The 111809-nt window shown below is 43.8% G+C and overlaps 3 protein-coding genes across 3 annotated transcripts; all 3 read right to left on the reverse strand.

The window, feature by feature from the left end:
- Positions 1-14045: 14045 nt before the first annotated feature.
- LOC135525053 (obscurin-like) lies at positions 14046-67055 on the reverse strand. Its single transcript, XM_064952818.1, has 66 exons — positions 66746-67055; positions 66160-66429; positions 65734-66000; positions 65264-65527; positions 62247-62513; positions 61862-62131; positions 60888-61157; positions 59660-59926; positions 59237-59509; positions 58809-59072; positions 58309-58575; positions 56138-56404; positions 55709-55978; positions 55279-55548; positions 54747-55022; positions 47387-47653; positions 44850-45116; positions 44393-44659; positions 44008-44277; positions 43482-43748; positions 42995-43261; positions 42397-42663; positions 41821-42090; positions 40417-40695; positions 40043-40300; positions 39142-39881; positions 37047-37800; positions 36831-36906; positions 36670-36755; positions 34338-34447; positions 33722-33925; positions 33465-33547; positions 33186-33359; positions 32866-33050; positions 32660-32751; positions 32269-32433; positions 31793-31951; positions 31211-31388; positions 30913-31026; positions 30103-30270; positions 28153-28255; positions 27632-27761; positions 27279-27455; positions 25423-25556; positions 25168-25307; positions 24942-25054; positions 23502-23670; positions 23057-23144; positions 22721-22921; positions 22373-22433; positions 22046-22123; positions 21644-21816; positions 21502-21528; positions 21250-21402; positions 21100-21145; positions 20913-20981; positions 18988-20752; positions 18734-18865; positions 18522-18644; positions 18151-18318; positions 17901-18006; positions 17439-17678; positions 16986-17203; positions 16735-16831; positions 15003-15152; positions 14046-14838 (listed from the first exon to the last, which is right to left on the reverse strand). The coding sequence occupies exons 1-66, from the start codon at positions 67053-67055 to the stop codon at positions 14658-14660; spliced, it is 15081 nt and encodes a 5026-aa protein (XP_064808890.1). The 3' UTR covers positions 14046-14657.
- A 42-nt stretch (positions 67056-67097) lies between these two features.
- LOC135525054 (obscurin-like) lies at positions 67098-72861 on the reverse strand. The gene is made up of 5 exons (XM_064952819.1): positions 72590-72861; positions 68325-68443; positions 67885-68169; positions 67314-67475; positions 67098-67222 (listed from the first exon to the last, which is right to left on the reverse strand). The coding sequence occupies exons 2-5, from the start codon at positions 68359-68361 to the stop codon at positions 67098-67100; spliced, it is 609 nt and encodes a 202-aa protein (XP_064808891.1). The 5' UTR covers positions 68362-68443; positions 72590-72861.
- Positions 72862-75252: 2391 nt separating this feature from the next.
- Positions 75253-78548, reverse strand: LOC135525338 (E3 ubiquitin-protein ligase TRIM39-like). The gene is given in 4 exon segments (XM_064953041.1): positions 75253-76827; positions 77095-77132; positions 77134-77401; positions 78485-78548. Coding segments are annotated over 3 exon segments (1617 nt in total). The 5' UTR covers positions 77400-77401; positions 78485-78548; the 3' UTR covers positions 75253-75514.
- Positions 78549-111809: the final 33261 nt, after the last annotated feature.

Raw genomic sequence — 111809 nt, forward strand, 5'->3', positions numbered from 1 at the left:
TTTAATAACGTTTCACCTATGAGGCCACTAGGTCATTTGACTGCAGGAAATGCAGTACATATAATGCATGTAGTTGCATGACATATTACAGAGATACTTTACATTACAGAATCCAGTCATTTGTGTTGACAAGATTCTTATGGCTTTTGGGAATCAAATCCACAACCCTGGCGTTGCAAGCACGACGATCTACTAACTGATCCCCACGGGACCCCCTATATACAGTTGAAGTCGGAGTCATTAAAACTCGTTTTTCAACCATTACACACATTTCTTGTTAATAACAAACTATAGTTTTGGCAAGTTGGTTAGAACATCTACTTTGTGTATGACACAAGTTATTTTCCCAATAATTGTTTACAAACATATTATTTCACATATAATTCACTGTATCACAATTCCAGTGGGTCAGAAGTTTACCTACACTAAGTTGACTGTGCCTTTAAACAGCTTGGAAAAATCGAGAAAATGATGTCATGGCTTTAGAAGCTTCTGACAGGCAATTGACATCATTTGAGTCAATTGGAGGTGCAGCTGTGGATGTATTTCAGGGCCTACGTTCAAACTCCGTGCCTCTTTGCTTGACATCATGTGAAATCAAAAGATCAAAAAATCAGCCAAGACCTCAGAAAAACAAATTGCAGACCTCCACAAGTCTGGTTCATCCTTGGGAGCAATTTCCAAATGACTGAAGGTACCACGTTCATCTGTACAAACAATAGTGTGCAAGTATAAACACCATGGAACCACGCAGCCATCATACGGCTCAGGAAGGAGACGCGTTCTGCAAAAAGTGCAAATCAATCACAGAACGACAGCAAAGGACCTTGTGAAGATGCTGGAGGAAACGGGTACAAAAGTATCTATATCCACAGTGAAACGAGTCCTATATCGACATAACCTGAAAAGCCGCTCAGCAAGGAAGAAGCCACTGCTCCAAAACCGCCATAAAAAAGCCAGACTACGTTTTGCAACTGCACATGGGGACAAAGATCGTACTTTTTAGAGACATGTCCTCTGGTCTGAAGAAACAAAAATAGAACTGTTTGGCCATAATGACCATCGTTATGTTTGGAGGGAAAAGGGGGAGGCTTGCAAGCCGAAGAACACCATCCCAACCTTGAAATACGGGGGAGGCAGAATCATGTTGTGGGGGTGCTTTGCTGCAGGAGGGACTGGTGCACTTCACGAAATAGATGGCATCATGAGGGTGGAAAATTATGTGGATATATTGAAGCAACATCTCAAGACATCAGTCAGGAAGTTAAAGCTTGGTTGGAAATGGGTCTTCCAAATGGACAATGGTTCCAAGCATACTTCCAAAGTTGTGTCAAAATGGCAACCTGTTAAGGCTCGGGACAATACTGCCCCCTTTGGATGAATTGCATGCGATGCGTAAACTGAAACAAAATCTGTCCAAAATTGCTAATATATGCATATAATAATAATTATTGAATAGCAAACACTCTAAAGCTTCTAAAACCGTTTGAATTATGTCTGTATGTATAGCAGAACTCACAGGGCAGCCAATCTCCCAAACTAGTTTTCTCATCAGGAAAGTTGGGCCAACTTTGACGTCATCGCCCCCACCCTTCCCAACCAGCTATGGATCTGGGAACAGTTTCTATGTCTTCCGCGAGATGTCTTCTATCAGTAGAGCGTTTAATTGTGCACATCCCGCGAGCTTTGACCCTTTGGCAGGCAAAATACTGGGTGTTGCGAGAAAATAGATGCGCGTTCTGGCGCGAATTGTACACAGTCATTCCTTCATTCCAGATTGTCTGAGAGGAGTTGCTTTTGTCCGGTCGAATCGCCAATTGTTTTGTAACATCCTAAAGCTTGATTCTGCACTTAGTTTGACCAGTTTAGTCATATAATATGTAATTTTGAAGTTTTGATGCGCAACCCCTCGGGACCAGAAGTAATTTTGGATGCATTTCAGCTGGAACTTGTCGCATTTGCTAATACAAAGACACACGACTTGAAACCAAACGCTGTTCTGGGTAAGTATGACTCCTTCCACTACATTCTGATCGAAGACCATCAAAGGTAAGGGAATATTTATGTTGTAATTTTGTGCTTCTGTTGACTCCAACATAGCGGAGAAATATTGCTTATGTCTGAGCGCCGTCTCAGATTATTGAATAGTAAACGATTTCTGTAACGTTAAAAAGAAATGTGACAAAGCGATTGCATTAAGAAGCAGTGTATCTTTCTAACTATATGTAGAACATGTATATTTAGTCAAAGTTTATGATGTGAATTGCTGTTATCTGGCGTTATCTGGCGGAGTTATCTATAATTTCTCCGGGCATTTTTTAGCATTTTCTGGCGTCAATGTAAACGGAGATTTATGGATATAAATTGCATATTATTGAAAAAAACATAAATGTACTGTGTAACATGTCCTATTACTGTCATCTGATGAAGATTTTCAAAAGGTTAGTGAATTATTTTTCTTTTAATCCTGCGTTTGTGATTGCATCTTTTGTTCGACAAAATGGCTACATATTGTCTGTGTCTTTGTGGTGGTTTGACATACATATGTGCAATGTTTTCACCGTAAAACATTTCAGAAATCTGACTCGCTGGGCAGATGAACAAGTTGTTTATCTTTCATTTGAGCTTTTGGACTTGTTAATGTGTGGAGGTTAAATATTTCTAAGAATATGTTTGCATTCTGTGCGCCACTTTTTGAGTTGAGGGGGTGGGGGGGGTGCCCTTGGGGAACATGTAGCGTAAACACGTTAAGGACAACAAAGTCAAGGTATTGGAGTGGCCATCACAAAGCCCTGACCTCAATCCCATATAAAATTTGTCGCCAGAACTGAAAAAGCGTGTGCGAGCAAGGAGGCCTACAAACCTGACTCAGTTACACCAGCTCTGTCAGGAGGAATGGGCCAAAATTCACCCAACTTATTGTGGGAAGCTTGTGGAAGGCTACCCTAGAAGCTTGACCCAAGTTAAACAATTTAAAGACCATGCTACCAAATACTAATTGAGTGTATGTAAACTTCTGACCCACTGGGAATGTGATGAAAGAAATACAAGCTGAAATAAATTATTCTCTCTTCTATTATTCTGACATTTAACATTCTTAAAATAGTGGTGATCCTAACTGACCTAAGACAGGGAATTTGTACTTGGAATAAGTGTCAGGAATTGTGAAAAACTGAGTTTAAACATATTTGGCTGAGGTGTATGTAAACTTTCCTCTTCAACTATATAAAACCTGTAACTTACAGCTTTTCTGTACCTACAGAACTCCATCACTACCTTGTTGCCCTCTTTTGTGCACAGCCTTCACACCACCTCTTCACCTACATAACCCAGCGTGCTCCATTCCGACTGACACTAAAGCTCCCATGCTTCTTAACTCAAGTGAACTGCACCAGTGGCTCTCCAAATGATCCCCCTATAAGATACAGCAATAAACATGATTTGTTGTGCCTTTTTTTTGTTTTCTCCGTAGGCCTGTTCTGTCTACCTATGCTTCTGGGGGCTACATTACTGCCCCTAGCAGACGTCCTATCGTCTGTTTCATCTGCAGGTGTAGCTATCTCCTCTTAATTTTGTGTTCTATCCATCAAGTCTAAATGCCATTCATAAAAACATTGTGAAGAGAGATTGATGGGGGTTACTTTCATCTTCACAGTATAGAGTGACCAAACTAAACAATACCAAGTGCATACTAGTTATGGTAAAAAGACATCTAATATTCTCAGGAATACAAATGCCAGTTTGCACTTTGTGGTAAAAAGCTTTTGAAAATAGCCCCCTGTGATTCCTCAGTTGACCCCCCAAAAAAAGTTGTCACATCCATAAAATGTCTGTTACTGTATGTACCCACCATTAGCATCACAACATTCTGTAGAGATTGATAGGCTTCATAGTAAAGCCTTTTGTTTGATATTTCATATACTCCAGTTCAGTAATATTAATTGAAAGTATGGATCATAGCTGCAAGCACAATCTGGTCCCGTTGTCAAGGCAGATATCCTCACTACTATTCTATTAATTTGATCAATACATCTACGTGATTTCCTACGACTTAAGCAATAACAGTTTTTGAGGAAGATAGCTGTTTGATGTATTCCATTTCCCCCCAAGAATATGGATAATGGAGAGAGTTGAGGCTTGATGTCTTCAGTTGAGCTCTAGTTGTATATATTTAGATTTTTTTAAATAACGCAGTAACTGCACTACCAGGACTATGAGCTTTGCTGGATTCAGTCTAATGTGATTGTCTATTAGTTAGATTTTTTTAAATATATAATTTTGCCATTAGAAAGCATTACTAGGACCTTCATAGAGAGTATTTCCACCTTTATTTACATCTATCGCAGTCCTCTTTTCCCAGTGAGACATCTAATTTACTTGGACATATTGTATTTGAATGTCCTGGGATTCCTTCTCAATCTGAACACACCTGTTATGTTGCAATGCTAATGTGCATGTGTTGATATGAGTAGCTGTAGGTTCATTATGAGCATTGTTGTCCCTGTTGAAGTGATTGTGACCAGGTTGTCCTGTGTTCCCTACATGGTTCCCCCCAATGTGTTAGATCCACTGTGACTGTGATGTTGTAGAGGAATAAAATAATCCCAATGGTAGGGGACAGTAATGTGTTAGTTTGATGTTCCCTGTACACCCTCTCTCCTACTAAACTGTTATATACTGTACTGTGTATATATACTGTTCCTCTTGCATCCAGACAATGTGTCTTTTTTGCCCGTTTCTAATCACCTTCCACATTTCGTACTTGGGGGTCATTCATTGTGTGATTTGCTTCTAGTGATGTCAATGTTCATTTCCCTAATTGCCTGTAATGATGTGAATAAACATGTCTATCTACCCATACTTATCCTTGCATTTTTTTCTTTATCACCCTTTTTTAGTGCCTGAATACTAATCATTATACATCTATTTTACCCTGAGTTTACCCTTCATTCATTTGAGAGAACTCCATCCTGCATGACTGATTACTAACTGTTTCTTCTTCTCTCCTGTCTGTTTCAAGATTACCACTTCACAAACAGGGAGGTTATGCAGGAGGATATTGACACGGGAGAATTCATTGAGACTAATGAGTTTTCTGGCAACCTGTATGGAACAAGGTAGAGTACATTTTCTGAACTTTTGGTTTGCACCAAAATGTCTTACAGTATTTAAAAAAAAACTTTTATTACACTAGGCAAGTTAGTTAAGAACACATTCTTATTTACAATGACAGCCTAGGAACAGTGGTTTAACTGCATTGTTCTAGGGCAGAATGACAGCTTTTTTTTTTTTTTTTTTACCTTGTCAGCTCAGGGATTTGATCTAGCAGCCTTTCAGTTACTGGACCAACGCACTAACCACTCGGCTACCTGCCGCCCCTATGTATGAATCGGTGATAATCAGTGGTGTAATTTTATAGTTTGTTCAGCGGAATCGTAGATGCAATTAAACATAGCTGTGTTTGTTTTCTCCACAGTAAGTGTGCTGTACAGGACGTGAGGGCCAAGGGCCTCATTTGTATTTTGGATGTGGATATTGCGGGAGTGAGACACATCAAGGAAACTGACCTGGACCCCATCTATGTTTCAATTCAGCCTCCCTCCATTGAGGTCCTGGTAAGAGTCCACAACCATACATTGCACAGCGTTCTTCTACTGCAAGGTTCCACAACAGGTGACAAATTAGGCTCGCAAGCAATATTATTTGGCCCCCAAAGTTTTAAGCAAACAAATAGAAGAAATCTGTTGTTGGACAAAGCAGACTGTAAAATCACCAGAAATTCAGCTAATGATTTTAATTTATAAAATCTGTTCCCAACTATACCCATGGATAAATTGAAAGACATATGTGATTGTGTCTCAATATAATTGAGGTATTAAATTATGTTATTGTGAAATACATAATACATTTGAGATTATTTGTGGCCAATTTGTAGTGTACAAATTATTAGGGGTTCACAGCATAGATTGGCCACTTTTTTGATAATTTGCCACACAGAAACTAGAGGCCATGAGTAACTTAATCAAAAAGAATGGCACCAATTGGCTTATAGGTATTGCTGTTGTAAGAAGTCTTCAATCCTGATATCCGCCTCCCCGTTTGACCTGAAACTGTATATGTGGGTGTCTTTCCTCATCTTGAACAAATTTGCCCTGAGGACCCATAAAGACCAGTCTCCACGTCAACAGTGAAGAGGCGACTCCGGGATGCTGGCCAGTGTGTCTGTTCTTTTGCCCATCTTAATATTTTCCTTTTATTGGCCAGTCTGAGATATGTATTTTACTTTGGAACTCTGCCTAGAAGGCCAGCATCCCGTGGTCGCCTCTTCACTGTTGATGTTGACTGGTTTTTTGCGGGTACTATTTAATGAAGCTGCCAGTTGAGGACTTGAGGCATCTGTTTCTCAAACTAGACACTCTAATGTACTTGTCCTCTTGCTCAGTTGTGCACCTGGGCCTCCCACTCCTCTTTCTATTCTGGTTAGAGCCAGTTTGTGCTGTTCTGAGAAGGGAGTAGTACACAACATTGTACGAGAGCTTCACTTTCTTGGCAATTTCTCGCATGGAATAGCCTTAATTTCTCAGAACAAGAATAGACTGATGAGTTTCAGAAGAAAGTACTTTGTTTCTGGCCATTTTGAGCCTGTAACACAAATGCTGATGCTCCAGATACTCAACTAGTCTAAAAAAAGGCCAGTCTTACTGCTTCTTTGATAAGCACAACAGTTTTCAGCTGTGGTAACATAATTGCTAAAGGGTTTTCTAATTATCATTTAGCCTTTTAAAATGATAAACTTGGATTAGCTAACACAACGTGCCATTGGAACACAGAAGTGATGGTTGCTGATAATGGGCCTCTGTTCACCTATGTAAATATTCCATAAAAAAATCAGCCGTTACCAGCTACAATAGTCATTTACAACATTAACAATGTCTACACTGTATTTCTGATCAATTTGCTGTTATTTTAATGGAAAAAACGTTATTTTCTTTAAAAAAAAGGACATTTCTAAGTGTCCCCAAACTTTTGAACAGTAGTGTATATTTATTATTATGTTCCGGATAAATAACCATTTGCTCAGACAAAAAGCAGCCTACGGCTGAATCTAGTTGCCTGCCATTCTTCTACTATGCAGTTGAACTTTTTGCATGCTTGCTAGACCTCAGATGGCCACATGAAAAGTTTGTTCTTGAAATGTTTAAACTGAAAATGCTTGGGGAACATTAATGTGTACAGGAAGAGCGCCTGAGGGGTAGAGCGACGGAGACGGAGGAAAAAATCCAGAGCCGCCTGGAGGCAGCACGGATTGACATGGAGGAGTGTAGGTTCACCATACTGTCCTATGTAAATATGGAGGAGTGTAGGTCCACCATACTGTCCTATGTAAACATGGAGGAGTGTAGGTTCACCATACTGTCCTATGTAAACATGGAGGAGTGTAGGTCCACCATACTGTCCTATGTAAACATGGAGGAGTGTAGGTTCACCATACTGTCCTATGTAAACATGGAGGAGTGTAGGTTCACCATACTGTCCTATGTAAACATGGAGGAGTGTAGGTTCACCATACTGTCCTATGTAAACATGGAGGAGTGTAGGTCCACCATACTGTCCTATGTAAACATGGAGGAGTGTAGGTTCACCATACTGTCCTATGTAAACATGGAGGAGTGTAGGTCCACCATACTGTCCTATGTAAATATGGAGGACTGTAGGTTCACCATACTGTCCTATAAACTGTCCTATGTAAACATGGAGGAGTGTAGGTCCACCATACTGTCCTATGTAAACATGGATGGATACTGAGTAAATATGTAGGTCCACCATACTGTCCTATGTAAACATGGAGGAGTGTAGGGTCCACCACTGTCCATAAACTGTCCCATACTGTCCTATGTAAACATGGAGGAGTGTAGGTCCACCATACTGTCCTATGTAAACATGGAGGAGTGTAGGTCCACCATACTGTCCTATGTAAACATGGAGGAGTGTAGGTCCACCATACTGTCCTATGTAAACATGAAGGAGTGTAGGTCCACCATACTGTCCTATGTAAACATGGAGGAGTGTAGGTCCACCATACTGTCCTATGTAAACATGGAGGAGTGTAGGTCCACCATACTGTCCTATGTAAACATGGAGGAGTGTAGGTCCACCATACTGTCCTATGTAAACATGGAGGAGTGTAGGTCCACCATACTGTCCTATGTAAACATGGAGGAGTGTAGGTCCACCATACTGTCCTATGTAAACATGGAGGAGTGTAGGTCCACCATACTGTCCTATGTTATGGAGGAGTGTAGGTCCACCATACTGTCCTATGTAAACATGGAGGAGTGTAGGTTCACCATACTGTCCTATGTAAACATGGAGGAGTATAGGTCAAATCACCATACTGTCCTATGTAAACATAAAACCCCAAACAGCAAGCAATGCAGGTGTAGAAGCACGGTGGCTAGGAAAAACTCCCTAGAAAAGCCAAAACCTAGGAAGAAACCTAGAGAGGAACCAGGCTATGTGGGGTGTCCTCTTCTATGATTATAACAGAACATGGCCAAGATGTTCAAATGTTCATAAATGACCAGCATGGTGAATAATAATAAGGCAGAACAGTTGAAACTGGAGCAGCAGCACGGCCAGGTGGACTGGGGACAGCAAGGAGTCATCATGTCAAGTAGTCCTGGGGCATGGAGGGCCGCGGTTCAGTTGAAACTGGAGCAGCAGCACGGCCAGGTGGACTGGGGACAGCAAGGAGTCATCATGTCAGGTAGTCCTGGGGCATGGTCCTAGGGCTCAGGTCCTATTAGAAACGCACACTTAGATTCACACAGGACACCGAATTGGACAGGAGAAGTACTCCAGATATAACAAACTGACCCCAGCCCCCGACACATAAACTACTGCAGCATAAATACTGAAGGCTGAGACAGGAGGGGTCAGGAGACACTGTGGCCCCACCCGAGGACACCCCCGGACAGGGCCAAACAGGAAGGATATAACCCCACCCACTATGCCAAAGCACAGCCCCCACACCACTGGAGGGATATCTTCAACCACCAACTTACCATCCTGAGACAAAGCTGAGTATAGCCCGCAAAGATCTCCGCCACGGCACAACCCAAGGGGGGTCCACCATACTGTCCTATGTAAACATGGAGGAGTGTAGGTTCACCATACTGTCCTATGTAAACATGAAGGAGTGTAGGTCCACCATACTGTCCTATGTAAACATGGAGGAGTGTAGGTCCACCATACTGTCCTATGTAAACATGGAGGAGTGTAGGTCCACTATACTGTCCTATGTAAACATGGAGGAGTGTAGGTCCACTATACTGTCCTATGTAAACATGGAGGAGTGTAGGTCCACCATACTGTCCTATGTAAACATGGAGGAGTGTAGGTCCACCATACTGTCCTATGTAAACATGGAGGAGTGTAGGTTCACCATACTGTCCTATGTAAACATGGAGGAGTGTAGGTCCACCATACTGTCCTATGTAAACATGGAGGAGTGAGGTCCACCATACTGTCCTATGTAAACATGGAGGAGTGTAGGTCCACCACTGTCCTACTGTCCTATGTCCTAAACATGGAGGAGTGTAGGTCCACCATACTGTCCTATGTAAACATGGAGGAGTGTAGGTTCACCATACTGTCCTATGTAAACATGGAGGAGTGTAGGTCCCATATGTCCTATGTAAATATGGAGGAGTGTAGGTCCACCATACTGTCCTATGTAAACTGTAGGTTCCACCATACTGTATGTAAACATGGATGGAGGTCCACCATACTGTCCTATGTAAACATGGAGGAGTGTAGGTCCACCATACTGTCCTATGTAAACATGGAGGAGTGTAGGTTCACCATACTGTCCTATGTAAACATGGAGGAGTGTAGGTCCACCATACTGTCCTATGTAAACATGGAGGAGTGTAGGTCCACCATACTGTCCTATGTAAACATGGAGGAGTGTAGGTCCACCATACTGTCCTATGTAAACATGGAGGAGTGTAGGTCCACCATACTGTCCTATGTAAACATGGAGGAGTGTAGGTCCACCATACTGTCCTATGTAAATATGGAGGAGTGTAGGTCCACCATACTGTCCTATGTAAACATGGAGGAGTATAGGTCCACCATACTGTCCTATGTAAACATGGAGGAGTATAGGTCCACCATACTGTCCTATGTAAATATGGAGGATGTGTAGGTCCTATGTAAACATGGAGGAGTGTAGGTTCACCATACTGTCCTATGTAAATATGGAGGAGTGGAGGTTCAAACATGGAGGAGTATAGGTCCACCATACTGTCCTATGTAAACATGGAGGAGTATAGGTCCACCATACTGTCCTATGTAAATATGGAGGAGTGTAGGTCCACCATGCTGTCCTATGTAAACATGGAGGAGTGTAGGTTCACCATACTGTCCTATGTAAACATGGAGGAGTGTTGGTCCACCATACTGTTCTATGTAAATATGGAGGAGTGTAGTTCCTCTTTACTGTCCTACGTAAACTGGTTTTAAAGCTACAAATGTTTGAGGGATGTGACTTGAACTAAGGACAGTCCATTGCATGCCTGTCGACAATGAGTTTTCATTTTTGTTTCTTCACTCTTCTGTTATAGGCAATGAGCCTGGATTGTTTGACATTGTCATTGTCAACGATGACTTGGATGAGTCCTATGAGAAGTTGCAAAGTGTTCTTAAGGAGGTGAGTCTTAAATGACAGTATAAAGAGTAGATACAGGAGGTGTGGATGACTAGATACATGCATTCCATGTTGGAGAAGTGTTTGTATATAGTATGTTCTATAACTATATATATTATCATGTCTTTCTCAATGGGACATGTCAGACATGTTCAAGGCAAAACCTGCAATTTTAATTTCATTTTAAGTGTTTATTGGTTATTACACAATTTGAAAAATGACTCTGTAATTAGATCCCCTCGCTGACAGTTAATTCTCATGTTTAATTACTCATGATCTACTTTATGTTATTACAAGTCCTTGTTCCAGTATGTAACTAATATACTTTGTAATTTCACCTTTGTATTACCATGTTAAGAGCTCCAACCCAAATGTTGAGCACTTTCTCCTCCCTCAACAGGAAATAATGAGAGTTCAGGAGGGCATCAAGTCGTAAGGAACTACAGTAAGAGCGTCCCAGTCTTCCTCTTGCCTGGTACCTTACAGGCGATACATAAACCAACATTTGACACCAGCTAATTTCGATTTAGCCACAAAAGGGAACGTTCTGAAGGTTGCCATATGACGACTGTGGGGATATCCACAGGAACGCGTACTACTGTATGCACCTAAGATTCAAGAAGATGGTCTAAAACTCTTAGGTTGTCTGTCAGTCTGTCATTTATGAGGAATTTTGAGTAAGACAAAGGGACATTTGAAAGGTACGTATAGAGTATAGTCAAAAGTTAATGTCTACTTCATACCTTACTGCCAACTGGGCTTGAGCCATGTAGACAAATAGAAACCACTGCCAAAGCCATTATAATCTAAACGTTTGATAATATACTTAACATGCCCCTGACTTGACATTTGTGATGAATGCCTTTGACTTGTGCGATGACCATCTCACATACAGTATGATGGACAAACAACCCGAGAAGTAGTGAAACAAACGTTGTGCATAAAACGGTGTCTTAGCTGTGAAATGTCATATTAGCGGACGAGCTTTGAGGTAAACACTGCTATGTCTTCATCTTAATCTAATTATATTCTTATTGGTCAAATAGTAAAAACACCATTCTGTAGTCTCATTTTTCTCTCTTGGTTTTAAGCAATGATAATGTAGTCTGAATGATGTTACACCAAATGTAAGGATGTGTATGGTGGGGTGTTATACTAATTGAACAGTATTTATGGATGAATATGTAACTGACTGGGTAAGGACCAAAGCACTCAACACACAGCTTTCATAGGTCAAAGGTCAGACCTGAGGTTGTCAGTTTAACTCGCAGGTCAATTACTGTAGCCACCCATCTGCAGAAAAGAAAATGTGTGTGTCTTGTAGTGTATGCTTTTGTATGCAACGGAGCTAGACAAATAAAAAGTACCATTCATAGTGTTTCATTTGTCTTTCAGTGCATACATCACCTGTCACAAGGTACAGGAATACATCACCTGTCACAAGGTACAGGAATACATCACCTGTCACAAGGTACAGGAATACATCACCTGTCACAAGGTACAGGAATACATCACCTGTCACAAGGTACAGGAATACATCACCTGTCACAAGGTACAGGAATACATCACCTGTCACAAGGTACAGGAATATATCACCTGTCACAAGGTACAGGAATACATCACCTGTCACAAGGTACAGGAATACATCACCTGTCACAAGGTACAGGAATACATCACCTGTCACAAGGTACAGGAATACATCACCTGTCACAAGGTACAGGAATACATCACCTGTCACAAGGTACAGGAATATATCACCTGTCACAAGGTACAGGAATACATCACCTGTCACAAGGTACAGGAATATATCACCTGTCACAAGGTACAGGAATACATCACCTGTCACAAGGTACAGGAATACATCACCTGTCACAAGGTACAGGAATACATCACCTGTCACAAGGTACAGGAATACATCACCTGTCACAAGGTACAGGAATACATCACCTGTCACAAGGTACAGGAATACATCACCTGTCACAAGGTACAGGAATACATCACCTGTCACAAGGTACAGGAAGACATCACCTGTCACAAGGTACAGGAAGACATCACCTGTCACAAGGTACAGGAATACATCACCTGTCACAAGGTACAGGAATACATCACCTGTCACAAGGTACAGGAATACATCACCTGTCACAAGGTACAGGAATACATCACCTGTCACAAGGTACAGGAATACATCACCTGTCACAAGGTACAGGAATACATCACCTGTCACAAGGTACAGGAATATATCACCTGTCACAAGGTACAGGAATACATCACCTGTCACAAGGTACAGGAATACATCACCTGTCACAAGGTACAGGAATACATCACCTGTCACAAGGTACAGGAATACATCACCTGTCACAAGGTACAGGAATACATCACCTGTCACAAGGTACAGGAATACATCACCTGTCACAAGGTACAGGAATACATCACCTGTCACAAGGTACAGGAATACATCACCTGTCACAAGGTACAGGAATACATCACCTGTCACAAGGTACAGGAATACATCACCTGTCACAAGGTACAGGAATACATCACCTGTCACAAGGTACAGGAATACATCACCTGTCACAAGGTACAGGAATACATCACCTGTCACAAGGTACAGGAATACATCACCTGTCACAAGGTACAGGAATACATCACCTGTCACAAGGTACAGGAATACATCACCTGTCACAAGGTACAGGAATACATCACCTGTCACAAGGTACAGGAATACATCACCTGTCACAAGGTACAGGAATACATCACCTGTCACAAGGTACAGGAATACATCACCTGTCACAAGGTACAGGAATACATCACCTGTCACAAGGTACAGGAATACATCACCTGTCACAAGGTACAGGAATACATCACCTGTCACAAGGTACAGGAATACATCACCTGTCACAAGGTACAGGAATACATCACCTGTCACAAGGTACAGGAATACATCACCTGTCACAAGGTACAGGAATACATCACCTGTCACAAGGTACAGGAATACATCACCTGTCACAAGGTACAGGAATACATCACCTGTCACAAGGTACAGGAATACATCACCTGTCACAAGGTACAGGAATACATCACCTGTCACAAGGTACAGGAATACATCACCTGTCACAAGGTACAGGAATATATCACCTGTCACAAGGTACAGGAATATATCACCTGTCACAAGGTACAGGAATACATCACCTGTCACAAGGTACAGGAATACATCACCTGTCACAAGGTACAGGAATACATCACCTGTCACAAGGTACAGGAATACATCACCTGTCACAAGGTACAGGAATACATCACCTGTCACAAGGTACAGGAATACTCAATGAAATCAAACGATCATCAAAAATGCTTGATTTACTCATGATCTTATTCTCCATTTATACAATATAACAAGACAATTGAAAACATGTCAAACATTGCAATCTTGTAAATAATTCACTCCTAAATATCTATACAGTGTATATTTAAATATCTGTCTATATGTATCTACCGATAGGGATTTCAACGTTCCTCTCTTTGTGAGACAAAGCTTTATGCTGGTAGGGGCCCTTGCTATGCTTTGGGCACATGAACCCTCTTATCTGTCGCTTTGGCTAATAAATCACAAAATCTACAAATCTAGCTCATGAAATATTAACTTTTGTCATGTCCAATTCCGCAAACTCAAAGGAACAATGTTTTCACGTTATCAAACTCGTGCAACTGTATTTGCATAAAGCATCTAACTAAACATTTCCCTGATATCATGATGCTGTAATTCAACCAAAGTCAAACTCATTCAGACAAACACTTAACTTTAGACAGCCATTAATACATACACATTTGACCAGTTTCCATTTTAGGTTAACATTTGTAAGACATCACATATTTGTGACCAGGATCTGGGCTATGAAGAGACATCCAAGTCCAGTTCATGTATTTCATAACAGTCTACTGGAAGAGCAGATCAATGGAAGAACGGGCCTTGCAGCTTGGTGCGGACCTGGTCTCGTTTCACCTGTCTCTCCTTGAGGAAGGCCTGCAGCTTGTCGGTGGAGAAACACAAGATGGAGTCTCTGTGTTTGGAGGTGGCCCACTCACCCCGTACCCACGGGATCTGGAGGCACTCAGCCGCTGAGGGTCTGGCCCTGAGGAAACACATCGGAAAGATTCCGAAATGGTTGGTTCTGGTTGTTGTAACGTTAACACTACCGATCAATTACCCCTCAATGAAACAACTTTGGGTGTACCTTGGCTATCTCAAATAATAAGTATAGAACCTGGTTGGCTAAGATGTGGCCAATAGACTCACCAGGCCTTGTTGCTCAGTGTGTTCTTCATGAAGGTGATTGCTGCCTCTGACAGGCCAGGGTAGCATCGGCCAAACTGGATCTTCCCCTTCCGGATGTTTCTGTCCCTCTCCCAGTTGAGGTCTGAGTGGAACGGGCTATCTGCACTCAACCTAGATGGTTAGAGGGAGGATACATCAGAGGACAAAAAGAGGAATACATGGCAGTATTACTCTACACTGAGTATACAAAACATTAGGAACACCTTCCTAATATTGACACAAACCAGTGCTCCTGGAACCTCCTTCACCATCTGAATGGCACACATACAGACATTTACATTTAAGTCATTTAGCAGACGCTCTTATACAGTACCTTGCAAAATTATTCATTCCCCTTCCTATTTTGTTGCATTACAACCTGTAATTTAAATTGATTTTTATTTGGATTTCACATAATAGATACACAAAATAGTACAAATTGGTAAAGTTAAATGTTTAAAAAACATTTTTTATAATTCTGTGTGCATATGTATTCACCCCCTTTACTATGAAACCCCTAAATAAGATCTGGTGAAAGATCTACCTTCAGAAGTCACATAATTAGTTAAATAAAGTCCACCTGTGTACAATCTAAGTGTCCCATGATCTCAGTATATATACACCTGTTCTGAAAAGGCCCCAGAGTCTGCAACACTAGTAAGCAAGAGGCACCACACCATGAAGACCAAGGAGCTCTACAAACTGGTCAGGGACAAAGTTGTGGAGAAGTACAGATCAGGGTTGGGTTATAAAAGAATATATGACATTTTGGAACATCCCCCAGAGCACCATTAAGTCCATTATAAAAAAAATGGAAAGAATATGGCACCACAACAAACCTGCCAAGTGGGCTGCCCACCAAAACTCACGGACCAGGCAAGGAGGGAATTAATCAGAGGCAACAAAGAGACCAAAGATAGCCCTGAAGGAGCTGCAAAGCTCCACAGCGGGGATTGGAGTATCTGTCCATAGGACCACTTTAAGCCGTACACTCCACATAGCTGGGCTTTACGGAAGAGTGGCCAGACAAAAGCCATTGCTTAAAGAAAATAAATGCTGTACACCAGCAGAACCCATCCAACTTGAAGGAGATGGAGCAGTTTTGCCTTGAAGAATGGGCAAAAAACCCAGTGGCTAGATGTGCCAAGCTTATAGAGACATATCCCAAGAGACTTGCAGCTGTAATTGCTGCAAAAGGTAGCTCTACAAAGTATTGACTTTGGGGAAGGGGGGGTGAATAGTTATGCACGCTCAAGTTTTGTATTTTTGTGTTATTTCTTGTTTGTTTCACTGAAAAATATTTAGCATTTTCAAAGCAGTAGGCATGTTGTGTCAATTAAATGATACAACCCCCCCCCCCCCAAAATGTATTTAAAATGTCAAGGGGGGTGAATACTTTCGCAAGCCACTGTACACAATACATGTCTCAATTATCTAAAGGCTTAAAAATCCTTATTTAATTAACCTTCTCTTCCCATGTATCTACGCTGATTGAAGTAGATTTAACAAGTGACATCAACAGATCATAGCTTTCAACTGGATTCACTTTGTCGGTCTATATCATGTAAAGCACAGGTGTTTTTAATGTTTTGTATACTCAGTGTTTTGTATATAGGATCAAACTGACGCATCCTGGGCAATCGGGGCTCTAAACATTCAGAGAAGTGTAATTACTGCTAAATAAATTAATCCTCATGTGTCTTTCTATACTTACATTATAAAAGCTAATACCCCAATAGCCCAGATGTCAGTCTCAGGTCCGACTCCTTGTCCGTCAAGGATTTCCGGAGCTTTAGGAAGGACAATGTAAACTGACAAAACATGATAGAGAGAACATTCTTCATAAGAGTTTTACATTACAACGTTTCCATCAGTACGTGCCAGTTAATATATAGTTTTGTTCAACACGTCATCCTTCCCAGTCATCCTTCCTGGTAATCGTCCCAAGTCATCCTCTTGCTGTACCTTTCTCTTGTCCCTGAATATGCTCTATGTTGAGTGTCTGTCCGGGCGTGAAGGACTGAGCGGAGCCCAGGTCTACAATCTTCAGCATGTTGCAGTCCGTCACCAGCATGTTGTCTGACTTGAGGTCCAAGTGGACAACGCGGCGGCCGTGCAGGTAGTCCACGGCACTCAGGATCTGAGCCAGCAACTCTGCTACATGGAGCTCAGAATACAGGTCTCTGTTTGGGGGAGGGAGGGAGGGACGGAGGGAGGTGAAGTATAGTCCCTTTTTGTTTATATAAAACCCATCTTCTGCATGTGGTTTTCACTAACCACCATTGATACTCTGTAAGATGCAAGTCCCCTTAGCCAGCTAACACTACAAACCAACACACACAACACCCCCAAACACTACTAAGTAATGTCGTAATGTAAAGCAGGCAGCGATCATATTCAATGGTGTGTCTGTCTGACCTCTCAGCCAGGTTGTAGAGCAGCTCTCTGCCGGCACACAGCTCTTGGATGAGCACCAGGTAGTAGGGGGTTATGTACGCTGTGTGCAGCTGCACCAGGTTGGGGTGGTTGAGCCTCTTCAGCAGCTGGTACTCTCTGAGCACCAGCTGTCTCTTCTCTGGCCTGCAGGGGGTGATCTTGGCAGCAAACAGCTGCTGGCTCTGGCTGTCCTGACACTGGGTCACCACGCTGAAACGGCCCCTGATACGGACAAAATGTTGCAAGTAGTGATGAGAGACGTTGCACACACATCTGTCTAGGCTACTTGCAGGCATGAAGTAAAGATGTGTAATAACTTTTAGAAAAATATGTGTATGCTGTTGTGCAAGGGTTACATTTTAATTTAGATATGCTAAATTAGTACACATTCACGTCGTCCATAAGAAACTGCAACTTTCCTAACCCGGTATAGATATTCAGTACCTGTTGATCTCCGAGAGGAAGCTGTAGGTCTTGTGGCTAGGTTGACCTCCTGACCTACTGCCCTTTGAACCTGGGGACTCTGTCTGGATGAGGGGAATGTGGGTCTCTGTAGTTCAAAGAAGAAGTATTATGTCTGGCCACACACTCAACAAGGGAGAGGGAGCACTAAAACAGAACATCAAAGACTTTCACCAATAAACATATACATTTACATAAGGAAATCAAAATTCTATATTTAGAATTGTCTTGCCTTCAGGATGGGTTGCCATAACAACAGGTGGAGAAGGGTCACTAAAAGGTCCTGTGCCTGTCTTGATGATGCAGCCAACCCTGAACACGTATCCTGCTCCTCTGGGTAAGTCCTTCACCACGTAGCAACTGTCTGTCACCTCCTCCGACAAGAGCTTCCACTCCACACCTGTGGCAGCACAGAGTAAGGACGTTTCAAATATTTAACGTGCAACATGTTGAGATCGTCATCACCAGTTGCCCACTCCAGTAGATAGCGTTGTTAACAAGATAAACTTGTTAAGTTTAGCGTAGCTTCACTTCACCTGGCCATATCCATTTTTATACAAAATTGAAATATTCTGTGTGATCTGTAAGCAGTGTTTTTTTTACCATCTGTGCTGTACTGAACACCGTAAACCACTGGGTCGCTGGACTGCATCGGTCTCCATACCAGCAAAAATCCACCTGCCTCCAACTGGTGCACATCAGGCCTGGTGGGGCGGATAGGCATTTCTGGAGAGAAAACAGCAAGACACATTTAGAATTGCAGAGAGATAGTATCCTGCTGAATAGATTGTAAATTGAGTCTATATATACTTGACCTTTGTTCTTTTTGAATGCAGGTATTTTAGGTATTTTGAAGGAGAAGAACTTGGATTTCTTTTTTGGGCTCCTCAAGCCAGGGCTTGCCTCTTGCTCAGGCGGAACAGGATATGAACCCTTTACAATCGGCCCTGCATCACACCAAGAAACATAAAGATTCAGATTCATCAGAACTAACTGGAAAAAGGTTTCCACCTCATGAGAGAGATCTCATTTTAAAAAGTGTACTAAACAAAATTGTACGGTAGCTCACCTCCCTTCGTTAAGTCCTCCTTGCTGGACGATTTAGTGAACAGCTTGGTGAGGCTAGAGGCTGATGCCCTCATCTTTTTCTTTAGTGACATGGTGGGGGTTTGGGGCTCCAATTCCCCTAGTGTGGGTCCCTGCTCCGCGCCCTCCAATTGGGAGTAGGAATGCCCTGCCCAGGACTGCCTGCGGAACAGATTCATTAACCCAACTTTGGGTGACATCCTAGGAGACTTCCCCGTGGGCGGTTTGGCCTCAAGGGCCGGTGTGGACGCATGCCTCTGGAGTCGTGCCTTTGTGTCTCTGGCCCTTGGGGGCCTCTCTGGGGCCTTGATGGACAGACTAGGACTGGGTTTCACTGGCAGGACCTTCCTCTCTACCGGACCCATATTTCTGTCTGTTGGGTTCTGGTTGGGGTGTGTTGTCCTTCTCGGTGGGATCTGAAGTTGGCCTCTCCGGTGCTGGGGCTCCTGCTCACCATCCTCAACCTCAGAAGCCTGGAGCAGGGAGCAGGGGGACGGGGAGATCAGGGGCTCCTCCTGGTCATCATACTCATCCCCTGCTCTCCCTCTATGTGTGGCAAAAGGGCGGCCGTGGGACATATCCTCACAGGAGCCCAGCCTGCTGGAGGCCTCAGAGCCATGCTCGAGGATGAAGGACTCAGCCAGGGAGCCCTGCGAGCCAGCCAGGTTCTCCACTTCCTCCTCCCCTGGTCTCCCCTGCTCTGGCATAGGGCTCTTTTCTTGACCAGCATGGGGAAATTTTGCACCCAGTTTCTGAAGCTTGGATATAAGCTGTGCAGGAGCCACTGCCACTGAACCTCTTCTACCTTTGATCTGGGGAGGGGCAACGACTAAGCTCTTATCCTCCTCTTCATCAGTGAAATCCTCCTTAAGACTCAAAGCACCTTCCTCTTCTCTGCGTTTGGCGGATCCTGGTGAGTGTCGGGAGTAGTCGTCCAACGACCTGCTCCTCCTGTGCGGGGGTGCATTGTGCGAGAGGCCGACCCCGCTGTCGAAGGAGCAAGACTTGAGCATGGACGACTGCAAAGACCCTCGCCTTTGCCCGTGATTGGTATCGCCCTCGTCCTCCATGTACTCAATGAGCGGCTCGTTAAGGCGGCTAGAGAGGCTGCTACGGTGCGGTTTGCGGCCCCTCTCCTGTTTTTTGGCCTGGAACTTGTCCCTGAGGGTCATGTGGCGGGCGGACATGGGCGAGAGCTGCGTGGAGCTGTCATAGAAGGTGCTGTGGATCAGGCTGCTCCTGGCGATGCGCCCTCCTTCACTCCCGGAAACAGAGCTGTCATCACCCTCTGAGAAGTACAAGGATGGGCTGCTGTCTCGGCTGACCCTCCTCTCCCTCTGGGGGGTTGGCTGCCTGGAGGTGTCCGAGGACCCTACGGACTGCCTGCTTATGCTCCTTTCTAGCACAATCCTCTGTCCTCCCATCTCCTCTTTCTCCATGATCCTCTCCTCCTCCTTTTCGTCCAATTTAAGCTTGGCGAAGGGCTCAGGGATCCTGGCTCTCTCCATGACGAGATCGAAGTCTTCCTCCTCCTCCTCATCTTCATCCTCCTCTGTGGTGGTGCAGTGGTGGAAGAAGTCCCAGGCGTCGGCCTCGTCGTACTCCGAGGAGGAGCCGCTGCTCATTGAGCTGCTGCTGGACTCGTGGGGGTCCCGCGGGGCTGTGACAGAGGTCTCCCGAGGAGGGGCATCGAGCAGCTCTGGGATGGACCTCAGGGTGAGGACAGAGCCCAGGCAGGTCAGAGAACGCTGGGTTGCGAGGGGAGATAACGCAGGTGAAAGAGAAGACAGCACAGTCATACAAAGCTGTCAAGAGACAGTTAAGAAAACACTGTATATACTGCATAAAGAGAGATGAGACAAGACTGCACTGGACAGAGTTGAAAGTCTGCAGGTCTCATTACTGTACCTGCCATTTCCTCCTTGAGATAAAGACTTTCAGAGCCCTTGTGTTGATGTCATCAGTTTCATCCTCGCTCTGTGTAACCAAAATGACAATGTGTTAGGCAAGAGTAATTGTTTTTCCTCCATTTATTTCATTCGTCTCCGTCAACCCTGGCTGAGACATACCAGTAAACAAATTGCATAACTCTTACCTGGAACCATTCATGTCCCAGACACTCAAATGCAGTTGGTCGCTTTCTGAAGAGAGAACAAATATTTTAGAGTTATATCCATATGATATATTTTTACGGCGAGGGTGGGGGGGGGTATTTATTAATTGCAACAATGGTTGTGTATCTTACTCTGGGTCTGGCTGCAGGACCATGCGGAGGAAGTCCTGGGCCTCTGTGCTCCTGTAGATGAGGTCAGGTGCGTCCCAGTTCAGTGTCCCCTCCCCCACCCTCAGCAGAGTGGCCCGGTCCGTCTCCCCCACAAACGGACAGCGGCACATCAGACTGCCAGGACACAGCATGATTTCACCGGTCAACGCTCACTCGCATTACACGTATGATGACAATCTAATATATAATATCAAACCTCAAATCAGTACTTACCATAAATACGCCACAACACCAATGGACCTAACAAAGATAAGACATTTCTGTAGTGATAAATCATCACATTGTACCTTCACATGACAGGAATGTTACGAACAGTAGCATAGATGTACTGAAACAGAGAGTACATTTAGCTTACCAGATGTCACTTGCTATAGTGACAGGGTCTTGATGTATGATCTCAGGTGCTACAAACTCTGGAGTGCCAAACTGGCTATACTGGTGTCTGGAAGTGTCCATCTCTTGACAGAAGCCAAAGTCACAGATCTTGATCTCCTCTCTGGGTGGAAACACCATCAGGATATTGTCCGGCTGTGTGAATTACAGACAGTGGGTGAGGGAACATAGTAGTAGAATTAATAAAGCCTGTTCTATTCATTCTATTTCTATGTGAGGGAATTGATCATGTCATGACTAAGCTGTCCATTCAAGTGAATGATCATTCTGAATTGTTTCAATGCACACAAAACAAGATGTATGTATTAAGAATCAAATTAAATATACTAACTGCTTTATGAATATGGATGTAGGAAGAGCTTACTTTGATGTCCAGATGAAGAATGTTCATGCTGTGGATGTGACCAACTCCCTCCAGGATTTGCTGAACGTACATCTGCACCTGGTACACCATACGGGCAGGTTGTAAGCGTTCGGACAAAACAGGTCCAACAATGTTGTGTTTTACATAATTTAGCAGACGCTCTTATCCAGAGCAATTAGGGTTAAGTGCCTTGCTCAAGGGCACATCGGCAGATTTTTCACCTAGTCAGCTCAGGGATTCAAACCTGTTACTTTTCGGTTACCAGCCAGCACTCTTAACCGCTAGGCTACCTGCCGCCCTTCACCGAATAGAGATGTAATGTTTTACCTCTATCTCACTGACCGATCCCTTCAACAGCAGATGATCAAGAAGACCATAAGAAGAGCAGCTATAGATGGTATTAAGAAGAATATACATTGATCAAATTGAGCACATATTTGGGTTTTTTGTGTCGTCATGTTCCATTTCCTACTCCAGGTTTGACGTTTTATTTATTCGCACCAAAGAAAAGATGTGAAAGACAAAATAGTAAAGATTTTTTTTTTTACTCGCAAACACGGTGTGCAGGTGAAGTTGTTCAAGCTCACAAGCTACAGTATGTTTTATTATTTACATTACACTCTTCATCAGAGGACTGCATGTGGAAGTGGCTAAAAGTGCCATGGTGAAGGATACGCTTCAGTGACCAGGACCAGGGTCCTGCGTGTAGAGAAGAAGTCTAGCAGACAGGACACCCTGGGGTGAGCCAACCGGGAGAGCAGGTCTCTCTCCTGGAAGGCCCTGGTCCTCGTACTGCTCCTCAGGGGCAGGAACTTGGCGGCAAAGCCCTCGCCAGTCCTCTTGTGTGTAACCCGCTTCACCACCCCATATGTGCCTCTACAGACACAGGGAGAAGACAAAGGACGGAAGACATTTTAGATAATTGGGACACAGCTAAAGACAGCGTAAGTCTCCACAGTTGCAGATTGACTGCAGACTTGGGAAATATACCCCAAAAAAGTCTGTATTTACCTCCCTATCTCCTCATGGACGTCATACACAGAGAGCAGCTTCCTCCTCTTCCCAAGCTCCACCTCCCTCTCCTGCGACTCCAGTGGACCTGCAGAAAAGAGGACCATGGCCATGCAGTCACAGGTAGTCCAGACAGAGAATATCATGTATGTGGTGTTAGGTTTCAGATAAGGATGCACACCTTCCAAGCATATTGTGGTAAAACTGCCGAAGGTTTGGTATCAGCTAGCTTGAATGAATGTAACAATAAGGACAGTGAACAGAAAGACATACCCCACTGGGCACAGACATAAATTCAACATCTATTCCACGTTGGTTCAACGTAATTTCATTGATTCAACCAGTGTGTACTCAGTGGGATGGCTCTAGCAAAAAGTTGTGCACTACTGTAGAAGGGAAAAGGGAATCATTTGAGAAACTGCGTAGGTGTGTCCTGAGGCCTCACCCTCCTCCACTGTGAGCTGAGCCTGACAGGATGTGTGTCCGGAGTCGTTATAGGCCCAGCAGGTGTAGATGCCACCATCCTCGCTCTCCGGGTACAGCACAGTCAGAGAGCAGCGGGCACCATTCTGGACCACCTCCACATTCTCATTGGCCAACAGCTCCTCTCCATCCTCCAATCATATAAGAGTGACACAGTAATAAGGTACAGCTTCTAAGACAACGCAGGGGGCCTCAGACTCCCGGCAGTAGAGGAGGATCCCAAATATTACAAAGGCAACAGAATCCATATATACTGACCAAAAATCTAAACGCAACATGTAAAGCAGGACTGTCCAACCCTGTTCCTGGAGAGCTACCATCCTGTAGGTTTTCACTCCAACCCTCATCTAGCGCACCTGATTCTAATAATTAGCTGCTTGAAAAGCTGAATCAGGTTGGTTACAACTGGGGTTGGAGTGAAAATCTACAGGAGGGTAGTTCTCCAGCAAGATGGTTCGACAGCCCTGATGTAAAGTGTTGGTCCTATGTTTCATGAGCTGAAACAAAAGATACCCAGACATTATCCATTCGCACAAAAAGCATATTTCTCTCAAATTGTGTACACAAATTTGTTTACAGTCCCGTTATTTGAACATTTCTCATTTGCCAAGATATGCCATACCTGTCAGGTGGATGGATTATCAAGAAGCTGATTAAACAGCATGATCATTACACAGATGCACCTTGTGCTGGGGACAACAAAGGCCACTCTAAAATGTAAAGTTCTGTCACACAATACAATGTCTGAAATTTTGAGGGAGCGTGCAATTGGCATGCTGACTGCACAAATGTTCACCAGAGCTGTTGTCACGGAATTGAATGTTCATGTCTCTACCATTAGCAGCCTCCAGCGTTGTTTTAGAGAAATTGGCGGTATGTCCAACCAGCCTCACAACCGCAACCGTAGACCACGTGTAACGACACCAGCCCAGGACCTCCACATCCATCAGATTGTCTGAGACCAGCCACCTGTCCAGCTCATGAAACTGAGAAGTATTTATGTCTGTAATAAAGACCTTTTGTCTGGAAAAACTAATTCTGATTGGCTGGGCATGGCTCTGCAGTGGGTGGGCCTGGCTACAAAAAGGGTGGGCCTATGCCCTCCCAAGCCCAACCATGGCTGTGCCCCTGCCAAGTCATGTGAAATCCATAGATTAGTGTCAAATGAATTTATTTCAATTGACTGATTACCTTATATCAGTAAAATCATTGAAATTGTTCCATGTTGGGTTTATATTTTTGTTCAGTATAGATTACTGCTCATTTGATAAGTGTCAGATATGCTGAAATGATATGGCGCATGTCATGTCATATTAAAGGTTAGTATGAAGGTATTTATAACAGTGAATCAGTTGATGGTGGTCTTAGATTGAGAAGGCACATCGGTTTGAAGCTTCCCTACCTTGTACCACTGAATCTCGGGGGTTGGCCTTCCTGTGATGATGATGGTGAAGGTAGCTGATTGGCCAGACTCCACACATAGGTCCTCTGCCGGCACCTGAGTGGAGGGAGGAGCTGAGGAAACAGGAAGTTAAGTAATTCCGTGAGATTATTCAAGTTTTAGGAACAGTGGCCACTTCAAAAACAAAAACAATGAACTGCAGTGTGAGTGTGCACAGTACAAGTACCTGTTGGCATTTCCTGTATGGTCTCAGGGAGATAAAGTTCCTCCTCAACCTCGGGTCTTTCCTCAAGATCATTGGGGAACTGGGGCACCTCCACGTGGCCTCTGGTGGTGGGGTCCCTTTCCTCTGGGCCACCCTCAGCTCTGTAGAGAAAATATTGTGATAAAATATAGAGACGGTACATATATTGGGATAGAGAGAGAGACGGTGCAGTTGTATGATAATGTACAGTGTCACAGTTCTGGCTGGTAGACTCACGGCTTAGCATATCCAGGCTGGAAGAGCATTTTGACGATAGATGTGGGGCTGAAATCTGTCTGTAGCCATTGCTTCACCATGGCAGTGGACCAGCCATCTGAGTCTGGAGGAAGCACAATTGCATCACTCACAGACTGATGTCCTTAGGTTCTCTTAGAGTCTTAGAATCCAAAATCATGACTTCATATTAGCTGGCCTTTAAGTTTAATATATTTTTTGAAGCCATGCCAACTTCTGACTGAGGCGAAGCATGTCGAGGCGTTAACAACTGTCTATTTAAAAATATAGAATGTGAAAAATATGATAAAAGCAAATATTAGGAACATACAGTACCCTTACCTCCAGACTCACATAAGCATAATAACCAGTGCACGTCTTACCTCCAGACTTGACGGACACCCAATAGTTTGTAAATCAGCCCATGAACAGGAAGACATGGACACATGGGGGGGAGGGGCATAAGGAGTGCCTAATGCCCAGCACATGACCATCTTGTATGGGTAGGAGTGGAGAGTTAGCTGGACATGCGTTGGAGAGGAGAGAAGAGGACCCATCCACATGCACTGGGTCCGTGATACTGGGAACATGATAAGACTTACATGATGAAGGCTCTGTAAGGTACTTCCTGCTCAGGGGAATACAGAGGAAGTGGGATGGAGAGCAGGGTTACACAGAATGGATGGAGTCACATGATCAATTGGTGTCCAAAAGTCTAAAGGAAAACTACTTAGAGGTGAAATCATAGCTCATGAAGGAAAGCAATTTATACATACTGCAATGCCAGTGATCTATCATATGTATTTAAATAAATGGACTAATAGAATGTACTTGGTGACTTAAATCTCTTAATGGTGTTTGATATGGATTAAATGTAAGTAGGTCCTGAGGGGGGGTTACCCAGGCTCAGATTAAGTCTAGTCATGTACTAAAAAGCAAGATCAATGGAGAATCTTCATTGAAAGTGTATTTCAGTCTTGGACCAGGCTTAATATGTGTCTAGTTAACATTTCTAGATGTAAATGAGCTATGGCCCCTTCTTTCTCCTGTTTGGAAAAGCTTTTTGGAAATCCACCAAGATCAGTCCAATGGGGGCAAATGACCCAGTCCGTTCCAATACTATTCATTTCTGAAAGATGGAAACATGATGAAAACACAAACCAAAACATCCAATACTAAAGTGTATCAATGTCTTTCATGAATATGTACAACTACGAATGATATGATATCTATGTTGATTGCTAATGTAGGTGACTGGAAGTGTTTATGGTTTCAAGGGTGTTTGGAAGGACATGGAAGAGAAAGTGTAACCTAGGTAATGAGACAATCCAAATTGAAATGAGGAATGGCAATGATGACTGACAGTGTGAAAACAGAGATAAAGTGAAGTGGTTTGAGGTAAATTGAAGTGAGGTGAAACTAAGGAATAACCATGGCATGTGCTTTCCTAATCCCTCGTCAGTTAACACTACATTTATATTGTCCACAGAATAAAACTGGGATAACACAATACTTATCCTTGTCTCTCATGAGAAATCAGTAAGAGGTGGACCTTGGGGATCTTTATCCTATATTATAAACTAGGGTGGTTCTAACTCTGAATGCTGATTGGCTGACAACCATGGTATATCAGACCGTATACCACGGGTATGACAAAACATTTATTTTTACTACTCGAATTACATTGGTAACCAGTTTAACCAATAAGGAACCTCTGGGGTTTGTACTATAAATGGCCAATATACCACGGCTATGTACAGTCCTTAGCAGTGGTATATTGGCCATATATCACACCTCCTTGGGCCTTATTGCTTAAATATATTACTGTCATCCTATTAACCATGTCTTATAGTGTAGACAGCCTTCTTCTCAAAACCTGCTTCCTTACTCCCAGGTGGACATTTACCTTGATTGGGTGGAACTCTCCTACCGTTGGTCAAGAGGACCTGTGGTTGGTCAGGCTCACTGTCAATCACTTGTGTGAAGGCGGCGCACAGCTCTGCTTTACTCTTGGCACTACCCAACTGGTTCAACAGCTGAAACATAACAAGATTTCACATTTTAAATTCACTTCTTTATAAGAGTGTTCAAAAGCTCCTAGGGTGCATTGCTATGAAGAAAATCAACAGTATATTGCACCTTAATGTTATACCTACATGTTAGGAAGAAGCATTACATATGTACATAAAGGGGTTTCATACAATATGCATACCTCACACTCATACCATCCCAGGTCTGTCTCTCCAGGGTTCATTATGGTGAGAGTGAGGATCCCACTGCGGGCGTCACTCTCTATGTGGTACTTCCTCTGGTCTGTCAGCTCTCTGGCATCCTTAAACCACCTGCCCCCAGAACATGCCAGGGCACACAACCAAATAACAACATGTGGGTGGATCTCAATGGGAATCTTAATAAGTATGGTTCAAATGGGAGCCCATGTTCTCTTGACATAGTATGGGAATACTGAGTACAGATGTAGGATCTTAATTTGAGCCAGTTTGCTAAACAGGAAAATAATCCTGCAGCAACAGGAAATGTGAATTATTTCAAGTATTATAATTAATGGACATTTTTGTGAGGGGAAATAGAGTCGGACATTTCAAAGTGGAAATTACAAACTTCAGAAGCCTTTTTAAACCTCAAATACATTTAAAGTTGTAAAATTGTCCTGCAACACGGTGATCAAATTAAGATCTTGCATCTGTAAACCCAGTGCAGTTTACTGTACCATACCTGACTCGGGGTAGAGGTGTGCTGTGCGTGGAGCAGGTAAACTGGACTTCCTCTCCCTCCATCAGACATGCACTCTGCAGCCTAGTAATGAACCTGGGGGGTGCTGTTGGACAAGAGGTAATGAGTTAATTCACTCTATGCATTACGAATTATCTTTGCACAATAGGACATGGAGTATACCGTAACATGTTGGATAGCAAAATCATATGTATACGATTTGTGTATTTCAGTGTATTTAAGATCTAATCTTCATCAGCATGTAATTTGTGTGTGTCACTCGTTATGTCAACTCCTGTTCTGTGTGTGCCCAAACCAAGTCTCCTCGGAATGCTCCAGCAGGGAAGCTCCAACCACTTCCCGTGACTCAGTGGCCCTGGTCTCATCTATCCAATGACTTTGTAACCGATCTCCCCTCTGATGGTTTCACCACCATTCTGGTGGTAGTGGATAGATATTCTAAGTCACGTCGGTTAATTCCCCTTCTTGGTCTCCCCACAGTTCTCCAGGTCGCTGAGGCACTCTTCCAGCAGGTCTTCCGATATCATAGCCTTCCGGAGAACATCGTCTCCGACCGTGGCCCCCAATTCATATCACGAGTATGGAGGGCCTTCATGGAGAAGCTCGGGGTCACGGTCAGCTTCTCTTCCAGGTACCGTCCTCAGTCCAACGAGCAGGTGGAGAGGATGATCCAGGAGCTGGGGAGGTTCCTGAGGAGTCACTGTCTGGACCGGCAGGGTGAGTGGGCACGATTTCTTCCATGGGCAGAGTATGCCCAGAATTTGCTGCGTCACTCCTCCACTGAGTTGACTTCCTTCCAGTGTGTTCTGGGTTTTCAACTGGCCCTGGCTCTGTGGACTCTGGGCCAGACCAAGGATCCTGCGGTTGATGAGTGGTTCCGGCGCGCTGAAGTGTAGAGCGAAGCTCACGTGAGACTCAAGCGCACCGTCCATCGTAAAAAAACAACAACAGGCAGACCACCACCGCAGTGAGACCTCTGTGTTCCACCCTGGGGATCGCGTCTGGCTCTCTACCAGTAACCTCCCACTCCGCCTGCCCTGCTAGAAACTGAGGCCCCGGTTTGTGGGGCCATTCAAGGTTCTCTGGAGGGTCAACGAGGTGACATATAGGTTACAACTGCCTAGTCACTACCGTATCTCACCCTCGTTTCATGTTTCCCTTCTCAGGCCGGAGGTTCCTGGTCCCCTAGCTGATGCTGTCCCCTACGACCCCCCCCCCACGATGCCGGGAGTCCAGCAGAGTTCTGACGGCATACGCCTGACTGCCCTCGATATCCGGGGGAAGGGGGGTCGTAGGGGACAGCATCAGCTAGGGGACCAGGAACCTCCGGCCTGAGAAGGGAAACATGAAACGAGGGTGAGATACGGTAGTGACTAGGCAGTTGTAACCTATATGTCACCTCGTTGACCCTCCAGAGAACCTTGAATGGCCCCACAAACCGGATCCAGTATTTGGTGGAATGGGAGGGGTATGGCCCTGAGGAGCGGTGTTAGGTTCTGGTGGAGGACATTCTGGATCCCAAAGTCATAAATGACTTCCAACTTCGCCGCCCGGATCGAGCTCGCTCCTCGTCCCCGGGGTCGTCGTCCTGTGGCAGGAGCCGCACGTCAGAAGGGGTGGTACTGTCCCGTCTGCTCCTCCCCTCCAGTCCACGACGTCGCTGGAATACTAACCATCGATCCTGGGAATCATCATTGTGATTCACACCTGTTAATTATTATGATTCACACCTGTTAATCATTATGATTCACACCTGGACTCATTACCTTCATCATTTCCTCCCCTTTATGGCACTCTCCCAGGTTCACTCACCAGTTGGTATTGTTCCTGTGTATCTGCATTCTGCTTTATATTAGTGTCGTGTTCTTAGTTTTGTTGTTTTATTAAAACATTACACCTGTTTCCGACTTACCGCCCCATCATTACACTCACCGTCCACCACCATCTTGGCCAGTGTGCTAGCATGACCCACGGGGCTGGAGGCATAGCACACGTACTGTCCAGAGTCCTTGGGAGTGACCCCGTCCAGGATGAGACAGCAGGTTCCTGTCCGGTCTGCAGTGATGATGTGGTGAGGGCCGTCCTCTAGGACCAGGCCATCTGGGGAAGTCATGTCAGAGACCGTACTGCTGTTTAAAAACGTCTTATGTCAAAGAATAAAAATGTTTTTTAAAAGGCTTACTATGCTGCTCACTCTTTTACCTTTGAACCAGCTGACCACTGGTTTGGGTGTTCCTGTGACTCTTACCTTTGAACCAGCTGACCACTGGTTTGGGTGTTCCTGTAACTCTTACCTTTGAACCAGCTGACCACTGGTTTGGGTGTTCCCTTTGAACCAGCTGACCACTGGTTTGGGTGTTCCTGTGACTCTTACCTTTGAACCAGCTGACCACTGGTTTGGGTGTTCCTGTGACTCTTACCTTTGAACCAGCTGACCACTGGTTTGGGTGTTCCTGTGACTCTTACCTTTGAACCATCTGACCACTGGTTTGGGTGTTCCTGTGACTCTTACCTTTGAACCATCTGACCACTGGTTTGGGTGTTCCTGTGACTCTTACCTTTGAACCATCTGACCACTGGTTTGGGTGTTCCTGTGACTCTTACCTTTGAACCAGCTGACCACTGGTTTGGGTGTTCCTGTGACTCTTACCTTTGAACCAGCTGACCACTGGTTTGGGTGTTCCTGTGACTCTTACCTTTGAACCAGCTGACCACTGGTTTGGGTGTTCCTGTGACTCTTACCTTTGAACCAGCTGACCACTGGTTTTGGTGTTCCTGTGACTTTGCATGCCAATTTGATTGTCTGCCCGATCTTTGTTGTGCAGTCAGCCAGGAGAACTTTGAACTCTGGTGGACCTAAAGAAACAACCACAAGACTACTGTAATAATGGGAAGAGACCAGGCAACAGAGCTACTGCTCGCCAGAGCTAACATTGGATACATTTAATGCTGGACAGAGCTAACAGGGGACCGAACCGGTGATATTCCTAGGCAGACTCAACAATGGACATTACCAAAAGACCTAGTCAGAGGAACTCACTAGAAGTAGTCAGGCTGGAGCGTTGCTGCAGCTCTCTCAGGTCTTTGAGCCAGGACAGCTTGAGCAAGGTGGAATGACCCTGCAGTGTGTACCTCCTCACTGAGCCGCGGTGCTCATGCCACAGCTCCCAGGACTTCTCATCTCCCCCCACCATCTCCTTCACCTTCACATCATTCAGCTGTGGAGAGGGAGATGCTCATATTACCACGACGGTACTCTATATGCAATGTAGATGGTTCGGTAAACCACTCTGAAGCTAAAACAAATAATAATCAGAATTTCTATAACTAAATATAAATACTTTTATAAAACAATGTAATCAGGTCTAAAATTTAACTGAATTTCATATTAAAATCAAAACTCAAATAAAACTATAACCTTGCCACACTCATAAGATGAGTAGGCTTGCCTGAAGCCTGAACATTTATCTCCCCAAGCTAATGCATTGGTTTAAGCTCAGAGGGATAGTCTTGTTGCTCTCAGGACACCTAGGTTCGAACCCCAGTCAGTAACACAATATGTTTGCTGTGAGGATTTGGACTATACATTTACATTGGCAAAGGAGGAGGGCCAGGTTTTTACCTTCATCTTGTTCTTGAAGGCGTAGGTGTCAGAGTTCATGCCGGGGTCTCTCTTGAGCTTACAAAGGAGGACACAGTCCTTAAAGAGAAACACCTGCCTCTGGTGCCCCCGGGAGGACGTCTTGATCTCAGGAGACTCCTCCCACACAGTGAAGGGACCCTGTGAGGAGGAAAGACGTGGTATCAAAGCTTCAGATGGAACTGCATTATCCATGAAGAGATGACTTCATTCACGTCTCAAACACACAATCAAGATGGTGCACTGCAAGTTTTATCCAGTCAGTTAATTGACATTTCAGCTTTCAATGATGCCGTATCCCCATCAACATTTAAAGCAACAACCGTCATGGGTTGTTACGGCACATCTGACCTCAGCTAGTCTGGACACTTTGATGTATTCATCTATCCCTTCTCTCTGGAGTGAACAACATCAGCAGGTAGAGGTCAACCACTCTTTGTGGGTTATGGGTGAGTTACCTGGCGGACGGGTTCTCCCAGTGCAGTGAGTGGGGCAGGGTAGTTCTCAATCAGAGACACCTGGTGCAGGTTGTCAGAACGCCAGGGCAGACAGGACACCATGGAGAATGCATCCTCCAGCAGACAGCAGCTTTTCCCACACTTTGCCTTGTTCTTGATCAGCTCCTGTCAACACACACACACACACACACACACACACACACACACACACACACACACACACACACACACACACACACACACACACACACACACACACACACACACACACACACACACACACACACACACACACACACACACACACACACACACACAGGGAGAAATCCTTTGATTAATGCTTTGGAAAGGTCTCAAAATGGACACTTAGAATCGTATAATGAGCACTGACCTTGAGCAAGGCCTGGTAGGTCTGAATCCTCTCCGCTGGTCTCTGTAAGAAGGTGATGACATCCAGCGCTGCAGTTTCGGAGTGCTCAGGCTCTGTTCTTGTGTTCTGCTGGAACACAAAGGTACGTGAATGTCAGCGTGGAAAACTGGGAGCATGTGAGAGCAAATTGTTTTGCTTCAGGGTGTGCGGGTCAATTATTTGTGCACTATGGTAAATGATCTGATTGCATGCCTTGAAGTACTGCTGGATGGTCTTGTCAGTGACACAGGCCTCTGCCTGTGTTTGGCCCATCATGTACTGCAGATACTTCTGAAAGTCCTCTGCGTGTTTGACCAGGTGCATGGCCACGTCATCATCAGTAGAACACTCGCTCAGCCTGGGCAGAATAGACCTGAGTAGGGGATAGGAAAATAAGGACAGTATTTACCTTGTTTTTCATTACATGAGTTAAAAAATGTATATTAAACATTTTATTTGATTAACCAGCTCTCATTCTCGACAAAGAGAACATTTGTGACGTTATCACCTCTCGTGTAAAGCCATGATGTCCTTGATATTGCGGAAGATAGTTTCTTTCTGGTTGATGATGTTGATGGGGACATGAGGGCTAGTGTCTAAGTGGTGCAGGTAGTGGGATGTAAAGTCCTTCATCTCCTTCACAAACTCTTCCTCCCCATCAATCAGCCCCTGGATCAATTGGCTAAAGACGGAAGAAATATCACATGGAATGCTGACAGTATTCTTTAAGAGACTATACTAATCAAATATGCTGAACTCTGTGATCAAACAATATTAATTCACTCACCTTAATGTTCTTCTGTACTCTTCCTCTGTAGAACCTGATCCATCCATCTCTTGTTGTGGTGTCCTCACTTGTGGGAATGTTTCCTTTACAAAATGCAAAACAGTTTGATTAAATGATGGAGTCAAAAATGATCATTACCTCTGACGAATCCTGTTTAGGTGAAGAAACATAAAAAGTAGTTGATTGAATGGTCAAAATATGTCCATTTTGTCCATTTTATGCCCATCCTTTACCAGAACATACTGATGACGTCATACCTTTCTCTTCTTCTCCAGGTATGCAGGGGAGACCCATCCTTGGCGTGAGGGGCTGTTTTTGGAGGGTTTGGTACGGACCAGCCACTTCTCAGGGTGGACAGAGTCCAAGACCTCCACATACTGTCCCTCCTTCAACACAAAGCTCTCCTTGTAGCCACCTTGTTGAGAGTTGCAGTTAGCTCTGGCCACATAGACATCAAAAGTCTGTGGAAAAAATTGGTAAAAAGTTTAGTTCCAAAATGCTATAGCAACAAATGTTTCGCATTTGTATCTTTTGATCATAAATGACTGCTTATGGTATAATCCAGCAGTTTACCACCCTGCATCCCACTGCTGGCTTGCCTCTGAAGCTAAGCAGGGTTAGTCCTGGATGGAAGACCTGATGCTGCTGGAAGTGGTGTTGGAGGGTCAGTAAGAGGCACTCTTTCTTCTGGTCTATAAAAAAATATCTCAATGGCCCACATTGCCCTGTGTAGGGTGCCGTCTTTCAGATGGGACGTTGACGTCTTGACTCTTTGTGGTCACTAAAGATCCCATGGCACTTATTGGAGTAGTAGGGGTGTTAAAATGGGGGGGCTGCTATGAGGAAGTTTTTCCAAAGTAGACCATACTGTACCTCTCTTCTGTCCTCGTCACCATCTGACTCTGAGCCAGAACCTGTTAGAGCAGCAGGCGTGTGGGCACAGTGGTGTTTCGGGGACAGAGTCCTCAGCTTGGCATCAGTAGCTGGTGGGACATTCAGAGGAAGTGAGAGAAGTGAACAGAAGCGTGGAAATGTCATTGAGTAATGTGTACTGTATGAAGCAAGGTAATGTTGTGCCCTTAGGTTATGAACAAGACAGCTTTCATACCAGACTATTGTCACTCTTATTATTTAAATTCAACTTCGTGATCATAGATTGGACTGGTTCAATGAGGACACCTTATGGGTTATTCTATTTCTGAATTTTACTTATACTGGGGTATTGCCTTAACCATAACCATGACTGTTGGTGTATTATTTATACAATTATTATGAATCTTTATCTGTCATTTGAGTTTAACAAAGGTGGTATAATTATGACAATCAAGATATGTAGAATGGTTTAGCCCAGCTCTCCTGAATCTGTGTTGCATCATCCATTTCAATGTTTGTTACCTTCTCCAATGTGAGAAGAAGACATGTGTTTTTCTGCTCTGACATTTATAACATTACAATTGTGTAAATATAACTATATTTATACTAACAAGTAGCAGAATGTGTTCCCTGTAAACTTTATTAATGCACGGAGTCTGAATTCTGTTTGTTTAGAATGTTATCTTTGTACAAATCTGTCGTTCTGCCCCTGAACAGGCAGTTAACCCACTGTTCCTAGGCCGTCATTGAAAATAAGAATTTGTTCTTAACTGACTTGCCTAGTTAAATAAAGGTAAAATAAAAAAATAAAAAATAAAACACAATCTTAATGGAATGTTCGCCTTAATGAGCGTCATACTTAACGTGATATTGCTTAACGTGATATTGCTTTACTATCCAACAGGTGCAGATAACATTTTATTTATTTATTTTACTATTTATTTATAAAATGATTAATTTTTATAATTCACTGCAGGTATGTTACCCTTTTCTATTTTAGAATTACAAGGGGTTGTATTCTTTTTAGTTCTATATTACAATGTATTATACAGTGCCTTGCAAAAGTATTCACCCACCTTGGTGTTTTTACTATTTTGTTTCATTACAAATTGATTTTTATTTGGATTTCATGTAATGGACATACACAAAATAGTCCAAATCGATGAAGTGAAATGAGAAAAATAACTTGTTTCATAAAATTCCAAAAAATAAAAAACAGAAAAGAGGTGCGTGCGTATGTATTCACCCCCTTTGCTATGAAGCCCCGAAATAAGATCTGGTGCAACCAATTACCTTCAGAAGTCACATAATTAGTTAAATAAAGTCCACCTGTGTGCAATCTAAGTGTCACATGATCTGTCACATGATCTCAGTATATATACACCTGTTCTAAAAGGCCCCAGAGTCTGCAACACCGCTAAGCAAGGTGCACCAACAATCAAACGACACCATGAAGACTCTCTAAAGAGGTCAGGGACAAAGATGTGGAGAGGTACAGATCAGGGTTGGGGTATAAAAACTATCCGAAACTTTGAACATCCCACGGAGCACCATTAAATCCATTATTAAACAATATGGCACCACAACAAACCTACCAAGAGAGGGCCGCCCACCAAAACTCAGAGACCAGGCAAGGAAGGCATTAATCAGAGAGGCAACAAAGAAACCCTGAAGGGGCTGCAAAGCTCCACAGTGGAGATTGGAGTATCTGTCCATATGACCCCTTTAAGCCGGACACTCCACAGAGCTGGCCAGAAAAAAAGCCATTGCTTAAAGAAAAAAATAAGCAAAGACATTTGGTATTTGCCAAAAATGCATGTGGGAGACTCCCCAAACATATGGAAGAAGGTACTCCGGTCAGATGAGACAAAAATTGAGCTTTTTGGCCATCAAGGAAAACCCTATGTCTGGCGCAAACCCAACACATCTCATCCCCCTGAGAACAACATCAATTTTATTTCCAGGTTGTAAGGCAACAAATTAGGAAAAATGGGAGCGAATACTTTCGAAAGCCACAGTAAAATGAATTGCATGTGCATTGCATGTGCTTGTGCACAAACACTTGTACAGGTATATGCATCCCTGTGTCTTCTCCTATTGGAAAAGGTACAGATGCTGTTGAGAGGTACCTGTTATTTTCTACATCTACAATAATGTCTTTACTCAACACAACACAGACTGAAACCCATTACATGTGTATGATATCAAATTATTATAACATTTACAACAATCAATATTAAAGTAAATGGATTCAGTACAATGTGAAATACCATAACCACGAAAGGCAACAACTCAATATTTAGGTCTAACAACGCAACAAAACATGGCTGACCTTTGACCTTCAAATGCCTCTTTGGTGGTTGAGGGGTGACTTTCTGTTCTTTATCCTTATGGGGTAACTGGTCCTCTTCCTGTTGCCTGTGGGAATATTTTTACTTATTAACATATAATTAAAAGTCTTTGGATGTTATATGAAGATTGTGAAGGTCTTACCTGCAGGGATCTTTGGGGATGATGTCAACAGGCTCTATGAAATCTGGAGCTGTGTCGTAGTCTGAGGGACTAGACACTGGAGAGACAGAGAAAACAAAATATGATTTTCAACCAAACCAAACCAAACAACTCACCCCTTGCAAAGGCAGACACAATTACTGCATATGACCCAGTTCACATACTAAGGACATCTGTCATGTTTCTAACGTGACTTACTAGAGCTGGCGGAGATGAGTGAGGCTCTCCTCCTCTCCTGCAGGGTATTGCGGGGATCCTCCTCGGTAAGGTTGTAGGCCTGCCACAGGGAGATCTCCTCACTCTCCACAGAATCCATAGTCTCCTTCCCAGAGGTGGAGGTCTGGGCTTGCTGGAGAGGGCCAACAGAGGCCAGGACTGGGTGCACAGAAGGGGTGGAGGGCTGTGCTCGGGCTGCAGGCCTCTGGGTGGAGGGCTGTGCTGGGGCTGCAGGCCTCTGGGTGGAGGGTGGAAGGTTTTGAGGTTGACCCACAGTAATGTTGCCATTATATGAGGTCACACCAAACTTGTTGACCACCTCACATGTATAGACCCCAGTGTCTATGGCTGACATGTTGATGATCACCAGTGTGCAGACGCCATCCTCAGAGGTGTTCATGCGGTGGCGTTGGTCTCCTATGATCTGCTGGCCATTCTTCAGCCAGCGTACTACGTTGGACTTCCCTTCCACCACGCACGCTAGTTGGATGGTACCGTTGGTCTCAACGTTCTGGTTCTTGAACACCTGCTTGAAGATTGGCCGCATGTCTTTGCGGGTCTTGTATCCCTTGAAAGCTGCCTGGATCTTGATGGCGGCATCCAGCATCTCAGGTTCGTCCTCTACACTGATTTCCATGTCAGGTTCAGTCTTGTCTACTTGCTTAGTCATCGGGAGCCCCTTGGGAACCCCAGCTACAGCAACTACAGGCTTGTTGGTCTTCTGGTTGACTCTTACCTGGGTGGGGGCCTCAGTGGAGGACTCATCCTCTGAGATATGGACTTGGTTACCATCCACCGCAATCTTGTGTTTTTCCATCTCCTGTACTGTAGACCTTGCTGGCTGTTTGTCTCTCTTGTCTACCTCTGTCTCCTTCACCATAAACTTCACTGGCTGTTTGTCCTGATGGTCTATTTCTATATCAATCTCCTTTTTAGATCTAACAGACCTAACTATCTGCTCTACCCCAGCGTCCGACACTATAGATGCTTGTCTCGCTGGTGGAACTGGCTGTTTCCTCACCTCGTCTACCCCAGAATTAGAGACTGAAACAATCGATGCTCGTCTCGCTGGTGGAACTGGCTGTTTCCTCACTTTGTCTACCCCAGCATCCAAAACTGAAACAACAGAAGCATGTTTCACTGGTGGAACTGGCTGTTTCACCATTTGATCTACCCCAGCATCCGAAACTGAAACAACAGATGCTCGTCTCGCTGGTGGAACTGGCTGTTTCCTCACCTCGTCTACCCCAGCTTCCGACACTGAAACAACAGAAGCTTGTCTCGCTCGTGGAACTGTTTTTTTGCCAACATGCTCTACCCCAGCATCCGACAATGAAACAACAGAAGCTTGTTTCACTGGTGAAACTGGCTGTTTCCTCACTTCGTCTACCCCAGCATCCGACACTGAAACAACAGAAGCTTGTCTCGCTCGTGGAACTGTTTTTTTGCCAACATGCTCTACCCCAGCATCCGACAATGAAACAACAGAAGCTTGTTTCACTGGTGAAACTGGCTGTTTCCTCACTTCGTCTACCCCAGCATCCGACACTGAAACAACAGAAGCTTGTTTCACTGGTGAAACTGGCTGTTTCCTCACTTCGTCTACCCCAGCATCCGACACTGAAACAACAGAAGCTTGTTTCACTGGTGAAACTGGCTGTTTCCTCACTTCGTCTACCCCAGCATCTGAAACTGAAACAAGAGAAGCTCGTCTCGCAGGTGGAATGGGCTTTTTGCCTACATGCTCTACCCCAGCATCAGACACTATAGATGCTCGTCTCGCTGGTGGAACTGGCAGTTTCCTCACCTCGTCTACCCCAGCATCCAAAACTGAAAAAGGAGCTTGTGTCGCATGTGGAACTGGCTTTTTGCCTACATGCTCTACCCCAGCATCAGACACTATAGATGCTCGTCTCGCTGGTGGAACTGGCGGTTTCCTCACCTCGTCTACCCCAGCATCTGAAACTGAAAAAGGAGCTTGTGTCGCATGTGGAACTGGCTTTTTGCCTACATGCTCTACCCCAGCATCAGACACTATAGATGCTCGTCTCGCTGGTGGAACTGGCAGTTTCCTCACCTCGTCTACCCCAATCTCTTTCAATATCTTTTTCTCCTTTGGGTCTATTTCAGTCTTTTTCTCCTCTGTGTCTGTCACTATAGCTCTGACTGGCTGTTTCACTGGCTTTTTCTCCCTCTGGTCCATCTGTGAATCCTTCCCTTTAGACCTCAGTGGTGGTACTAGCTGTTTCTGGGTCTTTTCTGCTATGGTATCCTTCACCATACCTACTGGCTGTTTAACTTTCTGTTTCTCCTGCTGGTCTACCTTAGTCTCCTTACCCATAGACCTTAATGACTGTTTCTTATGTGGGTTTACAACGGTCTCTTTTTCCTCAAGCTCCAGATCTTCCTCTGACTCCACAATGGATGACCGGGTCATGCCCCGTTTCCTTGGCTCTGGAGGGCCAGTTTGGGCCTCTTCTGGTGGAGTAGTGGAAGAGGCAGCCTTTGTGGGAGGAATTGTCTTGGGAGGATCTGTCTTGTCTGAGGGAGGCTTTACTGTCACAGAGGCGGTGGTCTCCACACCACCTGCCTGGCACGTGTAGCTGCCACTGTCTTCCTTCTTCAGCTCCAGGATGTGTAGCTGAAACACACAGCCGTCCTGCCTCATCTTGTACTTCCTGTTTGGCCTGAGAGGTAGCCGGCCCTTCCTCCACTGGACTGGGACCGCAGGCTTAGACAACTCACAGGATAGGAAGGCAGTGCCCCCTTCCTCAGCCTCCACAGTCTGCAGCTCATCCTCAAAGTATGGAGTCAGCTCTGGAGAGACGGAAGATAATCAGGGAATTGGAAATCTACGTTCCATTTGACCAATGTTAGGATGAGTAATGCAAAGAGAAAATTCTGAATATTGTAACCCCCGGAGATAAAACTGAGTTCCTGGTTAGGTTACTTCGCTCTTTATGATTAAACATCCTTACCATTGACAGTCAGATTGGCGCTGCTCTGCATGTCCCCAGTGTCACAGGAGTATATCCCAGAGTCTCCTGGTTCCGTGTCATGGATGAGCAGCAGGTTGAGCTTGCCCTCCTTTCGAGTCTCATACTTATCTCCGTTCAGGAGGGGCATCCTGTTCCTCCTCCATGTGACAGGGCTAAAGAGGTCAGAGGTCGTACAGGATAAAGTGGCCATCTCCCCTTCCATGATGACGATGTCCCCAGGCTTCTTCTCAATGAGTACTGACAAAGACAGCAAACAGAGTAAACTACATATACACCTTCTAACTGCATACACATGAATGATTAAAGTGTATAATTCACATTGTACTGTAACAAAATCAAAAGAGGTGGCAAACCTTTGGGTTTGGGGAGCACCAACAATTGGGCGGAGGTCTTTTCCTCCCCGACCACAAAGGCCACGGTCCCGGTCTCCTCTGGCGTGGTCATGGTCAGGACCAGGCGGTGCTGGTGGCCCAAGCAGCTCATCTGGTTCATTTCATTCTTCTGCAGGAGGCTGGAGCCCAGCCACCACTCGCACTCGCTTACCTCCTTGTGTGACAGCTCGCACACAAACACTGCGTCCTGCCCGGCCATGATCTTCATGTCCTTCAGTCCTGATAAGATCACCACACGCTCTGTAGAGAAAGGGTTAGGATCAGTGTTACGCATACAAGTATCCTGTGTGTATTTGGTTTCTTTCCTTCTGCCCTAGTCACAGCTGTCACTCATCTGTCGCCATTCAGAAGACACACCTTCTCCTTTTCCATTACCCAATAACATCCCCTTTCCCTTGGTTTAAAAACCCAGTCAGTTGTTTTCCCAAACTCTCTCTCTCCCTCTCTCTTTGTATGCAGTGTTCTCTCTTTTGTTTTTGCACGTACATGTCACATTTGTCCATTATTATGTGCGTATGTATTGTTATAGTGTATGACTGTTTGTTTGTTGGTGGGAAAAGGGGGTACAAAGACAAGTAGCCCATGGGCATACACTACCGGTAGGAGACCATTGTCTAAGAACCCTAGTTAGGACTGGGTGGACCACCCACTGTATTTTATTGGTTAGTTAGATAGCGGTTATTGTAGCAAGCAAGACTAGTTTAGGGGTTTTGGGATATTTATTATTTCTTTCCTTGGGTCCAGCTCAGCCCCCCCCCCCCCCCTCAGTGTTTGAAGGTAAATTTAAGTTGTCTGTGGTTATTAGTTCTCACTGTTCCTTTTCACTGTTATGATTTGCATGAGATATGTTACGGGTCTCGTTTCCATCCACCCCTCGACTGCAGGGCCAAAGGGGTTCGTAACAATCAGGATAACTATTTATAGGATGACGTAGCAAGCCATACAGAGGGGATTACCCATTCAAAAGAATGCAAAGAAATGAGCAAGGTATAACCCATCCTCTACCCACAATAATCACATATCAAAAGGGGCCAAACATACTCATTGGGTTCCTTCAATTTTGTGAGTTTAATTAGGATATACTCTACATTTATTTCAGTACACTCTTAGATTTTGCTATCTATAACAGAAAAGGGTTCTTCGGCTGTCCCCATAGGAGAACCCTTTGAAGTACCCTTTTTTATTCCATGTAGAACCCTGTTTTGTTCCATGTAGAACCTTTTACCACATAGGGTTCTATGTGGAACCCAAAAGGGTTCCACCTGAAACCAAAAACGTGGAGCCAAAAAGGGTTCTCCTATGGGGACAGCCGAAAAAAAAACTTTTGGAACTTTTTTCTAAGAGTGTAGGATGGGGTTGGCCTACCTTTCACAACTAGCATGGCTGTGGTCTTCTTTCCCCTGGTGATGCAGCTGTACTCCCCGGCGTCCTCCAGACTCAACTTCCGGATCTCCAGGGTGTGAACAGGGCCTTTCTTCTTCAACGTGAACCTCTCCCCGTCTGTGACCAGGCAGGAGTCCTTCCTCCAGGTGACGGGGACCGTAACGCTGGAGACCTCACAGGAGAGGACCACTGACGTCCCCTCCAACGCCACCTTGCTCTCTAGCTCCTTCTCAAAGAAGACTGATGCAGCAGCTGTATGGACCAGAGATGGACATCATCTGAAAATGTCTTGTGCTTCGGGGCCATTGCCCTATACTACCTACAGAGTACAATACTGTATGGGTCACAATTTGTTATGAAAACACATTGTTCTCGAATAGATATGTTGTTTTATTCCTAAAGAGACCAGTTGTATTGATCTCTTGCTTTATTGTGTATTCTATTCCACTTTGGTACAGTTGCTGGGGAGGCCCATACTTCAACTCTTCAATTCCCGGTGAAGGAGCCTTTCATATCCAACAGAAATGACAGCCAGACAACATGTAAGATGTACTGTACCTCTCACGTTGACTTCAGCAGTGGTCTTCTGATCTCCGAATATACAGCTGTACTCCCCCACGTCCTCCGGTTGGATGTTCTTGATGTGCATCTCTGCTACCTTTCCCTCCAGCTTCATCTGGTACCTTCCTCCAGGGCTCACCTCCTCCTTGCCTTTCCACCACTCCACCGGGACTCCAGCTTTAGACAGCTCACAGCGCAGGTTCACGATGCCCCCCTCTGGGGCCTCCTGGTTCTTCAGGCCCATTTTGAAGGTGACAGGTATGGCTGAGGACATGAAATCAAAACCAACCATTTTAGTACTTTACAAAGATGTCACAAAGTGCTTAAAGGGATATTTGACTCAAAAAACGACTTGTTCATAAGTCCACTGTTAATACACTCACAAAAAGGTATGCATGTCAGCAATTGATTTGAAGAGAGCACTTTCAGTACAGAGCAGCAAGAATAAGCAGATCGTTTTTGAGTAAAATATCCCGTGAACAGAAACCAGGCTGAACAGAGGGTGCCCGTCCTCCTAAATTACCTTCACTTATTGCTGTGTTTACTATAATAAAATACACAACCCAATTAAGAAACCAATAGCATCTCCTCTTACCAGTGATGTTGACAGTGGCCGAGGTTTTGGCTTCTGCGTAAACACAACTGTAGAATCCGGTGTCCTCGAGCACTGCTTTCCTGATGGTCAGTTCCATCGTTGCCTCTCTCTTCCTTATCTGGTACCTCAATCCATTCTTCAGCAGCTCCTCACCCTTCCTCCACTCTGCGGGCAGTCCTGGTTTAGAGAGCTCGCAGAACAACGTCACACTGTTCTCCTCCTCGACTTCCTGGTTCTTCAACTTCACCTTGAACGTGATGGGAGGAGCTGGGGACAGCAAACAAGTAAATTGTCGACTCATATACAAACATATACAAATTAAAGTCCCTATAGTGGAAAAGTATAAAACGAGGGATTGCATGAATCAATGAAATATCAGGCATGTTATAACACTTCGCTGGTAATTATAGACTATTGTTGTTGAATACAACAACTGGGACGAAACAAATGTTATACAAAGTGTAGTACTATCCTCAGTCTGACTCACCCATCACGGTCAGCTCAGCAGTTGACTGGGTGTCTTTAGTCTTGCAGGTGTATTTCCCAGCGTCACTCTCCTCCACGTTATGGATGAGCAGTTTAGTGATGCGTCCCTCCTGCTTCATCTCATATTTGTCTCCAGACTTCAGGATGACTCTCCCCTTCCTCCAGTCCACTGGGGCTCCAGGCTTGGAGAGCTCACACCAGAACTCCCCACGGTCCCCCTCTTTGATCATCGCGTTCTGGACCTCTTGTGTGAATGTTACAGGGAGGGCTGAGAAGAATATGTATTTAAGACTGAGACGTTATCTGGCTCAACTGCTTTGATTTCTACACATCCTCTGACAGATTCATCTCATGTGTATCCCCCATGCCCCCTTGTGGAAAATGTACTTGGTGTCATCCAACGCACAATCCAGAAATTATATTCAAAGATATTTACATTTTCAGAATAACACACTTGCCAACAACCTTAGAAGAATAAACAGTATATCAATGTATTAGCATGTAGTAAAAATGTGCAAAGACCATACCCCTAACTTTGATGTCAGCTGCTGTCCTGACATTGCAGGCGGTGACACAGCTATACTCCCCAGCGTCCTGCAGCACCACGTTCCAGATGACCATCTCAGCAGTCCTCCCCTCCTGTTTCATCTGGTACCTCTTCCCTTCCCTCAGCAGCTCCTCTCCCTTCAGCCATTCCACAGAGACTCCTGATTTAGACAGCTCGCAGCGCAACGTCACGTTACCCTCCTCCGGAGCCTCTTGGTTCTTTAGTTTCTGCTTGAAAGTGACTGGGACGGCTGAACAATGATAGAAACACATACTGTGAGATCAACAGCTTCTAGGATTGTGTGGTACACAGCGAGTTTAAAATGTCAAGACTATGCACATATTATTCAACAGCGTTTCCCCTACCAGTGATACTGATGGTGGCAAACGTTTTCTGGTCTTCCACCAAGCAGCTGTAGACTCCACTGTCTTCAGGTAAGGTGTTCCTGATGATCAGCTCCAACGTTGCATCTTTCTGCTTCATCTGGTACTTCTCTCCGTTCTGCAGCAGATCTGTTCCTCTCATCCATTCTACCAACATCCCTGGTTTAGAGAGCTCGCAGCGCAATGTCACATTGTTGCCCTCCTCAACCTGAACGTTTCTCAGTTCCTCTATAAATGTGACGGGTCGAACTGAAAGACACCATAGAGGGCTGTCAAACCTTTCTGAAACATATATTTCCCTTATTTGTTAAAAACAACTGGAGTTGAAAACACATTTGTGTCTTACTATTGAAACATACAACCTATTTGCCAAATGCAATATTCAAGCTTTCTCCAACATTTCCAAACTATAACCAAAATATAACCAAAATATACCCACCATTTATTGTAACAGTGGCTGTAGTCTTTTGTTCACCACAAATACAGGTGTAAACCCCACTGTCTTCCAGATTCGCATCGATAATCTTCAATTCCACCAGTAAATCTTTTTTCCTTATCTGGCACTTGTCTACATTCTTCAACAGCTCTGCTCCCCTCTTCCACACAACTGACGCTGCAGGTTTAGACAGCTCACAGCGTAGTGTCACAGTCTTACCCTCCTCAACTGCCATGTTCCTCAGCTGTTCTTTGAAAGTGGGGGGTAGGCCTGAGGAAAACAAGGAACAGTAGTTAGTGGTGCTAAACCCTTAATGTGGAAAGGAGAAAGGGCTAGTCCATTTCATGCATTATGCTTGTGCTTCTGTTACCAAGAGACTCAAATTATCCAGAGTGTGTCCCTGGGGTTCAGTGAACTCTGACATAATGTTCAACAATGACAAAACACAGATTTTTGATGCAGTGCCAAGATCCTTCTTTTACTGTCAGACAGCACTTTAAAACAATGTTATTAGTTCTCAGGCACATTGTTACAGGCACAGAGCCCTGACCTCAACCCCAATCGAACACCTTTGGGATGATTTGGAACACTGACTGCAAGCCAGGCCGAATCGCCCAACATCAGTGCCCGACCTCACTAATGCTCCTGTGGCTGAATGGAAGCAAGTCCCCGCAGCAATGTTCTAACATGAAGTGGAAAGCCTTCCCAGAAGAGTGGAGGCTGTTAAAGCAGCAATGTTCTAACATGAAGTGGAAAGCCTTCCCAGAAGAGTGGAGGCTGTTAAAGCAGCAATGTTCTAACATGAAGTGGAAAGCCTTCCCAGAAGAGTGGAGGCTGTTAAAGCAGCAATGTTCTAACATCTAGTGGAAAGCCTTCCCAGAAGAGTGGAGGCTGTTAAAGCAGCAATGTTCTAACATGAAGTGGAAAGCCTTCCCAGAAGAGTGGAGGCTGTTAAAGCAGCAATGTTCTAACATCTAGTGGAAAGCCTTCCCAGAAGAGTGGAGGCTGTTAAAGCAGCAATGTTCTAACATGAAGTGGAAAGCCTTCCCAGAAGAGTGGAGGCTGTTAAAGCAGCAATGTTCTAACATGAAGTGGAAAGCCTTCCCAGAAGAGTGGAGGCTGTTAAAGCAGCAATGTTCTAACATGAAGTGGAAAGCCTTCCCAGAAGAGTGGAGGCTGTTAAAGCAGCAATGTTCTAACATGAAGTGGAAAGCCTTCCCAGAAGAGTGGAGGCTGTTAAAGCAGCAATGTTCTAACATGAAGTGGAAAGCCTTCCCAGAAGAGTGGAGGCTGTTAAAGCAGCAATGTTCTAACATGAAGTGGAAAGCCTTCCCAGAAGAGTGGAGGCTGTTAAAGCAGCAATGTTCTAACATCTAGTGGAAAGCCTTCCCAGAAGAGTGGAGGCTGTTAAAGCAGCAATGTTCTAACATGAAGTGGAAAGCCTTCCCAGAAGAGTGGAGGCTGTTAAAGCAGCAATGTTCTAACATGAAGTGGAAAGCCTTCCCAGAAGAGTGGAGGCTGTTAAAGCAGCAATGTTCTAACATGAAGTGGAAAGCCTTCCCAGAAGAGTGGAGGCTGTTAAAGCAGCAATGTTCTAACATGAAGTGGAAAGCCTTCCCAGAAGAGTGGAGGCTGTTAAAGCAGCAATGTTCTAACATGAAGTGGAAAGCCTTCCCAGAAGAGTGGAGGCTGTTAAAGCAGCAATGTTCTAACATGAAGTGGAAAGCCTTCCCAGAAGAGTGGAGGCTGTTAAAGCAGCAATGTTCTAACATGAAGTGGAAAGCCTTCCCAGAAGAGTGGAGGCTGTTAAAGCAGCAATGTTCTAACATGAAGTGGAAAGCCTTCCCAGAAGAGTGGAGGCTGTTCTGGCAGCAAAGGGGAGGACCAACTCCATATGAATGCCCAGGATTTTACAATAACATTTGCTTTGTGCAAGTGTCCACATACTTTTGGTCATGTAGCGTACCTTCTGATTGTAGGTTTTGTGCCCCAGACGCAATCGCAAGACGATATAGGCCACAGTGATCCATCTTTTCTGCATGCAACAAAGCTTAGATGCATACAAGTAACCAGCGACAAACTTGCAGTAAAACTGATCTGAGGACTCATTCTGAGCACAGTCGTTTCAAGACCCTTTCTATTGGAGTAATGCCAACCATAAGCAAGTAATAGGGTAACAAGATACAAAAGAATATGGAAAGTTTTCAGGAATATGCTGAGCACACATAGTTTCACAGGAACATGGAGGCTGGTGGGAGGAGCTAAAGGAGGACGGTCTCATTGTAATGGCTGGAATGGAATCAATATAACGGTACCAAACACATGGAAACAACGTGTTTGACTCAGTTCCGTTGATTCCATTCCAGTCATTACAATAAACCCGTCCTCCGAATGCTCCTCCCACCAGCCTCCTCTGATGTGCTCTTTCTTGCCTGATACACACTGGACTGGAGATGCACCTGGATATACAGTATCACAAATACATTTTTATCACAAGTTACAATATAAAGTCGAACCATGTTCATTTTGGTCTGACTCACCCATCACGGTCAGCTCAGCAGTTGACTGGGTGTCTTTAGTCTTGCAGGTGTATTTCCCAGCGTCACTCTCCTCCACGTTATGGATGAGCAGTTTAGTGATGCGTCCCTCCTGCTTCATCTCATATTTGTCTCCAGACTTCAGGATGACTCTCCCCTTCCTCCAGTCCACTGGGGCTCCAGGCTTGGAGAGCTCACACCAGAACTCCCCACTGTCCCCCTCTTTGATCATCGCGTTCTGGAGCTGGCGCTTGAACGTCACAGGGAGAGCTGTGGAAACATTAACATTGGTTCATATTGTATGACCGCAAGAAGTACAAAATCAAACTCACTATCTGTGTATGGTCTCAAAGCAGGAGTCACTCAACCTGTCCACATCTAAATAAGTAAGTGTATTAAGGATGGTGTCAAAATCATTTTGCCCCAGGGGGCCGCATTCCGTTTTCAATGAGGTCTGGAAGGCCGCACTGATTTAAAAAAACATTTCCTCGCTGTCAAAATGTAATTTAAAAAAATATATCCAACAACCTCACCCCATCAACGATATTAATTTGTATACAGTGCCTTGCGAAAGTATTCGGCCCCCTTGAACTTTGCGACCTTTTGCCACATTTCAGGCTTCAAACATAAAGATATAAAACTGTATTTTTTGTGAAGAATCAACAACAAGTGGGACACAATCATGAAGTGGAACGACATTTATTGGATATTTCAAACTTTTTTAACAAATCAAAAACTGAAAAATTAGGCGTGCAAAATTATTCAGCCCCTTTACTTTCAGTGCAGCAAACTCTCTCCAGAAGTTCAGTGAGGATCTCTGAATGATCCAATGTTGACCTAAATGACTAATGATGATAAATACAATCCTCCTGTTTGTAATCAAGTCTCCGTATAAATGCACCTGCACTGTGATAGTCTCAGAGGTCCGTTAAAAGCGCAGAGAGCATCATGAAGAACAAGGAACACACCAGGCAGGTCCGAGATACTGTTGTGAAGAAGTTTAAAGCCGGATTTGGATTCAAAAAGATTTCCCAAGCTTTAAACATCCCAAGGAGCACTGTGCAAGCGATAATATTGAAATGGAAGGAGTATCAGACCACTGCAAATTTACCAAGACCTGGCCGTCCCTCTAAACTTTCAGCTCATACAAAGAGAAGACTGATCAGAGATGCAGCCAAGATGTTATGTACTTGAGTGAAGACCCAAAAGCGGTTTTAACAGAAAACAGAGTTCTTTAATGAAAAACAGGAATGGCATAAATCCTCTTCCAACGTAGTCAATGGAACAAAAAGAACGTTAGTATAATGCAGGATGCACCTGCCAGGCAGACTCCGACAGGATAGGACAAGGTGGAAGCAAACGGGACGACAGCTTGCTTCTGGCATCAAAAACACAAACAAGAATCAGACACTGAAAGTAGCAGGAACAGAGAGAGAAATAGAGACCTAATCAGAGGGGGAAGGGAGAACAGGTGGGAAAGAGTGAATGAGCTAGTTAGGGAGATGTAGAACAGCTGAAGAATGAGAGACAGAGAAGGTAACCTAAAAAGACCAGCAGAGAGAGACAGAGTGAAGAGAAAGGACAGGAACAGACATAACAAGACATGACAGTACCCCCCACTCACCGAGCGCCTCCTGGCGCACTCGAGGAGGAAACCTGGCGGCAACGGAGGAAATCATCGATCAGCGAACGGTCCAGCACGTCCCGAGAGGGAACCCAACTCCTCTCCTCAGGACCGTACCCCTCCCAATCCACTAGGTACTGATGACCACGGCCACGAGGGCGCATGTCCAAAATCTTACGAACCCTGTAGATGGGTGCGCCCTCGACAAGGGTGGGGGGGAGGGACGAGCGGGGGCGCGAAGAACGGGCTTAACACAGGAGACATGGAAGACCGGGTGAACGCGACGAAGATAGCGGGAGAAGAAGTCGCACTGCGACAGGATTAATGACCTGAGAAATACGGAACGGACCAATGAACCGCGGGGCCAACTTGCGAGAAGCTGTCTTAAGGGGAAGGTTCTGAGTGGAGAGCCATACTCTCTGACCGCAACAATATCTAGGACTCTTGGTCCTACGCTTATTAGCGGCCCTCACAGTCTGCGCCCTATTACGGCAAAGTGCCGACCTGACCCCCTTCCAGGTGCGCTCGCAACGCTGGACAAAAGCCTGAGCGGAGGGGACGCAGGACTCGGCGAGCTGAGATGAGAACAGCGGAGGCTGGTACCCGAGGCTACTCTGAAAAGGGGATAGACCGGTAGCAGACGAGGGAAGCGAGTTGTGGGCGTACTCTGCCCAGGGGAGCTGTTCTGACCAAGACGCAGGGTTACGAAAAGAAAGACTGCGTAAAATGCGACCAACAGTCTGATTGGCCCGTTCGGCTTGACCGTTAGACTGGGGATGAAAGCCGGACGAGAGACTGACGGAAGCCCCAATCAAACGGCAAAACTCCCTCCAAAATTGAGACGTGAACTGCGGGCCTCTGTCGGAAACGACGTCAGACGGAAGGCCATGAATTCGGAAAACATTCTCGATAACGATCTGAGCCGTCTCCTTAGCAGAAGGGAGCTTATCGAGAGGAATGAAATGAGCCGCCTTAGAGAATCTATCGACAACCGTAAGAATAACTGTCTTCCCCGCTGATGAAGGCAGTCCGGTGATAAAATCTAAAGCGATGTGAGACCACGGTCGAGAGGGAATGGGAAGCGGTCTGAGACGGCCGGCAGGAGGAGAGTTCCCAGATTTAGTCTGCGCGCAGACCGAACAAGCGGCGACAAATCGACGCGCGTCACGTTACCGAGTGGGCCACCAGAAACGCTGGCGAATGGAAGCGAGCGTACCCCGAACGCCGGGGTGGCCGGCTAACTTGGCAGAGTGGGCCCACTGAAGAACGGCCGGACGAGTAGGAACGGGAACGAACAGAAGGTTCCTAGGACAAGCTCGCGGCGACGGAGTGTGAGCGAGTGCTTGCTTTACCTGCCTCTCAATTCCCCAGACAGTCAACCCGACAACACGCCCCTCAGGGAGAATCCCTCGGGGTCGGTGGAGACCTCAGAAGAACTGAAGAGACGAGATAAAGCATCAGGCTTGGTGTTTTTGAGCCTGGACGATAAGAAATAACAAACTCGAAACGAGCGAAAAACAGAGCCCAACGAGCCTGACGCGCATTAAGTCGTTTGGCTGAACGGATGTACTCAAGGTTCCTATGGTCAGTCCAAACGACAAAAGGAACGGTCGCCCCCTCCAACCACTGTCGCCATTCGCCTAGGGCTAAGCGGATGGCGAGCAGTTCGCGATTACCAACATCATAGTTACGTTCTGACGGCGATAAGCGATGAGAGAAAAACGCGCAAGGATGGACCTTGCCGTCAGAGAGAGAGCGCTGAGAAAGAATGGCTCCCACGCCCACCTCTGACGCGTCAACCTCAACAACAAACTGACTAGAGATGTCAGGTGTAACAAGAATAGGTGCGGATGTAAAACGATTCTTAAGAAGATCAAAAGCTCCCTGGGCGGAAACGGACCACTTAAAGCACGTCTTAACAGAAGTAAGGGCTGTGAGGGGAGCTGCCACCTGACCGAAATTACGGATGAAACGACGATAGAAATTAGCGAAGCCCAGAAAGCGCTGCAGCTCGACGCGTGACTTAGGAACGGGCCAATCAATGACAGCCTGGACCTTAGCGGGATCCATCTTAATGCCCTCAGCGGAAATAACGGAACCGAGAAAAGGGACAGAGGCGGCATGAAAAGTGCACTTCTCAGCCTTCACATAAAGACAGTTCTCCAAAAGGCGCTGGAGGACGCGTCGCACGTGCTGAACATGAATCGAGAGAGACGGTGAAAAAATCAGGATATCGTCCATGTAAACGAAAACAAAAATGTTCAGCATGTCTCTCAGGACGTCGTTAACTAGTGCCTGAAAGACAGCTGGAGCGTTAACGAGGCCGAAAGGAAGAACCCGGTATTCAAAGTGCCCTAACGGAGTGTTAAACGCCGTCTTCCACTCGTCCCCCTCCCTGATGCGCACGAGATGGTAGGCGTTACGAAGGTCCAATTTGGTGAAAAACCTGGCTCCCTGCAGGATCTCGAAGGCTGAAGACATAAGAGGAAGCGGATAACGATTCTTAACTGTTATGTCATTCAGCCCTCGATAATCCACGCATGGGCGCAGGGACCCGTCCTTCTTCTGAACAAAAAAAAACCCCGCTCCGGCGGGAGAGGAGGAGGAGACTATGGTACCGGCGTCGAGCGAAACCGACAAATAATCCTCGAGAGCCTTACGTTCGAGAGCCGACAGAGAGTATAATCTACCCCGGGGGAGTAGTTCCCGGAAGGAGATCAATACTACAGTCATACGACCGGTGTGGAGGGAGAGAAGTGGCCTTGGAACGACTGAACACCGTGCGCAGATCGTGATACTCCTCCGGCACCCCTGTCAAATCGCCAGGCTCCTCCTGTGAAGAAGAGACAGAGGAAACAGGAGGGATAGCAGACATTAAACAGGTCACATGACAAGAAACATTCCAGGATAGGATAGTATTACTAGACCAATTAATAGAAGGGTTATGGCGCACTAGCCAGGGATGACCCAAAACAACAGGTGTAAAAGGTGAACGAAAAATTAGAAAAGAAATGGTTTCGCTATGATTACCAGAGACAGTGAGGGTTAAAGGCAGCATCTCACGCTGAATCTTGGGGAGAGAACTACCATCTAAAGCGAACAAGGCCGTGGGCTCCCTAACTGTCTGAGAGGAATGTCATGTTCCCGAGCCCAGGTCTCGTCCATAAAACAGCCCTCCGCCCCAGAGTCTATCAAGGCACTGCAGGAAGCAGATGAACCGGGCCAGCGGAGATGGACCGGAAAGGTAGTGCGTGATCCAGAAGGAGAGGCCTGAGTAGTTGCGCTCACCAGTAGCCCTCCTCTTACTGATGAGCTCTGGCTTTTACTGGACATGAGGTGACAAAATGACCAGCGGAGCCGCAGTAGAGACAGAGGCGATTGGTGATTCTCCGTTCCTTCTCCTTGGCCGAGATGCGGATACCCCCAGCTGCATAGGCTCAGCATCCGAGCCGGCGGAGGAGGGTGGCAGTGATGCGGCAGGTGGCAGTGATGTGGAGAGGGGAGCAACGGAGAACGCGAGCTCCTTTCCACGAGCTCGGCGACGAAGATCAAACCGTCGCTCTATGCGAATAGCGAGAGCTATTAAGGAGTCCAGACTGGAAGGAACCTCCCGGGAGAGGATCTCATCCTTAACCTCGACGAGGAGACCCTCCAGAAAACGAGCGAGCAAAGCCGGCTCGTTCCAGTCACTAGAGGCAGCGAGAGTGCGAAACTCAATAGAATAATCCGTTATGGATCGATTCCCCTGACATAGGGAAGACAGGGCCCTGGAAGCCTCCTCCCCAAAAACAGAACGGTCAAAAACCCGTATCATCTCCTCCTTAAAGTCCTGATACTGGTTAATACACTCAGCCCTCGCCTCCCAGATTGCCGTGCCCCACTCACGCGCCCGTCCGGTAAGGAGAGAAATGACGTAGGCGATGCGGGCTGCGCTCCTGGAGTAAGTGTTGGGCTGGAGAGAGAACACCACATCACACTGAGTGAGGAATGAGCGGCACTCAGTGGGCTCCCCAGAGTAACACGGCGGGTTGTTGATCCTGGGCTCCGGAGACTCGGAAACCCTGGAAGTGGGCGGTGGAACGAGGTGGAGTTGGTGAACCTGTCTTGTGAGGTCGGAGACTTGGACGGCCAGAGTCTCAACGGCATGTCGAGCAGCAGACAATTCCTCCTCGTGTCTGCCTAGCATCGCTCCCTGGATCTCGACGGCGGAGTGAAAAGGGTCCGGAGCCGCTGGGTCCATTCTTGGTCTGATTCTTCTGTTATGTACTTGAGTGAAGACCCAAAAGCGGTTTTAACAGAAAACAGAGTTCTTTAATGAAAAACAGGAATGGCATAAATCCTCTTCCAACGTAGTCAATGGAACAAAAAGAACGTTAGTATAATGCAGGATGCACCTGCCAGGCAGACTCCGACAGGATAGGACAAGGTGGAAGCAAACGGGACGACAGCTTGCTTCTGGCATCAAAAACACAAACAAGAATCAGACACTGAAAGTAGCAGGAACAGAGAGAGAAATAGAGACCTAATCAGAGGGGGAAGGGAGAACAGGTGGGAAAGAGTGAATGAGCTAGTTAGGGGAGATGTAGAACAGCTGAAGAATGAGAGACAGAGAAGGTAACCTAAAAAGACCAGCAGAGAGAGACAGAGTGAAGAGAAAGGACAGGAACAGACATAACAAGACATGACACAAGAGGCCCATGATCACTCTGGATGAACTGCAGAGATCTACAGCTGAGGTGGGAGACTCTGTCCATAGGACAACAATCAGTCGTATATTGCACAAATCTGGCCTTTATGGTAGAGTGGCAAGAAGAAAGCCATTTCTTAAAGATATCCATAAAAAGTGTTGTTTAAAGTTTGCCACAAGCCACCTGGGAGACACACCAAACATGTGGAAGAAGGTGCTCTGGTCAGATGAAACCAAAATTGGACTTTTTGGCAACAATGCAAAACGTTATGTTTAGAGTAAATGCAACACAGCCCATCACCCTGAACACACCATACCCACTGTCAAACATGGTGGTGGCAGCATCATGGTTTGGGCCTGCTTTTCTTCAGTAGGGACAGGGAAGATGGTTAAAATTGATGGGAAGATGGATGGAGCCAAATACAGGACCATTCTGGAAGAAAACCTGATGGAGACTGCAAAAGACCTGAGACTGGGACGGAGATTTGTCTTCCAACAAGACAATGATCCAAAACATAAAGCAAAATCTACAATGGAATGGTTCAAAAATAAACATATCCAGGTGTTAGAATGGCCAAGTCAAAGTCCAGACCTGAATCCAATCGAGAATCTGTGGAAAGAACTGAAAACTGCTGTTCACAAATGCTTTCCATCCAACCTCACTGAGCTCGAGCTGTTTTGCAAGGAGGAATGGGAAAAAATTTCAGTCTCTCGATGTGCAAAACTGATAGAGACATACCCCAAGCGACTTACAGCTGTAATTGCAGCAAAAGGTGGCGCTACAAAGTATTAACTTAAGGGGGCTGAATAATTTTGCACGCCCAATTTTTCAGTTTTTGATTTGTTAAAAAAGTTTGAAATATCCAATAAATGTCGTTCCACTTCATGATTGTGTCCCACTTGTTGTTGATTCTTCACAAAAAAATACAGTTTTATATCTTTATGTTTGAAGCCTGAAATGTGGCAAAAGGTCGCAAAGTTCAAGGGGGCCGAATACTTTCGCAAGGCACTGTATATGTTTTTCTCATTGATATAGATCAAATGTTGATTACCTTGCACTTTAACTACAGCGGTGGTCTTCTGGTCTCCAGTGACACAGCTGTATTTTCCTATGTCCTCCGGTTGCACGTTGGTAATGGTCATCTCAGCGATCCTCCCCTCCAGTTTGATCTGGTACTTTCCCCCTGACAGGTCCTGGGACAGTTCTGTCTCCCCCCTCCACCACTCCACCGGGACGCCAGACTTAGACAGCTCACAGCGCAGGGTCACGTTGCCCTTCTCTGGGGCATCCTGGTTCTTCAAACCCACTCTGAAGGTGGCGGGAACAGCTGAGGGAACCAAGAGAGATAGGAAGTCAGCGAAAATAGAATATTTTATCAAAGAATGAAAACTGAACACTGTGAAATCTAGAACAGCCTTGAGAAACCTTTACCATTCACCAGATAAGATGAAGGACAATGAATTAAACCTACACTGGAGCTAAGGGCTCAAGTTAAGTCAGTCATGGAACATTTAACCAAGTTTATGTGCGATGAGCACCAGTGACAATTGTTTCATTAGAGCACAAAGCGTTATTGCCCCTACCAAGGACTTTGACTGTGGCCTTTGTCTTCTGATCTCGACACACACAGCTGTAGACTCCACTGTCCTCAGGCAGAGCCTCCCTGATGATGAGCTCCAGTGCCAAACCTCTCTGCTTCATCTGATACTTGTCTCCATTTTGCAGTATCATCTGTCCTCCCAGCCTCCACTCCACAGGGACCCCTGATTTAGACAGCTCACAGTGCAGGCTGATGGTGATCCCTTCCTCAGTCTGCAGATTCCTCAGCTTTTGCTTGAAAGTGATTGGAATTGCTGAAAGAAACCACAGAACTGAGAAACATGGACGCCGTCTATTCACTTACAGAAAGGATTGTAATTTGATGCTGATGTATACTGCATAAAACATTTTTCACATTTTATATAAAATTCAATGTGAATTTACATATTTTTTAAATGATCTCCAATCCTTTACCCGTGACAGTAACACCGGCTGTGGTCTCCACATTGCCACAAACGCAGGTGTAGATATTGCTGTCTTCAGGTTTCGCATCCAGAATCTTCAGTTCATTCACCAACTCTCTCTGCTTTATCTGAAACTTCTCTCCGTTGTTCAGCAGCTCCTCTCCTCCCATCATCCATTCTACAGGGACTCCTGGTTTAGAGAGCTCACAGTGTAACACCAAATTGTTCCCCTCCTCAACCTGTGCGTTCCTCAGCTTTTTTTTGAAGGTAATGGGCAGGGCTGAAGAAACATGGAAAATAGTTTAATGAGAATAGTATAAATTGTAATGTATTTTGGCCTTCATGTAAATGACAAAAATGCAAATGTATAAAAAGTAACTTCAAGAAAGATCTGCTGTAGCTGTACAGGAAAACATAATAAGGCTGAGGAACTTCCTACCGCTGATTTTGACGGTGGCCGTGGTCTTTTGGTCTGCACACTGGCAGCTGTAGACTCCACTGTCTTCTGGCACAGCTTTCCATATCTGAAGCTCCGATATGGTCTCCCTCTTCCTTATCTGAAACTTCCTTCCATGCCTCACCAGCTCCTCTCCTTTCTTCCACTCTACAGGGACTCCTGGTTTGGAGAGCTCACAGCGCAGTGTGAAACTATTGCCCTCCTCAGCCTGAACATTCTTCAACTGTTGTTTGAAGGATATGGGGATAGCTGACGAGTAAATATACATGTTTTAGTATTAAAACCTCTTAAATTTAAAGTTCCCATATTTGGGGACCCTATTAGATTTTGTTTTATTCAGTTCAGTCTGGTGTGAGAACGGTAGCCCCTATCTGCAAAAGCAGGGTGTCTGTGGAAAGCAAGTGTCTTGGCTATTGATTGATGCCTTCAAATATTTGGTGACATACTACCATATATGGGCATACAAATTTATAAGGTCAGGGCATGCCGATGACCTCATTTCAAGATGGCTGCTACCTACATTCCGGTTAGCGTTGTGAAACATAAACAAAATAGACACGGAACACGTTGATACACACCAAAAGCTAGGACTCCACAGATCATGAGGATGTCTTATTTGTCTGCCTGTGACCTACCGTTATTGATCACAAGCCCCGAGAGTCAAAATGTTTATTTTACCCAACGTTTTCACCAAACATATTACAAGGTAAGCTTCGGTTTGGTCTGTGTTCGAGCTGTAGCTACATGGGGTGGTATCAAATGAATCCTTAGGTTGGTAGGAACAAATCTATCCTATTGCCAATGTTATCTGATGTATGACTTAATGTCAACATTGAATGTCCACGGAGTGACACTATCTTTGTGCATCAAAAATATGTTGCCTGCTTAGGCATCCATTACACAGGGGATTGGCTACTATGGCACCTTGACAGTCTTGTAGCCAATGAGATAAGCTTTCCAGGGATATGCGGTTGACCCTGATGGAACAAAGCAAGGACTAGAACCTTTTAACATACACTTTGTAAAAACAGTGCAATTACCACATTCTGACATTTTGGAACGGTTGAAAGAACACACTGGATAACCCATAACACCACCATAATGTTTGAGTGAGGTTGATATGGTAATCAATTGTGTTTTTATACTGAACAAATAGCATTTAGGATTGCAAATATGCAATATCACTGGAATGATCTAATTTACAGACCAAGAGGTTTAGGGACACTTGGAAACGTCCCGTGACCACACCTGACACCACTTATTAAAATATCTGTCCATTTGTAGTTGTTAGGTCTATCAATCCCATTTATTTCTGATATTGTTCACATGTTGGAAGCCATCTGTTTCCAGCTCTACTCATCAATAATTTACTTATAGGTTGTCAATGAAAGATGACTTTCGAAATAAATAAAGCTGTTATTTTGTGTGTGCTTGATCTTGTGTTTTCTGAACTATGTAACTCATATCGATCTTCTGATAACTTCCTCATAATCTCCCAGATGTCTTTTTTCCAAATATACCACGTTATGTCATGTCAGAATCATGTAATTACACATGAATAGCAGTTAATTTTGGGTATGTCTATTTAGGCCGAAATCTACATTTTGTCATTACATTTAATTAACCACCAACGACTGAATGAAAATAGAAAATGTTTCCATTCATGTTCAGATAGATTATCTTTAATTTATTGGTGTGATAATTAGGGATGTCAAGCAATAAATAAAATGTAATTGAGTTCCTAGCAAATTCAGAATTGGTTCAAATTTTGCTGTAATTTAAGAATTGAATACAAAAAGCATTAAACAAACATTGATGTCTTGATTTTGTCCAAAGTAATGGGTCACAAAATCAGGTAAATTGATAATGCACACTTTGTTAAACCTCAATGTCAACTTGTTTTAAAATCACTTTGTTTTTAGCTGTATATATTGTGTATTTTGAACCTTCTCAGACAACGTAGTTTATCACAATAAAAATACAGTTGTGCACTAAAATTATAAAAGTTAACTTGAGTTATATGATTAACTCTGATAGCACAAGTGATAATACAACATTGCATTTATTGAATTCATTTAATTTCTGTTGGCACTAATGTTACTCCACACGATGCATCGCTGGAATTGAAATGAAAAGCAGGAATGTATTTTTACCGTGGACTGTGAGGGTGGCTGTGGTTCTGTGGTCTCGACACTGACAAGTGTAGTCTCCTGAGTCTTCTGGTTTCGGGCCGGTGATGGTCAGAGAGATGAGGGACTTCTTCTGCTTTATCAGGTACCTCTCTCCAGCCCTGAGGTTCTCCAAGCCCCTCCTCCAGTGGAACGCAACCCCCGGCAAGGAGAACTGACAGGACAGGGTTACATCCTCCCCCTCCTTCACCTCCATGCTCTGCAGCTGCTGGGTGAACTCAGCTGGGATGGCTGGAACAAAAAGATGGACTCATGACAGCCTAATGTACATTGTGGTGTGACAAGAATAAGCAAGGTATAGCTGAAGCAAACCAGTAAAGAAAAACCTGTTCTTTCTCTTTTGAAGACATTTTGATCATATTCCACTATCTCATATACAGTACTTCTTTACATGTGATACCAAATGCACAGTAAGGACAACAACAACATAATAAAATATCTCTAAACAGAGGTCCATTTTTTACCTTTCACAGTGACGACGGCCTTGGTGCTGACCGATCCAGCGCTGCACTCGTACTCCCCAGCATCGCTGTTACTGACCTCCCTGATGGTCAGCCTGGCCTCATTACCTGAGCGACTGACGTAGTACCTTGAGGAGCTCCACATTAGGCAGCCATCTTTGTACCACAGAATGTGGCATGGCTTAGAGGTGATACACACCAGCACCAAACCACCTCCCTCAATGGCCTCACAGTCCTCCAGTGCTTTGGTAATGGTGGGACGTCTCTCTTCACCACAGGAAGGGTAGATTACATAGACAACCGTGTCAAATACATAAACGCTGGCCAAAAAGGATTCACATATAATTGACATAGTTTCATTTTGTGAATAGTTGTAATAGTACAGTGTTTTTAGATGTTTGTAAAACAAAACAACTTCACGCTGAAGTTACCTCTAACAAGCAATGAGGCGTAGGACCTCTTGTCGCCTGCCTCGAAGGAGATGGTCCCCGAGTCTTTATGGGCCAACTGTTTGAAGGTTAAACTGTGGTATCCCCCCGGAACCACCTGGATATCATTCAGCTTGTTGATGTACAGTAAGGTCTCATCCAGGTACCACTTGACCCCAACATAGTCGCTGGGACAGATACGGCACCTGAACATCACCGTGTCATTCTCCAGACACTCAACGTCCTCCAACTCATCCAAGATCAACACCTTCTGACCTGCACCGATCACGCAAGGGTTTAACATTAAACATACACAAGCTGTATAGAAAGGAGTACACTCAATATGGCTGTCAAAATCCAACCTATAACAGAACGTTGACTTGAATGGGACTGTTCGTTCTATTCATACTATTTCTATGGCCTTACCATATACGGTCAGTAGCGCCCGGCTCTGCATGGTGCCAACGTCGCAGATGTACACGTCCGTGTCACTCTTGTCCAGGCAGCTGATTGTGAGGGAGAGGGCCACGCCCTTCTGCTTCATCACATACTTCTTGCCCGCCCGGAGCTCCGCCATGCCCTTCAACCAGGTCACCCTCTTGGCCGGCAACCTCGTCTCGCACTCCAGTGTCACCTTGCTCTTCTCCTCAGCCCGTGCCTCCCGCAGCTCACGTGCAAACATGTGCTGCAGCTCTGTAGGTGTGGGAGGGGTTAAAAACACTTCCTGTGTGCTACACCTGAGCAGGTGTGGGAGGGGTTAAATACACTTCCTGTGTGCTACACCTGAGCAGCTGTGGGAGGGGTTAAATACACTTCCTGTGTGCTACACCTGAGCAGCTGTGGGAGGGGTTAAATACACTTCCTGTGTGCTACACCTGAGCATGTGTGTGAAGGGTTTAAATACACTTATTGTGTGCTACACCTGAGCAGGTGTGGGAGGGGTTAAATACACTTCCTGTGTGTTACACCTGAGCAGCTGTGGGAGGGGTTAAATACACTTCCTGTGTGCTACACCTGAGCAGGTGTTGGAGGGGTTAAATACACGTCCTGTGTGCTACTCCTGAGCAGGTGTGGGAGGGGTTAAATACACTTCCTGTGTGCTACACCTGAGCAGCTGTGGGAGGGGTTAAATACACTTCCTGTGTGCTACACCTGAGCAGCTGTGGGAGGGGTTAAATACACTTCCTGTGTGCTACACCTGAGCAGGTGTGGGAGGGGTTAAATACACTTCCTGTGTGCTACACCTGAGCAGGTGTGGGAGGGGTTAAATACACTTCATGTGGGCTACACCTGAGCAGCTGTGGGAGGGGTTAAATACATTTCCTGTGTGCTACACCTGAGCAGGTGTGGGAGGGGTTAAATACACTTCATGTGGGCTACACCTGAGCAGCTGTGGGAGGGGTTAAATACATTTCCTGTGTGCTACACCTGAGCAGGTGTGGGAGGGGTTAAATACACTTCATGTGGGCTACACCTGATTAGGTACAAAAGCAGCAAAACAAGTAATTAGTCTCAAGTCAAAGTCGAGTCCGGAGTCTTGAGGCTCTGAGTCAAAGTCGAGTCGCAATTCATTTGCATTTGACACGAATACACAACATTGCTAAACAACACTATACCGTTACACAGTAATACTGCAGTACTACCCAGTACTTGCCTCTGACCTCCAGCTTGGCCCGGGTGGCAATGCCGTCAGCCTCACAGCAGTACTCTCCAGAGTCTCTGATGCAGGTGTTAGTGATCACCAGCCGTACCAGGTGGTCCTCCACACTGATCTCGTACTTGGGGGGGCTGTGCCTGATCTGATGGCCGTTCTTCAGCCAGCGGATGAAGGCCTCAGGCTTGGTGATCTCACAGCTCAGCTCAGCATCCTCCCCTGGGGTGGCTTTGACGTTTGTCATGTCTCTGAACACATGCACTGGCTTCTCTTTAGGAGAAAGGACATACAGTATAACATTAAAGCAGGTTTTCTCTAGGGACACATACAGTATAACATTAAAGCAGGTTTTCTCTAGGGACACATACAGTATAACATTAAAGCAGGTTTTCTCTAGGGACACATACAGTATAACATTAAAGCAGGTTTTCTCTAGGGACACATACAGTATAACATTAAAGCAGGTTTTCTCTAGGGACACATACAGTATAATATTAAAGCAGGTTTTCTCTAGGGACACATACAGTATAACATTAAAGCAGGTTTTCTCTAGGGACACATACAGTATAACAGTAAAGTAGGTTTTCTCTAGGGACACATACAGTATAACATTAAAGCAGGTTTTCTCTAGGGACACATACAGTATAACATTAAAGCAGGTTTTCTCTAGGGACACATACAGTATAACATTAAAGCAGGTTTTCTCTAGGGACACATACAGTATAACATTAAAGCAGGTTTTCTCTAGGAACACATACATCTGTATGTACAGGCCTTGAATCTGGACACCCACATGTTGCAATAGGCCCTCCTTAGGAACAAACACACTCTACATAGTAATACATATAGCCTAAGTACCAACCCGTTGATGCTCTTACAGAGGTTCGATCAAAGATAGTGTGACTGGTCAGGATGACACACAGGTTAGTACACATTTCAGAAAAACACGCTTCAGACAAGAGCCAGTCACTCACCTTTGACAAATAGCATGGTCCTGCAGCTGAGGTCTTTGATGAAGAAGACAACATCCCCGGCGTCAGTCAAGGTTGCATCTCTGATTGTCATCTTGTACTTGCGGCCCTTGTTTACGCTCTGGATGCGGCTGTTGCTGACCACAAGTTGACCGTTCAGGGTCCAGGAGGACTCGTCGATGACATCATGAGAGAGGACGCACTCGAAACTGCAGCTCTCGCCCTCCAGAACAGAGGCCGTCTTCATACGCTGGGCAATGGTGATGTGAAGGTCTGTGGTGGGAAATGTCAGTGAGATCAGATGGACAAGTGATAGTCGATAAGATGGGCATTTCTGTTCCAATAGTTGTTTTGACCAGACCTTGTTGATGATCTGGACCATACATACCATGTACAGTGACCTTGGCCTTGGTCTGGCTGGTGCCCAGGTCACAGCTATAGTGGCCTGCATCATCCTTACTCAGACTGTGGATGATGAGCGCTAAGGACTTCCCAAACTTGAGCAGCTCATGTTTGTCACTGCTGGCCAGGACCGTACCATCCTTCCTCCAGATGGGGGTGACCATTTCCTTAGAGGTCTCGCACTGCAGACACACCTTCCCCTCCTCCTCCCCTGACATGTCTTCTAGAGACCTCAGGAACACCGCTGGCTTTTCTGGAGGATAAATTAAACAGTACAAACACATTAGTTCCCGATCTAAACGTTCACATTCTTCCAAGCATCAGTGGCTCTTATATCTCTTGCTTGTCTAAAGTTACTGAAGGATAGGCATGTTACAGTGACCGCATTATCGCCACACCGGCGGTCACGAGTCATGACGGCAGTCAAATTCCACGTGACCGTTTAGTCATGGTAATTATGCTTCTCCAAGCTCTGATGCTGCTGATGGTCATTAGTAGCCTACCAAACTTGATGACTGCCTGGTACTCAGCACTCTATTGTCCTTCTCATCACTCTGACATCAATGCAAATGCAATCGAAAATTTTATCAAACACTTCATGAGAGTCCATGAGGTCATGTTGCGCAACATTTCTATAGGCTATGCAGCTGCGGGCTCTATTAAAAGAGGAGGATCCCATCAGCTTTCTATAGGCTAGGCCTACTATATTTATTTCTCAACTTTTCTAATATTAAGCACATTGCTTCTCTTTTCAACAGGAGTATAGCCTACCTGGCTGGCATGAAAATTAACCAGGGGATAAGTGTCCCCCATTCGCTATTTAAGTGCATAGATGACGTGCATTTTTTCCCGCTGCCCCTGTCTGGAGACAGGTGCATGATAATGGTCCAGTCTAAATCAAAACAAATTTCACACATTTACTATTTAGTATATGGTAAAGACAAGATTAAATCAACAATAGTCTGATGGGGACAATATTAGCCTATCACTTGTGAATGATTCCCAGCTTGTGTGCAGTAAGGGAAGAAACGCATGACTATTTTTTGCGGCTTTTTCATATCATAGTCGCACACCTCATGTAGCCTAGCCCATAGGCCAATATGTTTTTGATAAGGTTTGTATCAAAACGAAAGTGGCCAAATAACTTCTAAAAATTAAGCACATTAATCCGCTTTACAACAGGTGTAGAACCTAACTGGCATACATATGCAGGACAATGTTTCAAATTTGGGAAAGTTCATTTTCACCATAAAAATGCACCTTTATTTTAAAAGCATTTCATGCTTAATAGCATCTCACTTTTGGATGGTGTTTTCCTGCTAATAGAACATTTGCACGTATAGCCTACTGCCATGTGCGCATTGCTTCGCTTATGTGAAGAAGTAGCCTAATAGTGTATCAACATTTTCAGCTAAACGTTATGATCTGTTGTGTCAGCCTCAGTGCTTAATTTTTTTTATGCTAGTGGTGGTATTATTTTGGGATCTATCGCATCCCACAACTGTCCCAGACAACGTTTGGAATATTTATTTATCACACAGAATAGGTCAACTTTTGTACTATGGGGGATAGTAGATTGACATAGGCTAGTACTTTTGCTGTTTGTTAGTCCGACTCGTCTTGTTGGCTGATGAAAAGTAAATGTGGACAGTTCTTCCAATATCTTCAATATGTGCCTCGGAATTGGATAAGGACACACGCAACCGGGAGAAGGGGATTATAATTATTATATTCAGCCCAAGGGCACAAAGGTAACTGGCTGCAAAAGGCATGTATTTTAGGAGGCATTACGGCCACTCAAAGGGGATACCGCCGGGAAATTCTAGGCATTATCAAGTGCTTGTCAAATTGTGAATGAGAGACTAGTGTACAGCCTGTGCAAAAAACAAAGCAGAGCTCATGCCTTTCATACAACTTCATACAATCATCATTAGAGTCTCATCACGCTTCAAACACACCGACAGTGTCTTTGCGCAAAATTACACGCAGCATCATCTGGATATTCCCCTTCTGCTACCATTTCTGTCAAGCCGTCTACGCATACAGTTTGACGCATCGTATTCACCACACTGAACGAACAGCAACTGCCTCTGCAATGCAATGCTGCAAGGCAAACCCAGCGTTTCATTGGAAATAAATGTAATTCCGGTGTACCAAAAATCCAATGACGCTGTCGGTGTGTTCGAAGCGTGAGAATGTATTAAACGTCAAAACATACAGCCCAATGTTTGTATCACAACTAAAGTTACATAAGTCAATCTAAATGAAGCATATAGAAGGACCCATCTCTTTGTTTTTTAAACCTCTCAACACAGAATGCATGTGAGCAGTCCCTCAAATCATTTGAAGAAATATCCTTTCTATTTTATTCAGCTATGGTCGATTGTATTCTTCACACTATAAAATAATATAAAATAATGCCATGGAATTCTAAGCATATCTTGTCTGCAAAATGAACTAGTGTAGCCCACAGCCATATGGAATAGCCAGATCAGGGTCTAACATAAGGACAACTCATAGTATGCTATTCTGTTCTTCTGAAATAGACTACATTTTCTTCATATCATACTTCTTTAGACCTGTCTAAAATAAATAATGGATTTATTGTGTTGGTGTAGGCGATATTACATGGATTTATTTGACTTTTTAAAATGTAGATGTTCTAAAGGTCTGCATCAGTGGCTTGAAGGCTATGAGTGGAAGCCAGGAGATGCTACATGTGTTTATGTTAATTAACTGGCTGTAATTTGCTTGACAATCACCGGCTGACAAAATGTCATGACCTCCACAGCCCTACTGAAGGACATCAGATTCAACCATCTTCAAGTCTCAGTCAAAATCAAGTCTAGCAGATTTGCCTTATTTTCAAATTAGATCTCTGTAAGTTTCAGACACTGCTTTAAGGCTAAGACAGTACTGACTGGACACGTACAACCACTAGTTTCTCAATTTCTCTTGCAGTGGCTGCTCACAAGTGAGAATTGACAACTGTACAAGGCTCACCTTTGACCTTGAGGAAGGTGGACTCGGTGACCAGGCCGGCTTGGAACGTGACTCTGCTATCCTGGGGGCGGAGCATTTTGATGGTGAGGCTGTGGATGGTGCCCATGTTTTGGATCCTGGTGACGGAGTTGGCGTTAAGACGGTTGTTGTTCAGGAGCCACTGCACATTGGCGACCACATAGTTGAGCTCACAGGTGAATGTGGCGTTGCTATCCTCCTCCACTTCTACGTGCTCCAGATGCCTTATGATCTTAAGGCTTCGCACTGAAACAAATATAAAACGCTCATATCCATGGTGTCAGGGTTGGTTTGTGGTAATATCTACTGTTCAACACGGTGTACATTAAACACAGCATACAGTACTTTGAAGGTATATAAAGACTAAATCAAGCATGAAGCTACAATCAATTTCCATGATTATGCATCTGAACATTGAAGTTTTGTCTAATAAAAAGACTTGTATTCCTCACCCTCCACAGTGACCTTAGCCGTGCTCTTTGACCCTCCGGCCATGCAGCTGTACTGGCCGGTGTCGGTCTCTTTGAGACCCTGGATGGTCAGCACTGCCTGGCTCTTCTCCGTCTTCATGCTGTACTTGCTGGACGTTTGCAGGGCGGTGCGGCCCCTGTACCAGCGTACCACCCTGGGGGAGGGGGCAAATTGACAGCTCAGTGTGACCGAGCTGTTCTCTTTAGCCTCCACGTCTGGCATGGGCTGGACCACCTTTAGAGGGCGCTCTGGGAAGATACAGAGATGAATAATGATATACCGTAATACTGTCCTGTACAAACCTCTAGCAATACAGTGATCTAGCCCAGAGCCTGGAGGGCCACTGTCAACAGTGAGCAGGGTTTCGTTCCAACGTTCACTTAGTGATAATCAATGAACTACCTTACCCTTCACAGTGAGCTGTGCGGCAGAGCGGCTCTTCCCGGCGTTGAACTGCACGGGGCCGGTCATAGAGCTGTCTGTGCTGCTGAAGCAGAGGGTGTGCATGGTCCCTTCCCGGTCTATGCTCACTTTAGGCCCCTCCATCAGGACCTCTCCATCCAGGGTCCACTTGGGGGGTCTCCCCGCCCGCAGGCTGATCTCCACCTGGAACAGGGCCTCCCTGGGCTCCGTCACCTCCAGGGACCTCAGTCCCCGCACTATGCTGATAGACTGCTCTGCACGCATAGGGAGCACACACTCCATCAGTATCTTCACGTCCAGAGAAACAGAGTAAATGGCAGAGAGAGAAAGGGTACACTCCAGGAAGCGAGTGAGATAGATAGTTGGATTACTTCATTGTGGATACAGTATATTTGGTTGAATGTGGTGTTTTGGTGATTCATCGATTGTAATAAGAAGGGACACACACACACACTTTGTATGAAGATTGGCTTATAAACGGTTTATTAATGTTTAATATTAGGAATATATGTAACACTGGAACTGTTAATAATAAGTCAGAACTAATCACAATGAGTGTGAGCGTCTCACCCTCCACTAACAGCTGACAGGATGTCTTGTCATCACCAGCATCACAGGTGTAGGTGTCCTCATCAGATGAGGCCACGTCGTGGATGTGGAGCTGCCTGTAGATGTCATCGCTGACGATCTGGTGCTTCTGGCTGGGCTGGATCTCATTCCTGTTCTTGAACCACCTGACCTGGGCGTTGGCCCGCGACACTTGGCACTCCAGCAGGCCTTTGTGTTTGTACATAGCAATCTTCACTCTCAGAGGCTTCACTATCTGCACAGGCAGCTCTGTGGAGACGGCAGTAACATTGAACGATTGTTTATTGAACATGAATCATTTTGAGTCACTGAGGAGAATTGATATTGTTGAATCTCAAAATAGCTGTTGTTTACCTTTTACTGTGAGAATTGCATAGGACGAGACCCTGTCTGCAGTGAACTTGATCTCCCCAGCATTTGCTGGCCTTACAGACTTGAAGCACATGGTGTGAGTTTTACCTGTATTCAGACAGAAATACATGTTTCATCAGTAGAATCCTGACCTGTAGACACATGTCCGTGACTAGGCTCAGTTGTGTCCCATGCTCACCCTCATGGCTGATCTTGACGTTGTCTCCGTGTTTGACCCTGGTGTTGTCTCTGTACCAGCGCCCGTCCACATTCTCATAGTTGACCTCGCATAGGAAGGTCACACTCTGCCTCTCAGTCACTTCCTCGTCCTCCAATTCCTTCACGATCTGGATGTCTCTGGCTGACAGACAGACAGACAGACAGACAGACAGACAGACAGACAGACAGACAGACAGACAGACAGACAGACAGACAGACAGACAGACAGACAGACAGACAGACAGACAGACAGACAGACAGACAGTAAGTAAGTAAGTAAGTAAGTAAGTAAGTAAGTAAGTAGTGCCCGACATTACCCAGAGATCCAGTATGGGGTTTGATCTGAATACATACTAATGTATCTGTGATCTGTACTGTGATTTATCTATAAATTGATGTTGTTTCTAGGCCAAGCCATTAGCCTTATTAGCTCTATATCTTCTGACTAACTTGTCATCCAAGCTATTACAGAATAATTAGACTTGAAGAGGGTCATACAATTGTCCCTGTACTTTGCATTACTCCTCTGTTGTGTCCTGTCATAACATTACCTATGACAATGAGTTGACCTGAGGTATGAATACAGCTTTGGGCACCATCAGTCTGGAAGGAGATCAGGCCAGTGTCTCCTACGGTGACCCGGGTGAAGGTGAGAGTGTGTTTATTCCGATGGGCAGTGATGCGACAGGCAGGCTTGGACTTGAGCTTGACCCCGTCCTTGGTCCAAGTGCCATCTATGTAGGACAGGTTGAGGGTCACCTCGAAGGAGCAACCCTCACTCTCACACACCTCCACATCCTCCAGACCCTTCACCACCAGTAGCTGGGTCTGTCTCTCTGCAGACAGACAGTCAGAAAGTAAAACACACACACTTGTTGAAACATTTTCATATTTATATAACGGGTCATTGAATATTGAATAAATGAGAAGGAAACACAAAGGTGAAGAAAAGTAACTGAATAGAATGTGTGCCATGGAGTAGAGGTCTTACTTGCAGCAGCTAGTTTTCTCCCAGACCTGTCTCCCATGGTCTGTCAGGAGGGATGGCCTCAGCCACTTCTGATTGGCTTTCCCCTTGTCCGTATCCCTAGGTTGTCCCTAGGGCTAAAACTACACAGTTTGATACATCTTTTAAAACATGCTATAAGTCAAGAACATTTTCATGTTGACTTGTAAATAACCTCTCCACTCTGTCATTCTCATTGACATGTGTTAAAATCGAGGACCAATGTGGCCAGTACCCAAGAGCAATACTTTAATATGGTTATACTTGGATGTGGCGTGGCTGTGCCTGTATAATGAAGTAATCTCTGACACCTCAATACTTGCCTGAGCTCAGCTTCACTAATATAGACTCAGCAGTCTGCATGTAAAGTATGTTTGCTAGTGATGAGAAAAGAGGATCCATTAACCTCACAATGGGTAAGATCACGTGTCAAACTCATTCTGAAGGTTGAGTGTATGCGGTTTTTCGCTCCTCCCTTGTACTTTATTGATGAATTAAGGTAATTGATTAGTAATGAACTCCCCTCACCTGGTTGTCTAGGTCTTAGTAAGGAACTCCCATCACCCGGTTGTCTAGGTCTTAGTCAGGAACTCCCCTCACCTGGTTGTCAAGGTCTTAGTAAGGAACTCCCCTCACCTGGTTGTCTAGGTCTTAGTCAGGAACTCCCCTCACCTGGTTGTCAAGGTCTTAGTAAGGAACTCCCCTCACCTGGTTGTCTAGGTCTTAGTCAGGAACTCCCCTCACCTGGTTGTCAAGGTCTTAGTAAGGAACTCCCCTCACCTGGTTGTCTAGGTCTTAGTCAGGAACTCCCCTCACCTGGTTGTCCAGGTCTTAGTAAGGAACTCCCATCACCTGGTTGTCAAGGTCTTAGTAAGGAACTCCCCTCACCTGGTTGTCTAGGTCTTAGTAAGGAACTCCCCTCACCTGGTTGTCCAGGTCTTAGTAAGGAACTCCCCTCACCTGGTTGTCTAGGTCTTAGTTAGGAACTCCCCTCACCTGGTTGTCTAGGTCTTAGTAAGGAACTCTCCTCACCTGGTTGTTTAGGTCTTAGTAAGGAACTCCCATCACCTGGTTGTCTAGGTCTTAGTAAGGAACTCACCTGGTTGTCTAGGTCTTAGTAAGGAACTCCCCTCACCTGGTTGTCTAGGTCTTAGTTAGGAACTCCCCTCACCTGGTTGTCTAGGTCTTAGTTAGGAACTCCCCTCACCTGGTTGTCTAGGTCTTAGTCAGGAACTCCCCTCACCCGGTTGTCTAGGTCTTAGTCAGGAACTCCCCTCACCTGGATGTCTAGGTCTTAGTCAGGCACTCCCCTCACCTGGTTGTCTAGGTCTTAGTCGGGAACTCCCCTCACCTGGTTGTCTAGGTCTTAGTCAGGAACTCCCCTCACCCGGTTGTCTAGGTCTTAGTTAGGAACTCCCCTCACCTGGTTGTCTAGGTCTTAGTCAGGAACTCCCCTCACCCGGTTGTCTAGGTCTTAGTCAGGAACTCCCCTCACCTGGTTGTCTAGGTCTTAGTTAGGAACTCCACTCACCTGGTTGTCTAGGTCTTAGTCAGGAACTCCCCTCACCTGGTTGTCTAGGTCTTAGTCAGGAACTCCCCTCACCCGGTTGTCTAGGTCTTAATTGAAATAAAAAATAATAAAAAAACAGCAGACACTAGGCCCTCCATGGAATGAGTTTGACAAACAAGAGCTGTCAATCATAGAGCTAAGTGACACAACCCAATAGGAAAACCACAATAGCATATAAATTAATGGAATCGAGGGGTTATTGAGGCTCCACTAACTACAGTGGCTTGTGAAGGTATTCAACCCCCTTGGCATTTTTCCTATTTTGTAATGGGTTTCAGTCTGCGTTGTGTAGAGTAAAGACAGTCGTGTTGATGTAGAAAATAACATACCTCTCAACAGCATCTGCAACTTCTCCAATAGGAGAAGACAGAGTGATGCATAGACCAAAACAAGTATTTGTGCACAAGCACATGCAATGCATGTGGCACAACAATTTACATCTACTTTACAGTGGCTTGCGAAAGTAGTCACCCCCATTGTTTGTATTTTGTTGCCTTACAACCTGGAATTAAAATAGATTTTTTGGGGGTTGGTATCATTTGATTGACACAACATGCCTACCACTTTGAAGATACAAAATATTTTTTTATTGTGAAACAAACAAGAAGTAAGCCAAAAAAAACGGAAAACTTGAGCATCATAACTATTCACCCCCCTCCCCAAAAGTCAATACTTTGTAGAGACAGCTTTTGCAGCAATTACAGCTGCCAGTCTCTTGGGGTATGTCTCTGTAAGCTTGGCACATCGAGCCACTGGAATTTTTGCCCGTTCTTCAAGGCAAAACTGCTCCATCTCCTTCAAGTTGGATGGGTTCCGCTGGTGTACAGCAATATTTAAATCATACCACAGATTCTCAATTGGATTGAGGTCTGGGCTTTGACTAGGCCATTCCAAGACATTCAAATATTTCCCCTTAAACCACTCGAATGTTGCTTTAGCAGTATGCTTAGGGTCATTGTCCTGCTGGAACAGGTTTCCCTCAAGAATTTCCCTGTATTTAGCGCCATCCATCATTCCCTCAATTCTGACCAGTTTCCCAGTCCCTGCAGATGAAAAACATCCCCACAGCATAATGCTGGGAAGGTGTTCTCTGGGTGATGAGAGGTGTTGGGTTTGCGCCAGACATAACATTTTCCTTGATGGCCAAAAAGCTCAATTTTAGTCTCATCTAACCAGAGAACCTTCTATCATATGTTTGGGGAGTCTCACACATGCCTTTTGACGAACACCAAATGTGTTAGCTTGTTTTTTTTAAGCAATTGCTTTTTTCTGACCACTCCAGCTCTGTGGAGTGTACGGTTTAAAATGTTTCTATGGACAGTTACTCCAATCCGCTGTTGAGCTTTGCAGCTCCTTCAGGGTTATCTTTGGTCATTTTGTTGCCTCTGATTAATGCCCTCCTTGCCTGGTGCGTATGTTTTGGTGGGCGGCCCTCTCTTGGCAGGTTTATTGTGGTGCCATATTCTTTCAGTGTTTTAATAATGGATTTAATGGTGCTCCGTGGGATGTTCAAAGTTCCGTATATTTTTTTAGAACCCAACCCTGATCTGCACTTCTTCACAACTTTATCCCTGATCTCTTTGGAGAGCTCCTTGGTCTTCATGGTGTTCCTTGCTTGGTGGTGCCCCTTGCTTCGTCGTGTTGCTGACTCTGGGGCCTTTCAGAACAGGTGTACATATACTGAGATCATGTGACACTTTGATTGCACACAGGTGGACTTTATTTAACTAATTATGTGACTTCTGAAGGTAATTGGTTGCACCAGATCTTATTTAGAGGCTTTATAACAAAGGGGGTGAATACATATGCATATCATTTAAAATATATATATTTTTTAGAATTTTTTGTAACAAACACATTTTTTTATTCCACTTCACCAATTTGGACTAATTTGTGTTTGTCCATTACATGAAATCCAAATAAAAATCCATTTAAATTACAGGTTGTAATGCAACAAATAAACGCCAAGGGGATGAATAGTTTTGCAAGGCACTGTAATGGGGAAATAAGGCAGTAAGTAATTCCAGGGGGGGGTGGGCCACCTTCCATCTAAGGCAGAACATCAAATGCCCTGCCACGTCATATGGTGCTGTATGCTTAATACAGCAATACAGACACATTCTCAATCTCAGACAGCACTGTCTTACAGACCATATGTAATGTCAACAAATCCCAATAAAGTTATCAACAAAAGGAGGTCAGACAAAGTCACTTCACATAATTTAGGTATCCAAACAGCTTTGTAGAGAGTATCTAATTAACCCTCATGCATATCCCACCCGGGACTGTCGTTTTCCATAGGAGGTGAGCCTAATGTAAAAATCTAAACAACTAGATCACATTCACATTGACCAAATGGGCAACTGTCTGGCGTTATTCAGTCTACTGTACTAAATGCTGGAAGCCATACTGACAATCTGTCACTGCAGGAACAGAGAGCAGAACAGCCAATAGACTACAATGTTAAACAGCTTTAAAATTGTACACACAAAAACATAATGTGAACACCTGTTACGTCACAATTGTCAGAACTATGAGCATTGTGTTCTCCAATCATTAACAATTTCTTGATGCAAATAGGTAAGTGGCAGAAAAAAACTATAGGGCATTGATCTCTTGTGATGCAATGACATATCAAAAATATTCATGTCACAAAGAACACCTGCTGTGGTGTACCCACCTTAAACCTGGTTAGCTGTATTCTGGGAAAATGTATTTCTTCTCACGTCCTCTCAGTATCCAAACTGAAATACCACTTTCAGCGGGACAAAAAAGCAGACAAATGCTACCAAAAAATGTCAGTCCGTCATGAAAGGTATATCCAACTCTTGTCTTCTTTTCCCCCAAATCCCACAAGATTAACAACAAGCATTTGGCAGGAAGAGAGAATTCCCAGGTTGGAGGGCTAGCCTATCTGTCGATCCCCCCGGAGAGGACAGTCAGCCAGCAGACCTCTCTCTTTTTTCCTGCTATGGTAAAGCCTAATGCTGAACAGCTGACATATCTCTCCTCTCACACTGTCCTCCAAAATAGACCAGTGTCATTATACATGCCATGATAGCCTTGGCTTTACTGCTGTGATGCAACTTCTTTCCAGCATCACTAGTGTGGTTCAAATATGGTACACATGCTGGATGGTTTTCCCATTTGTGCTTAAGTCAAATTGGATGGAAGCTCTCCTCTGACCAACAAATGCATTGGATTTTGTACCTGTTTCTTGCAACTCTTTCAGGGGCGCAGGAAGCAGAGACCCAGGGAGAGCTGGCTTTGGCATGGTAAAGGCAAATGGGTATGCCTCTAGTATAATACAAGTCAAATGATCTGCACTCATCAAAAGAAAATCCCTCTTTCCTAAGTCTGCAGCCTAAATGACATGGATCACCATTCTAATTTGACCCACCCCTCACACCAAACCCTTTTCCTGTCGGTGTCTCCACTCCATGACTGATGTGGTTCACTCCATGACTGATGTGGTTCCCTCCATGACTAATGTGGTTCCCTCCATGACTAATGTGGTTCCCTCCATGACTAATGTGGTTCCCTCCATGACTGATGTGGTTCCCTCCATGACTGATGTGGTTCCCTCCATGACTAATGTGGTTCCCTCCATGACTGATGTGGTTCCCTCCATGACTGATGTGGTTCCCTCCATGACTGATGTGGTTTCCCTGATGTGGTTCCCTCCATGACTGATGTGGTTCCCTCCATGACTAATGTGGTTCCCTCCATGACTGATGTGGTTCCCTCCATGACTAATGTGGTTCCCTCCATGACTGATGTGGTTCCCTCCATGACTGATGTGGTTCCCTCCATGACTGATGTGGTTCCCTCCATGACTGATGTGGTTCATTCATACTCTGTGTTTGCATTGCTGACCCATATCTGTGATTCTTCCCAGAAGTATAGTTTAGAGGGATCAAGCCTGGAAGACCCATGGGAAGTTGCCACGGCAGCCATAGTTGAAAGATCACGAGAGATGAAATTACATTAAGCTCCCATTTCAATGGGCTATCACTCGTAAGCTCAATTTTCCTCCTGCATAACTGGTCTCCATTCTCCTGTGAGGTGTGTATTGTTGTCACTGAGAACACTGCCATTGGAGTGTCTATGGCCTAGTCATTGAGAGGATAAATCTGTAATTATTGTATCCCCCAGTAACACCACATTAGGTAAAAACTTCCCAATGACCTCTGAATAGCAGGATGGATGGCTCAGGGTGATACAGGGTGCTAAACATAAAATTCTTAAAATATAACAGTGGAATCAAGCGTCGCAAATATAACATCTACTTAGAGGACAAAGAGCTGGAGAGCTTCTCCATCACACACCTAGCTCCTCCCACTACTCTCACCCCTACCCGGTATGGCAAACATGTCTGAATAACATTGTAAGTTTGACAATCCATGTGGTGTTTATCTGTGGGGTTCCCTAGCCCAGAAGTCTGGATAAAGTAAGCCCTATCTCTTCAGCATTGTTTTCTCCCACACCTTGATGGACAGTGCCATGTGTCCCAGAGCCCCTCCCAGTCCAGTGAAACTCTACCGACAGGATAATCTCCCAGTCATCCAGTCGTTGTAGGAAAACAGCCCCCAATTTGACCTGTCTGCATCAGAGAGTATTCTGATATATCACACTCACATCTTTCTATGTCACAACAGTATTATGACCATATTATGACAGGTTATTTATTTATTTTGTTTTACCTTTATTTAACTAGGCAAGTCAGTTAAGAACAAATTCTTATTTTCAATGACGGCCTAGGAACAGTGGGTTAACTGCCTGTTCGGGGGCAGAACAAGGCACTCTTTCTGTGGAGTGGTAGAGAAAAAGGCTACCCTGTCCCTTTAAAGAGTGATCCATTGAAGTGGGATCTAGTTCCTGGCTAACAGCTGATGAGCTGATTGACACTGGAGCAACTGATTGCATAAAGAGGTGTATTAATAAATCACCTGACTCCCCCAGGACACATTCGAACTAGCTTGTGGATAGGCCTACACAATACAACAGGTTGATACATTTCAGCTGAGCTGATCTCCCCCCTCTGTTCCTATGATATGTCGAACTAAAATGTCACACAACGGTTAGCTTTTATTGTCAATTGTCAGCTTTTTGGGTAGGTAAGAATAATCGAAGCGATCTACAGTAGACGGAATTGTTTTTTATTTAAGATAATTTAATTTGATGGTTTTCCTTCAGTAAATACAAACATTTGCTTTTAATAGAAATACAGAGACAGAGAATACAATAGAATTGAATAAGCTTCATTTTCAGATTCTAAGATCTCAAGGATATAGTTTAATGGAAATTAAACATGTATTATGAAACTTGACTTAAAAGGGACATTTAAAAAATGTTCAACTTCATATTCATCATCATTGGTGTGCATTGTGATTTTAACCAATTAGGAGTAGTCATTGCCTATTAACTCTCTTCTAATTGGTTGACAATATTTTTTTATGACAAAACATAGAAATGCACCATTTTCACATATGTTGATGTTGGGGTGGTGCTGGAGATTATGAGTATGAAGTAGATTTTTTTTTTTAATTGTCCCTTTAATTTACTGATTTGTTCCCATTCCAACAACACATCTGAGACTTGTTCATCAGTCTGTGTTATTGACAGGAGAGATGATCAGAGGGGCAGAGTTAACACCATCATTAAAACAGGGGCTAAAGTATGGATAGAGTTTCTCAGTGAAGGTGCAGCCAGTGAAAGAGTAGATATGAGACCTGGCCTCTACATCGTAGAAGGAGACTTGACCCTCCTCAAAATCCACAAACACCCCCACCTTCTGGGGCTTCTCTTTCAGGGATAGCAAGACACGGGGGTCACCAAGAGCCTTGTACTCGTTTCCATTCCTCAGCCACACAGCCCAGTATCCATTCTTAGGGCTCAGTGTGATCGGACCCTTCCTGTTGATGGACTCACTGGCCACTCCTAAATCCCACTCAATCTTCCCCTTGACCGTCACCTCATAATAAAATCTCCCTGATGAGAAGCCATCCTTTCCTAGGACATTAACAACTCTTTCAAACCTGTCTGGGTTGTCAGGGAGATTTCTTTGTGTCTCTCCATGTCTCACTTGTTTCCCATCTTCAGAGAGGATAAGTTCAGGATGTGCTGTATCAGGATCCAGAGTTATATTCACTTCATACTGCTGTATCCTCTTCATCCTCTTCAGTTTGACTTCAGGTAGCTTCTCCATCTCTTTATTCAGTGTTTCGTCCAGCTGAAACACAGCTTTCATCAAGGTCCCCACACACAGATTACTGTGAACACTTATCTCAGACCAGTCCTGGGTGTGTGGAGGGGTGCACAGGGTTGGGAAGCTCTGGAGGAGGTGGAGGTGGTCCTCAGTGTGTAAGAGCTGCTCCAGGTCAGTGCTTCTCCCCTTTAGCTCAGTGATTTCCTGCTCCAGCTCTTTAATGAGCCATTCAGCCCGCCTCTCTGTTGCTTTCTGCTTCTCCTCAATCACCTCAATGAGCTCACCCTGGCTTCTCTCAATGGAGCGCACCAGATCAGTGAAGACCTGGACACTGTCTGATATCTCTCTCCCTGTGTCTTTCTTGCTGAGCTCTACTGAGTGTTTGATCTCCTGAACCTTCTGCAGTCTCTCCTGGATCATCTGCTGCACGCCTGCCTCAGTTTTCCCCAGTTTAACCTTCCTCTCTCCACACTCTTCCTCTAGAGGGACAGTATTATGAGCTTTGTGGTCTGTTTCAGTGCAGAATTGACAAACACACATCTGGTCAGTCCTACAGAACAGTTCCAGAGGTCTCTCATGCTTCTTACACATCCTGTCTTCCAGGTTCTCAACAGGGTCAATCAACTTGTGTTTCCTTAACGCTGGGACTCTCTGATGAGGCTCCAGGTGAGTCTCACAGTAAGAGGCTAGGCACACTTGTCAGGATTTGGCTAGGGTTGTTCCGGGTTTTGGATTTCCCCAGGGATCCCCATTATTATTTGCACCTGTGTCTCGTTTTCCCTTGAACTTCTGTTTTTTGTTTTTGTTTATTTTTGGTGAGTTTCTTTTGAGGTCTTTTTGTGTTTTTCCTACCACCTTTTGGATTTGCCATTTTTTGTATTTTAGGCCACTGCTGTGTCTGCCTCATCTTCTGGGTTTTGTATTTGGCTCAGTTGGAGTGACTTTTTTCCGGAGACCCAGGTTAGGTCCTTAAATACACTTCCTCCCAGTGCAGACTTCACAGGATACCTCTCCCAGTATGGGACTCATTTTGAACTATGTCCTTTATTTTTAAATTCTCTACAACTTCTCTCAATGTTGTGTTGATGTGAAGCTCAGGTCTCCTGTTGAATTTCTCGTTACACATTGGACACTGGCAGAGGCCAGCGCTATCCCAGTACCTGCTGATACAGGCCTTGCAGAAGCTGTGTCCACATGAAGTGGTGACTGGCTCAGTGAAGACATCCAAACAGATTAAACACTGTAACTGATCTTCAGACAGGAGACTGCTGGGGGTGGCCATATCTAGACAGAGACCAAAGGTGAAACTATGAAACATTTAATGCGTTTAGTCAATTATCGATGCTTTAAACTTTCAAGTTATGAGACAAATACAAGTTTAACCAATCTTAAAACATGGTTTTAGCAGTTTTACAATTGTGATGGATTTCCTATCATTGGATTGATCTTTATCACAAATATTATCAGCTTTAATTTAGTCAATTTGACATAAATACAGTAGTAGTACGCTTCAGACAATTGATAGTAATACACAGAATAACTTTATAACTACATATAGAAAGTATGCCTCGTATCAAACAATGAAATTATCATAACTGAATAAACCGAAATAGGGCTGAGATTACATTTATCTTTCTCAGGGGCCAAGTTTTTCAAAATGTAATCCTCTCTTTTCCTACGCAGGATCAGATCAATGTGGTTGTTTTTGAGCCATTTTTTCAGAAAATAATCAGACAGAATCATTCTGATCCAGATCCCACAATATCAAGATTACAGTATCCGGATTGTCAGTGCTTTGAACAGGCCTACGGTTTGCCATCTACTGGACAGGTGGTGGTACTACTTCTACACTGTCATAGGGAAACAGAGAAGAGTAAATTACATGAATAAAGGTTCCTAGATTCAAAATATAGTCTGCATATCACTTATAAGCAATTAGATGCATGTTTTTTTACACTTCTCAATATAACAACTAATACTTATACTGCGGTCAATTTAACATAATTAACCTTTGGTTTTTAATTGTAAGAACGTTTTTTAAACCTTAGTTACAATGACAGTTCTTGGTTGTTCTGCCTTCCACCTGTCTAAATCCACCTGTCTAAATCCACCCTGAATCCACCCTTCCAGTGGGACCAAGATAATCCTGATTTTCACCATCAAAACTATCCGTATCACTACCTTTGAGTTTTGAAATTACATTTAATCCTGATTCAAGGTCAGATTTGGATAACGTCGAATCCCTATCCAGAGGTCTCTTTTTTCACAGTTTTGGAAAAACCCAATTCCAACATTTAATCCTATCCGATTGCCGAAATCCGATCAGATAACTTTTGAAAAACTGGACCCATACCACTCTCTACTTACCCGATGCTTTGTTTTCTGAATGTTCTTTCTGTTCTTAGATCATCCCACAGGGTTCTATAGTGAGAGAAGCTAGGGCAGCTAGTGAGAGAAGCTAGGGCTCTCAGTTACAAAGCTTAATGCTCAACTTTAATTTCACTTACAGCAAGTTATACCTTGTCCCTGTTCATCAATGCAATGCAGTTTGTCTACTTTCCATTTTCTGGTAGAAACAAAGATGTGTACGCCCTTAACTGGTTTGGTCCTGTTTTGTTGTTAGCACACTGTTTCTTGCTCATAGAATGTTTAATCTGCCTAATGTGCTGTTTTGTTGTATGATTGCACACAACTTAAGTTCGCCACTGTAGTTCGCTCACCAGAGCTCAATGCAGATATGACTTCAAATCTATTTGCTACTCTTAGAAACTGGGGACACATTTCACTTCTCTGGACTCCAGAGCAAGCAGAATCATACAGCCTACCTGTATGCAGTGGAGGGTGGAACAGCCTGGTCTCATATACTAGACATAACATAATAAACTCAAATCCGGGACACTCAAATTAGTATAACATGTTACATTTGGCATGGTTACATAAGACAGTTCCGGACCATATTCACACCAGGTAGCCCACTTACAGCCCATTACAAATTGGTAAAGGGCCCAATTAGGACCCGTGTTTTAGCCCACATGGGTTTTCCCATTTATGACCCAGTTGTTATGCCCAACTGATTCCCATAGACAGTCCATGACCATATTCAAACCAAATATATCTGGTTTGTTTATAGCCCACATGGGTTTGCCCGTTTGTAACACAAATGGTTAACCAGATTTGGTCCCAATCATTATTTCTGAAAGAAATTACACCAGTTTTCCCACTCACAGCCCATGAAAAAATTATTCAGGTCATTTCGGGACTGACACTATAACCCACATGGGTTTGTCCATGTCTGGCCCAAAATTAACCCAACTGGGTACCAGCTACGATATCCATTTCGAGCCCTTGCCCAGTTAAAACACATGAAGTCCATATAAAACCCAGGTGGGGCCAACCTCGACATGTTGGCTGGATTTGACAATTGTCACATTAGAGGAAATCATTGAGACAGCTGGTCAAAGCAAAACAGTACTCTAAACTCTCTGTCATTACCCATACTCATTACTCATTCAAGTGTTTTTCTTATTTGTACTATTTTCTACAATGTAGAATAATAGTGAAGACATCAAAACTATGAAATAACACATATGGAATCATGTAGTAACCAAAAAAGTGTTAAACAATGTGCCTTGTTAAATTAACTTTTAACAAGGCACACCTGTTAATTGCAATGCATTCCAGGTGAATATCTCATGAAGCTGGTTGAGAGTATGCCAAGAGTGTGCAAAGCTGTCATCAAGACAAAGGGTGGCTACTTTGAAGAATCTCAAATATAAAATATATTTGTTTAACATTTTTTGGGTCACTACATAATTCCATATGTGTTATTTCATAGTTTTGATGTCTTGAACATTATTCTACAACTTAGAAAATAGTAAAAAATAAAGAAAAACCCTTGAATGAGTAGGTGGGTCTAAACTTTTGATTGGTACGGTATACACTACCGTTCAAAAGTTTGGGGTCATAGAGGCCCATTATCAGCAACCATCACTCCTGTGTTCCAATGGCACGTTGTGTTAGCTCATCCAAGTTTATAATTTTAAAAGGGTAATTGATCATTAGAAAACCATTTTGCAATGTTAGCACAGCTGGAAACTGTTGTTCTGATTAAAGAGGCAATAAAACTGTCCTCATGATGTAAAATACTTCATTCAATTTGTATGATATGGTACCACTGGGTAAAACATGATGCCATACGTCCTCTGACTGCTATTCCGTTCATAACACACCGTAACATATCATATTAAAGGGAGGATGTATACTATCCTACAAATTGTCCTGAGGCCAGGTTGTTTAATCATTGAGACTGCATTCACACTAAGTGCTGCATATGTCATCTAAATCAGAAATGACCTTAAAATGTTAAAATGGCACTTTGCCAACATAGCTCGATTGGATTAAATCCTGGCCATAATCTTTAGTGCCCATGCCTTCCCTACCTTTTGCCAATGCATTGTTGAACATACACATTTTATATGTAGACTCTATGAAGTGTTGAACATAGAAATTAAATATGTAGACTTTATGAAGTGTTGAACATAGAAATGAAGTATGTAGAACGGACATTTTTAAGGCCACATTCTTTTCCAGGCATTGACATTATTTCTTGCTCACCACAACTACAGATTATTTAGTCAATCAAATGTATTTACAAAACCATGTTTACATACACCGATGTCACAAAGTGCTTATACAGAAACAAAGTCTAAAACCCTAAAGAGCAAGCAATGCAGACGTAGAATCATAGTGGCTAGGAAAAACTCCCTGGAAAGACAGGAAACTAGGAAGAAACCTAGAGAGGAACCAGGCTCTGAGGGGTGGCCAGTCCTCTTCTGGCTGTGCTGGGTGGAGATTATAACAGTATATGGCCATTAAGGCCAGATCATTTTTCAAGATGTTCAAAGTTCATAGATGACGAGCAGGGGGTCAAATAATAATAATTGACAGTTTGAGAGCGAGAGCGAGAGCGAGAGCGAGAGAAGTACAGAGGGTTTGAGAGAGAGTGACAGTTAGAGAGACAGAGAAGTTGAGAGAGGGGGGAGTATAGAATATTTCAGAGAGCGTGATAGTGTTTAGAGAGAAGAGGAGAGGTTAAGAGACAGAGAAGTTGAGAGAGGGGGGAGCATAGAGAATTTCAGAGAGTGTGACAGTGTTTAGAGAGAGAAGGAGAGGTTAAGAGACATAGAAGTTGAGAGAGGGGGGAGCATAGAGAATTTCAGAGAGTGTGACAGTGTTTAGAGAGAGAAGGAGAGGTTAAGAGACAGAGAAGTTGAGAGAGGGGGGGAGTATAGAGAATTTCAGAGAGCGTGACAGTGTTTAGAGAGAGAAGGAGAGGTTAAGAGACAGGGGGTATTGGATTGACACCCACTTCAGCATGTGCAGGTGATGAAAGATAAAAATGCTTTGCTGTCAGTGGAGGCTGCTGGGGGAGGACGGCTCATAATAATGGCCGGAACAGAACTAATGGAATGGCATCAAAGCCCGTCCTCCCCAATTAAGGTGCCAACAACCACCTGTGTTTGCTGTATCTAGAACAGATCATTTTCAAGACACGGCTCCTGAAGTAACTTCACTTGCGGGGGATAATATTGACGGTTGCAAAGAAGTTAAATATAGCCGGATAATAAGGGGAACCAATGCAATGTGAGGATGTGTTGAGTGAATGTAGAACTTGACAAAACAGCTGAACACTTCACCTAAGCCTCTGAGTCCTCATTTGGAACCCACTCTGTGTGGCTCACATTTCCTTTGGTCCAGACTCTCCTCACTCACCTGACAGCAGGGAATATTGGACCCATAAATCTACTCTCAAATGTCGCTGCCTAGTTTTAGGGTTGTCTGCTCAGTGGATCTGAGGGACAGTTTGAAATGTACTGGGGTGGGGAGGGGGGGGGGGGCTGGTCCAAAATAAGGGAGGGTTGTCTAACTTTTTATGGGATGGGAGTTTTTTTTTGAGTGAGCGTAGTGCATTTTTTCCAGAGGTTTACATTGCCAAATTTGCAGATTTGACTATATAATTTCTTCCACATAACGAAATGTCCTTGTCTGCTTCTATGCGCATCACATATCAAGATGTTTTTGCACTATGCTTTTCTGCGTGTTTACTATACAGTGAACTGCCCTCTATCCATAGTGACAAGAGTGGTAGGTGGATAATCTGCCATAGGTTAACTAACAATTCACACATAAAATCATTAAAATCTGCACCAATATTCTATATAAATCCACAAGAACATGGAGGAATAGCTGATGGGCAACAGAGAGGCCAGGTGCAGCGGAGAGGCCAGGTGCAGTGGAGAGGCCAGTGTTCCAATGGCACGTTGTGTTAGCTCATCCAAGTTTATAATTTTAAAAGGGTAATTGATCATTAGAAAACCATTTTGCAATGTTAGCACAGCTGGAAACTGTTGTTCTGATTAAAGAGGCAATAAAACTGTCCTCATGATGTAAAATACTTCATTCAATTTGTATGATATGGTACCACTGGGTAAAACATGATGCCATACGTCCTCTGACTGCTATTCCGTTCATAACACACCGTAACATATCATATTAAAGGGAGGATGTATACTATCCTACAAATTGTCCTGAGGCCAGGTTGTTTAATCATTGAGACTGCATTCACACTAAGTGCTGCATATGTCATCTAAATCAGAAATGACCTTAAAATGTTAAAATGGCACTTTGCCAACATAGCTCGATTGGATTAAATCCTGGCCATAATCTTTAGTGCCCATGCCTTCCCTACCTTTTGCCAATGCATTGTTGAACATACACATTTTATATGTAGACTCTATGAAGTGTTGAACATAGAAATTAAATATGTAGACTTTATGAAGTGTTGAACATAGAAATGAAGTATGTAGAACGGACATTTTTAAGGCCACATTCTTTTCCAGGCATTGACATTATTTCTTGCTCACCACAACTACAGATTATTTAGTCAATCAAATGTATTTACAAAACCATGTTTACATACACCGATGTCACAAAGTGCTTATACAGAAACAAAGTCTAAAACCCTAAAGAGCAAGCAATGCAGACGTAGAATCATAGTGGCTAGGAAAAACTCCCTGGAAAGACAGGAAACTAGGAAGAAACCTAGAGAGGAACCAGGCTCTGAGGGGTGGCCAGTCCTCTTCTGGCTGTGCTGGGTGGAGATTATAACAGTATATGGCCATTAAGGCCAGATCATTTTTCAAGATGTTCAAAGTTCATAGATGACGAGCAGGGGGTCAAATAATAATAATTGACAGTTTGAGAGCGAGAGCGAGAGCGTGAGCGAGAGAAGTACAGAGGGTTTGAGAGAGAGTGCCGCAGAGAGGCCAGGTGCAGCGGAGAGGCCAGGTGCAGCGGAGAGGCCAGGTGCAGCGGAGAGGCCAGGTGCAGCGGAGAGGCCAGGTGTGGCAGAGAGGCCAGGTGTGGCAGAGAGGCCAGGTGCAGCGGAGAGGCCAGGTGCAGCAGAGAAGCCAGGTGCAGCGGAGAGGCCAGGTGCAGCGGAGAGGCCAGGTGCGGCAGAGAGGCCAGGTGCAGCGGAGAGGCCAGGTATTGGAGTGTCGGTGTAGTATGACTGAGTGTATGGGTTGAGTCCAGGTCAATGCAAATAGTACAGGTAGATATTTGATTATAAGACTGTTCAGCAGTCTAATGACTTGGGGGTAGAAGCTGTTCAACAGTTTAATGACTTGGGGGTAGAAGCTGTTCAACAGTTTAATGACTTGGGGGTGGAAGCTGTTCAGCAGTCTTATGAATTGGAGGTAGAAGCTGTTCAGCAGTCTAATGACTTGGGGGTAGAAGCTGTTCAGCAGTCTAATGACTTGGGGGTAGAAGCTGTTCAGCAGTCTTATGAATTGGAGGTAGAAGATGTTCAGCAGTCTTATGAATTGGAGGTAGAAGCTGTTCAGCAGTCTAATGAATTGGGGGTAGAAGCTGTTCAGCAGTCTAATGAATTGGGGGTAGAAGATGTTCAGCAGTCTTACGAATTGGAGGTAGAAGCTGTTCAGCAGTCTAATGAATTGGGGGTAGAAGCTGTTCAGGAGACATTTGGTCTTAAACTTAGCGTTCCGGTACCACTTGTCGTGTCGTAGCAGAGAGAACAGTCTATGACTTGGTTGACTGGAGTGGTTGACAATTTTTAGGGCCTTTCCTCTGACACTGCCTGGTATAAATGTCCTGGATGGCAGGAAGCTTTTCCCCAGTGATGTACTGGGCCGTACGCACTACCCTCTGTAGTGCCTTGCGGTTGGATGCCAAGCAGTTACCATACCAAGCGGTGATGCAGCCAGTCAAGATGCTCTCAATGGTGCAGCTGTAGAACTTTTGAGGATCTGGGGGCCCGTGCCAAATCTGTTCAGTCTCCTGGCGAGGAAATACTTCTAAAGGTTAAATATAATGTACAGCCTATCGGATTCATACAATCCACCATGCAATTAAACGTTGACTGCAAAGTAGGGCTACCTGGCAGAATGATATCATGATGATTTGGATCAATGGCGTGCACATTTGTTTGGCATGTTTCATGTTTACAGTTTTTAATGTCACATACATAAGTACAGTGAAATACCTTTCTTGCTATGCTCTAAACCCAACAATGCAGTAATCAATATCAATGTAGCACTACAAATAACAAGGTAGAAAAAAAACACACACAATATAAAACTAAGAAATATGAAGAAAACTACAAAGTAAGTCAGCATACTATATACAGGGTCAGTTCCAGTACCATATTAACAATGTGCAGGGATACTGGAGTGGTAGAGGTAGATGTGTATAGGGGTAAGGTGACTATATACAGGGTCAGTTCCAGTACCATATTAACAATGTGCAGGGATACTGGAGTGGTAGAGGTAGATGTGTATAGGGGTAAGGTGACTATATACAGGGTCAGGTCCAGTACCATATTAACAATGTGCAGGGATACTGGAGTGATAGAGGTAGATGTGTATAGGGGTAAGGTGACTATATACAGGGTCAGGTCCAGTACCATATTAACAATGTGCAGGGATACTGGAGTGATAGAGGTAGATGTGTATAGGGGTAAGGTGACTCGGCATCTGGATATATGACAAACAGAGTAGCAGGAGCGTATATGATCATTGTACGTGAGTGTGCGCATGTGTAGAGTCAGTATAAATGTATTTGGATATTGTGTGTTGATGGAATTGATGGAGTGAGTATTTGTATGTGTGTTGGAGTGTCAGTGTGTAGGGGCCATGTGAGTGTGAATAAGAAAAATAAGAATAAAATACAAGGGTCAACTCAGATAGTCTGTGTAGCTATTTGGTTAACTATTTGGTTAGCCTTTTAGTTAGCTATTTGGTTAGCTATTTACAGTAGCAGTCTTATGTCATGGCCATAGAAGCTGTTCAGGAGCCTGTTGTTGTCAGACTTGTTGCTCTGGTACAGCTTGCTGTGCGGAAGCAGAGAGAACAGTCTATGGCTTGGGGATAGAAGCTGTTCAGGAGCCTGTTGTTGTCAGACTTGTTGCTCTGGTACAGCTTGCTGTGCGGAAGCAGAGAGAACAGTCTATGGCTTGGGTAGCTGGAGTCTTTAACAATTTTCCTGATTTACTGAGCTGCGCACCTCACCCTCTGTAGCGCCATGCAGTGCTATTGCCATACCAAGCAGAGATGTAGCCTAGTGGTACAGCTGTATAACTTTTTGAGGATGTGAGGGCCCATGCCAAACCTTTTCTGCCTCCTAAGGGCGAAGAGGAACTGTTGGACCTTCTTCACGACTGTGCGCTTGTGTGTGGGCCATTTTAAGTTCCGATGGATTTGGACACCCAGGAACTTGAAGCACTCGACCCGCTCCACTGCAGCCCCATCGATGTGGATGTTGTGAGGTTGTGGTGCCAGGTCACTGACCTCCTCCCTATAGGCTGTCTCATCGTCGACGGTGATCAGGCATACTACCATCTTATCATAAGTAAACTTGATGATGATGTTGGAGTTGTGAGAGGCCACACAGTGGTGAACTGTTGTGGTGAACATAGTTGGCACACACCACTGTGGGGCTCCCGTGTTGAGGGTCCACGTATCAGAGGGGATGTTGCCTACCCTCAACACCTGGGCTCGGCCTGTCAGGAAATCCAGGATCCAGTTTCAGAGGAAGGTGTTCAGTCCCAGAGTCCTTAGCTTGGTGACAAGCTTGGAGAGAACAATAGTGTTGAACACTGAGCTGTAGTTAATGAACAGTATTCTTACATAGGTATTCCTCTTGTCCAGGTGGGTGAGGGTAGTGTGCAGTGCAATTGAGATTGCGTCGTCTATGGATCTGTTGGGGCAGTATGCAAATTGGAGTGTGTCAAGGGTGTCTGGTATAATAGAGTTGATGTGTACCATATCCAAACTTTCAAAGCACTTCATGATTACAGAAGTGAGTGCTACAGGACGGTAGTCATTGTGGCATGAAGCATTCGATTTCTTGGGAACAGGAATGGGCGGTTCTTTGCTCCAGAGCTTTTCCGTTCACCTTCCCACTCCTGGGCCAGACTACACTCAATCATATGACCCACTGAAGAGATGAGTCTTCAGTAAAGACTTAATGGTTGAGACCGAGTTTGCGTTTCTAACATGGGTAGGCAGACCGTTCCATAAAAATGGAGCTCTATAGGAGAAAGCCCTGCCTCCAGCTGTTTGCTTAGAAATTCTAGGGACAATTAGGAGCCCTGCGTCTTGTGTCCGTAGCGTACGTGTAGGTATGTATGGCAGGACCAAATCAGAGAGATAGGTAGGAGCAAGCCCATATAATGCTTTGTAGGTTAGCAGTAAAAGCTTGAAATCAGCCCTTGCTTTGACAGGAAGCCAGTGTAGAGAGGCTAGCACTGGAGCAATATGATCAAATTTTTTGGTTCTAGTCAGGATTCTAGCAGCCGTATCTAGCACTAACTGAAGTTTATTTAGTGCTTTATCCGGGTAGCCGGAAAGTAGAGCATTGCAGTAGTCTAACCTAGAAGTGACAAAAGCATGGATTAATTTTTCTGCATCATTTTTCAACAGAAAGTTTCTGATTTTTGCAATGTTACGTAGATGGAAAAAAAGCTGTCCTTGAAATGGTCTTGATATGTTCTTCAAAAGAGAGATCAGGGTCCAGAGTAACGCCGAGATCCTTCACAGTTTTATTTGAGACGACTGTACAACCATTAAGATTAATTGTCATGTGCTAGGGGTCTGAGTAGTCAAAGCACAGGGACGTGCCTTCAAGTACGGAGGGGGCAGTGTAGCAAACCTCGCTATATGAGCCACGTTACAATTCCCAGCAAGTGGGTTAACCCTATTGGCACGATTCCTAGTGTGTTTGTCTTTCATACCACCTAGTTGTATTCACTGCTCCACCGTTCGCTAGCATACCAAAAAGGCTCAAAACTCTTGGTGTGGTCGCTAGGTGTAGTACAGTTGTTTAGTATTATCACAAGAGGTACAATTATTATTATATATTTGTTATTTTAACCAGTTAATTAAATATGTATAATCTAAGGGACAATAAAGTGATCCTGCCTTGACAAGCCTATAACACCACTGTCACAACTTCCACCAAAGGTGGCTCCACTCCCTGTTCCGGCAGCGCTCGGCGCTCGTCATCACCGGTCTACTAGCTGCCACCAAAGGTGGCTCCTCTTCCTGTTCGCTCGGCGGTCGTCGTCACCGGTCTACTAGCTGCCACCGATTCCTTTTCCCTTTTCTGTTGGTTTTGTTTTTATTGTTTTCACCTGTACCTTGTTTGTGGTTAATTCAGGGCTTTTAAGCCTTCAAGGCCGCCTGATTTTGTGCAGGCTTCTTTTCTTTTCTGTCAGTGGAGGTTTGTGTTTTGTTCCATTACGGATTGTTTGGTGTCCTGTTTTGTGGTCATTGTGCCTGTTGTTTTTGGCTTGACCATTTTTGGAATAAATCTGTCCTTTTTGGAATCTCTGCTCTCTGCGCCTGACTCCACACCCACCACTCGTAGCTAACGTGACAACCACAATGCAATGATTATTTGCATTATTGTTTTCAAGTGTACCATTCTACTCTCGGCTGTAAACTGCACTGAAAGAGTCATTTAAATAACAAAATAACTCTGGGTCAAAATAGTTCTGGGTCTACTCTCGACAGATTAAAGGTAGAGAAAGGCACAGTACAGGACAGTCTGGCTGTATTTTTACATCTGTTACCGTGATTGCGATGTCATCATCGTTCTCCCAAGTCGTCCTACGTAGCCACATAGGCCTATGCTCCCAGCAGACCCAGTTATTCAGGAACACTAAACGTGTTCTGCCTCCTTTCTGATCCGAGCAGCTATTCCTTGACCTAGAACCTAACGCTATATACATTAGCATGAATATTTCTAATTTCACTTTTGAAATGTATTACCTTTTATGTGTGGAATAAACACAACCAGTCACAATGTTTAATCTAGTTCAAATCCGGCTATTTCAAGTTCAGCCACACTAATTTAATTCCAGCATCCAAACTGCACACTGGCCCTTCATTGAATGGAAAGAGACATCCGTTGCAAAACACAAACATTTAATGACATTCGGAGATTGTCAAGCCAAGGCTTTGATACCGAGAAGGGAGAGATGTCTTTTCTGTTTGTCCAGATTGACGTACTCTATTTGATTGTGGTGTTGAAAACGCAAAACATGATGATGCGCTCGAAGTTGGTAATCGGTATTGCTTATTGTTTGTGTGTGGTGCATTGCCACAGAAACCTGTTGGTGGTAAATCGCTGCATATATTTTATATAATTATAGGTATTACTGTTCTGGTGGAGCTAGGAGTACAAAACCAATAAACGTGATTTGATTTGACTAACGCCCTGGACCAGAGCAAGATATTGTCCACTTATTTTTTCACTAAGGAGTCTTGAAGACGTCAGAGCTTCGGTATAAGACCAGACCCAGCTCTCCTGGAATAACTGCGGTCTGCACTTGCTGCCTCTGAAATCCCCCCCTCGCATTAGATGCCCTTGACTGGAATGAGTGGAACACACAGTCTTCACACCTCTATGTATGGTATGGGGCTGACAACTGCACACTGAGGGGGGGGGGCTGCCTGGCCGGCTAGGCCACTGAAGCCTCTTTTGGTTGGCATTCAGACTACTGGCAATCTTTGGACACACTGCAGGGGAGAGAACATGGTAGTCTCCACTGTCAGAACACAAACCACATTGGCAACATAGGTGTATCTACTTAACATATCGTTCCTACGGCCATCAGTAATGTAGAAGGGTTTTTAGGTGTTCACCCTACACAAAGCTTTGTAACCAGGAACGTGGTGATAGGATGCTGCTGGAAATTTATAACACATTCTTACAAAACATACACTTGCTTATCATCCAATGTGTGTGATAAGTAATGCGCTTGGGTTTTGTAAATAATATAGAAATACTGTGCAAAGAACATTCCCAAGAAAGGGAAACCAGTGATCTTTAGAACTTCAATGCTGGGGGAGAATAGGACCGTCCAGAGACAGGAGTTAGCACCTTTCCTTATAGACTGCCCAAAGACTAATTTGAGTGTGAAAGCTGTCTGCTTCTGGAGTTAAATTATGGAATTGTCATGCTTAGGTCATTATATCAGTGTTTTTTCGCCATAGCAACAGCAGGTTTCTCTTAGTACTGTAGGTTAGCTTTAATTTTGCTATTCAGATGGACACCCCTGGCTTTCAATGGGTTAAGCAACTCTCCATGTGACACAGTAATGAACAGGAAATGACAGAGCATTAAGAGGAAATTAAATAAATTATGCATTCTTTTTCTTAAAATACAACTTTAAGCAGGGATGGGCAACTTTGATAGGGGTCGGAGCCACAAAAAATCTGAACTCATCCTGGGGGGCGGCAGTGGCTCGTGGGCCGGCATACCCACATCCATACCCACACATGCAGTCAGAGCCAGCCCAAGCCTTAAAAGGGGCACGTTTTAGAGTTACCTTCCTGCAATTGTAGGGGAGGCAGGGTAGACTCATGGTTAGAGTGTTGGATGCGTACCCAGAAGGCTGCAAGTTCAAACCCCTGAGCTGACAAGGTACAAATATGTTGTTCTGCCTCTGAACAGGCAGTTAACCCACTGTTCCTAGGCTGTCATTGAAAATAAGAATTTTTTCTTAACTGACTTGCCGAGTTAAATAAAGGTAATAAAAATTGTACACATTTTGCAATGGGGCATAGAGAACATGATAGAAAAATAGAAAGTTTATATACAGTGTGTGCAAATGGCGTGATAAGGTAAGGCCATAGAAGTGAAATAATTACAATTTAGCAGATTAACAATGGAGTGATAAATGAGCAGATAATGATGTGCAAGTAGAGATACTGGTGTGCAAAAGAGCAGAAAAGTACAAAAAACAATATGGGGATGAGGTAGGTAGATTGGGTGGGCTATTTACAGATGGACTATGTACAGCTGCAGTGATCGGTTAGCTGCTCAGATAGCTGATGTTTAAAGTTAGTTAGGGAAATATAAGTCCCCAGCTTCAGCGATTTTTGCAATTCATTCCAGCCACTGGCAGGTCTAAAAAAAATAGTGGATCCGTGTCACATTGGGCTACCGGAAGGTATATTTAATTTAAAAAATAGAAAAGAGATTGAAAATAAATTGAAATATATACAAAAAAAGACAAAAGATACAAAAAGTAAACGAGAGGACGACAAACCATGTCTGCACTGCTACGCCATCTTGTATGCTTGGTGTCATTGTCCATTTGGAAGACCCATTTGCGACCAAGCTTTAACTACCTGACTGATGATGTTGCTTCAATATATCCACATAACTTTCCTGCCTCATGATGCCATCTATTTTGTGAAGTGCACCAGTCCCTCCTGCAGCAAAGCACCCACACAACATGATGCTGCCACCCCCGTGCTTCATGGTTGGGATGGTGTTCTTCAGCTTGCAAGCATCCCTCATTTTCCTCCAAACATAACAATGGTCATTATGGCCAAACAGTTCTATTTTTGTTTCATCAGTCCAGAGGACATTTCTCCAAAAAGTATGATCTTTGTCCCCATGTGCAGTTGCAAACCGTATTCTGGCTTTTTTATGGCGGTTTTGGAGCAGTGGCTTCTTCCTTACTGAGCGGCCTTTCAGGTTAGGTCGATATAGGACTCATTTTACTGTGGATATATATACTTTGTACCTGTTTCCTCCAGCATCTTCACAAGGTCCTTTGCTGTTGTTCTGGGATTGGTTTGCACTTTTGCACCAAAATACGTTCATCTCCAGGAGACAGAATGCGTCTCCTCCCTGAGTGGTATGATGGCTGCGTGGTCCCATGGTGTTTATACTTGTGTACTATTGTTTGTAAAGATGAACGTGGTACCTTCTGACATTTGTAAATTGCTACCAAGAATGAACCAGACTTGTGGAGGTCTACAATGTTTTTCTGAGGTCTTGGCTGATTTCTTTTGATTTTCCCATTTATAATTATCAGTGACTTGAATGTAGACCCAAATAAAACACTTTTTTTGCATTACAATTATTCTGAAACATTTATTAAAATATGCAAATAAGGCAACATCTCATTAAATATGCACATGTTTGCATACCACGCAAATACATTTTTCTGGACACTGGAAAATTCTGGATTCCAGCAGCATACCACCCTACATCCCACTGCTGGCTTGCATCAGAAGCTAAGCATGGTTGGTCCCTGGATGGGAGACCAGATGCTGCTGGAAGTGGTGTTACATCTCTGGTCTAAAAATAATTATCCCATTTCCCCAGGGCAGTGATTGGGGACATTGCCCTGTGTAGGGTGCAGTCTTTCAGATGGGACATTACATGGGTGTCCTGATTCTTTGTGGTCACTAAAGATCCCATGGCACTTATTGTAAATGTAAGGGTGTTAACACCTAAATTCCCAATCTGGCCCTCAGATTGATTCCAATGTCACACATTGGCCCCATTATTTATAGGACACATACGCCTCTAATCACTATAGTTATTACAATATTTCAAAATATTGTGTTTTTTATGTATGCTTTATTTAACCATTGAGAATCATTTCTTATTGTATTGAAAACATGTAACATAACACACATTCCTTGAACAGTGCGTTACTTTGAACACCATGTGGAGCATCATGGCCACGCCGCTCTTACGTGAGTATTTCCCTGCCAGGTTCAAAGGTGACAGGTCAAACAGGTTGGTGCCTGTCTCCTGGCAGATGGCATGGACCGACATCTTCTTTCCCATGCCCGCGGGCCCTGCCAGCAGGATGGCCTTGACCATAGGAGCCTTCTCACGGACCACCTGAGGACCTACAAGCAACATTCAGAACTTGGCTAGAACCTTTAGAACCTTGGAGAAGATAGAATTCAAGCTATATTAGGAAGTATTATTTTAGCAGGTGACCTAAATCATACATTTGATCAGATTGACAGGCTTAGTGGTAAAAAGGCACATTCAGGGAGCCTTCAAAGCAGTGGCAGTCGGTGTCATTTAAGATGAGGGAGGACAATTATTATTTTTATGAGCATGGTCTTATTTCTATTACAGCATATTGGATGGCTGTCATTCATATTAGAGCGTTGGGCCAGTAACCGAAAGGTTGCTGGATCGAATCCCAAGCGCCAAAGAAGTGGATGTTGATTAAGGCATTCCCCCGCACCTCACTGATTCAGAGGGATTAGGTTAAATGCGGAAGACACATTTCATTTGAATACATTCATTTGGGAAACTGACCAGTTTTCCCCATGTCCCTTTTCTTTCCATATTCCATTCACCCAATTCAATGTAACAGTGATCGGTTTAGGCTACAACATGATACTAACATTTTCCCTGTACCCATCATGAGGTTGCTACAACCTAGCCTATGAATTAAAGTTTACAACGTAGGTGCACACAGGTCGCGACAGTGACACATTCAATGCCTTGCACACTCTTGCCTGCATCTAACTGATATAGGGTGTTATCATTAGCCCAACAGTTGCAAATTAGAGTTTCTATTGTACAAATTCAGGTATGTTTATCTCATTTATTTTAATTTGCTTCCTTTTATGAAACTGTTTTTTTTTATACAGAATTGGCGGAATGAATAGTACCTGTGGCACTCCAGGAACAGGGTTGCTTACACCTGCATCATAGTGACTCCACCAGATCAGAGGCAGTAGGGATGACCAGGGATGTTCTCTGTTTAGTGAGTCCACCAGATCAGAGGCAGTAGGGATGACCAGGAATGTTCTCTGTTTAGTGAGTCCACCAGATCAGAGGCAGTAGGGATGACCAGGGATGTTCTCTGTTTAGTGAGTCCACCAGATCAGAGGCAGTAGGGATGACCAGGGATGTTCTCTGTTTAGTGAGTCCACCAGATCAGAGGCAGTAGGGATGACCAGGGATGTTCTCTGTTTAGTGAGACCCTCTACCCTCTATTAGTTTATCCTATATTATTTTGCCATGCACTAGCCAGGTGAGGGCAGTATTTGCACACTTATCAAGCTCAGTCTCTTGTCTACAATACATAACAGCACTTATGATTAATGGCAGTCTGTACAAAATGTGAACAAAATGATTTAACACAGTTCATTTGAAATTGGTATGAAATGAGAGGTTAGGAAATATACCTTAATTTGGAGGTAAAAGTAGTGCATATCTACAGATCATTACAATTCTAAAGCCCCTGTCATGTACATTCCATGGGTAAAAGTGAATGGTACATAGCTAAAAGGGAGTAGGGGTGAACAGGACGTTTTCAAAGAGTATGCTCCCAATATGCTCCACACCATCCCCAGGCTATGCCAGTGATGTATAGTCTGGACAAAGCAGTCTCATTCACCTAGCGAGTGTGAAAAGCCTATGATGGCAACTGCCCCACAGGTCACTGTCCTTGGTCCTCTTTTGCCTCTCCTCATCCCGCTGGATCTCCCTCATGAACTTGGCCCTCCTTTGCCTCTCCTCATCCCACTGGATCTCCCTCATGAACTTGGCCCTCCTTTGCCTCTCCTCATCCCACTGGATCTCCCTCATGAACTTGGTCCTCCTTTGCTTCTCCTCATCCCACTGGATCTCCCTCATGAACTTGGTCCTCCTTTGCCTCTCCTCATCCCACTGGATCTCCCTCATGAACTTGGTCCTCCTTTGCTTCTCCTCATCCCACTGGATCTCCCTCATGAACTTGGTCCTCCTTTGCCTCTCCTCATCCCGCTGGATCTCCCTCATGAACTTGGCCCTCCACCCGGATTTGCCTCTCCTCATCCCAGGCTGGATCCCCACTCATGAACTCCTGTGCAGCCAGTAGTTAACCTTTGAAACTCTCCATCCCATCCCACTCAGGATCTCCCTCATGAACAAATAAAATTAAAATTGGTCCTCCTTTGCCTTTTCTCCTCATCCCACTGGATCTCCCTCATGAACTTGGCCAAATAAATAAAATCATTTACCTTTGCCTCTCCTCATCCCCTGGATCTCCCTCATGAACTTGGCCCTCCATTTGCCTCTCCTCATCCCGTGAAACTCCGGATCTCCCTCATGAACTTGGCCCTCCTTTGTTTTTTCTCCTCATGACCAGTTCTGGATCTCCCTCCATGAACTTGGTCCTCCTTTGCCTCTCCTCATCCCACTGGATCTCCCTCATGAACTTGGTCCTCCTTGCCTCTCCTCATCACTGGATCTCCCTCTGGATGAGTCATCTTGTTTTGCCTCCAACACCCGGATGATCTTTATGGCTCCCAACACATACATGGGGTACTAAAGGTGGTCCTGGGCACCATCAGTAGTTAAGCATGGATCTAGCACTGCCAGAGTCATGGATTCGATTCCTGCTGGGGTCACAAACTTTAATGTATGCACTCCCTGTACTGTGAGTTGCTTTAGATAAAAAGCCATGTACTGTCGGAGACTAATCATGTTCTTGTCTTCTTATCAACTATCATTGAGCAAAAAGCCAAACATTTGGGGGCATGAACTCACAGGTGTGAACATCTTACCCATTAGGCTACCTTAACTGTTAGGGGTTAAGGTCGCTGCAATATATTCCTATGTTTACAGATGACTTTCCATTGCCATGTAATTTACACCCATGACCTAATTGTCACTTAACTCTTGATACTCCCCATCCCGGATCCGGGATCGTGAATAAAGCCTCAGGCTCATTAGCATAACGCAACATTAACGATTTCTGAAAATCGCAAATAAAATGAAAATAATGCGCCTGCTCTCAAGCTTAGCCTTTTCTTAACAACACTGTCATCTCAGATTTTCAAAATATGCTTTTGAACCATAGCAATTCACTAATTTGTGTAAGAGTATGCAAAGCTAGCTTAGCATTTTGAGTAGCATTTAGCACGCAACATTTTCACAAAAACCAGATAAAGGTAAATGATTTTATTTATTTGGTTGAAGAGCTTCGGATGTTTTCAATGAGGAGACTCTCAGTTACATAGCAAATGTTCAGTTTTTCCTGAAAGAATCTTTGTGTAGGAGAAATCGCTCCGTTTTGTACATCACATTTGGCTACCGAAACGAAACGAAAATTCAGTCATCAACAACGTCAAACTTTTTCCGAATTAACTCCATAATATCGACCGAAACATGGCAAACGTTGTTTGGAATCAATCCTCAAGGTGTTTTTTCACATATCTCTTCATTGATATATCGTTCGTGGAAGCCTGCTTTCTTCTCTGAATTCCATGGAAAAATACTTGCAGCTGAGGTTTGCGCACCAATTTCGGCGCAGGACACCGGGCGGACACCTGGTAAATGTGGTCTCTTATGGTCAATTTTCCAATGATATGCCTACAAATACGTCACAATGCTGCAGACACCTTGGGGAAACGACAGAAAGGGCAGGCTCATTCCTCTCGCATTCACAGCCATATAAGGAGACAATGGGAAAACGGAGTCTCAAAAATTCTACTGATTTCCTGGATGCCGTTTCATCTTGGTTTTGCCTGTAGCTCACGTTCTAGGGCACGCACAGAGAATATCTTTGCAGTTCTGGAAACGTCAGAGTGTTTTCTTTCCAAAGCTATCATATCATTATATGCATAGTCGAGCATCTTTTTGTGACAAAATATCTTGTTTAAAACGGGAACGTTTTTCATCCAAAAATGAAATAGCGCCCCCAGAGTTTCAAGATCCTATACATTTATCAATGCAAATAATAAGGAGGATAAAGGTATACGTTTTAATCTGTATTTTCTCTGTGCCATATTTGATTAAAACCATATCTATCATTCTATTATCACATTACACTGTAAATAATAGGTTGCAGTGCTTGCATGATAGAATAGCATTTTAGGGCGATTTTGCAACCACAGGCTTTTTTGTGTCCCAGGAGAAGATCTTTAAGAAATAATTATAATTTAGATTTTTAAGTTGAGGCTAAAATAAAAATGTCATTTTTCAAGTATGTTTTTTTGTTCATTTTCTAAAGCATGTTATTTCTGATTTCACTGTTTTGCAAAGCAGTTGTCCCACACCCTGACCTTTGATCTTCTGCAATATATTTCCACAAGAAACATTTTGATAATTTGTAAATAGTTAATAGACTTGGTTAGAAAGAAAGGGCCAAAATGGAAGATATATAAAGAAGCTCTTTACTCTGCATGAGAACTAAATAGATTTTTTATGAAATACAGTTGTTCCCCGTCATTATCATCACATTGAATAAAATGATCACTTATAGTATTTAAAAGAAAAATACACATTAAATCACACAAACTGGAAATTGACAGTGGAGAACAAGAATATGACATAGAGATCTATTTTTTCAAATGTGCCCTGTATAATACAACACAAATATACACATTATACACAAAATATTCATATATACATATATACAGTACCAGTAAAATGTTTGGACACACATACTCATTCAAGGGTTTTTCTTAATTATTACTATATTCTAAATTGTAGAATAATAATGAAGACGTCAAAACTATGTAATAACACATATGCAATCATGTCATAACCAAAAAAGTGTTAATCAAATCAAAATATATTTTATATTTGAGATTCTTCAAAGTAGCCACCCTTTGTCTTGATGACAGCTTTGCACACTCTTGGCATTCTCTCAACCAGTTTCACCTACTGTACAATGCTTTTGCAACAATATTGAAGAAATTCCCACATGTTGACAGCATTTCCTTCACTCTGCGGTCCAACTCATCCTAAACCATCTCAATTGGGTTGAGGTCGGGAGGCCAGGTCATGTGGAGGCCAGGTCATCTGATGCAGCACTCCATCACGCTCCTTCTTGGTCAAATAACTCTTATATAGCCTGGAAATGTGTTGGGTCATTGTCCTGTTGAAAAACAAATAATAGTCCCACTAAGCGCAAACCAGCGCTGCAGAATCCTGTAGTAGCCATGCTAGTTAAGTGTACCTTTTATTCTAAACAAATCACAGTGTCCCTAGCAAAGCACCCCCACACCATCCCACCTCCTCCTCCATGCTTCACGGTGGGAACCACACATGCGGAGATCATCCGTTCACCTACTCTGTGTCTCACATAGACATGGCGGTTGGAACCAAAAATCTCAAATTTGGACTCATCAGACCAAAGAAGAGATTTCCACTGGTCTAATATCCATTGCTCGTGTTTCTTGGCACAAACAAGTTTCTTCTTCTTATTGATCTCCTTTAGTAGTGGTTTCTTTGCAGCAACCATGAAGGCCTCCTCTGAAAAGCTGATGTTGAGATGTGTCTGTTACTTGAAATCTGTGAAGCATTTATTTGTGCTGAAATTTCTGAGGCTGGTAACTCTAATGAACTTATCCTCCACAGCAGAGGGAACTCTGGGTCTTCCTTTCTGTGGCGGTCATCATGAGAGCCACTTTCATCATAGCGCTTGATGGTTTTTGCGACTGCACTTGAAGAAACTTTAAAAGTTCTTTACATTTTCCGGATTGACTGACCTTCATGTCTTAATAAAGTAATGATGGACTATCATTTTTATTTGCTTATTTTAGCTGTTCTTGCCATAATATGGACTTGGTATTTTACCAAATAGGACACCACCCCTACCTTCTCACAACACAAATTCCGCAAATTAACTTTTAACAAGGCATACCCGTTAATTGAAATGAATTCCAGGTGACTACCTCATGAAGCTGGTTGAGAGAATGCCAAGAATGTGCAACGCTGTCATCAAGGCATAGGGTGGGTACTTTGAAGGATCTCAAATATAAAATATATTTAACACTTTTTTGGTTACTACATGATTCCATGTGTTATTTCATAGTTTTGATGTCTTCACAATTATTCTACAATGTAGAAAATAGTTTTAAAAAAATAAAGAATAACCCTGGAATGAATAGGTGTGTCCAAACTTTTGACCTGTGTCTGTAGATACACACATTAAAAAACAAAAACACAGTCATGGGAAGCACAAGTAAAACATCACAAATCACCCAGAAAAACAGTTACACAAACGCCTCCACAAATAAGTCCCAAATCAATACTCTAAACTGCCTGAAAGGCACCAGATCAGATGAAATGTATTAACATTTTTGTTCCAGCAATACGGTGCTTTAAAACTAAAAGCAGGTTTACCTAGCTCGGTGGCGACCCTAGGAACCTCAGTAGATAACCAATCCTGTGAACGGGTTAGGCAACTCAGGCATCTATACTTTAAAAGCAAAATTAGATTCGACGGAAGTTCGATAATATCTCCACATACAAGAAAAGTCACTTTGAATATAAAATAAGATTTACCGCTACAGCTACAACTCATCTAGATTGTCATATTTTGAAACATCTCACTTTGTTGTGGTTGGAGTTTATAAAAGGATAGCTGATCATATTAATAAAGTAAACCTTATGGTCTGGCCATTAAATCCCCAAAATCCCCCAGTATTGACCCTTGGGGCAGGCCCACATCATAGCTAAGAGTGGGCGACAGCTCATTGCTCACTCTGACACACTGAGTTCAATTCTCATCACAAAATTATCCAAGTTCAACTTTTCCCCCGATGCCTTGAGATGGATGAAATCATACCTTGAAGGCAGAATTCAGTGTGTCAGAGTGAGCAATGAGCTGTCGCCCACTCTTAGCTATGATGTGGGCATGCCCCAAGGGTCAATACTGGGGCCCCTCCTGTTCAGCCTGTACATTAATGATCTACCTTCTGTCTGTACTGGGTCTGAAGTTCAAATGTATGCAGATGATACAGTGATATATGTACATGGAAAGAGAAAACAACATGCTGCACAAGAACTCACTATTGTAATGGTCCAGGTTACAAAGTGGCTCCGTGACTCGTGTTTGCATCTCAATGTGAAAAAAACTGTTTGCATGTTCTTCACAAACAGGGCAACAGATGCTACTGAACCAGATGTCTATGTGTCAGGGGAGCTCCAGGTGGTATCTGATTTTAAGTACCTTGGCATCATACTTGATTCCAACCTTTCTTTTAAAAAGCACGAGAAAAAGGTAATTCAGATAACCAAATTCAACCTAGCTAATTTCCGATTTATACGAAATTGTTTGACTACAGAGGTGGCAAAACTGTACTTCAAATCTATGACACTCTCCCACTTAACATACTGCTTGACTAGTTGGGCCCAAGCTTGCTGTACAACATTAAAACCTATTCAGTCTGTCTACAAATAGGCTCTCAAAGTGCTTGATAGGAAGCCCAATAGCCATCATCACTGTTACTTCCTCAGAAAGCATGAGCTCCTGAGTTGAAAAGATCTTGTGCAATACACACATGTCTTGTATTCAAGATCCTAAATGGCCTGGCTCCTCCTCCACTCAGTATTTTTGTTAAACAGAAAACACAAACACATGGCAGTAGATCCACAAGGTCTACCATGAGAGGTGACTGTATATTTCCCTTAAGGAAAAGCACCTTTGGTAAATCCGCTTTCTCTGTGAGAGCTTCCCATGTCTGGAATACACTGCCATCAGACACACATAACTACACCACCTATCACACTTTCAGAAAATGCTTGAATACATGGCTAAAGGTCAATCAGATTTGTGATCATAATCCCTAGCTGTGTATTGCCGCTTTCCATGTTGTCTGTAGCTTGTGAGGCATGGAAACACTTTGTTGATTTTACGTAGTGCGCTGTGCACAATATCCCACAAATCAGGTGGGAGAAAGGGCTTCCTAAATATGATCCCCAATTAGAGGCAACGATTACCAGCTGCCTCTAATTAGGAAACATACAACCCAGCCACATAGAAAATCAATGACTAGAACACCCCCGTAGTCACGCTCTGACCATTGTTTTGACAGGCAGGTGCAGAACCATTGTTTTGACAGGGGGGTGCAGAAACATTGTTTTGACAGGGGGTGCAGAACCATTGTTTTGACGGGGGGGGGGGGTGCAGAACCATTGTTTTGACAGGGGGTGCAGAACCATTGTTTTGACAGGGGAGCTTGTCTAAAATTAGATTCATGCAGCTTCACTTCTGTCATTATATGTTGTCCTAGAATAAATAAATATTTGCTCACCAGAATGTTATATATTGATAGAATGAATGCTTCAATCTAGTTGACATCTGTAAACTTTTCTCTATCTGGAGCAACGACGTTTATGACTAAACGCAATAACAGGTTTTTTTTTAAAGGTTTTATGGACAAAATGTCCAAATTGCATCGGTTTGACCGGTTGTAAGGAAATGGAGAGCTTTGAAAATGACCCAACATGTTTCTGATCAGATTTCAGTTTGGCCTGGATGCATATTTTATGTGGTTGAAATAGGCTACTATCAGCTTTATGATGCTGATAAAAGCAGCACCTTTATAGAGGTTATCTAACTGCACATTCACATTCTCTGAAGATGTTCAAATCAATTAATTGCATTTCTCCACTCCTGTTCTCAAGTCTAGCCTACATTTGGTGTAAGCCTATCATTTTACTGCAATAAATGCTTAATTCTGCAGGAGTTCTGTGGGGCCATTTGTGGGGCCATTTAAGGAGAGTGAACGAGGTATGTTACAGGTTACAGCTTCCACCCGATTACCGCATGACCCCCTCATTCCAAGTGTCTCTCCTCAGGTGCGGGAGGTTCCTCCACCCCCTCTGGACATCGAGGGGGCCCCGGCGTACTCCGTTTGTACCATACTGGATTCAAGACGTCGGGCGAGGGGCCTTTAGTACCTTATGGACTGGGAGGGGTATGGTCCGGAGGAGAGATGCTGGGTTCCGGTGGAGGACGTGTTGGGTCCTTCCATGCTGCGAGATTTCCACCGATCGCCCTGCGCCCCGCCCTCCGGGTCGTCCCCGAGGTCGGTGCCGACACGCAGCTGGAGACGCGCGTCAGGGGAGGGGGTACTGTCACGACTTCCGCCGAAGTCGGTCCCTCTCCTTGTTCGGGCAGTGTTCGGCGGTCGACGTCACCGATCTTCTAGCCATCACTGATCCATTTTTCACTTTCCATTGGTTTTGTCTTGTCTTCCTTCACACCTGGTTCCAATCCCATCGATTACATGTTGTGTATTTAACCCTCTGTTTCCTCTCATGTCCTTGTCGGAGATTGTTTGTTTGTATGTTCGTGTATTATGTATTGGTGCGCAACGGGTTATTGTACCCACTTTTATTTATCTTGTAATTTTGGTTATGGAGTTTGTTAAGTCTATTAAACAACTCCATTTATACCAAGTTCGATTCTCCTGCGCCTGACTTCCCTGCCACCTACACACACGCTATTACACATTCATTGAAATACTCAATAACCATCATCCTACCGTAACAGTTAACCTGTTGCGCAATCCCAGATCCGGGATTCTATTTATAGCCTCAAGCTCATTAGCATAACGCAACGTTAACTATTCATGAAAATCGCAAATGAAATGAAATAAATATATTTGCTCTCAAGCTTAGACTTTTGTTAACAACACTGTCATCTCAGATTTTCAAAATATGCTTTTCAACCATAGCTAAACAAGCATTTGTGTAAGAGTATTGATTGCTAACATAGCTATAAGCCTAGAATTCAGCCAGCAACATTTTCACAAAAACAAGAAAATAATTCAAATAAAATCATTTACCTTTGAAGAACTTCAGATGTTTTCAATGAGGAGACTCTCAGTTAGATAGCAAATGTTCAGTTTTTCAAAAAAATATTATTTGTGTAGGACAAATCGCTCCGTTTTGTTCACGTTTGGCTATGAAAAAAACCTATATACAGTTATAGCCTCAAGCTCATTAGCATAATGTAACGTTAACGATTTCTGAAAATCACAAATAAAATGAAAATAATGCGCCTGCTCTAAAGCTTAGCCTTTTCTTAACAACACTGTCATCTCAGATTTTCAAAATAAGCTTTTGAACCATCGCTATTCACTAATTTGTGTAAGAGTATGCAAAGCTAGCTTAGCATTTTGAGTAGCATTTAAGACGCAACATTTTCACAAAAACCAGATAACCAAATAAATAAAATCATTTACCTTTGAAGAGCTTCGGATGTTTTCAATGAGGAGACTCTCAGTTACATAGCAAATGTTCAGTTTTTCCTGAAAGCATCTTTGTGTAGGAGAAATCGCTCCGTTTTGTACATCACATTTGGCTACCGAAACGAACCGAAAATTCAATCACCAACAACGTCAAACTTTCCGAATTAACTCCATAATATCGACCGAAACATGGCAAACGTTGTTTGGAATCAATCCTCAAGGTGTTTTTTCACATATCTCTTCATTGATATATCGTTCGTGGAAGCCTGCTTTCTTCTCTGAATTCCATGGAAAAATACTTGCAGCTGAGGTTTGCGCACCAATTTCGGCGCAGGACACCGGGCGGACACCTGGTAAATGTGGTCTCTTATGGTCAATCGTCCAATGATATGCCTACAAATACGTCACAATGCTGCAGACACCTTGGGGAAACGACAGAAAGGGCAGACTCATTCCTCTCGCATTCACAGCCATATAAGGAGACAATGGAAAACGGAGCCTCAAAAATCCTGCTCATTTCCTGGATGCCGTTTCATCTTGGTTTTGCCTGTAGCTCACGTTCTAGGGCACGCACAGAAAATATCTTTGCAGTTCTGGAAACGTCAGAGTGTTTTCTTTCCAAAGCTACCAATTATATGCATAGTCGAGCATCTTTTTGTGACAAAATATTGCGCTTAAAACGGGAACGTCTTTTTATCCAAAAATGATATAGCGCCCCTAGAGTTTCAAGAGGTTAAATATGTCATCCACCCACATACAATCAACTTCTTGGACAGAACAATACTTTTTCCAGATACTGACACGCACATAGTCTCCTTACAAACAAAAGTATATTTCGAGGACACAGACACCCATGCCCTACTTCAGTCCAGTTATCACCCAAAACATACATTCACTTGTCATTGTCAAACCAGAACTCATTTGAATCCATAGAGTATGTACACAACAGAAATACTTTCATTTAGCCACACAGTCCTTATTAAGTGCACTGGGGAAGAGGGTATACTCAAAGCGGTCATTGAGGTACATAAAGGCAAACACACTGGCAGGCCTCACTCAGAACAGATTGTGTGATCCCCCTAACCTTAACCCTAACCTTAACCCCAACCCTAACCCCAACCCCAAACCTACCCTTAACCCCAACCTTAACCCCAAACCTAACCTTAACCCCAAACCTAACCTTAACCCCAAACCTAACCTTAACCCCAACCCCAACCCCAACCTTAACCCCAACCTTAAACCCAACCCTAACCTTAACCCTAACTCCAACCCCAACCTTAAACCCAACCTTAAACCCAACCCTAAACTTAACCCTAACCCCAACCTTAACCCCAACCCTAACCTCAACCCAACCCTAACCTTAACCCCAACCCAACCCTAACCTTAACCTTCACCCCAACCCCAACCTTAAACCCAACCCAACCCTAACCTTAACCCCAACCCTAAACAAACACAACGCACATTTCCCCCACTCCAGGAATTCAGACCTATATCAGCATTTCGTAGAAACCCCAAACTAAGGGATCTCTTAGTCAATGCAAAAATGTTCCAATAAACCCACTCCTAAACCACCAATTGAACAACAGTACTATAGACAACTTCCACACATTCAAAATGTCACATCCACAAAGCTCCAGGCTTATCCCACAACTCATGACCATTCAGAGCACCAACACTGTCTATGCAATAACATGCACATTATGCCCCAACATTTATATAGGCTTAAAAAACAGAGGGGCTTCTCAAAATCGATGAGAGTCCCCTTGGTTGTGGCAGGTTGGTGTTTTTCATCCTGAATCTTGTTCTGGAATTGAACAGCTCTATAGACAACTTCCACACATTCAAAATGTCACATCCACAAAGCTCCAGGCTTATCCCACAACTCATGACCACTAGCAGGTACAGCCACAGTCCTAAAACCGTATTTTAAACCTAAACCTAACCTTAACCCTAATTTGACTGATTTCCTTACATGAATATTGGAAATTGTTGCATGTTACGTTTATATTTTTGTTTGGTATAAGAAAAAAATGAGTTGAGATGCAGCCATCACTCGCATGTAGATGACTATTTCTCAAATCAATATGGACAGCGCCCGGTGCTGAAAGTTGAGTAGGCAAATACACTAAAAAGAGGGCTTTGTTGGAGCTCAAAGAAATAAGTAGGCTTACATGTTTGTCAGAAGCAATTATGTTATCCATGTATTTGACGGTATAGCTATTTCCTCCAATACTGTCACCATGCACTCCTTATTCCTTGACAATTTCCTCTCCAGCAGGTAACGTTGTTTGTTTGTTTCACCCACCAAGAAATTAGTTTTGTATGGAGTTCAATTGGCCAACTGAAAACGGTATGACTTATTTGTTATGTGAGATTTATTTGAACAAATAGTAGTTTCGTCATGGTTAAGTTGTTGGGGTGTACTGATATACGCGGGACAAGTGACATCAAGGCAAGTTTGAGAAAAAAACACTTTATATCAGCATTGTCTCGAGATGGCCTTGCATATTCATGTCATTAAGATAGTAGCACAGCATCTCTTTCCATTGAATACCGGCGGCTGACGTCAACAACCCTCATCTGATATTGAAAAAAGATTACAATAATGAGATGTATCCACTAGGGCTGACCCCATTTAGTCGACTGGTCGATTGTTTGGTGGCTGTTGGTCAACCGAGATGTCTTTAATCGAGCAGTAGCAACAATATACAGTGGGGAGAACATGTATTTGATACACTGCCGATTATGCAGGTTTTCCTACTTGCAAAGCATGTAGAGGTCTGTCATTTTTTTCATAGGTACACTTCAACTGTGAGAGACGGAATCTAAAACAGAAATCCAGAAAATCACATTGTATGATTTTTAAGTAATTTGCATTTTATTGCATGACATAAGTATTTGATCACCTACCAACCAGTAAGAATTCCGGCTCTCACAGACCTGTTAGTTTTTCTTTAAGAAGCCCTCCTGTTCTCCACTCATTACCTGTATTAACTGCACCTGTTTGAACTTGTTACCTGTATAAAAGACACCTGCCCACACACTCAATCAAACAGACTCCAACCTCTCCACAATGGCCAAGACCAGAGAGCTGTGTAAGGACATCAGGGATAAAATTGTAGAAATGCACAAGGCTGGGATGGGCTATAGGACAATAGGCAAGCAGCTTGGTGAGAAGGCAACAACTGTTGGTGTAAATTATTAGAAAATGGAAGAAGTTTAAGATGACGGTCAATCACCCTCGGTCTAGGGCATTGATGCAAGATATCACCTTGTGGGGCATCAATGATCATGAGGAAGGTGAGGGATCAGCCCAGAACTAGACAGCAGGACCTGGTCAATGACCTGAAGAGAGCTATCAAAGAAAACTATTACGAACACACTCTGCCGTCATGGATTAAAATCCTGCAGCGCATGCAATGTCCCCCTGCTCAAGCCAGCGCATGTCCAGGCCCATCTGAAGTTTGCCAATAACCATCTGGATGATCCAGAGGAGGAATGGAAGAAGGTCATGTGGTCTGATGAGACAGAAAATAGAGCTTTTTGGTCTAAACTCCATTCGCCGTGTTTGGAGGAAGAAGAAGGATGAGTACAACCATCCCAACCGTGAAGCATGGAGGTGGAAACATCATTCTTTGGGGATGATTTTCTGCAAAGGGGACAGGACGACTGCACCGTATTAAGGGGAGGATGGATGGGGCCATGTATCGCGAGATCTTGGCCAACAACCTCCTTCCCTCAGTTAGAGCATTGAAGATGGGTCGTGGCTGGGTGTTCCAGCATGACAACGACCCGAAACACACAGCCAGGGCAACTAAGGAGTGGCTCCGTAAGAAGCATCTCAAGGTCCTGGAGTGGCCTTGCCAGTCTCCAGACCTGAACCCAATAGAAAATATTTGGAGGGAGCTGAAAGTCCGTATCGCCCAGCGGCAGCCCCGAAACCTGAAGGATCTGGAGAAAGTCTGTATGGAGGAGTGGGACAAAATCCCTGCTGCAGTGTGTGCAAACCTGGTCAAGAACTACAGGAAACGTATGATCTCTGTAATTGCAAACAAAGGTTTCTGTACCAAATATTAAATTCTGCTTTTCTGATGTATCAAATACTTATGTCATGCAATAAAATGCTAATTAATTACTTAAAATTCATGCAGTGTGATTTTCTGGATGTTTGTTTTAGATTCCGTCTCTCACAGTTGAAGTGTGCCTATGATAAAAATTACAGACCTCTACATGCTTTGTAAGTAAGAAAACCTGCAGAATTGGCAGTGTATCAAATACTTGTTCTCCCCAATGTATATATATATATTTCACATTTATTTTTTATCATGATGCACAAGACACCTGTCTGATTGGCGCCTGTCTGAGTGGACTGATCCAGAGAGTCTCACGGCCTGCCATCTCAGGCCGTGAGATGGCACAGTCCATCACTCTAAGACATGTGCTTCTGAAATTCTATATGTTTATATTATGTAAGAACAAATGCGGTTTCTCCCGCGTTGGATATTGGTTGCTGTCCGAGGTTCTGAAACACATTAGTGCGCTGTTGAATTGGTGACTTTTCCTAGACCATGTTGCTATGTGCACAATAACATAGTTAACAAGCATATTGTGTTGAGAATAATTGCAGCGGAGGTACCAGTGGAGTTAGGAGAAGAGAGAACAGCCCTTGTCTAAGAAATGTGAGGAGAGAGGAAACCACAACTTAATTAGGTCTATAATCAACAGCCTAACTGTTATATGTGCCTGGCTTTATAAATCATCCATATATATCTACAGAAATAAGACAGTTCCTGCTTCTGTTGCGTGTTTTAGTGTTTGGTTAATAGCCTACTGATTCTGTGAGCACCAAGCCTCATGCAACCACGTTGGATAAGCAAAATTATTTCACAAATTCGTCTGTTTTTTAATCTTTGCTGTGCTGTAATAGAGGCTTTACACTTTCTTCTGTTCGACTAGCCTCTCTGGTACTCTCTGGTAATTTATTTAGTGTTTACACTGTTCCAAATGGTCAGAAAAATAATATTTATAGTAATAATAATAACCCTCTTTTTCCTTGATCTCCTTCTTATTGTTATTATTACTATTATTATTATGATCATCATAATAATAAAAGACATGTCATTATCATGAGTAGGCTTAGTGTAGCAGCCTTGTATAACCACCATCGACCTGTAGGCCTAAGAGCCCATCCTACTAAGTCTTAATACCATATCTTACTGAGGCCTATTTTTCAATACTTACATAGGCTACTGTATCAATCTATAATGTATATGTACATCACACAGCATACGAGCCATTCGTGATTTGAAATGCAATCAATCATTTTGTTTTACAAATCACATAACAAAGCAAACAAATTATTGCTACTGTTTTTAGTCTGCTGCTTTACAAAAACAACAGACTCTCTGGTATGCTTATAATTTATTTAGTCTTGTTTACATTGTTCCAAATGTAAAAAAAATATATATTGTTATCTAACTGCACCTGTTTGACACACATAAAATGCACCCAGAGCTTGCTCATTACCTTGTTTTTCTCAATCTCCAGTATTTTCCACAACAATTCAAATTTATTCCACACATGCAAATTCCTCTTTACCTTCTGAAGAACCAGCAAACATTGCCCCATTTTGATTTTTTTTGTTACGTCTTCTGCATCCATTTTGCTGTCACATTTACTATTCTGCCTGTGGCTATGGAACCCTGACCTATTCACCGGACGTGCTACCTGTCCCAGACCTGCTGTTTTCAACTCTCTAGAGACAGCAGGAGCGGTAGAGATACTCTCAATGATCGGCAATGGAAAGCCAACTGACATTTACTCCTGAGATGCTGACCTGTTGCACCCTCGACAACTACTGTGATTATTATTGTTTGACCATGCCCTCATAGGCTGGTTCCTCTCTAGGTTTCTTCCTAGGTTTTGGTCTTTCTAGGGAGCTTCTCCTAGCCACCGTGCTTCTTCACCTGCATTGCTTGCTGTTTGGGGTTTTAGGCTGGGTTTCTGTACAGCACTTTGAGATATCAGCTGATGTAAGAAGGGCTATATAAATACATTTGATTTGATTTATGGTGTTCAGAGTTTTAAAGAGAGCAAGGGTTGAGGGAATAGGGAATATTTATCCTAAACAAATTAGGGGTTTCAGTAACGTAACTTTCCGGTAACATAACTTCAGTAACACAGGCAGCGCGATACACACTGTTGATGTTCTGTGGTGGTCACTGCAGCAGGGAGGAGAGAGACACAACGGGTGCTAGTCACACAGTCACTCGTTATCCTTTTTTTTAACACAACACAGCAAGTCTGAGCCAGGCCCGGCACAATCAAATCAATTGCGGTCGGACTCCCTCTAGTCATTTGTGTGTCTTAAATCAAATCAAATCAAACGCTATTGGTCACATACACATGTGTAGCAGATGTTATTGGGGATGTAGCAAAATGCTCGTGTTTCTAGCTCTAACAGTGCAATAAGATTTAACAATACACAACAAACACACAATACACACAAACCTAAAAGTAAAAGAACGGTAATAAGGAATATATAAACATTAGGATAAGCAATGTCGTAGTGGCATAGACAAAATTTCATCAAGCACTTTGATTAAATCATCAGACAAGCTCAGTGCATATAGTTGATTTGATTAAAACAAATACGATGTGTCTATATATGGAAAAAAATTCACATTTAAAAATGTTGACCAATCGATTGGTTGAAAGAACAGACAACTCTTGGTCGACCAATATTTTTTTTAGTTGGGGACAGTAGTATCCACTAATCCAAAGAAAGGATAGGTGGGAAATAGACAGCCCGCCATGCTGCTATGTGGACAACGACTCCCATGGTGAAGGCGGAGAGACGTGCTGACTGCTGATGTATCACCACGCATGCTACGTTGTGTCAAGCATGGTGTGACGCAAATGCGCCTCAACCAATAAAGACGTGTGGTGGTTGTGGCCAGCCTGAACCGACCCCACCCACAGCCAACCTCGTTCTGTGTGCTGCTTTGAAGGGTACATGGGATTTTGATCACTCAGGTGTCATATGAACACACAAGACACAGCAAAATGTGTAGAATTGCAGGAAATTAGCTTTAAAACTGCAAAATGTTCTGTCTGACAATAAGAGGGGGGACAAAATGAAGGAAATTAGATGGGGGGGAGGATTTCGGCAAGGCGATTTTCTTGCCCCCCTTCTATCTTGGGACTGCAAAGCCTGGCACACTTGATAATAATTTCGGTTGCCTATCCTGACATGAAGTTGGTTCTATAGAAAGTATTTGACTCTAGCCACAACATTAAGGAAATTAGAAGGGTGGGGGGATTTCTGCAGGCAAGAAAATATCCTTGCCGAAATCCCCCCCCTCCCCCTTCTAGTTTCCTTAATTTTGTTGTGGCAAGAGTCAAATACTTTCTATAGAACAAACTTCACCGAAATTAATAATTAATGTATGTTTGTTATATTAAACATAGGGGAGGGAGTAAAATGTAGGCAAGCAATAAACATTTCAGAACAACTACTAGTCGAATAAGACATGGGAGAGATGACGAATTTTGGCCAAGATGTTTTATTTATAGACTAATACACTTGCAACAAATAGCCAAACCGAAAACTGCAGACATTACTAGTGCCTCCCCCGCGACCAAACCGCAATAAAAAAAAATGAAACACAGCCTAACGTGATCATTGACAGCTGCCTTGAAGGACATAAATAAAACATGTTTTCTGCTACTAAGATCAGTGGAGTGAATAGTAGAAATCTCAACTAGCAAGCAAGTCGCACGCGAAGGGGGGGATTCTGGCAGGTGGGAGATTTTTGGCACAACACCGGAACCTATTTGGCCGGATCCGGTAACTCTCCTGTAATGACAAATCATGTTCACTTTAAAAAAAATAAAGATTCTAATACACGTGATCAAAGTTCATGCGAGTTGCCTCTTAGTTATTTATCCTGCCCCACAAAAAAAAGCGTAATGTGAAAAAGTAGATTTTCAGCCCGGGCCTAATATTCTAAGAGTTGATTTGGGTTGGGCCGGCCCGGGTTTATGGTTTGCGCAATGTCGCAACCTAAAATTGAGACTAACGCGTGGCGATAATATGTATCACATCACTTTCTGTGATCTCTTTCTCGAGCCTGCAACTCTCATCCCTCCAACGATGTATTTCATTATATAATCATAGCCACGCGATGTAAATACATTTTACAAAGTTATAGAATTACTGCTCTGTTCAGAAATAAATGAATCATTCAGAATATGCTATTACACTATGAGAAGACCTATAATCTAGCGACAGAGCTGTGAATTGTAGCCTAATAACAAGGAATAGCCTGCAGTCGCGAACATGCGGTAAATTTGTCAGTGAAAAAACAGCATGCAGACAAAACAGGCCTTTCGCAATATTTCAAATACAATCAAGGAAAAACACAGATTGGAAAGCAAATGGCTCCTTGTGAAAATAAATGACTCAATGCTGTAGGCTACCAACATATTTGATCAACTTCCAAATATTGTTTTACGAGAGAGAGATAGGCTTTTGGCACGAGCGCATCAGGTGCGCTGCGCATCATTGAGTCAGTCATTGAAACTTGAAAGCCTTTTTAGTAGCATACAATATGTCCCCACACACCTAGGCCTAGGCTATTGATGGATTCAAGGCAAGGTCGTTTATATTGATCTCAGATTGTCCGTGTCAAATTAGCCTGCCATTTCGATCATTTGTGCGGTATTAAAAGTAGTCTTCCAAAGTCCCCTGTTATGTAAAAAAAGATGTATTTTCATTTTACTATGCAAGTGAGTTAAGAATTTTTTTTTATTTACAAAAACGGCCTATCCCGTTAAACTGCGCTTGGGCAATTATGCGTCGCCCTTTGGGACCCCCATTCACGGTCGGATGTGATACAGCCTGGATTCGAACCAGTGACGCCTCTTGCATTGAGATGCAGTGCCTTAGACCGCTGCGCCACTTGGTCTAAGACTTTGAAATGCATGAAATGCGTTTATAAAAAGCCAAACATTTCCCGGACCCTAGGCTACTAAATATGTTCCCCATGTGTGCACCTTCTATAAGTGGCTCTTGTCTACTGCTCTATGCCACTACGCAAATGTGATGATATGCATGCAATGCTTTATTATAAAGGGGATTTTCTTTCTCATGCGTTCAGGTTGTTTAGAACTCCCAGGTCACCCCACTCTCGCGCTCACCTTTTGTTCCATTACCTCCCGATTTACAAATGAAGCACTGATAACTGCACGTCATGACACGCATGTGTACAAAACATCTTTCAATAAAGGTTTGAGCTGTCTCCTGACATGTGTAGGCATACGCTATAACTCATAAAAACAACACACAGCCTATAGTATTG

This window comes from Oncorhynchus masou, chromosome 31 (assembly GCF_036934945.1).
Source record: "Oncorhynchus masou masou isolate Uvic2021 chromosome 31, UVic_Omas_1.1, whole genome shotgun sequence".
Taxonomy (NCBI): Eukaryota; Metazoa; Chordata; class Actinopteri; order Salmoniformes; family Salmonidae; genus Oncorhynchus; species Oncorhynchus masou.

Bases quoted from the DNA above. Each gene is read 5' to 3' on its own strand.
- LOC135525053 (XM_064952818.1), bottom strand. From the start codon at position 67,055: ATGTTCAATAAACAATCGTTCAATGTTACTGCCGTCTCCACAGAGCTG. The intron at 66,430-66,745 runs GTGAGACGCTCA...CTATGCGTGCAG, and splicing joins CTGTCAGCTGTTAGTGGAGG to AGCAGTCTATCAGCATAGTG. The intron at 17,679-17,900 runs GTACTGAATATC...TGTCCGTATCAG, and splicing joins TTCCTCTCGGAGATCAACAG to GGGCCGTTTCAGCGTGGTGA.
- LOC135525054 (XM_064952819.1), bottom strand. From the start codon at position 68,361: ATGGGAGACAGGTCTGGGAGAAAACTAGCTGCTGCAA. The intron at 67,476-67,884 runs GTAATGTTATGA...TCTGTCTGTCAG, and splicing joins AGGTCAACTCATTGTCATAG to CCAGAGACATCCAGATCGTG. The intron at 67,223-67,313 runs GTGAGCATGGGA...GTCTGAATACAG, and splicing joins CGTCAAGATCAGCCATGAGG to GTAAAACTCACACCATGTGC.